A 144,179-nucleotide genomic window follows, 5' to 3' on the forward strand; every position below is an offset into this window, starting at 1 on the left:
TTGTCGCTTTTGTAAAAATATAAGTTAATAGCGAAGAGAGAAGTGATTTTGTTTGTCTATAATTTTAATAAATTCTCGGTTTGTTTAATTTTATACGGCATTCATTTCCTTTTTTAGTAAACCTATTTTACAACGCACGAGTCGGAAAGATCACGTCCTGCAGAAGTGGCAAAGAAGGTTTTTTTCTAAAAGTTGCCACTACACTAACCCCATACAGTAGTTTTAGACATTATATATATATACAGAAATTCTCAGTCTTTCCACTGATTGTCTCTTTGCTTATGCCGATCATAAAGAGCCATCAATATTCATTTCAGCCTGTTTCATCTCATCTACAAAACCCTCAGGGAAGGATCTGTGAGGATCTGATTAGTGTGTCCTTTAAACAAGTACAGCAAAGACAAGGTTACAGGCCCACAGCAATGTCTTAATTTTACAGGTATCATGCATTTATGTATTATAGTTTTTTTGATGGCTTAAACACGATTTTGAAAACAGGGCCCATTTTGTCAAAACACTACACACCGTTCCAGCAACCACACACACAAGTAGCAGAACACCTCAGATCCTTTGCAAAATGAAACACTCTTCAAACTACACAAGACCAACGCTGCAGACTGATGAAAATATCATTTATTTCTCTCTATATACTAAAAATCAGTCAACATGTCAACATGGAGAATTACAACAAAACATGTCCCAGTTTTCATGCTACTACAGTAATGTGCATAACACTGTAAGCTCAGCAAATATCAGACAAACATCAAATATAGTATCCAGCTGCAGGTGAACTCATCTGCTGCATTGTTATGGTGCTAAAACCTGATTGGTGTGTCTACACCTGCTGGCTGTGTTTAACCAGTTGGCTCATGGGTGTGGTCATGTGACAGTCAGTGCTTTGGAGTTGAAGAAGTGACATCATGATATACTTCTGTGTCTATTGTATACAAGTGTGTTTAGTGTTTTGTAAATCACTGTGTGTATTGTTTTGTAAAAAGTGTGAGGCTGACATTGTGCTTATAGTGGTGCAGATCTGGGCTGATGTTTTGCTCCCTGAGTGTAAGGTTTTGATAATTGTGTAATACTTTTGATTTTAGAGTTTATTCAGTCTTAAAAAACTCTAGGACAATGCCTCTTATTACTGAGTTCCACGGGAATTCATTCATATCCGTGATGACACCACCCATCTGTTCCTGAGAGCAGTTTTGAAGCCAATCGAGGGCGGCAGCCATGTTGGAAATGCAGAACTCAACCAGGCAGTGTGACGTAAAGGGGCGGAGTTTGAGCCTCCTTGCCAACAACAATGGGTGCATCTCAAAGCTCTAAACGTCCATCCTCGCGTCTCTTCCTCGCGTCTTAGTCCCGCCCACCAGAGATGCGAGGAAATGAAACCAGAGGAGAGAGGAAAGGGAGATTTGTATTTAGAGAAATGAGACGCCCTCTCCTCCGGAGCGTCACGTGAAGTGACGTCGGTTTGTGATGACGGCTTTAACAGCTGTTTGTGTCTGCACACATGTTCACTGTAATAACTCTGATCAATATAAACAGTAACAGAGCTCTGTCTCTGTGTTTACATGTTTAACACACACCTGTTTAACACACACCTGTTTAACACACATGTTCACTGTAATAACTCTGATCAATATAAACAGTAACAGAGCTCTGTCTCTGTGTTTACCTGTTTAACACACACCTGTTTAACACACATGTTCACTGTAATAACTCTGATCAATATAAACAGTAACAGAGCTCTGTCTCTGTGTTTACATGTTTAACACACACCTGCACATGAAGAGAATCAGCTCTCTGTTTATTCTGTCCTGAAGCATCACGGATCGATTCACCGGTAAAATGCCTCATTATTAAATGATTTATTACTTTAAGGGAAAATAGAAACCATGCAACTCTTTTCAAACCCTGTGCTCATTAATGATCAGCCTCGTATGAAACTGTATTAACCTGACAGGAAATATAACAAGTGTTTTTACTAACAGACAAACTTTACTGTCAGACTTCTCTTCATGAAGAAAACGAGAACAAACGGGGAAACTAACAGGAGGAATAACTGATCATTGATATATATTCTATCAATGATGTTAGACTCTATTACTCTATTTCATTAGACAGTGAATCTGACAAAAACAATCAGATATAACATAATCCATCCTCTGTTATATTGAATTTATGATTTTGCGATCAGTATTTTGTTTTTAAAATTCACATCAAACACTTTTCAATCTCATCTCATCACACTCAGACTGTTTAGAAACCGACGGATGTTTATGATCTGTTTCAGGGCACCCTTAGTGACTGTTTTAAGGTCCATCTTTTCTCTGTTATTAAACTCAGCTGATGTTAAGTTTCGGTTAAGTCCGAGCCGCTGCAGCGTCCAATCGGTGAGTGATATTCGATAAGGGGGCGTGTCTGTCAGAGAAAAGACTTCCACAAAGGCTGCTCTTGTGTTTCCTCGATTATCCCTCCTCGGATCAGTCTCCTCGCTCCTCGCTCCTCTCTCCTCCAGCAGCGTTTAGAGCTTTGGGACCAAGCGGCAAACTCCGGTCTCAAACGATGAAGCCAATGCGGAAGTGATATAAACTGCAATACATCGAAAATCTGCTTGAGGCTGACTGCAGAAACACCGGAAACCACATAGACATGAATGGGAAAAAGAGGATCTTTGCAGCATTAATAAACATGTTTACAGCCTGGTTCAAAAAACGGCTTGGCCCTACAACGCTAATCTCTCTAATGGCACACACTGTACGGGGGGTGAATTTTTTTCTAACGTGACGGTTAAGAAGATATTAAGATTATGAGTTTTGCCCAAATAAGGACATGACTGACGTGACTCCCGGTCGGGAACACACAGCCATTGGCTAAGAGACTCACACTACGTCACACTCTGCCTAGTTGAGTTCCGCATTACCAATATGGCTGCTGCCGTCGATTTGCTTCAAAACAGCTCTCAGGAACAGATGGGTGACGTCACGGATACTACGTCCATATTTTTTACAGTCTATGTTTGGGACGCAAGTTAAAATGGCGCGTCAGTAACTACTTCCGGTTCAACCGAGGAGCGAGGAGGGAGGAGACTGCAGTTTAGAGCTTTGAGATGCACCCTATGTGTTCCCTTTCGGGAGGTTTCCACTTGTTCCCGTTGTTCCAAATCACAACACAAGTACAGCGCGCCGCTAAGGTCAAAATGGCCTAACAGTCTGCAGAAATGGGCGATAGTATGAAAACAAAACCTCACATGCAATACAAGATTTTCCATCGGCCACTGGCAGGTGTTTGTTTTTGTTTTACATGCCAAACACATTTTTTACCCACCATCTGTTCCACTAACACTGCTGAAAATAACAACAAGACCAACTGTTTTCAAACAAGTGAGGCAGGTCTGACTTGGTACAGTCATCTTGGCAATTTTCCGATCTCCACTCATGTAGCCTATAAAAGCCTTGGTACTTGTCACACCATTGATAATGCATTTAAATGGAGAGACCTTCCTTTTTTCGGGTATACACTTGACCTGCACTTTATTGTTGGTAACCACCATTCAAATACACACTGCTTCTGCTTAGTGTTTATCTCCATTCATGAAAAATATTGAGCTGAATCATGACATTTTCAAAGGCACTGCACTCTAATTCAATGCTAAATCGCTTTGGCGGCATATTAAACATGTCCTCTCCAATCTGTTTTGCTAGATAACTGAGATAGTGTGAGAGCAGGTTGATTTCTGTAGCTGCATAGAGAGAGCAGGCAGCAGCATCACGGCTCATCAGTTCTGGTCATAAAGCAGTAGCGTTGGTATTTTTAGCCTGAGGATTCACTCAGAGATGGGAGCTGGGGTGGTGAATATTGACCCTGTCCTCCTGAGCCTCATTGCTGCTCAGATAAACGTCTCTAACTACCACTTGGCTGGCATTGCCTTTTTCCTCCCCAGGTTATCTCTTCCTTTTCTTCTATTAACATTTTTATCCAAACCGCATCTTTCTCACATTTTTGTTTTTGTTTTGTATGTCTGTCAAAAAAAAAAATGCAATGAAGGTGTATTTTTATAACATAGGTTGAGGCAATGGCATGCTGAACTTTCAAAACCTACAAACAGGCAATGGCAATGATGCATTATTTCCATGGGGAGACCAAATTTTTCTTTCAGATGAGTTTTAATTTCTCTGTGCTCTCTCACAAAATTAACCTTAATCCTTAATCATTACGGGTGTAGCGATTCCTTTTAACAATATTTCTATTCGTATCAAAGTTCAAAAGTTCAAGTCTTCTTTCTTGTCAAATAAACTGCAGTATGCACTAGACATACAGAGGATTTGATATTGCGTTTCTCTCTCAGACCGGGGGGGGGGGGGGGTCAGTGACTGGGTTAAGTCTGTGAAGGGGGCACTATGGGAAGAGGGGGCAAAACAGGAAGAGAGTGCAGCATCCTGACTGCCTGCTGGATAAAACTGCCCCTCAGTCTGCTGATTCTGGCCCAGAGACTGCATAGTCTCCTTCTTGATGGCAACAGGCTGAAGAGGCTGTGAGACGTGTGGGAGGGGTCACATGCTATGCGCAGGGCTTTTCGGGTGAGGCGGGAAGAGTAAATGTCATGGAGGGAGGGGAGAGAGGCACCAACAATCTTCTATCATGATTCGTGGTTGCCCATACGATTAAAGGACGATATTGGTTCATTTAGAACAGGGGTGTCAAACTCATTTCAGTTCAGGGGCCACATTCAGCCCAATTTGATCTCAAGAGGGCCGGACCTGTAAAATCACAACATAATAACCTATAAATAACAAAAACTCTAAATGTTTCCCTTTGTTTGCAAAAAAAAAGTACTAGTACATTCTGAAAATTTTTACATTTCATGAACTATCTTTTTACAAAAACAGTTGTTGTATTTCTCGTATAGTCTCATATAGGGCCATATATTATATTCTTTAAGCCCTGAAACCTGCTGTAAACACACCAAACACACAGGTTACCCATTCACCTGACACAGAGTGTAATGTTTACTGCAAAATAACAGATAGATTATACTAGACCTTTATGGACCCCCCAGCCGGTCCAAAAAGTCTATGATTTTCCACCTGATTATGCAAACTGCAAATATTCTTTTTCCTCACTTTGAGAAAAAAAAGTCCCGGAGTGCCATTCAGGTGCCCCCCCTGTAGGACAAATTTGAAATACAAGTTACATTTATTAAAAAATTGCAGTCAATGTCTTCTCTGTAATTTCAAAAGTCATTCTGTGGGCCGGATTGGAACCTCTGGCGGGCCGGTTTTGGCCCGCGGGCCGTATGTTTGACACCCCTGATTTAGAACGATACGATCTGAAACGATTCAGTGACTTGAAATCAATTCAGTAACTTTGTAGCCAAAACTTCAACCAGTGTGACTGTGAAATAAATACCTTGATACTGGACAGTCCTAGATCACCAGCTTCTTTAGCATGATCTTTTGTGGCTTACCCTCCTTGTGGAGAGTGTCAGTGACTGTCTTCTGCACATCTGTCAAGTCAGCAGTCTTCTCCATGATAGTGTCCCTACTGAACCAGACTGAGAGACCCTTTAGAGTCTCAGGAAACCTTTGCAGGTGTTTTGAGTTCATTAGCTGATTCAGGTGTGACACCATGAGTTTCCAATATTGAACTTTGTCACAATATTCAAATTTTCTGAGACACTGAATTTTGGGTTTTCATTATCTGTAAATCATAATCTTTAAAATTACAAGAATGAAGGCTTGAAATATGTCACTCTGTGTGTAATGAATCAATATAATATATGGGTTTCACTTTCTGACTTGAGTGACAAAAATTATTGAACTTTTTCACAATATTTTAATTTTTTGAGCTGCACCTGTATGCTTAATCGTGTGTGGTTAAATATCAGATGCTTCACTTTCTTTCTTTCTTTCTTTCGTTCTTTCTTTCTCTTTCTTTCTTTCTTTCTTTCTTTCTTTCTTTCTTTCTTTCTAACTTTCTTTCTTTCTTTCTTTCTTTCTTTCTTTCTTTCTTTCTTTCTTTCTTTCTAGATATTGAACTATAACTCTAAAGCTACTGGAGGGAATTTTGATTTGATGTTGATCTTGATAACTCCTTTGGTCAAGAGGTACATGTAAACTCTTTGCTGATCTTGTCATGAACTTGCATAAGTTGTGACATATAAAAAACCTTATCTCTCTCTATTTAGAATGTCTGTCGGTCAATGACAGCTTTAATCTTGTGTCTACTTGTTTTGTTTATTTTGAAGATCATTAAGAGGAATCCATGCTTACTGACTGATATGTATGTATGACTGTATAAAATATGGACGTAGTATCCGTGATGTCACCCATCTCTTTCTGAAGCGCTGTCTAGAGGCCAATCAGCGGTGGCAGCCATATTGCTGCTGTTGAGTGATTGTGAGGTAAAGAGGCGGGCTTTGAGCCTCCTAGCCAACAGCTACAGTGTTCCCGCCTATCAATCAAGTCAGCTGTGGCTCTAATTGGAAGGTTAAGAATCTAAATATCTTCCCCCCCCCCCCCCGTACAGTGTGTGCCAATCGAGAAATGATCTATCCAGACTACACTCGTCTTTTGAACCAGGCTGTAAACATGTTTATTTCTGCTGTAAAGATCAGCTTCTTTGAATTGGTGTGTATGTGGTTTGGGTTACTTCCGGAGCCAGCCTCAAGTGGATCCTCCATGAACTGCAGTTTTAGCACTTCTGCACTGGACCCATATTTTTAGACCAGAGATTGCCGCTTGATGGTAATATATTTCCTTGCATTTATTTGCATCCCTGTAGCCTGTCTGCAGTCACATGAATTCTGCTAAAGAAGTAACTTCCTGGAAAACACCTGCATGCCTTCATAACGTGTTTTTCATGTCTGACCATTTAATTCCCAGCATTGTAGAGCCAGATCAAGTTTAACTAGAAATCAGTCCTGACTTCTCAGATGGGGTGTGGGGCCTTGAGACTTTCACTTTCAGTTTAATTGTAGCCCAGTGTTTGATGAGTGTGAATGAATATTCAATATTAGAAATGAGGGACTTATTTAGAACATCTCAGTATTTGCAAAAGCCAAAGTGCTTCCACACGCTGGACCGCAATGGTGGCTTGATCATTTCTTGCTCGCCGACTTCTCCTCTGCCATCAGCCATGCTATGTTTTGTTGTCTGCTGGCGTGTGGCGATGACGTCACAGACAGGCAGCCTGAATTGGGTGACCTTTAATGACTTGTAGTCAGATCATAGGATCATAGGAATATAAATCAATACATGGATGTAGTAGATGAATCGTTACACCCCTATTGATGGTATAATTTCACAGTGCATTTTGGAGCACCTATTTCCTTCTTTCTTTTGTCGTATCTTAACAGCCTGTGATGTGTAGAGGCAGAATGAACCTGGTGACACTGGCCAGCTTGGATAGTAATTAGATGTATTACAATCAAACAGCACAAGTATCAAACAAGCATCGCGACTGCTAGGAGGACGACCGGGTCAGATGAAGTCGCCTCTCCTCTGTCTCCAAAGTCCGTCTTATAAAGGGTGTAGGTGTCGTCACAACACACACACATGTGGACATCTCAATACCAGTACAACATTAGCTGCTATTTGACACCATTTCTGAAAACCTTGTTTTGAACATGCTAGAGATGTCAACTGTCACTGTCAATCACATTTATGGCGTGATGCTCTTCTCTTAGAAATGTCTGAAGCCTCCTGGAGCCTTTCTACAGATTCTTAAAACCTGCTGAAGTTATTTCAAACAACACAGACTAACAACGTACAGGTGCAGCTCAAAAAAACTAGAATATCGTGGAAAAACTTCAATATTTTTTTACTTTCAAGTCAGAAAGTTAAACTCATATATTATATTGATTCATTACACATAGAGTGACATATTTCAAGCCTTTATTTCTTGTTATTTTGAAGATTAGAACTTACAGACAATGAAAACCAAAATTCAGTGTCTTAGAAAATTAGAATATTACATACGATCAATAAAAAAAAAGGGATTTTAAACAGAAACGTCAGCCTTCTGAAAAGTATTTTCATTTCAATGCACTCAATACTTGATTGGTCTTCCTTTTGCATGAATTACTGTATTAATGTGGCGTGGCATGGAGGCCTGGCCTTCTTCACCAGTTAGTTCAGTCTTGCTCTCCTGTATCCTGTCCGCCCACAGCAGGTGAAATCCTTCCAATGTGGCGTTCGTGTCCGGTGTTAGCTCTGTTAGCATGATGCTACTCTGCCAGTATTCCCCCTGGTGCTGGGTTAGCTCGTCCACCTTATCATAGATAGATCTTACATTCCCCATAACGGTGGGTGGAAGGACAGGTCCATGTCGTCTTTTCTTAGCTTGCACCTAAGTACCAGCACGTCATCCTCGCCTCCTTCTCCTCAGCTCGCAGGGACCATCGGGCCTAGTATCGTTTAGCATCGACATGCTACAGGCAGCTAACAGCTGATGTCATATGTAGAATGTAGAAGTAACTTCCTGGAAAACACCTGCATGCCTTCATAAGGTGTTTTTCATGTCTGACCAGTTAATTCCCAGCATTGTAGAGCCAGATCAAGTTTAACTAGAAATCAGTCCTGACTTCTCAGATGGGGTGCGTGGCCTTGAGACTTTCACTTTCAGTTTAATTGTAGCCCAGTGTTTGATGAGCTCAGTGAAGACAAAGATTAATGATGTGTTCTGCTCTCTTAGGATTATCTTGTTTTACAGTTTAAATCAATACAGGTTAATAACCAAGCCTTTTTGTGTGTACATTTATGAGCTCTATGCTTTTGGTTGTGTGTAGCCACATGCTTCAATAAGCTCGACCAGAATGGTTGACAGAGAGAGAGAGAGAGAGAGAGAGAGAGAGAGAGAGAGAGAGAGAGACCCAAAACAGTGATGGATAAAACTGACTGTTTTGTGTTCAAGTCCTCTTTTTCCTGAAAAGTTTCTTTTTCGTTAGTTATTAGAGTTTAAAAAACGGGGTTTTACTTCCCGTTTCCTTTGATTCACAGCCGCCGTAGAGAGAAACTTCAAAGGACACACAGCGTCTTGTGACGTTACGCTGTCGGGTGGAGCTTATTACAGTGGCTTCACAGGCTCTGGCTGCACAATGGCGGCGCCCAGGAGCGGGATTTTTTGGCTTCAGAACCGTACAACAGGAAGAGGCGGAGCAATGCTGTCCGTTTTTATTTACAGTCTATGGATAAAACAAAGACTAATAGACAGTGAGAGACAAAGGCAACATCAGATCAACAGCAGGTAGCTGAAATTGCAATGGTGATAACAACAAATGAAACAAGTATTTCTCTTGTGCACATGAAGTTGTGACGTGTGAATGCAGCAGTTAGCACTTTGAGATTTCCTGAAATGAAAAGTGCGTTACAAATAAAATGTGTTGTTATTATTATTAGTTCTAACAATCAACTTTCCATCTTTGGCCATCATTTATTAATAAATGCCATTTTAGTTGCTAACTTGCTATTTACATTGTGTGAATACTGTTCATAATGTACTGTTATTAGCTTTACACTAGGACCTGTACCTTGTGTGTGACATAAGTGGCCTTGGACGAACTTTGGGGTGCACCCCATATTGTGTTGATACGTAATAAGCTTTGCAAAAAACATGTTGAATTATTTTGTTTTGCTTGTAGAAAGAGCTATTTAACCATGAAGTATGTTTAAGAGATCCACCAAATACGTTTTCTTGTATGCACAAATCATTCAATTATTGCCATAAGTTATTTGTCTTGAGCCCACAAGGTAACAACTTATTTACTTGTTGACCTGAGATCTCCAAAAAATATTAGTTAATGGGAGGCAGGGCCTCCAGGAAGGAAATGTATAAGCCAGTGGATCTGGATGAGGAGAAATATTATCGATTGGTGCTGCTGCTTTGGACCAAAGGAGTTATCAAGATCAACATCAAATCAAAATTCCCTCCAGTAGCTTCAGAGTTATAGTTCAATATTTAGCACAACACTCGTTTAATTCCTTGCAATGGGTAAAGTATAAAGGTAAATATGACTCTTGTCGATCTATGAAGCTACAGCCAGGAATGCTTGTGATAGCAAATGAAGCCCTCGGATCAGTAACTTCTGCTCAGAAAATTAAATGTTGGGACTACGAAATGCTTCCCTGAAATATATTTCTTATTTTTTCTGTTTCTGTTTCTGCTTGTTGAAATGGAAGAACAAGAATACATATGCTTGCTTTTATATGTAGGTGTTAATTAGTGCTTTTAAAATGGTGCTTATATGAAAACTGCATTCGTGGGCTGTTATATCATCCACAAGCACTCATTACTTCTCATTGCCTCTGAGTCGCTGTCGTAGACGTCCTGCTGCTGTGGATGCACTGGACTCCAGCGGTAACAGCTTCTACTACTACTAACCGTCTCACCACTATCATCTCTCACTCTTTCCCTTAAGCTCTTCTATCCCTCTTTCCAACCCCAACTCGGTCAGGGCAGATGGCTCTATAATAAGAGTCTGGTGCTGCTTGAGGTTTCTGCCGGTTAAAGGAAGTTTTTCCTTGCAACGTTCCAGACTCCAGTGGCAACAGCTACTACTACTACTACTACTACTACTATAACTACTACTATTACTATCTGTTCCATCGCTTTCATCTCTCTCTCTCTTCTCTATCACTCTTTCCATCCAAGTTCAAAATAGCACACAGGGGGGAGCATGAGGCAGCTTACAGCACAAGTCAGTGCTCTGCTCCTGCAAAGCCAATTAACACTCTCCAGCCCTCAGTAGAGCTGAACATTAAATATTGATTATTTCATCAGTGTTCACATTAATTTGTGTCTTTAGGGGGAGTTTCTTACCCTTTTCCACCAGTCTGTCTCAGTCAGTACTACCCTGGAGTAAATCATGGGAAACAATATTACTGCCTAGTAATAATTAAAGGAATGAAGCAAGATGAATGCTGATCTAGTTAAAACAGAAAGGATTAAGGGATATTTGAATTTCTTGGAATATATTATATCATGTTTCATAATTAGGATGTTAAATTAGTTTCAAGGATTGAATCTTGAAGATTACCAGTGAGATCCAAACAAAAGATGAAAATAGAAAATGTGAAACCTGCATGTAGCAACTTTAAGAAACCTTCTCCTATACTGTGCCATTTGAATTATCGCAACAGTTATCAGGTTATCAACGCCAAGTGTATCATATTTGATCCATCAGTTTTTGAGACCACGACATCATCAGTGTGATATATTCTTTCAGTAAAAACCTGATGTATACAATCAGAGACATGCAGTGCACGGATAATCCACCAGGTGTGAGTAATTCATGCACCAGAAGGACGTCACTTGAGACATCCAAAATGTCAGCTGTGGATCAGAGACCCACTCCAGGTTTTTCAGGGATATTTTTACCAAGTTTGAAAAAGTTTGGAAGAAAAAAACTATCAAATTGTTCCTGAAAATTCAAGAGGAATATTTACTGTATTGATGCAATGTTAAACTAATTAATATTTCATTGCTTAATTTAAAGTCTAAACATGTTGAAAATGTGTCTATCAAAATTGTTACAGCAGGTGTATAAGTTGTTATTTACTGTCAATCATTATTTTATTAAATTTCATACATTATTCAATAAAGCAGGGGTGTCAAACATGCGGCCCGCGGGCCAAAACCGGCCCGCCAGAGGTTGCAATCCGGCCCACAGAACGACTTTGCAAAGTGAAAAAATTACAGATTAGACATTAACTGCAAATTTTCAATAAAGTAACTACTATTTTAAATTTGTCCTCTGAGGGTCGCATACAATCATAGTGCTGATGGAGCGCACCTGAACAGCACTTTTTCCCGGGACTTTTTTCTCAAAGTGAGAAAATAGATGACTTGCTGTTTGCATAATCCGGTTGAGATTCATTAAGTCTTTTTAGAGCACTATAAGATGATCCACTTACTACTAACACTAGCACAACACCCCTGCATACAACACTGTCCAGCAAGCAAACAGTTCCTTTCGGAGCTGAGGGGTCCAGGATAGCCAACTTTACCTTCTTCATTATTATAATCTCTCTGTTCTTTTGCAGTAAAAATGACACTCTGTGTCAGGTGAATTGATAACTTGTTTGGTGTGTTTGCAGCAGGTTTCAGTGCTTAAAAAGTAAAATGTTCTGCCTCACTATGAGACTCATCATGGAGAACTGTTTTTGTAGAAAGATAGTTGATTACATTTTCAGCACATACTTGTACTATTTTGCACTAAAACAAAGGGAAAAATGTAAAGTTGTCGTTATTTATAGGTTATTATGTTATGATTTTACTGGTCCGGCCCACTTCAGATCAACTTGGTCTGTGTGTGGCCCCTGAACTGAAATGAGCTTGACACCCCTGCCATAAAGCAACATACAGTCTTTTCATTATTTAACCCTCCTGTTATGTTCCGGGTCAGATTGACCCATTTAAAAGTTCAAAAAAAAAAAAAAAAGAAAATACTTATGAAACTTCTTCTGCTTGGCTTAATTAGCATAATCAACATATAAAAAACAAGGTTCATTTAACATATTTGAAACCCCCCTGCATTGTTATATTACATACATACTGTTTGTGGGTCAATTGGACCTGGCAGTCAAATATTGATTTAAATGCTTAGTAATGGAGTTAATAATGAAAAAAAAAATGTTAATTGGGATTTTTTGGGGTTCTGAAACTTTTAAATAATTAAATATGCCTTGGGTCAAGTTGACCCAGGACCATTAATGCTGTCCCTGAGAAACAAACATAGCAGGAGGGTTAAGAACACTAATTACATGACAGAATCAGATATATTTAGAGTAGAAATTGACATAAATAGCCTATAATTAAATTTCATATGCGCAACCTGCTGTATCATGATGATTGATGACTGGTTGAATGTTGCCATGGCTCTCTAGTAAGTAATTGTCTTTTGCTCATTGATTTCCACTAAAAACTGAACAATTCTGAGAAGAAATATACAATACATTCATTTTTTTGTTGTGTATTGTATTGATAACTTAATTGTAGCAGATACGGAATATGTATGACGTTGTCGTGCAATATGGATTTAAGATATTTTCTATCTTTGAAATTACTTTGAGCAATAATCTGCACCAAATTGCCTGATGTGTCAAATATGATACAAACTTAAATATGAAAATTGCTATTTAATTTTTTTTATTTTTTATTTGTCATAAGGTCAGATAAACAAAGAATAAGAATTTTCTGGCAACTGATGGTTCAGGCTAAGACTACATGTTATTTCACAGTACTACCCCCATGTGGCCGATGTTTATTAATGCATTTTTAAAAAAAGAAATCAAGATGCATTTTTCATTCTAAAATTTAATTTCACAGATATTTTAAATCACTTGAAATTCTGTACAAGATAACACAAAGAAAGAAAGGTTGTTTCACTAAAAGAGCAGATTTACAGTCAAATTTCAAAAAGGATATTTTTGTACCAAGGGTTTAATCAGACGCTTCCCATTCATGATAAATATGAATGATTGCAGCTTTGGGATTGTTTATATCACAAATCAAGTGCAAGTCAATAGTAGTTTTTTTTAACTACAAGTAATATTTGCCGTTCCTTTGTAATGTGTCGAGTGTGACAAGGGGAAAACACACATCTATAGTTTTTAATTATTACATTTTTGAGTGCAATCATTTTTGTCCCATTTTAGAACTACAGCAAAATCAATGATGTTCAAATACAAGACAGTTTTGTGATTCAAAAGCTTACGATAAACGAGTTACCTGACCTTTGAATTGAGGAATAGTCTATATTTATCACGTCCTGACTCTGCAGTCACAACCCACACTTAAAATGAATTACAGGCACTGGTTGTACACCTTTGATAACAGAGGAATCCATCAAATAATGTCTGTGCAGTTCATTGTCTGTGATGCTGATATTGTATTTTAGAGGCAATGAGAACAAAATCTCAGATAAGGAAGACACAAACAAGATCAAAAATGAAGGATAAAATAAATACATATTACCATTTATAACTCATTCAAAAGTTTGAATGATTTTTGATATGCTTGTAGTTTACGAACACAAAGACAGCAGAGGTAAGTTGTAATGTACATGGAGAACAAAATATGGGCGTCACAAAAACACCTATAAACACTCATCTATTGAGAACAGATGCCTTCTTAAAATAAGTTATAACAAGGTGCTTGATCCATGTCATGAATGACTCACATTCACATTTTCCAGATTAGGAACTGCCTCTCGTTATAAAGTGTCTTCTCGTTATGAACTGCTACCAGAGCCATACTTCATCTTTAGAAGTGGTGTGCAGATACTTACTGCAAGAAAGGAGAAGAGTGAGCGGATAACCTTTTAAGGTAAAGAAGCAATATCCTTGAAATGAGAAAAGCTTTGCTTGACATCTGGAATACAGGTCAGAGAAGTCACAGAGGAGTGTGTTGACAGTTCAGCAGAGAAAACTACAACACCAAATGAGGCTTCAAAGACTAAAGGACACAGTGTATCACCCAGTCAGCGCTTAAAACACACAGAAATGTTTGTGACTGCAGACTGAAATATGGAATGTGTTCTCATTCAAGGAAACGCCATGTCACCTGACCTCCATTGTATCAGTTTAAATCCAGATGTAATAGGTGTTTGAGTTCAGAGTTAACTGAAGGCCTGATCATTATGCTGTTATTGAAAGCAAGAAAACAAAGAAACTAGTCAAAGTTGAGAAAGCAACATGCCAGATTTTAAAAAAAAAGAACAACACAGGGATTATTTGCTAGCATGCTAGTTAAGGCTAGCAGGTGAATGCTAATTTGAGAGTTTTAGGTGGCGTGTCCACTGCTGCCGTTTTTTTTTGCACTAGGAGCGCCCATAACCTCAGTTTAAGAGCGCTTATCATCAGCGTTTACTGTTGCTAGGTAACGAAAGTCCAAAATAAGTCACTTCCACGTCCTGTCAGGTCTGTTTGAAAATGCTCTGTATGCTTCATACATGCTTTCATTCAATGACATTCTAACATGGAACTTTAAAACATATTGATAGAGATCATGTCAGAGCATCAGCAGCAGCTCTAAACCAGGAGGTCATATCTCCAAAAAACAAGTGTGATGACTTTTCTCCTCTGCACAGACCTCCGCCGTTGTGTTGACAAAGCTGATCGCAGAAGTCCCACTGAAGTATCTGATAGGGAATAAGCAACTGATGTAAAACAAGTCAAAGAGAAACCTGTGTTGCCCCAGACATTCAAGGAATTTGGTTGAGACCCCCTTCCAATTTAGTGACATGCATGGACAAGTTTTGTAACCATTAGGCTAGCAGAGCCCAGGAGGGTATAGTAGATAACTAGAGATCAAGATACACTATATTACCAAAAGTATTCGCTCACCCATCCAAATGATCAGAATCAGGTGTCCTAATCACTTGGCCTGGCCACAGGTGTATCAAATCAAGCACCTAGGCATGCAGACTGTTTTTACAAACATTTGTGAAAGAATGGGCCGCTCTCAGGAGCTCAGTGAATTCCAGCGTGGAACTGTCATAGGATGCCACCTGTGCAACAAATCCAGTCGTGAAATTTCCTCGCTCCTAAATATTCCACAGTCAACTGTCAGCTTTATTATAAGACAATGGAAGAGTTTGGGAACAACAGCAACTCAGCCACGAAGTGGTAGGCCATGTAAACTGACGGAGAGGGGTCAGCGGATGCTGAGGCGCATAGTGCAAAGAGGTCGCCGACTTTCTGCACAGTCAATTGCTACAGAGCTCCAAACTTCATGTGGCCTTCAGATTAGCCCAAGTACAGTACGCAGAGAGCTTCATGGAATGGGTTTCCATGGCCGAGCAGCTGCATCCAAGCCATACATCACCAAGTGCAATGCAAAGCATCGGATGCAGTGGTGTAAAGCACGCTGCCACTGGAACATAGAGCAGTGGAGACGCGTTCTCTGGAGTGATGAATCACGCTTTTCCATCTGGCAATCTGATGGACGAGTCTGGGTTTGGAGGTTGCCAGGAGAACGGTACATTTCGGACTGCATTGTGCCAAGTGTGAAATTTGGTGGAGGAGGAATTATGTGTGGGGTTGTTTTTCAGGAGCTGGGCTTGGCCCCTTAGTTCCAGTGAAAGGAACTTTGAATGCCTCAGGATACCAAACCATTTTGGACAATTCCATGCTCCCAACCTTGTGGGAACACTTTGGAGCGGGCCCCTTCCTCTTCCAACATGACTGTGCACCAGTGCACACAGCAAGGTCCATAAAGACATGGATGACAGAGTCTGGTGTGGATGAACTTGACTGGCCTGCACAGAGTCCTGACCTGAACCCGATAGAACACCTTTGGGATGAATTAGAGCGGAGACTGAGAGCCAGGCCTTCTCGACCAACATCAGTCTGTGACCTCACCAATGAGCTTTTGGAAGAATGGTCAAAAATTCCTATAAACACACTCCTCAACCTTGTGGACAGCCTTCCCAGAAGAGTTGAAGCTGTAGTAGCTGCAAAAGGTGGACCGACATCATATTGAACCCTATGGGTTAGGAATGGGATGGCACTTAAGTTCATATGTGAGTCAAGGCAGGTGAGCGAATACTTTTGGTAATATAGTGTAAGTTGGGAGTCAGCAGATTTGCAGAGCTGTTCTCCCAGGCATTCCGCGGTGCTTGTTCAACACTGGTATTGTTTTCTTGTAATAAACGTATTACTATGCAAGCAAGCCAGTGTCACAAAGATTCCTTCTGCATCTACAAATCACGGGTGGTCAAGATACAACTCCCTTCTTGATTCTGATTGGTCGGTCATCAAGAAGTTACACTGATGAGCGCGGCGGTGTTCCAAAAGTTGAACTGTTTTCAACTGAGAGCGCTCAGAGCGCTGCGACTTAGATCAGCTGATGCTGAGAGTGTTCTTGCGCTGACCTCTGAAAATCTTAAATCACATTGAGTTTGAATAGAAAACCGTCAGTGGACACGCCCCCTTACTTCATTACCTGCCTTAAAATTGGATTGTTTGTTCCTCCAACATCTTTGAATAGATTTTTTAGGAAGCATAAATAAGGCTTACCTTGGATCAGCCCCTGTTATTGTAAATCTATATCACGTATTTAAAGTAGGTTCAAATATAGTGCAGCAATCAGATCTGATTTCATTAGACTAGGTTATCAGAGTTAATAGACATTGAGAAACATTTATAGCCTATGTTAGCCTTCGTAAACTAGTGTCTGTAGCGTGAAGGAAATCAGCGAGTCATTCACATAGAAGGAAATATTGGTCAGTCGTTGATTCGAAGAATATTACCTTAAGAGGAATAAATGACACGAAAAATGTGTTAGAACCCTGTCAAAGGAGTGCAGTATGTTTTGTTTGGAGGCATGTTCCAGCAGAAGGATTTGGCAGTAGCAGCTGAGTAATAAGACCGTAATGCAGTTTCAGCAGTTATAAGGTCAAGGGTTACAGAGAACACATACACTCAATATGACCTGACAGGAAGAACAAACATATCATGTGGCAAAAAAACACAGAGAAGACTGTCAGTGATTGCTGGTGAGCAGGAGACCTCGAGGTCTTTCTTGGGACACAGAACCTTTAGCCAGTTTCGGTTTTGATGGACAGTAATTGGTGCAAGGACGCAAGACATGCCACCAAAGGCCTTTGTTTTTTTTGGTCTCAGCAGCTCAGCCCAGCAGCTCTGACAAAAGTCACTTTATGCATAGAAGGTATCCATGTTGTCTTGTACGGAACTGAGGAGGAATGTCAAAGCACAGCAGAGAATCCTGGATCAGCTCTTCAGAATTGTAATCTCATTTTGTTTCTATCGTATTTATGCAAAGCGCTATCCTTAGCAGCGGTCTTGTAATGCTTTGAGCTCCACCGGGTACCTCATATCAAAACACACAGGAAAAGTATCAGCTCACTCTCATCAGACATCCCTGAAACTAGTCCATGTGGAGCATTGATGAAGGATCAGTAAAGTCTCCAACACTTCATCAAGCTTTGAATGATGTAATTAGCTCATAATTGATTGATTCTGATTGGGTAAAGGCCAAGTAGACAACCCTTGATTCCAGGTGTTGTGGAAATGACAAGGAATGGGTTCAGTAGAGTCCTTCCTCCAGAGATCCTTTGGCTTCCCATATCTTCACCGTGCGGTCGCTGCCAAAATCACATAAGAAGAAAAACTTTTACCATTAAGTAAATAATAGAAACATGTTACTGATCTTTCTTGACTTCAATAATAAAAAACATGAAAACACAGAACATTTGATTTCTTCGTGACTCACTCTGAAGCAGTAAACAGTTGGCTGCCGTTGGTAGCCAGTCCGTTAATGGGACTGTCGTGTCCTCGAAGTTCGCCAAGGGGTGTAAGTGATTTGGTGTGCCAGAGGCGCAGCAGCCCGCCTCTGCAGCCGCTAAGCAGGACCGGATAGCCTGGCACCAAACCCAGAGCACTGACCCAGTCTGCCTCTGTGTTGACAGACTGCTAGAGGAAACAACAGCAAGTGAAAACAGTAATACAGTCGTTTTTTAATTCGTGTGATTTAAAAATAGTGATTCTTGCTCTTGATGATTTGCTGTTGTGGTACCTGTAGCAGTTGTTTGCCAGCCAAATCCCACTTCTTGATATGAAAGTCTCTGGAGCTGCTGTAGAAAACGTCTCCATGCAGAGTGAGAGACTCAACGCCGTCCTGATGAGCAGGATCAAACATGTGGCTAGAGGTGACGCTACCCTGAGCACCTTCTGCCACCTCAAACATCTGTGAAACAGACACAGAGCATGTTACATTTGATGCTGGGTATTTCATTGAATAATGCAGAAATTAGGATCTTTTTTGGTTCTGTATTTGAGTGTCCCTTACTTTGATATGATGGTCTTTTGAGCCCGTGAGGACCACATCTTGTCCGCTGCCTAACTTGTCAACAGTCAGACACATGACAGGTCCCAAATGACCAGTCAGCTTACCCGTTGACACAAACCTGAAAATAAGAACACACAGAAAGAAGATTATTTAATAGTCATTAGTGGCCCCTCTCCTTTGGAATCATCTTCCAGTCAGGGTCTGGGAGACACCCTCTCTACTTTTAAGAGTAGGCTTCAAACTTTCCTTTTTGATAAAGCTTATAGTTAGAGCTGGATCAGGCTTGGACCAGGTCTTAGTTATGCTGCTATAGGCTTACACGGGACATTCCCCAGATCCGTGTCCGGTCCGACTCTGTGCTTTCTCGTCCGTCTCCGTCAGCACGGAGCATGACCGCCAGACAGCTGGAGTCATGCGACCGAGGTTTTCCCGCAGTAATCACTAAATCAAGGATTCTCCTCCTCCTCTCATCATCCATGTTGTCTTTCTGGTCCTCTGAAAACCTCTGACCTGTTGACTCCAGGCCTGGCTCCGCTCATCATGACTTTGGTTTGTTGTTGTAGTTAAGTGAAATACGATCTGGTGATAACACAGAGTGTTTTATTCTGAAAATTAACCGGATGTTTACATTTTGTTTTGGTGAAACCTGACTTCCTGTCCCGCTCCATCTGCTCTGTTGAGATTGATGTGTCGTGCTCCGGCATCCGGCTAAAATATAAGTCTTGCGTCTCTGATCCGTTGTGTCCATGCGGATCCAGTGACAGATTGACTAGAGTAGAAAACTATCAGATCCAGTGCTGTGACGGATCGGAGACGGACCTGGTGGAATTCAACCTTTAAACTGTCAGGGAAACTGGCACACTGAGAGACTGGGATCCTAATTACCCCCTTCCTTACTTTAAAGGTGACATATCATGCAAAATCGACTTTTTAATGGTTCTCTACCTGAAATATGTTTCCCTGTCTACAAACCCCCTGAAAATGAAAAGAATCCACTCTGCCCCTGTTCTGATTTCTCCACCTTTCTGTAAATGTGTGTGAAACGAGCCGTTTCAGTTTTCAGTGTTTTTGTTACGTCACAACAATATCCGGTCTGTCACGGAGTCAGAGCTCGGAGCTTGTTCAGCCCATAGACTGTATAAAATACAACTCAACCCCTCCTCTGTTTTTCATTACCTGCACACATGTGTGCTAACAAGGAGCTTAGGAGGGAGGCATGCTAGTTGTAGGCTGTCTTAATAAACACAAAGGTCGGTTTTACTCCCCACGTCTGCAGATTTGAAGATCTAGTGGATGATTTTTATTTGTCATGGAAAAGTGCTAGCGCTAATTAGCATAGCCACATAGCTTCATGTTCGTAGCTGTGTACCAAGACACACGTCGACATACTGATAAATAAAACAACAAGAAACACTAAATCTGTGACCAATCCTTCAGAAAGGTCCTGCTGCAGGCGCCTCTCCGTCAGGATCAGATTCTGGATCAGATTCAGAGGGTTGAAGTAACGCGGGTCTGTGAGCAGCCGTGTATATTCAGCCAACATGTAAACGTTAGATCAACATGCTGAAGAGCCGAGGGCACATCCACTTCCTGAGGGGGCGTGGTCAGAGAGCTCATTCTCATTTAAAGGCACAGACACAGAAAACAGCCTGTTCTGAGCAGGGCTGAAAAAGAGGGGTTTACAGGCAGACCAAAATCTGATTTCAAAGTGTTTTTTTGAGCAATAAACTTTAAAGACATGTTTTGGGGACCAATATATTTTGATGAAAAAGAGCATAATATGTCACCGTTAACTCTTCTTGTCCCATTAAAATGACTAACCATAGACCTTTCTGGAGTCCCTGAGCTCCCTTGTCTCGTAGGTTCCTCTGGATCTCTGTGGACGTTCCAGACTCCAGCTGCTACAGACGTGCCTGGCTCCAGCAGCAACAGCTACTACTATCCGTCTCATCACTATCACCGCCCTCTCTCTCTCTTATTCTCCTCTATCCCTCTTTCCAGACCCAACTCGGTCAAGGCAGATGGCTGTCTAACATGAGTCTGGTCCTGCTGGAGGTTTCTGCCTGTTAAAGGAAGTTTTTCCTTGTCACTATAACTTGCTAAATACTGCAAGGTGCAATGCTCATGGTGGATTAAGGTGAGACAAGATCGAGTCCAGTTTGTACTCACTTGCGGAGATCCCACATTCGCACAGCATTGCCAGCAGCAGCGTAAAGGAAGGATCCATTAGGGTTGAGAGCAATCTGGTTGATCTGACTCTCTCCTGGTGGGATGGATAAACTCCTTGCAGACGAAGAGTCACCTGAACCCACCTGGCCTGATGACCTGACATTGAGAAAAAAATGCAAAATACACACTCATTTCAGGGCAGTCGTCTTGATATTTAAAAAATAAGTGGAAGTAGAACTGGGGTATTTACGTGAGTGTGTGGATGCACTTGGCGGAGTCTCGGATGTCCCACACTTTGATGTAAGCGGTGGAAACAGTGAAGACAAGACTGGAGGTGTACCTAAAATATAGACAGACAAACAAAAACAAAAAAATATTCAGCAAGACTGCCACATGTACAACTTCTAGATGATATTACTGTTATATAGCACGTACCTGACAGAGACCACACTGCTGGGATGATCTGTTAGGGACATGATCTCCTGACCAGTGACTAAGTTCCAGACTTTACATGTACGGTCTGAAAACACACACAGGATAGGGAGGTTGGTGCAGGACACTTAAGAACACATTCTTTTCCTTTTACCAATGAAAGTAGATCTTTTTCAAACTCAGTTAAGATTTGTTTTACCTTTGGAGCCTGTGAAGAGCAGATCATCTGTGGCATCAACACAGAGAACAGGTTTGGTATGCCCCTCTGCTACGTAGACACACTGAAGTTTGGCTGCTTTGCCGTTCTTAGGGGCTGTCACAGGGTTAATCACACCTCTGCAAAACATGTGGGCAAGTTAAAGCTACACTTATGGAGCGACACCTGCGAGCTAGTCCAGGCAGACAACTCGAGCTGCAATGCCATACACGTCACATGTCCCACTCTCATAACCATCATCCAATCCTGCCCTCTGCCTCTCAAATTGGCGGTCTATTTAAACTGGGGAAAATCTCCAAACTCTCCCTCTGCCTGTCAACGCCTCTGCTGCTGCATGCCTATTGCTGAAATGTTCTTCTTCCCCACCGCCTCCCCAGCTTCCACCTGCAGGCTCCGGGGGTGTTTAGTATGTTTTGCTCATCACTCCTCAATGTCTGCATGTAAACTTATCTGCAGGGAGTGATGAGGCCGGAGCCTAGGCGCCAAACATGAATATGTATTTGCTGCTACAATAAACAATTTAAACGTGAGTTGTCTGACTGAATTTAGTAAATGATAGGTTGCTCCCTTCAAATGGAATTGGTAAAGTCGTGTGGTGAAGTCTTGTGAATGAGTGGCTTGGCGTTCAACTGTTACTAGGTAGCGGCTACATGAAGGCCAAAAGTTTGATCCTTGTCCTCCTTGCTTTATGAGTGGAACTGCTAATATTACATTTTATATATGTGCTGAAATGCCATGCAGAGGAACAAGGAACTCCTCTTGGGCCCGTACATGGCTAGCATTAATCATATCACGTTGTACAAGCTTTGCTCTCACTAACGTTAGATCATTTCGCTCCTCGAACTACAGACCTGATCAGTTCCATAATAACAGAATGTATTTGAGTGAAACTGGAGTCTATGGGCTCCACCATTTCTGTGGACGTCATCAGACACGTCACAACTGGTGAACTTAATGCTTTAAGAACATTTCGACTGGGATGTGGTGAATACGATGAGAGGGGGGCGTTCATGTGGCCATTTCTCGTGTAAACGGTAAACACGACCCCATGTGAAGGCACCAGATGGACTGTGTATAAAGTACACTCAACATACTTTTACATTATGTCACATTCACACATTCACAGCACAACCACACACTGATGGCAGAGGCTGCTATATCAATGACCATTAGTATTAACTTATCCCACTCAAACACCTCTGGCACAGCCATCAGAGGTGGTATACACTGCAAATAATTCATCACCTGCCAAGATTTGAATTCTTAGATTGAGACATGTTAGATGAAGGACCTTGTTTTTAGAGTTCTTCACTTGTTTTTAATCTTTGTATGTATGGTTGAATCTTAAATTGATTATGAACATGTCTTTTTTGTCTCAGTTAGTCTGGGAATCTTAAATTGAGTGAATGACTGTTAAAATAAGCTACATTGGTTGTCTCACCTAAAGTCTCATCAAAATAAAACTTGTTTCAAGATTGAGTAACAACTTCAAGTTGATTTAAGAATAACACATGAGGCATCTCTTCAAGACACAGTTCAGCTTGTATCTTATTGATGCTCATAGTTCTGCTGTATGGTGATATATCTGTTTTAGTTTGGCTCTAAAGACTGTTGATTCAGTATCCATCAACCCTGAGCCACTATTAAAGTGTTCTTGATGTTATATGTTGTTAATCCTGACATGTATTAAATGTTGCCAGTAATCCAGTTTGCTGTTGTGGTTTCTGTAGAAACATTTCAGAGGTATATTCTAAGAATAAGACCTGGTTTAAAGATTTTAGTTTTAAGATGGGTTAGGGTTTATTTTAAGATGAGTCAGCTTATATCAAGAAACAGTGTAATCAGAGTTTTCTAATAGTGAGTCATTTTTTACTTAAATTGATGTTTTTCTTCCCCAGGCCTTAATTTGCTCAAATTAAGTATTTAAAATAAATACATGAGATTTTCTTTGCTTATATTCAGTATATTTCACTTCTAACTGTGCTGTAGGAAGTTTGTTTTCAAGTAGTTTGAGCTAAAAATCATCATATTCTACTTATTTCAACCCTTTTAATATGTTTCAGAGCCTGCTTATTTCTAGATTTAACAATCTCATTTTAAGATTTGTTATCAAGTAGAATTAACTCACTGCATGGACAGATCATTTCACTAGTTTTAAGAAATTTTCATCTTGAATTAAGTTTTTTTACCCTATATTTAAGCTACCCTTTTTTGCAGTGTAGGGTTAGACAGCTTGCCCATGGATACTTGACCTGGGATCAAACCCCTTACCTTTTGATTTAGAGATGATGAACTCTAACACTGAGCCACAGGTGTCCTTTATCTAGAACTACAGTCTATTCAATAATGCTGGCAAGCAGACACACCTTTCAATTTTGATTTAAAAAAAGTCAAACTAAGAAATGATCCCTACCTGTGGCCCTCAAATACAGGCGAATCATCCAACCTGCATAAGAGAAACAACATGAAATAAAGCCATTTGAATGTGAACATTGTTTTAGTCAGCTCATGCAAAACAAAGTCAAAGTCTCTATGTAAATGATTTTCATTTCTTACTCGTTGATTTTATAATTTTATATAAGGCAGGATTTTTCTGATCCATGACAGGTCTCGAGTCAGTTGCTAAACATATCTTTCAGAAGCAAACGAACACTGTTTCTCACTTACATTGATTTAAAGTCGCTGCCTTTGGTTTTAACCTCTGCTGTACTTGCTGTGAAGGTGGGTGCTGGAATATGGGTTGCCGTGGCTCCTCTCTCTTGCAACTTCCTCCTGGCTAGCGGGGAGCGTTCCAGTTGTCTCCGCTCAGTCCCTGTAGGTGATCTGGATCCAGAACTATGGATGTCAAAAATGACACGGGTCATTTTTTACCTTGGAACAGTAGTAAAGAACCTTTGTGCTGCAAAATGTGGACTAAATATTAATAACTTTAACATTTTTGAGCCATGACACTGAATGATGAGCTTTTGATTAATGATCCTCCACCAGAATTAATATTTAACATTTAAAAATGAGAAAAATATCTTGAGATAATTTTTCATCACAGAGGGATTTTGCCTTTAATACTTACAGGCCAACTGGCCTGGCAGACAGTGCAGATGGTGAAACAGCTCGCTCCAGGTCAGGGGTTTGACCAAGCATGTGACCCTGCATGTCCCCTGGCCCTTCCAGGCGCTCTGAGATGGCCAGCAGAGGGGCTGGGAAGTCTCCAGTTGGGGATTCACATGATACATCTCCACTGCTGGCATACAGAAGCTCCATCTGTGTGGTGGTCCGCCTGCGAGCCTAAGGGACCAGAAATGTTTGGCACAATATTGAGTTGACTCACGAATCAATGGAGCAGTTGTTAATCAGTTTAAGTCCTTTAAATTAAACATTGTGGAGTGGGAACTAAAGAAGGTAAAACAGGACACAAGGGTGTTCTAATGTAGATATGAAATACATTACTGTTACATCAGAATCTTGGACATACAGTATGTTGGTCTACTATGAGACCTCCAAACTAATCAGATTATGATGGACAGAACAATACCTTGCTTCTTGGTCTGGTTTCACCACATAACTTCATCAGATCTGATGCCAGTGAGCTGAAAGAAAGCCAGGATTTGTAATTAACAGTACCCTAAACATTCTAATAAGATCATGCCAATCAGTTATACAACATTTATAACTTGTAACATGAACAAAGAAGTACTAATTAATCAACAAGCAAAAGCTACTACTACCATCCGTCTCATTGCTATCATCTCTCTCTCTTATTCTCCTCTATCCTTCTTTCCAACCCCAACTCAGTCAAGGCAGATGGCTGTCTAACATGAGTCTGGTTCTGCTCGAGGTTTCTGCCTGTTGAAGGAAGTTTTTCCTCGCTGCTGTAACTAGCTAAATACTGCGAGGTGCTCATGCAGATGGAGGCAGATGGCGCACTCCAGATTCCAGCTGCTACAGACGTGCCAGACTCCAGCGGCAACAGCTACTACTACCACTACCATCCGTCTCATCGCTATCATCTCTCTCTCTTATTCTCCTCTATCCTTCTTTCCAACCCCAACTCAGTCAAGGCAGATGGCTATCTAACATGAGTCTGGTTCTGCTCGAGGTTTCTGCCTGTTAAAGGAAGTTTGTCCTCACCGCTGTAACTAGCTAATTACTGCGTGGTGCAATGCTCATGGTGGATTAAGATGAGATCAGATCAAGTCCATAAGATGGGACTGGATCTTATCCTGTCTTGATGTTGGGTCTTTGTTAATAATTCAACAATTGAGATTGATTGATTGGAGTGCTTTTTCCGATTTAACAGACTTTGTTAGTTTGCACATGGAACAACAGTTTCTTCATTTACCTGCCCTCTGCAGCAGGACTGGGAGTAGACTCATCACTACTGCTTTCATCTCCATTTTCTGTGGAGTGAAAGATTTCAAGTCAACAAGTGTAGAAAACAAAAGTTATCACTCCACTTTCAAAAAACTACCGAAGCGTATTGCATTCACATGAGATAAAAACGTTTGCCCTGTTTTTCTGAATTAACAAGATACAAGGAGCCTCAGTTGCACTCCGTGGGGATCCAGTATTTTCAGCTGTTGTCTGATTGTCTCTTGAGTCACCACGTAGCCAGCTTGAATGCATTTCAGATGCATCATCTTATACCCATATTGCATGCCATATTTGCTCAGCTGATCCTGGAGAAATACTGCAATATCCAGCAGATCAGAACAAGCCTTATGCCTAAACAACTGCATAGTCCTAAGGTGCCTGCGCAAGGTTGAAAAACTAATAACAAATCCATCTATGATCATTTCCCAACCCCAACTTGGTCGAGGCAGATGGCTGTCTAACATGAGTCTGGTCCTGCTGGAGGTTTCTGCCTGTTAAAGGAAGTTTGTCCTTGCCACTGTAACTAGCTAAATGCTGCAAAGTGCTCTGCTCATGGTGGATTAAGATGAGATCAGACTGTAAGAGGGAACTGGATCTTATCCTGTCTTGATGTTTGGTCTTTGTTAATAATTAACATAGAGTACAGTCTAGACCTGCTCTGTTTGTTAAAGCGTCTTGTGATAACGCTATACAAATAAAGTCTGATTGACTGATTGATACTTAAAGACACTCGTATGTCCCTATGTCTTAAACCAAAAGCAAAATAAAACTGGATTAAACTTAACAACTGGGGCATGTTTACTTCCTTGTGTGGCCTTCAGGTGCTGTTGGGATTTTATTGAGCTGTATCTGGTTAACAGAGCAGATTTTTTTTCTCATGTGAATGCAATGCATTTCTGTATAAAAACACTTCATTTTACTTGACTGTGCAGTGTTACTATTTAAAATATTTTTTGACACACTCAGAAGACAGAAAACAACATTTCACTGAATATTACTGCACAACAATTATTACAGCTTCAGCAGTTCATAATAACGCCAGAGTTTACCAGGTTAAGCTTCAAATACATGGGGGAATCGGGAGTCATTAGTGTAATGCAACTGGAAGCTACATTGAAAGAACATTTGTCCTTTTGCTGGTGAAAGCATAAGAGACAGTAACACAAACACATAGACTGCTGATGCACACAATGCTGAAGCTTTGACTGGGACTGCAGCTCAGATCATTTCTGCTGTTAAACACCTGGGTAAGTGGTACTGGCTTGCAGGTGGGGGTTACAGAGGAAACTGACATCATGCACCTCATGGCACAGTTACTCCAGCTGGATTAGTTTTCAAAAGAGGGACTAAAGTTGATGCATTCTAAAAGATTTAAGGATCTTTATTACACAACATGATCATTCCTAGGGCTGGGCGATAATTTGGTAACGATAATTATCATGATATATTTTTTCTCAATATAAATACAAGAAATGTGCGATAAAAATTCAATATATTTACATCTGTAATTACACCCCCAACCACTGGAAAGGGAGGGGGCGCTAATGAGCCTTAAACACTAGTTTCCATCCAGCTTAAAATAATAAGAAGAGGGCATTGAACAGCCAATCATTTCGCAGGGTAAGAGGTAGGCGGGGCTTAAAGACGTTTGGAGCGGAATGTAAATACAGCTGAAACCGGCGACACGGAAGAAAACTCCAAACCTAGCAGCTCAAAGCAGAGTGGTTAGTCTGACACTGAGTCGACTCTGAGTTAACTATTAACTTCATACACTTCATTAAATATACTTTCATGATGTGGGTATAGGAAGAGCACAGAGACAACTTCTGCTGTGCATTTCAAACACATTTAATGTGCCACCATGACCGTAGTACAACCGAACACTGAATAACCATGATGTATTCACTGCACTACAAAGTATAGTACAACAAACTAGTTTCTTCAACTTTTGCTCAGGACCAAAAATCTGCCTTTAAATTTAAATGAAATAATGATTTCATATTAAGCATGATAATTATCGACATTAACTGATATGAAAGAAGTTACCGTGATAACATCTTTTTCAGTATCGCCCAGCTCTAATTGTTCCCATATTTAATGCCTGAAGCATCAAAAATATTAGATCAACTTGGGTTTATCATGTACTTTGCAATTACCATCAACTACACTTTTCCCATTATAACAGAAAAAAATCTCTAAGATACAAGAAGACAAGATTTCCTGAATAAGTATGAGGTTTTGGCAAAGAAACTGTATCTTTTGAAATTTTAAAATTCTATTTTTTATTTTTTCATTTTATTGCAATTCTGTCTTTTTATTAGGATCAAAATCTTTTAGAGTGCATCTTCCATTGTCTCAAACACAGTCACATTGCTATGCATCCCATACTCACCTGGCGACAGGTAACCTAACTCTGAGATTACAACAACACAAACAAACGAAACAAATCAAAATCAGAATCAAACAAAGATGTGAAAAAAAGAGCAGCATTTTATTTTAAAGGCCCACTTCTTGTTTAACAGAAGATTCAAAAGAGGACTTAAGTGTTTTCTTGTAAAACAAATGACCATACAGACAAAACCCTAGACCTCTAAAATGAAATGCAGCCATACGGTGAAAAAAATGATGAGTAAAAACGGTGAATGTGCTCGACATGAACAGAGGGGCATTGATTTGTCTGCGTTTCCTACCTTGCAGGGCGCTGCCCAGCAGAGCATCCAGCTCAGGGTTGATCTCAGCTTTCTCCTTCAGCATGTGGAACAGCAGCTGGTTCTGGGTTGCACTGTTGATCTCTGTCTGCTTTAACCTGCCCTCCATCACCTTCAGCTGGGACTCCTTCTGAGATGCCTGTAGACCCTGTAAGTGATGTATTGGACATATTTTATTACGGACGCAGCATGAATCTGATTTTTGTCCCCTTCAGACACTTAAATGAACCTCAGAAACAACCTCTATAATCACCCTATTTCTCTCTTTGTTTTCTGCAGCTTAAAAGATAGGAGGAGGTTCTGGGACAACGAAGGTAACTGTTGAGCCCCCCGAGGTGTCATGGGCCTACTTCAACAAAACACAGGTGAAGGCAGGTGCCTACCTGATGACTGCCCATTTATCTTCATCTTTTGGTTGTGATGGGCATCGGGGGCTGTGAGCTAGGCTACATAGCTCAATAGTGGGACATAAATATGGGTTTGAGGGTGTAATGGAAGGGGATTCTTCACTGAGCGCTTCTTCTTTTCACTAGAGCTTTAGTACCTTGTAGATATTTCAAATTTACAGAGCAATGATTATGTTATAGTTGCCACAGCAACCATTAACAATTCAACAGTCTAAGCATTTTGAAAGATATGAATATGAAAGTTATAATAAAAATAATGGTTGTAATTTCAGCATACTATCTAGTAGTCATCACTATCACCGCTCCCTCTCTCTCTCATTCTCCTCTATCCCTCTTTCCAGACCCAACATAGTCGAGGCAGATGTGTGTCTAACATGAGTCTGGTCCTGCTCCAGGTTTCTGCCTGTTAAAGGAAGTTTGTTCTTGCCACTGTAACTAGCTATATTTAGAAGTAGTAACTGTTGCCAAGTGGTTTTTGACCAATCAGAATCAAGTATTCAACACAGCCAGATGATGAGTAAGAAAGCCGAGTACTACAATAGCGTTCAAAAGTTTGGGGTCACCCAGACAATTTTGTGTTTTCCATGAAAACTCACACTTTTATTTATCAAATGAGTTACAAAATGAATAGAAAATATAGTCAAGACATTGAGAATGTTAGAAATAATGATTTTTAGTTGAAATAATAATTTTGTCCTTCAAACTTTGCTTTCATCAAAGAATGCTCCCGTTGCAGCAACTACAGCATTGCAGACCTTTGGCATTCTAGCTGTTTATTTGTTGAGGGAATCTGAAGAAATTTCACCCCACGCTTTCTGAAGCACCTCCCACAAGTTGGATTGGCTTGATGGACACTTCTTGCGTACCATATACTGTCAAGCTGCTCCCACAACAGCTCAATGTGGTTGAGATCTGGTGACTACGCTGTCCACTCCATTACAGACAGAATACCAGCTGCCTGCTTCTTCCCTAAATAGTTCTTGCATAATCTGGAAGTGTGCTTTGGGTCATTGTCCTGTTGTAGGAGGAAATTGTCTCCGATCAAGTGCTGTCCACAGGGTATGGCATGGCGTCGCAAAATTGAGTGATAGCCTTCCTTATTCAAAATCCCTTTTATCTTGTACAAATCTCCCACTTTACCTGCACCAAAGCATCCCCAGACCATCACATTACCTCCACCATGCTTGACAGATAGCGTCAGGAACTCTTCCAGCATCTTTTCACTTGTTCTGCGTCTCACAAATCTTCTTCTGTGTGATCCAAACACCTGAAACTTTGATTCGTCTGTCCATAACACTTTTTTCCAATCTTCCTCTGTCCAATGTCTGTGTTCTTTTACCCATATTAATCTTTTCCTTTTATTGGCCAGTCTCAGATATGGCTTTTTCTTTGCCACTCTGCCTAGAAGGCCAGCATCCCGGAGTCTCCTCTTCACTGTAGACGTTGACACTGGCGTTTTGCGGGTACCATTTAATGAAGCTGCCAGTTCAGGACCTGTGAGGCGTCTATTTCTCCAACTAGAGACTCTACTGTACTTGTCTTCTTGTTCAGTTGTGCACCGGGGCCTCCCACTTCTCTTTCTACTCTGGTTAGAGCCTGTTTCTGCTGTTCTCTGAAGGGAGTAGTACACATCGTTGTAGGAAATGTTTCTTGGCAATTTCTTGCATGGAATATCCTTCATTTCTAAGAACAAGAATAGACTGTGGAGTTTCATATGAAAGTTCTCTTTTTCTGGCCATTCTGAGAGTATAATCGAACCCACAAATGTGATGCTCCAGATACTCAACTAGCTCAAAGAAAGGCCAGTTTTACAGCTTCTCTAACCAGCAAAACCGTTTTCAGCTGTGCTAACGTAACTGCACAAGGGTTTTCAAGGTGTTTCTAATCATCCATTAGCTTTCTAACGCAATTAGCAAACACAATGTACCATTAGAACACTGGAGACATGGTTGCTGGAAATGAGCCTCTATACACCTATATAGATATTCCATTAAAAACAGACGTTTGCAGCTAGAATAGTCATTTATCACATTAACAATGTATAGAGTGTATTTCTGATTAATTTAATGTTATCTTCATTGAAAAAAACAGTGCCGTTCTTTCAAAAATAAGGACATTTCTAAGTGACCCCAAACTTTTGAACGGTAGTGTACATTTTATTAAGACTCTCAGAGCTTCATGACACACAGTAAATCTTGTAAATGAGCCGCTTTCAAAATAATACTGAAACTTAATATGACTTGCTGTTCTCCCTTTATGCAAACAAAGACACGCTGATTACACTGAAGCTGTAATACCTTAAGCCAACATATGCATGGTAGTTACCTTATTAATGGCCATGGTCACAAAATGGTCCAGAAGGAAGCGGGACTCTGATAAATTGCAGGTGCTTATCACAGCAGTAACATCCACTGTGTCTCCCTCCTCCTGTGGAACAGCAAAAAACAGAGATGTTTACGTCTATAGTCCATGGACAAGAAAATGTTGTGAAAAAACATTTGCATGCTTTATTGCCAAGAGTTGGAAGGAACCTTTGTGATACTATTGATACTTATGTGTGCCATGCAAATATTTTGTCCAGACCCACAAACACAACCCAATGAAGCTGGCTCATATATGAGTTGGACTAGCGTGGCCTGATGTTTTCTATATTACACAACTGTATAATACAGATACTGACACGCATTTTGCTCCTCATAAGCAGAATTATACCTGGCTTTATTTAACACAAAATAAAAGATTGACAGTTATTTGATTGTGTTTTCTGAAAGCAATGAAAGAGTTAGGTTGCTTCATTAAAAGGATTCTCCAGCCACAAATGTATAATTTACAATGGTCTTGTGGATGCCAGCAAACCCAGAAGCATTTTAATGCTACAAATGAATTACTATAAAAGCTGCAAGTAGTTAGAAAGCTATTTATGTGTGTGTACCACCATAAAGCATCAGGCACAGATCGCACAGATACTCATCACATCCGGTGTTCCCCAGGGTTTTGTCCTGGGGCCTCTTCTATTCATCATCTATCTTCTTCCTCTTGGCAATATTTTCCGTAAATTTAATATCAGTTTTCATCGCTATGCAGATGACACCCAGCTCTACCTGTCAACCAAACCCACCTCCTCCCTTCCACCCACTTCCCTCTCGGACTGTCTAAATGAAATAAAATCCTGGTTCACCTTCAATTTCCTCAAATGAAACAGTGATCGAACCAAAGTTCTCCCCATTGGCTCCAAATCCAGCATTTCAAAGCTTGACAGTTTCTCAATTACCACTGACAACTCCTCAGTTTCTCCCTCCCCACAGGTTAAGAGTCTGGGTGTCATCCTTGACAGCACACTATCATCTTAATATCATATCAACAATGTCACATGGTCTGCATATTTCCATCTACGTAACATCAATCGCCTCCACCTGTCCCTTAATCCAACAGTACTGCCGTTCTCAATTCTCAAAGTGTAACCTACCCGCTGTGTAATCCCTCCTTTTACCAACATGACCCCACTCATTAGATTACCAGCTTACCTTGGCCTCCTCCATCTGCATGATGTTGGCTTGGCAGTCAGCAATGCTGTCATTGATGTAGTCGATGTTGGCGCTTAGAGACTCCAGCTCCTCATTCAGGGAGGCCAGGGAGCGGTCAGCATCTGCCCCCTCCACGGCCATCTTTTCCCTCTTTCTGGACACCCGCTCCCTTCGCCTGGTCAGCTCCTCCCGTTGCTATGAGAGAATGACAGAGATCGGGGAGAAGTGGTCAAGAGTAGAAAGGAAGGAGAACTATGTAAGATGGAAAATAAAAGGGTAATGGAGGAGTTTATAGAACACATTTTTCCAAAACCCACAACTGCAAGGATCTGCTGTTTAAACTTCACAATATATAATGCAATTCAAATCTTTGGACAGAGGTTTAAACTACAAAAGTTTACTAAAAAAAGATCATGTAGTTTCTTATAGCGCCAAATCACAACAAATGTTATCTCAAGACACTTTTACAAACAGAGCAGGTCTAGACCACTCTATGCTAAATTATTAACAAAGACCCAACACCAAGACAGGGCAAGATCCAGTCCCCTCTTACTGACAGGACTCGATCTTGAGGCAGAAACCTCGAGCAGAACCAGACTCAAGTTAGACAGCCGTCTGCCTGGACCAAGTTGGGGTTGGAGTCTATTTCTAGTTTTTTCTGTGGTTGCTTTATTTTTTTCTTAATAGAGACAGAATGTGTTACCTTTAGCAGTCTGTTCATATCCGTCTCCATGTTCAAGATGGTCATCCTCTGCATGATGATGTCACTGACACGTCTCTCCAGAGACTGCCACTTAGCCCTTGCTGTTCTGTTGTGGTAGATGCTTCCCATCCGCACAGGGGAGCTCCTGAAGAGAAAGCTCTTTTAGAATGATACAAATAATTCAATGTAAAATACACTCATAGACAGACTTGACCATGTTTGGAAGCAGCACCTGGCTCCATTGAAATGTGATGCTCCTGAGGTGTTCATCCTTCCTGGTGTGGCTCTTTGAGATGATTCATGATGAGGTTCAGGTATGCTAACCCTTCTGCTCACCTTCCCAGACACAGGCCTAACCTGCCGCCTCAGTGCTGTGACCTTTAACAGTTAAAAGGAGAAGCAGTTATTTTGTGCATCCACCACATCACACCCATCCTGCAACAGCTCCACTGGCTCCCCATCACACACCAGATCAACTACAAAATATTTCTCCTCACCTCCAAATCCATACACAACCTCGCCCCTCCATATCTCTCTGACCTCCTCCATACTGCCACACCCGTCCGCACCCTCAGATCCTCCTCCTCCATCCACCTCACTGTCCCCCCTGCTCGCCTTGTTACCATGGGGAGCAGAGCCTTCAGACGCTCTGCTCCCCAGCTCTGAAACTCTCTCCCACCTGACCTCCGTAACACTGACTCACTCCCACATTTTAAATCCAAACTCAAAACTCATCTGTTTAAACTGGCTTAATCCATCTGACCACAACTCCTCTGTCCATTCACTTCAAACTTTTTAAATTGTGTTTTATTTCCTGTTTGTTATTTAAACTCTGTTTATTTTTAATGTTGTAAGGTGACCTTGAGTGCTAAGAAAGGCGCCTATAAATAAAATGCATTATTATTATTATTATTATTATTTATTACAGTAAAAGACCGATCGATACCTGCCATACTGTTCCCCATTAGGGATAGACATTTCATGCCAAAAGACTATTCCATAATCACTGCAATTTTATCGGTTTCTGAATCTCACAGCACTACACACGTATTTCAATTGACTGTTTTCTTCTTTTTTTGCTATTTAATGCAGTTAGCATTCTTCTTCTCCTGTTATCTACTTAATGTGGTTAGCAAACAGCTTCAAGATGCTCTTCAGCATCTGAAGCTGGAAAAACTTACTCACAGAATACATAGCAATGGAAAAACTGACAGCCTCACTCAAAAACCAATACTCCGACTTTAACATTATCTGGGACCCAATCATTAACAACCCCATTTTTTAAAAAAGCTCATCCTGCCTGTGCATCAATCACACCACCCATACCATACACACAAAAACATCTCACACGTCAACCAGGACACCCATACCACAACAAGTCTTTTCCTTCTTTATTTTACTTTTTCAAATATATCAGTGGTAAAAACCCTAAATGGAAATAGCTATTCCAGCTTCTGTGTTTGATAGATTCGTCTATGTGCCATTTTGTCTCTGTTTGATTAACTTCTCTGTTCCAATTCCCTACTTCCCTTTATTTGTTTTGTTTCTTAATGTTTAATTTTTTATGATGATTATTGCAACTCTGGTTATTGTTATTATCATTATTATTATTATTATTATTATTATTATTATTATTATTATTATTATTATTTTTTTTTTTTTTTCTCGGAATCAGTTTAATTATCTTCTACATACATTTCTTATCACCAGTCATACAGTTTAACTGAATAAACCAATAAAGGAGGAAACAAAATAAAAAAATGTTTAACTTAGTAATCAATTTAATTATGAACCCTCATAATATATTACCATTATAATACAGTCTTAATATCATCAATTGTCTAATTGCTACTGCCTTCTTCTACCTCCTCTTACCATTATTTTTTTATTATTCTTTTTATTTTATTTTTAAGTAGGATTAAAATGATTAGTATTATAACTATTATTATCATTACTATTATGCTTTAATCTCCAACATCAATACACAATTTCCTTTATCTATATTATCATGAATTTTCTTAAAATTATTAAGTTGCTGTTTCTTGTTTGTTTGTTTGTTTGTCTGTTTGTTTTTCTTCTTGTTGTTTTTTTTATGGTGGTTATTATCATCATTATTATTACATAAATATATTTGCCTGTTTGCTTTTTTAGTTACCTTTATTTTTAATTGACTCTGTTTTATTTGTTATGGTTTGTCTCCTCTGAATTTGATTACCCACAACATCAACACTATATCTGTTCACACGTCCTTAATTATGTGGTTTCCAAAATGATCTAGTATATATGTTTTGTTTTGTTTTTATCATTTTCTTTTTCACTATTTTTATTTATTATTATTATTATTATTATTATTATTATTATTATTATTATTATTATTATTTCTCATTAGAATTAGTTGTTGTACTGATACTGGTTGTGATGATAATTATTATTGTTATTATTATTATTATTACTGTTATTATTATTATTTAAAAATGTATATTATTTGTTTATTTATTTCTAACTAAATACACAGTAACTTGAATTATCTAGCCTTCATTTTTCAATAGTTCAACCTAACATCTTTTACATTTTATTTTATTTATTTATTTTGTTGGTTTGATTGTATTTGTTTGTGTTCCGTTATCTATTACTTAATCACTTACATTAGTGACTCTTCAATACTTCTCCCTTTTTTTTTTTCTCTCTTTTTTACCAATAATGATACTTTTTTTTTTCTCTCTCCTTTGTTATTTTATTTTATCTGCTGGTCTGCATTATTAGTTTATCTGCCCTCATCAATAACTTAGTAACTTTAGTTATTTAATCTTCATTAAGTTTAACTCCTTCAACTACAACATTGTTTGTTTGTTTTTGTTGTTGTTGTTGTTGTTTTGTTTTGTTTTTGTTTTTGTTTTGTTTATACTATTACTTCTCTGATTTCGTCTTTCATGCTCTCCTATCTGCTTTCCATCCCCTCTCTTCATCTTTAGGACATAACCGCACCCCATCACCTCCATCATTAAAACAGAAATACACAAACGCACAGACACACAAACACACAAACACACATACATACACAAACATAAAAGGACTCGCTGATCACCGCATAAAACTGGGACCTCCTCTGCCACCCCTACCCGTCTTACATAACAGCTGTTACACTTTTGTGTCTTTGCACTGTTGCATATATATATAAAAAAAAAAAGATGCTCTTCAGCCACCGTCTGGCAGAAATACTGTATTATGACCAGACACCAATGAAACGAAGACAAATTGTACTTTTAAAATGAGATAACATTCACATTAAAGGTGCAGTGTGTAGAAGTTAGCAGCATTTAGCAGAACAGATTTGGTGGAAATGGGATGTAATATTTCTAAGCATGTTAAAATGAGTGTATAATCATCTCTATAAAACTATACTTTTATTTTTACTTAGAATAAGTATGTATGTTTACATAAGGAGCGGGTCTCCTCATGGAGGCTGCCATCTTGAACCTCCATCAAGTTTCTACAGCAGCTCAGAACGGACATATGTATTTGTTTGAAATTGTATTAGTATTGGAAATACATGTTGTTTCAGTTTGTTACACCAACGGCTTATAACATTTAATAACGTCTTTGAGTCTTTTGTCTGTCGGTAACACGTCACATTGTCAGATAACTAATTGCTACTTTCAGGAGAGCTTCTGGTCCTCCACGGCCACCGACGCTTTGATGATGTGAAGGGTTAGGACTGGAGGAATCTTAACGCTAGATGTCGCTAATATTCCCATTTCTACACACTGCACCTTTAACTCTTTAATTTTTGGTAAGTGCACAAATGATCAAGCATTCAAAAATCATGTTCCATCCCTATCTCTTATGTGACTCTCAATGTCTCACCTCTTCATTCTTTCTGCGGAGAATCAGCTCCTGTTGTCTCTTCTGGGCCTCCATTTGTTTCAGTTGGTGCTGTTAGTGGACATAAGTATTGGAAAGAAGCAAAGGGCAGATAAAGAGTTGGTAAACCAAGACTTAGTATGTAGTCATTAAAACTATCAAACAACGACATATACTATATATATATATATATATATATATATATATATATACAGTTGATGTCAAAATGATTAGCCCCCCTTGTGAAATCAGATAAAACCCTTGATTTCTCCATGAAAATGACCGTTAAACCGTTAAACAAGTGTTTATAGTTTATGTGTTTCCAAAAGAACAAAGTCAAAATGTTCACTATGTTTGATTTGGATATTTTATTGATGCAATAAATTGGAACGAGAAAAGGTAAAAATGGCACGTCCAAAATGATTAGCCCCCTGGCCCTAAGTAGTCAATAGTTCACCCGTTCTGAGCCACACCTGACAACAACCTCTTCAAGTAGTTCTTTACAAGGTTGGCACATGCCTCTGGAGGGATTTTGGCCCATTTTTCCAATGCAAATTGTTCCAGCTGGTCCAAAGTACATGGTTTCTGAGCATTGACAATCACTTTGAGCACCCGCCACAGATTCTCAACAGGATTGAGATCTGGGCTCTGTATGGGCCACTCCAGGACCTTGGTTTTGTTGTCCTTTAAGAACTGTTGGACCAATTTTGAAGTAAGCTTTGGGTCATTGTCTTGTTGGAAGACCCAGTGCTGACCAAAGCCTAGACTAAGAGCAGAGTTCTTCACATTATCCCTCAAAATGTCAACATAACTTTCTTTTTTCATGATGCCATGCACCCAAACAAGGCTCCCAGTGCCTGAGGCTGCAAAACAGCCCCACAGTAAGATGCTCCCCCCACCATGTTTAATTCTGAGGATTGTGTTCTAAGGGTTGAAGGACTCTCCCTTTCTTGGCCAAACATGAACAACATCCATATGCCCAAAAAGTTCCATCAGAACAAAAGATGGACTTCCAAAACTCATCTTTACCTTTCAAATGTTATCGGGCAAACCTCAGTCTGGCTCTGATGTGCTGCTCTTTGAGTAAAGGGGTTCTTCTGGGACGATGGTCCTGAAGCCCACTACGATGAAGATCCCTCACAACTGTGTTCCTTCAAACATCAACTCCAATGGAGGTCAGGTCAGCAACAATCATCTTGGAGGATGTCTGGGGCTTCTTGTTGACATCTTTGACTACTTTCCTCTCCAAAGTTCTTTAAATCTTGTGTTTTCTACCACTTCCAGGTTAGTTTCTAACAGAGATTGTCTCCTTGTACTTTGCAATGATGCAACATACAGCAATTCTAGACACTGTAAAACACCTGGACATGACAGTTTAGCCTTCTCCCTTATTATGAGCCTCAATTATCTTCTTTCTGTGCTCAAGACTGATTCTCTTTGTCTTTGGCATGGTGAGTAAGAGTAGTCTCTCTCAATAACGTGTTCAAGTGCCCTGATTGGAGTCCCTTAAGTAAATCTCAATGCTGCTTGAATGCTCAGGTGTTGTTAGGAAGCCAACAGACCTACAGGTGTTGTTATGAAACCAGCTGACTGCTCAGGTGTGTTTTAAAAGCAAAAATTCACATGGGGGCTAATATTTCTGACCATCTCATTTTTCACTATATCTAATGTAAAGTTATCCTAAAAATGTATTTTACATTCCAAAATGTACCAAATCTACTAAAGAACACTGGTGAATGTTTGCTTATATCAAGTTTTATCAATGATTCAAACATTGGGCAGAATTTAAGGACAATGTTCAAGAATTCTTGGGCGGCTAATCATTTTGACCTCAAGTGTATATACTGTATGTCAATTTTTTAGAAACCAAGAATTTATACAATATTTACTTTTATGTCTCTGCTAATCTGTAAGGTAAATAAACACAATGCCCATATTGATTACTAAGCAAACAAAGGAACTGTTAGTAATTCAGACTCTCTAACCTCTGCCCTGCGTTGGTCTTTCTTCAGAGAGGCGATCTCCCTGTTCCTCCTGCACTCTGAGGCTCTGTTTCTCTCCTGCTGCTCTTTCATTTGACGCATTAGCACCACCTGGTGGACAGAACCCCCCCCGACAAAACATGAGAAACAAATACTACAAAAAGAGGGAAAGAGACTGTTAAAATAATAACACAGCCAATTCCTTCACCTTGGTCTTCTTCATCTCGGTCACATCCAGCTGCAGTTTCTTGAGCTGTTTCTCGTATTGTGACTGATTCTTCAGGAGGCGGGCGTGCTCCTTCTGAGCTGACTGGAGCTTCTGAAGCTCTTTGTTCATAGAGCTCAGCTTCCTCTCATACTCAGCTCGGATCTTCTTGGCCTTCTCCTCGGTACCTGTCTCAACTGAACCTGAGAATAAACACGAGAAAGATAAATTAGCCTTTTGTTTTGGGACTTTTTTGGACTATTTTGAGCATTGTCTGCTTAAAATTGGTATTTAGGTACTGCTTACAGTAACTGCATTTTTAAGTTTTTCATTGCAAATATGTCTCACCCATGTTATGCAGCACCTTGTCCCTCTCCAGCTGTGTGTCTTTGATCTTGTTCTGCAGCATCATCAGCTTCTGTTCGTACTGCTGTTTCAGCGTGTGTAGACGCCGCTGGCTGTTCTCCAGCTCGTCTATCAGCTTCTGCTTGATTGCAATCTCACAAGTGATGTTCGCCAGGTCAGCTTGGACGTTTTCTGCACAAAGACACACCATGAAAACCTGATCCCTCTCTCATGTTAGCACTAACCATGCCGTTCTATGCAACTCTTACATTCAGCAAATTTAAAGGAAAGACTTTTTTTCACTTGCACAATATTTCAAAAGTTAGACACATCCTGTCTCAGAGCGATGCAGAAAAACTAGTCCATGCATTTGTTACCTCCAGGTTAGATTACTGTAATTCCCTTTTATCAGGCTGACCCAATAAGTCTCTAAAGACTCTTCAGCTAGTTCAAAACGCTGCAGCTCGATTACTGACTAGAACTAGTAAGAGAGAGCACATCTCTCCAGTGTTAGCTTCTCTTCATTGGCTCCCAATAAAATGTAGACTAGAATTTAAAATCCTTCTTCTGATCTACAAGCTCTTAATGATCAGACACCTTCATATCTTAAAGAGCTCATAGTGCCCTATTACCCCTCTAGAACACTACGCTCCCAACATGCAGGCCTGCTCATAGTACCTAAAGTCTCTAAAAGTAGTATGGGAGGTAGAACCTTCAGTTATCAGGCCCCTCTCCTTTGGAATCATCTACCAGTCAGGGACCGGGAGGCAGACACCCTCTCCACTTTTAAGAGTAGACTTCAAACTTTCCTTTTTGATAAAGCTTATAGTTAGAGCTGGATCAGGCTTGGACCAGCTCTTAGTTATGCTGCTATTGGCTTAGACTGCTGGCGTACTGGCACACTGACACGCTGGGATCCAATCTTGAGGTTTCTGCCTAACACTACCGTCTATGATCATTTTCCAACCAAAACTCGGTCAAAGAAGATGACTGTCTAACATGAGTCTGGTTCTGCTCGAGGTTTCTGCCTGTTAAAGGAAGTTTTTCCTTGCTGCTGTAACTAGCTGAATACTGGGAGGTGCAATGCTCATGTTGGATTAAGATGATATCAGATCGAGTCCTGTCAGTAAGAGGGGACTGGATCTTATCCTGTCTTGGTGTTGGGTCTCTGTTCATAATTGGACATAGAGTGGTCTAGACCTGCTCTGTTTGTAAAAGCGTCTTGAGATAACTTTTGTTGTGATTTGGTGCTATACAAATAAAGATTGATTGATTGATTGATTTATTGATTGACTGATTGATTGATTGATTGATTGATTGATTGATTGATTGATTGATTGATTGATTGATTGATGACTGACTGACTGACTGATTGATTGATTGAACTCCACCTTTCTCCTCCAGTTCCTCAGAGTCAGTTTCATCAGATGTTTCATCTGCTGCAATATCAGAGTCCTCCTCCTCTCCCTCTGCGGACTCGCCCTCTTCATGGTCGCTCCCCTCCTGGCAAGAAATGTGATGATGATAAAAATACACACTAATAAACATGTAATGACATCCTTGAATAGAAATCTCAAAGGCTGCTTACCACTTCTGCTTCATCGGTGCCTCGCTCCTGCTCGTTGTCTGGCACTCCGTCCTTAACAGCACTGGAAGAGGAAAGGACCGTTAGCAGCTAGGCTAACGACAAGGACACAGTGCTCACGCTGTTGGTCAGTTTGGGAGGAACTGCAATTTCAATTTTCAATGAAGTGTGCATGCAAATGACACGTGATCAGATCATGAGTGGATGTGGAATCAGTATTGATCAATGAATGATTTCAGTGTGATTGCATGGTGGTGGTGAGGAGCAGTGGTAAAGGGAATCACTGGGAAATACAATCTGATGTCATTCTAAGAAGAAGGGTTGCTACACACTGCAAAGATTGTTTGATCATATTCTACATACTTTTAAAACATTAAACATCAATGGATGTGTTTTCTCTGTTCCAGAATGTATTCATGTATTTATTGTCTGTTCAAAGACACTACATAGGATCTGATCAACATCTTGCAGTGTGCAGTTACGAGGGAAAAAGACAGAACAGAGGATAAAGAGGAGGAGTTAAGAGCCTGTCAAATGATCTGCTTACCACCTGTAGGTGCAGAAGAAGTTAGAGATTAGTTAATAAGCTTAGAAAGGGAGATGTGGGTTTGGAGCCAGGCCAACAATCAATTGAAATCCTTTCAATTACTGGGTGCATCTTGGGACAAGATTAGCACTGCTGGTAATTGAAACAGTTTCAGATTTGACCCAATCCTGGATAGGGTGCAAGCAAACCTTGTGTGTTCACCCTCCTGATGGTGACTTCCTTCACAACGCCTTAGTCTTCATAGAGAAATGTGGAAGGATGAGGGTGACAATGGTGGGGTGTAGAGGTGAGGAGCAGGTAGAGGGGGACAGGATAGGCCGAAGGTGGGAGAAGTAAGGGAAATATTACAAGATAGGGGAGAAACAGAGAGTGAGAGAGCAGAAATAGGTGAGTGTAGAGAACACACTAGGTTCAAATGATGATCCCGCTTATGGAGATGCAGATGAGGAAGATTTCACCTAAAAAGTCTTTCCATGAACACTCAGAAATTTATTTCCTCACTTCTACTGTGTAGATCAGGCATCTCCAAAGTATGGCCCGGGGGCCAATTGCGGCCCGAGGTCCATTTATTTATGGCCCCAAGCTTTCATCTTAAATTGTGTTATTTATAGTAAAGAAATGAATCACATTCTGAATCAACTGTACATTTGCAGTTTCTTTCAAGCTCACAAACAAAACTAAATTCAATCCAGAAACATCTCAAAAAGCTTCATATGGACTCCCTGTCTAAAGCCAAAGCTCTGGGAATCCTGCAAGGCGGCAATAAAGAAGAAACACAAGAACTCTTAAAGCTGACAGGTTTTCAAGTTAATGTTTTCATCCTGATGTGAAAATGTTCTTGATGAACACTAAAAGTTCAGAAGACACAAAAGAGGACACAAGACAAGATCAAAATTATGAAACATTACAGAAAAGGCTAAATTTGGTGCATAAAAATGTTCAGAATTCAAGAAAATAATTATTTTGTTCTTAATATGTTGCCTGCTGGTCAGAAAGGTCTTAAAAACAACATGAAAAAGAAGATTGATGAAATCCAGATCGTGATCCTGCCATAGGAAAATAATGATACAATATTTTTTCCCACATTGCCCGACCCTAATCAAAAACATTTTCCCCCAGAAGAAGATAACGTTTGCTAATCTTTACATGGTACTTCCTAGTTACTGTTTTATTGAGAAAACATTTTAAATAATTGATATTAAATAGAGATTTCATATATAACTTTTAGGATTCCAAAGTCTCAGTAGGAGCCACTGGCCCAGAGGTATTCTGACAACATCATATGTGGCCCTCTTTGAAAAAAGTTTGGACACCCCTGGTGTAGATAATCAAAAGTTGTGCGCACTGAAAATAACAGCAACAATTCTCCAAAATCCAGATCCAAAATCCCTTATAAAAACCTAGTGAGAATTTTTAAAAGTCACTTTTTTTTATCACATTCAGAGGAATATTTGCAATCTTTTTCACATTTAAACTTGTTTTGAAAAACATATTTAATTTAAAATCACTGTTAACTCCAAATGCTAAATATAAAGCTACATTTTAAAAGCTAAATCTAAATGTTAAATACAAATATTAAATTTTAAATATAAATGTTACATGTTGGTCTGCAATCCTAACTATTTAGCTAATATGCAAATTCACACAGCCGCCAAGCGGAAATACCAAAATAAAAGCTTCATAAAGCATTTCAGACTTAACAACAGCCACTTAGCTTGTCTGTACCAAAGACTAGCAGTACTGATTTGTCCTCAATTCAGTATGTAGTATGTAGTATGTGAACAAGAGCAAAATCTGCAGTATGCCAAAACTACCTGGATGTTGTACTGATCCTGGAAAATTTCTCAGTGTGCATCAGAGTCTCCCTTGCGTACTGTTTCCCACAATGCACCGTGATAACTTTTTTCCATGTATGACGGGGCACTCAGTTTTTTAGGTGCTGTGAAAATTATTAAATTCCATATAAACGACTTCTTAACTTTTTAAATCACAAGTGATGCTAAAGAAGCAGTTTATCTATCAGCTTGGCCGTTGTTTACTTTTGCTTTTCCAAAACCTGAAATCCAGAGACGCCTGACCCAGCATCCTGCAAACAGATCGAACAGGGCAGTCACACTACATACCTTCAAGTGCAGTATGTAGTATGCAGTATTTACATACAGTACTTACTGCATCCTACATTCTTAGGAAGTATGTAAAACAGCCATTCCTCTCCTCCTGTTAGCTACTTAATGCAGTTTGCCTCATTTGAATTGTATGCAGCTAGTTTAATGATTGACAGTCACTGTCTGATGCACATGTGTACAGCACTGTTAACTGTTGTCCTGTTGTGTCTGCTTGTGTCTTCATTAACATTCCCTTATTGGTTTTTTTTACGATGTTTTCCGTAGAACATGGGAACCCTTCCTGATATATATTGAGCTAAATGTTTCCACTATTCTTACAAGAGGCTTTGTGCTATAGACACAACTTTTTAATATCATCACTATTATTATTATTATTTTTTATTCTATTTATTCCCTTATTATTATTATATTTCTTTTTCCTCTATCTTTGCACTTCTGCAATGTACATTGTGAACCCTGTTTCTGACGCCTGTATTAACTTAACCTGAATGCTAACCATGATATATATATGTGAGCCAAATGTATATGTTTTGTTTGTTTAAAAAATCTAATAAATATATTTATAAAAAAAAAACAAAAAAACATTCCCTTATTGCTGCCTACTGATTTTATGTCCATGGACACTTTTTCAAAGACGGTCATATCATGTCCTTATGTTGCTTTCAGTCATTTTTAATCTTATGGTGCTATTTGTACTTTTCTTTTCTTTTTCTTCTTTTCATTTTGTTAGTGTTTAGGTTTCTCCTCTCCCTTCTTATTTTCATTTTTTTTTTTACTTTATTTTATTTGTTTTGTTTAATCTTGACCTTTTTAACATCTGGCACAGGACTATGGATGTAAACTAGCCTTTTGGCTATCTCTGGCACATTTACAGAAGTGTTTTTAATTAAAGGTGACATATACAAAATTGACTTTTTAATGGTTTTTCACCTGAAATATGTGTCCCTGGGATGTCTACAAACCCCCCGAGAATGAAAAAAATCCATTCTGCCCCTGTTTAGATTTCTCCACCTTTCTGTAAATGTGTGTGAAACGAGCCGTTTCAGACTTCCGTGTTTTTGTTACGTAACAACAATATCCGGTCTGTCACGGAGTCAGAGCTCGGAGCTTGTTCAGCCCATAGACTGTATAAAATACAACTCAACCCCTCCTCCGTTTTTCATTACCTGCACACATGTGTGCTAACAAGGAGCTTAGGAGGGAGGCATGCTAGTTGTAGGCTGTCTTAATAAACACAAAGGTCGGTTTTACTCCCCACGTCTGCAGATTTGAAGATCTAGTGGATGATTTTTACTTATCATGGATAAGTGCTAGCGCTAATTAGCATAGTCACATAGCTACATGTTCATAGCTGTACCTGTAGCTGTGTACCAAGACACACGTCGACATACTGACAAATAAAACAACAAGAAACACAGAATCTGTGACCAATCCTTCAGAAAGGTCCTGCTGCCTTTCTGGTAGAGGTCGGTTTTACTCCCCACGTCTGCAGATTTGAAGATCTAGTGGATGATTTTTATTTATCATGGATAAGTGCTAGCGCTAGTTAGCATAGCCACATAGCTACATGTTCGTAGCTGTGTACCAAGACACACGTCGACATACTGATAAATAAAACAACAAGAAACACTAAATCTGTGACCAATCCTTCAGAAAGGTCCTGCTACAGGCGCCTCTCCGTCAGGATCAGATTCTGGGTTGAAGTAACGTGATCTCTGAGCAGCCGTGTATATTCAGCCAACATGTAAACATTAGATCAACGTGCTGGACAGCCGAGGCACATCCACTTCCTGAGGGGGCGTGGTCAGAGGGAAAACAGACTGTTCTGAGGACTGCTGAAGAAAAGGACTTTTCAGGCAGACCAAAATCTGATTTCAAAGTGTTTTTTTAGCATAAACTTTAAAGACATGTTTTGGGGACCTCTTAGACCAATATATATTGATGAAAAAGCGTGATATGTCACCTTTAATATGCACGGTCCTTTGAAATAATAAAAAAAAAAAAAAAAAAAGCTTCAAGACGCTCTATAGCCACCTTCTGGCAGTAATACGGTCTTACAACCAGACACTGGCGAAATGATGAAAAATTGTGAGAAAACGAGATAATATTTGCATTAGCTCTTCGATTTTCAATAAGTGAACGAATAGTTTAGCCTTTAGAAATCATGGTCCATCCCTGTTATCTATATTTGATTAAAATTATGATCATACCAAGGTGTAAACTCCTGAGGTCATATTTACCCCTACCCTATGTCAACAAACATTAAGACTCGGCTATCCGTTTATTTATAGTCTTTCTTTTTCACCCCACTAGAGAGCGTGCAACAATACTTTTACCCTAATCAAAAAACAACAACAATGTGAGCAGGCAATTAAAAGGATTGAATTTGAGCAGCGTTATGCTCCACTTTACCTTTTCTTCTTCTTTTTCTCCTTCTTCTTGAGCTTCTCCAGGTCTTTCTTTGCCATCTCGATGACTTCATTGGCCTCCTTCTCCGGGGCGAGGAGGGCGGAGAGGGAGCCGGGGCCGCCGTACAATGTGGAACGAGTAGAGGCCCGGGACAGATTCTTCCTAAGATTCTCACTCACAGCCTCACTTTCAAGAAGTTTAGCTCTGAGAGAAGAAAAGTACTACTTCAGCACTGGTCAAAAGCTGTAGGATCTGTGACGTATTAAGAGTTTTAAAAGGTTTCAGATTGAATAATAACTTGATCGAAATAAATGAAGATTAACATCCAACATACCTTAACTCCTCAATTTCTTTGATGTAGTTTTGAATCATGTTTCCGATCTCTTCGGTGCCTTCCCCTAGAAGCAGAGGCATTACTATAGCTTCAGCATGAATTCACAGTGACTTATCAGAAGAAGACTTTTGGATTGGTTACACTTTTTTATAAATAATAATATGCCTCCAACTGATCAGAAAATATTCTAGACTCCAAGTGAGACCCTGTTTAAAAAATATATTTCTGGGGCACAGTCGGCCTGGCGGTTTAAACGCAATCCCCATGTACAGAAGCTAGAGTCCTCGTCGCAGCTGTCGCAGGTTTGATACCGGCCTCTACCATTTGCTGCATGTCTTCCCCAACTCTCTGCTGTCTCTCCCCTGCTTTCCTACCCATTAAAGGCAAACATGCTCAAGAGTATAACTTCACCTGTTTATCCGTTTATATTATGTGCATGGTTTAAATCCTGAAAAGTTAATCTTAGCCCTACTCTTGCCCTGTTTGGTATTGCTGGTGGAGATAACCCCCACCTCACTCCTACAGAACAGTGCATGGTTGCCTTTGCCTTGCTCTTTGCCAGACGTGCAATCCTGCTAAAATGGAAGGGTGCTGCCCTGCCCATGCTTGACCAGTGGCGTCAGGATGTAATGTCTTGTCTGAAACTCGAGATGCTACGTTTTTCTGTCAGTGGCTCAAAGAGGAAATTTTATGAGACAAGGGATCCTTTCTTAGCATACTTTCATGACACCCAAACTAAAACATCATGAGATGAGCTTCTTTTTTCTTTTTTTTAAGTTATATTTTTGGCCTTTTTTTGGGGGATTGGGGGAAGACATGCAGGAAATGGTCAACCGGCCAGGAATCGAACCGGCAACCCTTGCGACGAGGACTGTAGCCTCTGTACGTGGGGCGCTTAGACCGCTAGGCCACCAGCGCCCCATGAGATGTGCTTTTATCCGGCCCTTGGCATAAGAAGTAAGATCTGACTCTGTGTGGTGTGCTGCAAACTAACTCTTATATATTACGCCTTCATTTTTTCAGGACAGCTGGGGATGGGAGGGTGGGAAGGGCTCTTGCACTATATCAGGTATCACTGCAGAAGAGACCCGTTCATCTTCCTTGTTGTGCGCAATACTGTACCATCTGTGGCAATGTAGAACATTACTGCCCAACCCTGGTGTTTTCTATGTCTTATTATTTTTTTCATTTTTGTGTGTTGTGTTTTGTATTTTCATATGTGATGGAAACTAAATAAAGATATTTGAAATAAAAAAACAAAACACTGACATTCCAATCAAGCTTAGCGGTATTTTGCATTTGGTTCTAATAGGAAAACGTTATCATGGTTACATCTTTAAAACAACAAAGCAGAGTTAAAACCTGCTGAAAACCAGCATGTCTCTGTTAGCATGCTAGCATATTCACATTAATATGGCTTAATACTTTTATTCAAACATTAAGCTACAGAATATCTGATGTTTTGATTTCAACACAATGTTCAAGTGAAATGTAAAATATAATGTTACATTCTTCAAAAAATGTGTTATTAGCTTGTAAGAGCTAGCTGTAAGGTAGCTGCAGCAATATTAGTACCCATATTGTATTATCATATTGAATCTAAGTTGTAATATTGACAGATTTTTGATGTTAAAGGTGACATATCATGCAAAATTGACTTTTTAATGGTTCTCTACCTGAATTATGTTTCCCTGGCATGTCTACAAACCCCCAGAGAATGAAAAAAATCCATTCTGCCCCTGTTCTGATTTCTCCACCTTTCTGTAAATGTGTGTGAAACGAGCCGTTTCAGACTTCAGTGTTTTTGTTACGTAACAACAATATCCGGTCTGTCACGGAGTCAGAGCTCGGAGCTTGTTCAGCCCATAGACTGTATAAAATAATACTGAATCCCCCCTCCGTTTTTCATTACCTGCACAAATGTGTGCTAACAAGGAGCTTAGGAGGGAGGCATGCTAGTTGTAGGCTGTCTTAATAAACACAAAGGTCGGTTTTACTCCCCACGTCTGCAGATTTGAAGATCTAGTGGATGTTTTTTATTTGTCATGGATAAGTGCTAGCGCTAATTAGCATAGCCACATAGCTACATGTTCATAGCTGTAGCTGTAGCTGTAGCTGTGTACCAAGACACACGTCGACATACTGACAAATAAAACAACAAGAAACACAGAATCTGTGAACAATCCTTCATAAAAGGTCCCGCTCCCTTTCTGGTAGAGGTCGGTTTTACTCCCCACGTCTGCAGATTTGAAGATCTAGTGGATGATTTTTATTTATCATGGATAAGTGCTAGCGCTAGTTAGCATAGCCACATAGCTACATGTTCGTAGCTGTGTACCAAGACACACGTCTACATACTGATAAATAAAACAACATGAAACACTAAATCTGTGACCAATCCTTCAGAAAGGTCCTGCTGCAGGCGCCTCTCCGTCAGGATCAGATTCTGGATCAGATTCAGAGGGTTGAAGTAACGTGATCTCTGAGCAGCCGTGTATATTCAGCCAACATGTAAACATTAGATCAACGTGCTGGACAGCCGAGGCACATCCACTTCCTGAGGGGGCGTGGTCAGAGGGAAAACAGAGTGTTCTGAGGAGGACTGAAGAAGAGGGTTTTTCAGGCAGACCAAAATCTGATTTCAAAGTGTTTTTTTTGAGCATAAACTTTAAAGACATGTTTTGGGGACCTCTTAGACCAATATATTTTGAAAGCATGATATGTCACCTTTAAAGGTGATAATCCGGAATATGCAACAATTTTGTATTTCACAAAAAGTGTATTTAATGTCATTATGCTAACCAAGAAACTAGCTAAAAGGGCTAAAAACAAAGGACATTAGGTTCAAGGAAATGTCAGATATTGCCAAATCTAAAATAATTGAATACAAATACATACATGGTTTGTGTATATATGTTTTAATCTTATGTATATGGCTCCCAAATTTCTAATATAGATTATATGGATCCTAAATATTGCAGTAGAGATAGCATTTAGCCTTGAGTGTAACAGTCTTAGCCGGTGCCCACCTGTTTTAGCCAGAACCTGGTTAGCCTGGTCGCTGAGGATCTGTGTCAGTCTGGCTCTCTGGGCGTCGATGGTTTCCTGCATGGCCTTCACTCTCACCCTCAGGTTGTTGTTCTCTGTCTGCAGCATTGAGTTCTCATGGACCAGGTCATTGATGCCCTCCATGCCATCCTCACCCATGATACGCTTTCCCTAAACATCAGGCAGGGCAGTTAACATCAAGAATAAAATCATTGAGTCATATCTTCTATAGTTTTCTACACTTTGCTCCCACATACTTAATTTCCTTCCCTTCTTTCCATCTGCTTTCTTACCGTCTTGTATTCCATAAGCTCCATCTGCAGTCGTGCTATTTCCGTCCTTAGAGCACTGATCTGCTGACTGGCTCTATCTTGGTTCACCATCACCTTGTTCTTGATGTTTCGTGCTCTGTTTGCGTACTTCAGAGTGTTCAAGGTCTCCATGAAGTCCCGGTCTGATGGGCTGATACAGGCTATCATCATAGTTTGACTGGAAAACACAGAAAATGAAGAAAAGCATTGATTTTTAACAAGCTTCAGATTAAAGTTCATAATCATTCTTAATAACCTTTGTGCTTTAATTTTCGGTAAGTATATCATCAGTACAGAGGTGTCTTAGTTATGCTGCTGTAGGATTAGACTGCGGGGGGGGGGGGGGGGGGACTGACACACTGGGATCCTATCTCACCCCTCTCTCTGCCAATTAAAGTTACTAACCATAGACCTTTCTGGAGTCCCTGAGCTCCATTGTCTCTGAGTCACTGCCGTAGACGGCCTGCTGCTATGGATGTGCTGGAGTCCAGCGGCGACAACTACAACTGTTGGTCTTATCACTATCATCTCTCTCTTATTCTCCTCTATCCCTCTTTCTAACCCAAACTTGGTTGAGGCATATGGCTGTCTAACATGAGTCTGGTCCTGCTGTTGGTTTCTGCCTGTTAAAAGGAAGTTTGTCCTTGCCGTTGTAACTATCTAAATACTGAAAGTGCTCTACTCATAGTGGATTAAGATGATATAAGATTGAGTTTTATCCTGTCTTGATGTTGGGTCTTCGTTAGTTCAACATAGAGTACGGTCTCGACCTGCTGTGTTTGTAAAGGTGTCTTGAGATACGATTGTTGTCATCATACAAATAAAGAACTTTTGAAATATTGCGCAAGTGAAAAAAGGCTTTCCTTTAAATTTGCTGAATGTAGGAGTTGCATAGAACGGCACAGGATAAGATGCAGTCCCCTCTTACAGTCAGGACTCAGTCTAATCTCATCTTAATCCACCATGAGCATTGCACCTCACAATATTTAGCTAGTTACAGCGGCAAGGACAAACTTCCTTTAACAGGCAGAAACCTTGAGCAGAACCAGACTCATGTTAGACAGTCATCTGCTGAGACTGAAAGTTATATATATATATACAGTAAATCCATGCATAGGATGATTCAGCACCACAGACCTGTTGCCACCCAGCGAGTCCTGTAACAGCCGGGTCAGCTTGGAGTCTCTGTAAGGCACGTGGGTGGAGCGCTTGCTCCTGTCTCCAAGAGCACTGATGACATTCCCCAAAGCAAGCTGAGATCCAACAGGAGGGAAAGAAGAAGCACTTTGAGATTTGTACATTGACAAATGTAAAGTGGGTTATGGATAAAGAAATAAAAGTCTTTTTTCAGGGTTATGTAAGATTGATAGAAACAAGAAAACAGTACTTGTGTTTGTGTAAGAAACTAATGTTTGCAGTTCATGATCTGGCCACTTGAGGGCTCTGTTGCTCCACCAATATGATTGTCCATAATGTTTGTGGAAACAAGAAATTCAAGAATGACAGATGACTGTTGTGCACAAAGAACACTGACTGTACTAACACAACCCTTGTCATGACTGTGACCTTTGACTGAACGCCTTCTGTGTAATACGTAAGCTCTAATGCTGATTCTGTTGATCCCTTAGCTTTCTCACCAGCCCACAGTTAATGGAGATGCCCTCTTTCGCTCTGTCTCCTGTTGCTCCAGTCCTCTTCAGTCTTTCAGAACCAGCCAGGTCCACAAAGTGAAACTTAGCTGTCAGTGTCTCAAACTCGTTAATCTCTGAGTTGTTAGCTAGACGGTTGTCTGTCTCATTATCCTGGAAGAGAGAGTGGAGTGAAAATCAACACACAAGGATCTGCAAATATCAGGGAGAGAGAGTGGTGCTGTGTCAGAGCATTTACATCGTTATCAGCAGAGCACACTCGAACTTGGCAAAGGTGGATGGTGAAGATGGCGTGGGAGCGTGAACTTTGTACGTTCATCTGAGTGCTGGCTGTGGTGCGAGACAGAGCGCCCAGCTTCAGACACTGGATCATCTGTTAGAGAGGACGGCAAGAGAGAAGGACAAATAAAAAATCATCAACAAAAGTGTGCATCAAAACTTCCAATCAATCTTATGAGGGTTATACCCTCTCTCAAAAAAACAACAAAACATTGTTTTAAATTTTTTTTTTATATAAAGAGCCATTAAAACATATAATTAATAAATATATGAATGAAATTTGTTTTACTTTTTTAGGTATATTATTATTATTATTATTATTGTTGTTGTTGTTATTAACATAATAACTATAATAATAACTATAATTATAATTATATTATTATTACTATTATTAACAGGATAATAACAGTATTATTAACACAATAATAACATAGTTACAACAACAATAATAATAATAATAATAATAATATTTTATTTTATTTTAAATGATTTTTAATTGAATTAAACTGTATGAATTTATACTGAAAAAATTGTTGATTTCAAAATAAAATGCAGTACTTTTAATTTGAAAACAAGGGAACAAATTATGTTGTGGAGATTAGAAACACAAAAAGCTGTAATGAAATTAATAGAAACTTGACACTAGTATGATCACACTAATAAAGACAGTTATACAATCCTTAGATTTAACAGTGGTGATAATGTGACTGAAGAATATTTGGGGGCGATAAGCTGACCTCTGCCGCAGAGGTCACAGTGCGAGTAGTGACCCCAACAGTGTAGATGCCTCCATTTGCGTCCTCATGGATTTTGATGTTGGATCTCTGCTTCCTGGCTTCAATGTCTCGAGTTGAGTCGAATAAGTCAAGCACTTCCTCGTTGTACAACTGGGGATTCGGATAAATTAAAGGGAACAAGGGACAGAAAAAAGGTCTTACAAACTTACAGCATGAATAAACAATCTAATTATTTTTCCTAGCCTTGTACTTTCTTCTTAGAGGGGTGAGGCAGCTGCTTCCTCTCCAGCTGTTAGCAGACTCTTGATGGCTGTTAAGAATGCAGCCAGTAGCTGACCAAAGATACAGACTAATGACAGTTTAATGGCTGCAGGGTCATCTGGTTGCTTTAACAACTTAAAATCGCTACACCCCCTGCTGACCTCCGACCCCTTGCTGTCAGCAGGTTCTGCCTACATCTAACTAATGGACCTTAAGTGGACTGGATGTTTTGAGTTCTGAACCCATGCTGGTAAATGCACCATAATTGGGGCCAAAAACATAAACTTCTGTGTTCCCATCCTGCCATGTCAGCTTGTTCTGGTCTGCCTGTGGATGTTTTATGCACCTCCAGGAATTGCGCGTTGATCTTGAACTCAGGAACCGGCTTGCCCTGCTCAGTGGCAGCCTGTGTGCGCTCCTCGATTCCTCTGAACAGGTGGTAGACAGCCCGAGGAATGATACCAAGCTCATCTTCTCCAATGTTGACGTCGAAGCCGGTTCCCATGGTGTAGGTCTTCCCTGAGCCTGTCTGGATGAGGGAGATAAGATGCCATCAGTTACTTAACCTAATGAGAAAAAGTTCATTTCTCTCTTATCCAATGTCTTTTTAATGATTCTTTCCAGATATCCTCTACACCGGCTCCCCATTAAATCTAGTATGGAATTTAAAATCCTTCTTCTGATCTACAAAGCTCTTAATGATCAGACACCTTCTTATCCTAAAGAGCTCATAGTGCCTATTACCCCTCTAGAACACTACGCTCCCAACATGCAGGCCTGCTGGTCATACCTAAAGTCTCTAGAAGTAGTATGGGAGGTAGAACCTTCAGTTATCAGGCCCCTCACCTTTGGAATCATCTACCAGTCTCTACTTTTAAGAGTAGGCTTCAAACTTTCCTTTTTGATAAAGCTTATAGTTAGACCTGGATCAGGCTTGGACCAGCTCTTAGTTATGCTGCTATAGGCTTCGACTGCTGGGGGAACTGACACACTGACACGCTGGGATCCTATCTCGAGGTTTCTGACTAACAAAACCATCTATGAAAAATTTCAAACCCCAGCTTAGTCAATGGAGACAGTAGATGCCTGTCTAACATGAGTCTGGTCCTGCTGGAGGTTTCTGCCTGTTAAAGGAAGTTTGTCCTTGCTGCTGTAACTAGCTAAATACTGTGAGGTGCAATGCTCATGGTGGATTAAGATGAGATATGATGGAGTCCTGTCAGTAAGAGAGAACTGGATCTTACCCTGTCTTGGTGTTGGGACTTTGTTAATAATTTAACATAGAGTACGGGCTAGACCTGCTATGTTTGTAAAAGTGTCTTTGGCGCTATACAAATAAAGATTGATTGATTGATTGATTGATTGAAATGTCAAGTTATCACTCTAACGTTGGGCTAAGTCAGAGATTGGAGTGCAGCACTGAGAAGTTTCCCTAACATAGGGGGGTCATGGAGAAAAGGCTGGTCGCCATGGTGACAAAAAGAGGAATGCAACATTGAGCTCAAAATCACGCGTCACCCTTCTCCTCTGCTCTGAAACTCCCTGACGGGAGTGTGTATTTCTGTACAGCGATAGATCATGGAGGTTCAACTAGAAAAAATGTGTGTATGTGAAAGATACAATAGTGTGTTTATCAACTTTATTCTATGAGACTGCACCTGCCTGCTCACTTTGTGCACAGAAACACACACTGTGTTTTTTGTGCCCGTGGGAGCTTAGAGTAGGGTGTGTGTGTGTGTGGTGGTGGCCTCAACTGCACTCTGTGAAAGGCTCTTTGACAGGAACACAAGGGCTGCAGGAACAATGTGAGGGGAGAATAATGAACAGAGAGAGGAGTGAAGGGACAGAAGAAGAAGAGGGAAAGCTTTACTGCTGTAGAGTGTGGCTGCATCGGGAGACAGTGAAAAAACACTAGTGGGAAGTAGTATTGAGTGCTTTTGATGAAACATAAAACTACATTTAAAAGAGGGGGAACAGTTCCTGCAAACACCTAGGATGTAAAACAACATTGAGTATGCAGAATTATTTGAGGTATTGTCTCTTCAGTGGACTTTGTCTAAACCCTCCTGTTACCCTCAAATTTCCTAACATCTTTTATCCTTGGGGTCAATTTGACCCTAGCAATTTAAACCTCCAGAAACTGATTGTTACCCAGGTTTATGTGTCAGGTACTTTATGTTTCTTTGTTGACTAACTAAATAACCCTTTAAATAAAATATATTTGAAGCATAAACACAATTTAAAGCATTAGAAGGACTTTATTTGTAAAACAGAACATCAAACTGCTGTGAGTTTGTCACGCTCTCCTCGGCCCTGCCTTGTTTCTATGTTATAAAAACGTATGACACAGGACTCATCATTGAATGTCTTTAGAGACATGGTGACTGGAAATATTATATCTCAATATAAAGGTTGGCGATTCGATCCCAGCTCCTGCAGTCACATGTGGAAGTGTCCTTGGTTATAGTGACCTCAATATCATCCAAAACAACCAAAACAAATGTGTGTAAAATGTTGATATTACTTATGTCATATACTGCTACAACAGCCTGGGGTCAAATTGACCCCAAGGAACACTGATGCGTAATTATTTTTTACAGGAAATTGGGACATATCAATATTTTGATTTTATGTTTTCCCAGTTGTCCCCATTAAATTAGGAAAAGTCATGAAATATGAAGCCAAAAAAATCCTGTTAGTCATTAATTTAGAGACGCTAAAAACTGAATGAGGTCCAATTGATCCCAAGGATAATAGGAGGGTTAAGCAAAACTGGGAGTAAGGGGGTAACTGATACATTTCTTACATGCATGTGTAATAGAGTAACAAAAAACAAAGCAAGCACCTATGCAAGGCTAGAAATGGATATTGTCTCGTTTTACATTAACTGTTGAGGATATGGTTAAATCATTTTGAAATATACATATTTGCTGTCTTGCTTGGGAAGCTCATATCTGCTAACTGCCTCTCGGTCCAGGCAGATGGCTAACATGAGTCCAGTTCTACTTGAGGTTTCTGCCTGTTAAAAGAAACAAAGTTACTGTGAGCTCAGGGAGGTAATGTGGTAAAGTCCAAGTAGAAGCCAGGTGCTCTTGAAGAATGAATTGAAAAAACTTGGAGAAAAAAGGGGGGAAGCCACAGGGGCTGTCTTCAGGCAGATCAGCTCAACAAGGAATAGGTAAAAAGCCTTTAGTTATTTCAGAGCAGAACATATTAAAAGTGGTATTCAGAAGCCCAACTCAGTCGAGGCAGATGTGTGTCTAACATGAGTCTGGTTCTGCTCGAGGTTTCTGCCTGTTAAAGGAAGTTTGTCCTCACCGCTGTAACTAGCTAAATACTGTGAGGTGCAATGCTCATGGTGGATTAAGGTGGGGTCAGACTGAGTCTTATCCTGTCTTGGTGTTGGGTCTCTGTCCATAATTTGACATAGAGTGGTCTAGACTTGCTCTGTTTGTAAAGGCGTCTTAAGATAACGTTTGTTGTGATTTGGTGCTATACAAATAAAGATTGATTGATTGATTGATAAATGTCTGATCATCATGAAACTCTGAGTGTTAGTGTAGCCTAGCTTCTGCTGAAACAGGAGAAACAGGAAGTCAGACTCTGTCTTGAGGTAATAAATCTTTCTATCAGCAACTGCAAATGTCATGACTCAGCAAGTTTTATCCCTTTTCTCAAGCCTTACATTAAAAAAATGTTAAATTAGGTTTTTTAAAAGCTTGCAATGACCTCATGTTAACTGTAGAGATGTGAAAAAATATAGAAAGAATTTAAAGATAATGTTTTCAGCTGACAGGTTGATGTTAGATCTGCATAATGTTTTGACTTTGCAGTTTAGTGCCCTGCTGTGGTATGAGGTAAAGCAATGTGTTCACACTCTGTTCTGATTGAGTAATAAACTCCTTCTCCATCTATCTATCCATCCCTCCCGGGCTAATCTATCAGGGCTAATATGAAGCTTCATGATGACAGCAGGTTGGAACATGCCAGCTGATATTGTATTGACAGAGCCAGTGCAGCTGTAAGACAAGCTCACTCCCTTCTTGCTTGTCTGCTGATATGAAGTGAAATCGGCTCCATATGACGTGATGCCATAAATCTCTGGATGTTGGAACAGCTACATCCCCTCAAGCAACTTAATGTTAAAACAAAGTGTATGTATCATGCTACTGAGACAGTAAAATACAAGTCAAAAGAGTGTTAACCAACCTGTCCATAAGCAAAGATTGTGGCATTGTAGCCCTCCAAGCAGCCCTCGATAAGTTTCTCTGTGCAGTGGGTGTAGATATCCTCCTGCTGGCTGTCCATGTCAAAGACGTGGTCGTAGGTGAAGGCCTTGTCCTTACCCAGCACTACTTGTGGCTCCCCTGGCATCACATACGTGCAGATGTGACAGCCCTCGATCTTCTCTTTGGCCAGCTGAGGACGGATCCTGGTAGATAAAAAGACACAGTGATATTTTTGACTGTAATTCTCAAATCTTCATAGGGGGGAAAGAAATCTAACGCTGATATTTGTGAGACAGTATTTCTTAAGCAAGGATGATATCAGGGCTCTCAAGAGACACACGCATTTCAACCTGTTCACATGCTCACACGCCACGCTTTGTATTTCTCACGCAGAGTAATTACTAGGACAACGCCCACCAAGTTGTGCCGCTTTTCTTTAAACTGTGGAACAGGTAGGAATCCAGTGGGTTTCCTGTAGAGTTCAGAATGAGTTTGCCACGCACCAGCTAATCAAGAAGAAATAAATATAGCTACCCAACAGCCAATCAAAAAATAGCATCACTGTATCAGGGTAAAACAACGCAACAACGTTACGTTCCAAAGAAAAGGATGCACATGTGCAATGCAGACTGACCGCAGATTAGAAGACTTGGTCTGTCTGAAGGGAGTTCAAAACTTGGGAGCCCTGTGATATACTTTATTTTGGGACTACGAAGAACTCAGTTTATTTTATTTTTTATTTTTTATTTGATTTATTTGTAAAGGGACCATGTACAATATTTAACATAAATGTCACCATTTGATGCATTGTACCAGAGTTAGCTTAAAGCTAATTTACATCTGCAGTCCCTTGGCAGGTCACAATTAAAACATCACATTGTTAAAACGCTTGCACGCACACACACACGCGCGCGCGCACACACACACACACACACACACACACACACACACACACACAAACAATACTGTATTTCAAGTTAAAAGTATTAAAACTGTGGTTGCAGTGTTGAGTGTCCTTAAGCAGACTTTTCAGTTTGATTTTGAAGCTGCTGAGAGAATCACAGTTCTTAATATCCTCTGGTAAGGTGTTCCACTGAGTTGTGGCTTTCACAGAAAAAGCTGACTGCCCAAAGGCAGTATGGTGAAAGGGTACATTGCAATTTCTAAACAAAGATATTCTTGTGGATTTAATGGAGTCCACTGAGCGGAAGTTTATAAACTGACATATGGGAAAGGATCATAGCATGCATAAAAATGTATCTAATTAGCTCAAACAGTGTGTAGCTATGCTAGTAGCACCATGAAGCTGGAATTAGCAAAATGCCAACCTTAATTCAGTGGTATGGTTAGCATGCTAGCATTTAGCAAGTTCAAAATTTTAGCATCTACCTTTAGTTTAGCATGTTAGCATGCTGTTATTTTCTAAGATTTACTCACAGAAATGAAAACACAGTTTACGCCTCAAACACTGTCGAGTATAAACTTTGAATGTCTATCAGTGAATAATTCTTAGTATTGTGTTAGCATGCTGGTATATTCAAGCTAGCATGAAACAAATACAACCAAGAGGAGTTTTTCAACTGGAGGAACTATACCCTGGAACTAGGGACTTTACCCCTGAACTACGTGCGTTTCGACCAGTGGAACCAGGGTCTAAATTTAGTTCAGGGGTAGATAATCTCCCCCCTAAAAAGCCCCTGCTAAGGGGATAGTACTTTTCAAAAAGCCCCGGGGCTTTCGGGGGGCAGGGCCTGCAATGCTGAACGTGTCTGATTGGTAGATTAACTGCAGTGTTTTTATTCTGTCCGCCGTCCACAATAACATCACACACATCTGTGATTCACTTGATTTCTCTTTCTTTCATTAGTTTTGATTTGTTCTATCTTTTTTGTATGTGTGTGTACTTTTCAAAAGAAGAAGCTGTGATTCTCCTGATTTAGCAGCTTGTAACAGTAGTCTTCTCTCAGCCCACCGTGAATGCATCTCTCCCGGTGTTACAGTTTTAAAAGTGACCCTGTAAACTGGAGACCTTCAGCTGAACGTGTCAGTGTTTGTGGAGTTTACACAGCTGTTGAAACACAGAGGGAGTTTTAAGATTCAGTATCCTCATCAGATATTTAATAATGGTCTAAAGACGTTTATGAGTGATGCATCCGGCTGAGAGTCTCCAGTTAACAGGGTCGCTGTTTAAACCAAAACACCGGCCGATCTCTGCCACGGCTTTTTGAGTTCAAAAGGATTTTAAAGCCGTGTTGAAACGTCTTTGCTACTCGCGCTTATCTCCTCTCACGTGTTGATTCAGTGAATCCATCTGTGATGAAATATAGCACCATCTAAAACAGACCAGCTGAGTCTCTTCATGCTAACAGGCTAACTGTTGTGTTGCTCATAATGATACCTGCCTGTCCGTCTGCTTCTATGGTGTCATCTGTGATGAATGGCATTCGTCTTTGTTTTACTGCCCTCTACTGGTCTGGTGGTGTAGTGCATTTACTTTTATTTCCTCCATACGTCACTGGCCTGATTTACAATCTACCCGGAACTTCAGCTCGCGGTCGAAACACAGAACAATGGGGGCACAGGAACCTTTTAGTTCAGGGGAAAATAGTTCTGTGGGCTAAAAGACCCTGGAACTCTTGGTCGAAATGCACCTAAGGTTCATAGAAATGAAATATTTGCAGCTGTTTGTTTACAAAAATGCTAATGCTAAAGAAACCTAAGAGAACAATATAGAGTTCAAACAGTTTGCCAATAGGGAATGTGATACTGACACTGCAAGCTACCTTTAGCTGCACAGTTAGAACGGCTTAAAACCTGAACCTTCAAATAACAATTTAAAAAGAGGAAAATAATGAAAAATCCAGATCAAGAAATTTCCTTTTATTTGGTCGTTATACAACTAAGTTTGTGGCAAAAATGTAGCTACTGTTGAGACATTTCCACTGAGCCACAGGCAGCTATGTGCTACTTCTGTTTAGCTCTGTGTATGAAAGACTGTGCAGTACCAGCACACTCTCCAGCAAGCACCATACATAGTACAGAGCTCTCACTGTTCAGGACAGGGCCAGAGCCAGAGCTAGAGCCAGAGTGAAGGAGAGAGCTCCGGGTAAACATTCCCACCCTGGATTTCATTAAGGAATCACTCTGTTTGCTTTCCTGCAAATAAACACACTGTTGTTACGTCATTTCCTCCCATGATGCACCCCTGCCTGTCATCACTGAACTCACTGTCCACCTGAAAAGTGGAAATAATGGAGACAGATGAAGGGAATGTTTGGCCATATTGGAAGCATTGAAATATTAGAAATCTCTGCAGTTTCAAGAAGAAGGAGAAAAAGAAAGATACAATAAAGGTCAATACTGAAGTACTCTGTGTTAATGAGGAGAATAGATGTAAAAATTAAAGGTAAATTCCTGCTGAGATATCATTCATATTTACATAACATTCTATTAACATTTCTCCAAGGCTAATAAAAAAGAAAACCATATTTAAAGCACTCTGGGATTTAAAGCTCCTGTGAGAAACTCCCTGTATGTGTCCATGTTGGCGCCCCCCCGTGGACAAAGTGAGACATGTATCTTGCTGATTTTGTCCTGTATGTAAATTAGATTTTCTGACAAAAATCTCCCCCTGCTTTCAACTAATAGTAAAATATTATATAAATATTTACTGAAGAAAAAGCATAAAAAGAGTTTTTCTTTGACATGCTGTCAATCACCTCGTCTGACACCAACCACCTCAGGTGATTTCAGGCTTAAAAATAACAAAACAGAAGTTATCAATACCTTTTCTAACACTCCCACATTTGCTTTTGTGGGTCATAAAGAGGCATCACTGTTCATTTCAATCCATTTCATGACCGCTGAAAAACTTCTCACAGGAGCTTTAATTCCCCAAACACCTGAGAAGTGTTGTTTTGAAAGGCTGCTTTGTCGCCGTCTGCTCGCAGCAAGAACTCTAGTGAATGTCTGACATGTCTGGTGATGTGGTGCTTTGCATACACTTTGCATTCAGTGTGTAACCCTTTCATATTTTGTGGGCTTACAAAAAACGAACACAATGAAAGTGGTTAGATCATGAGTCAGTAGCATTTCTCAATGGCCTGAAAATGTAGTCAGAGTGTGAGCGTGCATGCCTCTGTGTATATGTGTGACATCAGATTCCAGCTATTTGGCAGACTATCTGGGATTACAGGCCTGATGAGAAAAGAGGACAGAGACAGGAAGGCATGGATCTAGACTTGAGGAGTCACGCCTGTGTAACTTTACACCTGAATAGCATTGTACTGTCAGATTTGTGCTTTTGACAGATGAATGATTAATGCATAGACGTTTCTCACATTAGCTATGTCTTTCAGAGGGATAATTCTGCTTTACATTACTAATTGTTTTAGGTGGCTGTGACTCAGTACACAGATCAGGTTACAGACTAATCGGAAGTGGGGTGTTGTTCAATCCCTGGCTTCTACAGCCTGAATTTATAAGGGCATGTCACTGACAATTGCTTCCTAATGCAAAGTCGGAGTTGTGTGATTGACCGTTCTTAATCAATCTATCAATCAACCAATCTTTATTTGTACAGCGCCAAATCACAACAAACCTTACCCCAAGACACTTTTACAAACAGAGCAGGTCTAGACCACAGTCTATGTTAAATTATGAACAAAGACCCAACACCAAGACAGGATACGATCCAGTTCTCTCTTATTGACAGGACTCAGTCTGATCTCATCATAATCCACCATGAGCATTGCCCTACGCAGTATTAAGCTAAATAAAGGGAAATGTAAAAACGTCCTTTTAACAGGCAGAAACCTTGAGGCAGGATCCCAGTGTGTCAGTGCACCAGTTCCCCCGGCAGTCTAAGCCTATAGCAGCATAACTAAGAGCTGGTCCAAGCCTGATCCAGGTCTAACTATAAGCTTTATCAAAAAGGAAAGTTTGAAGCCTACTCTTAAAAGTAGAGAGGGTGTCTGCCTCCCGGACCCTGACTGGTAGATGAGTCCAAAGGAGAGGGGCCTGATAACTGAAGGTTCTACCTCCCATACTACTTTTAGAGACTTTAGGTACGATGAGCAGGCCTGCATGCTGGGAGCGTAGTGTTCTAGAGGGGTAATAGGGCACTATGAGCTCTTTAAGATATAAAGGTGTCTGATCATTAAGAGCTTTGTAGGTCAGAAGAAGAATTTTAAATTCAGGGTAAGATCCAGTCCCCTCTTACTGACAGGACTTGATCTTATCTCATCTTAATCCACCATGAGCATTGCACCTTGTAGTATTTAGCTAGTTACAGCGTCAAAGGAAAACTTCCTTTTAACAGGCAGAAACCTCGAGCAGAACCAGACTCATGTTAGACAGCCATCTGCCTTGACCTTCTTAAGGCATAGGCACCTGTGTGTGATTAATGCACATATTTAATTCTGTATCATTCTATGAATATTATCTAGTGCAACTCTGTGTTTCATAACAGGACTCTAAACCACACATAAAAGACGATGTTCTTGGTGAAGATGATGTAACATCGTGGTGTCAAAGGGTTTAGGCCATGTGAGAGGAGACTGTCATTTAATGGCAGGATGGTTTAAGGCATTGCTGTTGTGAATCTGCAGTAATCTCTTTGGCCACCATCCCAATACTTGACAGAGTCATTACTGTAATCCAGTGTAACAATGGAGGCACTCACTGCAGCTTAGAGCAAAGCCATGAAGTCATTGGGGTATTGGTCACTTCAGGAACTTACAAAGATGGTAAAAACATATGGACTTACAGATAACATTAGGGTTACATATGATGAAATAAGTCAATGCTTGCTCATACTATAGAAGAACTTAAGGAACAAGACGGTATTGCTGCAGCCATATTTGGTATATGCGAAACAAACAGTTTGATTGTGCTCATGCAATGCTTCTGTTGTGCTCTTCTATGATATCCCCAACATCCTCCATAAGAAACTCAACCAAAGGAGGGAGGGGTGATAAAGAGGAATAAATACTCTGAGACAGACATGACACAATGGTTACACCTCAGGCAAAAAACTGATGACAAAAGTGAATAAGAGGCTATCACAGTCCATCCAAACAGACTTTACTTTTCTGTATAGTTACTGTCTTTCATGTAACAAGATCACTGGACCGAACCGATTAAGCATTAAGATAGGGCTGGGCGATAATTTGATAGCGATAGTTATTGTGATATAATTTTTCTCAATATATATATATAAAAAATGTTCAATAAAGATGTGATATATTTAAACCTGTAATTACACCCCCCTACCACTGGAAAGCATTTAGGCACTAATGTGCCTTAAAGCTGGGGTTGGTAGTCAGATTTAGATCCACTTTTTGTTATACTGGTTAAAATGATCTTTATGTCCTGATGGCAATCAATACATAATGTGTTCTTAAAAAAGAGTGAAAAAAAACTGCTATCTACAGCCGGAGTAAACCTGGGAAAACACCAACCAATCACCGTTTTTTGGCTCCTCAAATTTTTAACCAATCAAATCCCGTCCAGCCATTCTGCCCGCCTCCTGCGCGTACATTTCCCCGGCGTGCACTCCTCCGAGTCCCCGTCTCCTACCTCTACTTCCCCTGACTCTATTTACTGCCCCTCTCGCTCGTCCTCGGGCCTGTCCCCTCTGACCTGATGAGGTGCTTTGCTCAGGACTGTAGTCCGGATCAGAGTCTAAAAAGCTCTCACCAACAAGCAGAATAATTAATGACGTTCAGTAAGTCCTACAGAAAATATATATTTATTGTAGCGTCCGTCCGGACGCTGTAGTGATGACGAGCCGATTCGTGAACACGTTGATCTTTAATAGCCGGTCACTGTCGGCCGTGATCACGCCAACCAACAAAACAACAATCAATGTTTGAATGAATGAAGAACTTCTCCTCTTGTCTCTCCTCTCTCCCACTCGCACACTCTACACCTCTCCTGATGCCTTCACTGACCGTCAACACTGTAGGAATTAAGAACCTCTACACTGAACACGTTTAACAAACAGTAGAGCTGTTACAGTATTATATATGTGTTATAACTTTTCTCCTGATATCGTGTCACCAGTACAACTGGATAATGCTAGCATGATAGTTGTGAGTACTAACAGCAGCCATGTTTGTTTGTGTTTTTAACTTTCACTATGAGAATGTTTTGGTGAGGACCGGTTTTGAGTCAGTCACGATCATATGGTCGAGAATCAGCGGCGCTCGTGCATGTGAGCGGGGCGGCGTCGTTTTGGAGGAGCTCTGAAGGAGGAGGGGAGGGGTTAGACGGAGTCATGGGGAAAAGCTACATTCAAATTCATGCTGGTTTTCCGAGACTACCAACCCTAGCTTTAAATGCTAGTTGACACCCAACATTAGACAGAAGAAGAAGACGGCATTGAACAGCCAATCATGTCGCAGGGTGAGAAGTAGTTGGGCTTAGAGATGTTATGGAGCAGAATGTAAACACAGCTGAAACAGGCGACAGCAACACTGAAGAAAACTCAAAACCTAGCAGCTCAAAGCAGAGTCGTTAGTCTGACACTGAGTCGACTCTGAGTTAACTATTAACTTAATACACTTCATTAAATATACTTTCAGGATGAGGGGAAAGTAAACCTGAGAAAAATAAGAGTCTACAAACTAAAACTTGACAAAAATCTCATCTTACATTAAAGACCTGCTCCCTGTTAGCACCGTCAGAAATGATGGATTCAAAAGTTTATCAGAAAACTCAATTCCAGATACAAACTGACAAACCGTCTTCAACTTCACTGAGGAGCAAGAATCTGACTTTAAATTTAAATGAAATAATGATTTTATATTTATCGTGATATTTAACGATATCATCTGATATGAAAAATGTAATCATGATAATTTCTTTTTCAATATCACCCAGCTCTACATCAAGACATTCTGCTATTTTCTTATTTCTATGCTCTTCCAGGTTTTTATTGGCACACATTTTAAGCTTCCGTTTTAGTTTTTGTCTTTCGGTCTTCGTCATGCATCATAGGATTTCTACTATTGTTCTCCAGATTTCACCTATTTACAAATCAAGTCTGCTATACCCTTAGGCATATTGTTTTCATCTCTGGGCATATTGGACACTTTATTTTGAATAGTGATTTGGATGTATTCACAACTAACATAAGGTCTGGCATCACACGTGTCAGCTAACTGTAAACAGGCGAGGGATAAGCTAGGTGTGAAGCATGTCCTGCTGCTGTATTATTAGTGTGACTGACTTGTGATTAAGATCTGGCAGGCTTCAACCCAAAACACTCTTTTCTCCTGGTTGAGTTAAGTCTGCCCTTCAGCACTGTGGAGACTTACAGTTAATCTACCTTACAGAGTGACACACACACTGGCTCCACTTAGGCTCTTTCTCTAGGAAATTTGACTCAACCACTTCCTGAATGTGCAGTCTTTAACACGCATAGAGAAGCGTGCCTCAACACTTTCACACTGTTGTGCATAAACTTTTATGGAGTTTACTAAACATGACTACGGTAATAGTTATCAAAATACAGTATATAATGCAGCAGCTTAAAGATCCTTTAGAAAATAAAGAAACGGTTTGAACATCAATCACTTGTAGTATTTTGTATAACCATAGTGGTCTCAAGTAAAGTTTTACAGCAACCGATACATTTACTGTGACTGACTTTCAAAAAATGGAAATCCCCATTCTCAGGTAAACACACACACACAAACATGCATCCACACACTAAACACACTAAACCAAAACAGAGATCAGGAGCTCCTGAAGTATAGAGACCTTTGTGAAACAACTGCTCGCCACATTAAAATGCTTTGGCAGTTTGTAGCCTGGCAAAGGCAAAACTAGGGCGAAAATATGAAGAAGTTACGGCATTCAGAAGATTTTTATTTACATGGTTCAGTTTTTGGACAACCAAGTACTTTGCATGCAGTTGGAGTCAGTAGCTGGTTTGTTTGGTGGAAAAGCAGGGGGCCCAAATGTGCCTTTAACACTAGTTTCCACTAGAGATGGGCATTTTAACGATTATTGTAATAATCAGGACCCCCCCCCCCCAAACACACACACACACACACACACACAGACACACACACCTGTCCCATTAACAGCCCGTTTGTGTGTCAGTCGTGTTAACCAGCAGCAGGACGAGGTGCTGTTAGTAGCGGGCACTAACAGCGTCTGTCTCGATCTTTATGTCGGTGTTTCTGTGACGCGGCGTGGCGTGTGTGTTTACATGTTACAGTCATGCCGCGTCACAGGAAATACGTGTGTAGTGGTGTGAGATTCAGAAACGTAGAAACTGGCCAAGACTGTCACAAATGTTTTCTTCTTCTTTTGCTATTTATTGCATTCAGCATTCTTCTTCTTCTGTTTTTTAATACGGTTAGCAAACAGCTTTAAGACGCTCTATAGCCACCGTCTGGCGGGTATACTGTATTACAACCAGGCACTGGTAAAAATGACGAAAAAAATTTACTTTTAAATTGAAATAAATACTGAAAGTAATTCTTCAACTTTTACGCAGTGAACGAATAGTCAAATATTCGAAAATCATTGCCCATCCCTAGTTTCCACTCAACCTTAACAGAGAAGACAGCATTTAGCAGCAGGGTTAGAGGTGGGCGGGGCTTAAAGACATTTGGAGCGGAATGTAAACAGAGCTGAAACGAGCGACAGTGACACTGAAGAAAACTCAAAACCTAGCAGCTCAAAGTAGAGTCGTTAGTCTGACACTGTGCTGACTCTGCTTTAACTATTAACTTAATACACTTCATTAGGGGTGACCCCAAATAGTGGAATATTCGACGATTCGTTCTAACGAGCCTTAGTCGACTGCCAATCTCATAGTGGAATATTTGCATATGAAACGTGGATCATTCCATTCAAACCATGGGGGTGCTCAATTTCTAATTTTACATTATTTTCCTGTTTCCCATAAAAATAGAGTCTCATATATCCTATATTGATATAAATATAGACTTATTTAATGTAATTCTGAGAACAGCTCTTGAAGTGTTAAATCTCCTTAAAGTGGTAATTAAATCTCCCCTGGTAATTAAAGGTGGACCATTTAGCGGGGACCTGTGGAGCAGACGTACCTCAGCTGGTCTTTAAATCTTTCTACGTTCATGGCAGCTCAAAATGTCAGGAAATAAAACTTCAGTTGATTCTAAAAACTAGTGATGAAGATGAGGAGCAGCTTCATGAAGAGGGCTGTGAGATCAAGGATTACCGGACCACACAAAAACTGTACAGGGCCAAAAGAACGAGGAGGGATACCCAAAGCTGTCTGAAGCCTCAAAAACAATCCACAGCATCCCATCCACCTCCACACCATCAGAGAGGATATTCTCAAAGACAGGATTTACAGTCAACATAGCAAGGAGCGCACTTCTGCCCATACACACGATGGTTTTCCTCACGTACAGTTTGAAAAGACTCAAGAGGACAAAGACGCGATGAAAGACTGTTTTAAAAGGTTCTGTTAAGAGATTTAAAAACCCTTTAGCTGGTTCAGGTTTGATTTTGAACATTATACAAATGTTTAGTCTTAAGTTGGACAAACTACCCTCTGCAGTGCTGCTCTCCTCTGTGTGAACACTGTTTAAATATCTCCTGATTCCTTATTCTATAGTGGAGCGTTGTTCCATGTTTAACTGATGGTGGCCTTCTTTGAGTTTTCTCTCCTTCATCACCTCGTTGTTTTTGCAATATAGATTTAAAAAATCTAAGTTTATACTTATAATATTCTGTTGTCCCTTTTACTTTAAGCTATGAGTCTCTTAATTGTAAATGGTTATGTGTAATATTGTCATGTGGTCACCATCATGCAGACTTTGGGTCAAAAAGGAAAAACAACAAACATTCCACTATTCGTCGACTATGGGCAAAATCTGATGAATCAGATTCCACTAAGCAAATCCTTAGTCGGGCTCACCCCTACACTTCATTAAATATACTGTCAGGATGTGGGTAAAGAAAAAAAATCTGCTTTTAAATTTGAATGAAATGATGATTTCATATTTGTCATGATAATTATCGATATGAACTGATATGAAAATTTGTATCGTGGTAACATTATTGACAATATCGCCCAGCTCTACTGTAGGAAACTACTTTCTGCCAACACAACCACTTTAAAGCAGCCACTTGTCTTTGAAGTATTTTTTCAGAGAGTCTTAGAGGAGCTAATGAATAGATATAGTTAAGCTTGACTAGAAGTTTCAGTTTTCTGTTCAAACATTAAGCTAGCTAACCTAGCTGCCTCCTGTAATATTGAACTAATATCTTTGTATTTCTCTCCTCATGGGAGCAAGTAAACAGAATAACTGAAAATGTTGAATGTTGATGATTAAGAATAGTCACATTAATAATTTGGGAAAGGGCAGCTTTGTGTCTGAAAACTATCATGATGATATCTAGGCAAACACCAAACTACTCCACCAGTTTCCCAGGCAGTTTAATAACCTTGAACTCAAAGCTGTCCGCAAAACTTGAACACTTTGGGCCTTTTTTACATTAGAGTGTCCTGTATTGATATTCTTGAATCAATTCCTGTTGGTTAGAAGCAGGTAGAACAAGAGAGGTAACAGCAATTTCCTCAAAACTTGACAATAGTTTACGAGTTGCTTGCTTAAGTTGCCAGCACTTTCATTCAAATATGACCCATAGTTTAAGAACTGTACTCAAAACTATTGATTACTAAGAATGTTGTTTCCTAACATTTAACAAAAGCATTGCTGGATGCAAACTTAGCCTAATGGTTAAGTTGCGCGCCCAAATAACGAGCACTGCATTGCGTGTGCAAACAAAACAATTGCAGGGGCTATTTCTGGGCGTGTTGCGGGTGATCTACTATGACTGCATGCACAATTGATAACAGGTGCAAAAGTGGTGTGAACCGCCCTATTTTAATGAGGATTCTGCATGTGCTACCGGCTGTCACCATGGAGAGTTTGAGAGAACAGAGTGGCCATAAACGAAAAATTAATTAGGTCATCCAGCAGCTCAAAAATGGCATTGCTGGATAGACGATATGTCTCTAGTATTTTTATTTCTGACAGTCCAAATATGTTGACACGTGCATGGAGGATTCTCTCTCTCCTTCGTCTGTTGCCTGTGCTAAATGATTATATTTGCATCTCCTCCTCCCAGTATTTTGCACGTTCTGATGATCTACATGTATTCTGCATATTCATGAAGGCAAACATACTTAATGGATAGCGGGTGCTATTTAGCTCATTTGACAGACGTAATCCTTGGTGCTCCCGGTTAGTACGTCAGCTTTGAGCGCGCTATCAAGTTTGCACGTGTTTTTATTAGTGGTGCAACGGATCATCGTTGATCCGTGATCCGTACGGATGCCTCTCCACGGTTCTGCACGGACGTGGGTTGATGAAAAAAGTTGCGCGTATTCAGGAAATGACTGCATGTTCAATCCACACTCACTCGTCAAGCGCAGCGGTAGTCATGGTAAGTGAAGGAGCAGATGAACTTGAAAAAACCTCCTGCATCTCTTAAGTCACATGTATGGGAGCATTTTGGGTTTCCCTGTGAAATACAGTGAAGGCTGAATGTGCTTGAGCCACGTTATGAAATTTCGTTGCGCACCCACTAGACCAGAGGCCGTCAATACGCTGCCCACGGGCCGCACCCGGCCGCCTATTTGTGGCCCCCGAACTGTTATTCCTTCACTCTGTGTTTTGGTCGGGTCACCCCGTGTTTACCGGGACTTGTCTCCATGCCAACGATACACAGACAGGCTGTTACTGGGTCACTTAGAGTCCATTGCTGCGAGTGCAATTTTTAACTTTCACTTTCGTTTTTGGAGCAGTTCGCATGTTGGCACTTTGCCAGCTGTAGGACCCTAGAATAAAACAGTGTGTTCACAGTTTGCAGCTTAAAGAAAAGTGGATGGGGAAAATCAGCGATTGAAAGAAGAATGGAGTGAAACTTTTGAATTCCTCTGCTCCTTCACTTGCCATGCCATGAAATGCAGTGAATGAGGCAGGACTGGGCCCACAGATAGGGTGCTTTGCACATGCAGTACATTTTGAGTTGAATCTTGTTTTTATTTAATGGGCAAAGTGTTTTACAAAATAAATAGAGGGACAAAGTTATATTTGTCTTGTCTTCTTTTTTTGCTGATCCGAAAAATGATCCGATCCGTGACTCAAAACCGTGATCCGATCCGAACCGTGAGTTTTTTGATCCGTTGCACCCCTAGTTTTTATACACACAAACCTTTAGTAGATCGGGCCCTAAGTAGCTAACAGGAGAAGAATAATGCTAACTGCACTGAATAATCGCAGATTTAATGCCAATGTTTTTTTAATAGAATTTTGGCTTGAAATGCCCATCCCCAGTTAGCATTCTTCTTCTCCTGTTAGCTACTTAATGCAGTTCGCAAACAGCTTAAAGACGCTCTTTAGCCACCACAAGAACTGTACTCAAAACTATTGATTACTAAGAATGTTTTTTCCTGACCTTTAAAAAGCATTGGTCAAAGCTGCCTTCAAATCTATTCAATGTCAAAAACTTAAATTACATTTTAGCTTAGCACTAGTGTCCAGATAGCTTGTTAGCTTTTGGCCAAAGGTGCAAACTAGGTTCTAACACATCATTTTAACTCTGCTAGCTTGCTCCTATTACAAAAGGGTTTTAAAGTGTCCATTATTTCAGTATTTTATCCTATGATAAAACGTAAACTGGTAAAGTGGTATTTAAATTTATGTAAAAGTGTAGCTTTAAGATTTATCCTATGTAAGGATAGTTAGTTCTAGGGTGTTCTGGTTGCTTTTGCTGCCTTTTGAAAGTCCAGTTTGATTCAAAATGAGTATGACTGAGCTAACAGGGGCTCAGAGTTAGACACTGCAAGAGCACAGGCGCATGACACACATGACCATTTAGAAAACCAGTGTTGATACAATATGGCTGCTTTCAAACAGCAGAATTTAACTAAGCACAGCTGCATAATAGAAGACCAAGATGAATGGTGTATGGATGGGATACAATTCATTAAAGTCTTTCAATACATGAAAGAGAAGCATACACAAAGGACAGTGAGTACTGATATACCTATTTCTCCACACACACACACACACACACACACACACACACACACACACACAAACACACACACACCCTCACACACCCATACATCACATCCCAGACAGGGAACCACGCAGAGGGGCTTTGTCAGTCTCTCCCCCACGTGACAAGTCCTTTAAAGCTCCTGCACTCAGACTCATTACAGCGATTACTGTGACAACCTGAGACACAGTGGGGTCCTCATGCACACAGACTCTGACACACACAACACAGAGACATGTTTATCTAGAGAACAGATACTAAAACACACAACCAGGAACACAACTTCTATGTGATACAAACAGTTTAAAGGAGACAAAAGATGAAATCAGACACATCCTTTATTAAATCATTATCACCAATAATATCTCTCTTTATGAACAACACAAAAGGATGAGGGGAAAGAAGTGATGCCATGCTGGGAAAATAAGATGACTCAGTCCCTTAACACCATTCCTCTTACATAGCCAATCGAAACACATGCTGACATCACCCCTGATTGCAAGCAGCCTATCAAATCTCTCCTTTGAGATGCGAATGATCATTCTGCATCATTACTGACAATGAGATTAAAGTCATATGCTTTGTTCCTTCCTATCTAATCCAATCCTTTGTAATCTCATTTTTGGTTTAGAGTTCAGGTCAAACATGTACAGCTGGCACAGACGGGACTGAGTGATTCAGCAGAAAGAGGACACATCTCACACTGCTCCTAGCACACTGACTCATCAGCTGACTTCACCCTGACTGGTCACATATATTTTTGGATCTTACAGCACTAATTCTGTTCATACTCTTAGGAAGTTGGCTTGATGGATTGCAATATATGACCCAAGCCTAATGTTAGTGTGACTCTGTCTGGCTGACATTAGGGATGCACAATATTATCGGCACATTATCGGTATTGGATGATATTGGCTTTAAAATTAACTATCGGATATTGGCCAACACGTCGATATCCGCTGATATGATTAACTGATAAAATAATGGGATGTTGCACACTTTTGGGGCTCATGTTTTAGGTGACATATCATGCAAAATGGACTTTTTAATGGTTCTCTACCTGAAATATGTTTCCCTGGCATGTCTACAAACCCCCCGAGAATGAAAAAACTCCATTCTGCCCCTGTTCTGATTTCTCCACCTTTCTGTAAATGTGTGTGAAACCAGCCGTTTCAGACTTCAGTGTTTTTGTTACGTAACAACAATATCCGGTCTGTAACGGAGTCAGAGCTCGGAGCTTGTTCAGCCCATAGACTGTATAAAATAATACTGAATCCCCCCTCCGTTTTTCATTACCTGCACAAATGTGTGCTAACAATGAGCTTAGGAGGGAGGCATGCTAGTTGTAGGCTGTCTTAATAAACACAAAGGTCGGTTTTACTCCCCACGTCTGCAGATTTGAAGATCTAGTGGATGATTTTTATTTGTCATGGGAAAGTGCTAGCGCTAATTAGCATAGCCACATAGCTACATGTTCATAGCTGTGTACCAAGACACACGTCGACATACTGACAAATAAAACAACAAGAAACACAGAATCTGTGACCAATCCTTCAGAAAGGTCCTGCTGCCTTTCTGGCAGAGGTCGGTTTTACTCCCCACGTCTGCAGATTTGAAGATCCAGTGGATGATTTTTATTTATCATGGATAAGTGCTAGCGCTAGTTAGCATAGCCACATAGCTACATGTTCATAGCTGTAGCTGTAGCTGTGTACCAAGACACACGTCGACATACTGACAAATAAAACAACAAGAAACACTAAATCTGTGACCAATCCTTCAGAAAGGTCCTGCTGCAGGCGCCTCTCCGTCAGGATCAGATTCTGGATCAGATTCAGAGGGTTGAAGTAACGTGATCTCTGAGCAGCCGTGTATATTCAGCCAACATGTAAACATTAGATCAACGTGCTGGACAGCCGAGGCACATCCACTTCCTGAGGGGGCGTGGTCAGAGAGAAAACAGACTGTTCTGAGGAGGACTGAAGAAGAGGGTTTTCCAGGCATGCCAAAATCTGATTTCAAAGTGTTTTTTTGAGCATAAACTTTAAAGACATGTTTTGGGGACCTCTTAGACCAATATATATTGATGAAAAAAGCGTGATATGTCACCTGTAAGTTAAATTTGAATCTAAGCAGCAGTCTGTAAGGGACATGTAGCTGACTCATTTAGGCACACTTACTGTCAAAGAGTTAACCATTTTATTTAATTTGGGTTTAATTGCTGTACAGTTGCACTTTTCACATGTTCCCTGTGAACACAGGTTAGGTTTACTTACTATGTCAAATGTGAAATTGGCCACATTTGCCCTGGTTGTGGGTATTGTTATGATTGTATCAGGGAGAGCATCATCAAAGTTTTAAGTAGTATGTATCTTTTTGAATGAATTTGTCTTAAATAAATATGCAGTTTTAAGGATTAAGTATTTTTCTTATTTTGCACAAGAAATGAATATTACATAACAAATGTGATAAGAGTATCACCATAACACTGTATGCTAATTCCAATACAGAAGAGAGTTGATGATCTCTGCAATTAGGTGTGCGAAAAAAATATCGGTAATAGGCTAAATGAGTTGTAAAATATTGGCATATCGAATATTGGCAAAAAATCCAATATCGTGCATCCCTAACTGACATGTGCTTAGTTAAAAAAACTCTAATCCAGGTTCTTTGTTTCAAAATTTACAGAGAGTTTTTGTCAATACAGATAGAAAAGATCTACAAAACTTCAACTAGGCATGGGCATTTCAAGCTAAAAACACTTTTTGATAATCACTAGCATTTATTGTACTTTTAAAATGAGATAATATCCACATTAACTCTTCGATTTTAAATACGTGAACAAATATTCGAGCATTGGAAAATCATGTTCCATCCCTAACTTCAACATAAACCTATAAAGCACGTCGAAACAGAAAGCCCGGTCAAAGACTAATGTGCTGCAATAGCTCCGCAGCTTCCATTCAAACACTTACGCCATCACTTGCTGCCTGCTATTCCGTTCGACCAATCAGAGGCCAGGGTTGACTACAATCTTAATTGCCTTCAATTAAGCATGCTGGCATGATCACATCAGACACAGAAAAACACATAATTAACCAATACTATCGTACAAAAAAATGACTCTAACGCCTCGTAATATAGGAGGGATGTACATTTCGATCTTTGGAAATGTTAACAATCAATTATCGATTAATCATTTAAAATGTTAAAAACAATGCCAAATGTGTTTTTTCCCCTGAATCAAATTTTCCTTCGCGACACAATGTATATAACTGACAGTATTGAATATCTACGGATCATATTGAGGTGTTCAAAATGTAAAACACACTTCATGTTCCATACTTACATTTTGTTTTCCATCTTTCACAGTTTCAATTATTTTATACTGTAATCAAACTACTGGATGTCGCACCAGAACGATATATTTTTTGTTTTAAATAGTAACACGAACGTTAGCCTTAGCTGTGCTACATGAACGTTAGCGTTCACTACGCTACATGAACGATAGAGTTAGCTACACCAATTCAAAAAAGCATTAGCTATGTATGGTTCGTAGAGTAGAGTTCATGTCTCATTCTTACTTTATAAATCAGTAGCAAGTGTAAATGAGAAATTATGTTGAGCTTTCAAAATAAATGACTAAAACATTGAACAGGAAGTGAACACATGTTTTTTAGTTTTAAATATCTTGCATACTTTTTACGGGATTAGAGTAAAAAAATCGACTGAAATGTTGAACTGGCATTTCAACGTGGTTTTATTTTGAAACTGTTTGCGTGTTTCCAGCCTTGACTGTGGAGGGGCTTCACTGGGGAGGTCTGCAGAGGTAGGGACCCTCTGCAGGGAAATGAGAGGCACAGTGCAGAGGAGGAAACTGAAAACCCTTTTACATTTGTACATCACACCATTATTTTCTTTTCAAATTAAGATGAAAGGGATATTGACTCTTGTTAAAGAAAAAACGTAATTTCAAAAGTGACAATAATTTGAGTGAAACAAGCAAAGTTCTCTTGGAGTCACGAGGTCCAGTTTCAATAACAACTGAGGCTAAGCAGCAGAAGAATGTCCATCTGACTGTTTTGATGGGGATATGAGTTGACTGTAGTCCTCTGAGAGCCTTAAATGTGGACTGATGACAGTGATGCTCTCCAACAGAGGTTAACAGGGGTCCACAGAGCACCATTAACACTCCCATGCATACACACACACACAAATGCAGGTGCCAGCAAACACAGGCACTACCCAGGCAGTATTGCTCATGTTACCCATGGAAGAAAAGACTCCACAAACAGCCACTATGTCTCTTTTCCTTCCACTAGTCAAAGGCCTCTGTTGAAGTGTAATTACTGAAGGTTTTCTCTCTTTCTGTCACAGTTCTATAACCGTAGGAAACACAATCGTCCCCACTCTTTCACTTATGTCTGTTTTATTGTGTGTGTGATTTAAGAATGCCTCTAGGTACAATTACCAGCACTTGTTATGTAACTATATGCACAAACACACACACAAAAACATTTCTTCTATATAGCTTCAGCCAGTACAACTTATGCAACAGTTTTTTGTGTGGTCACCGGACTAAGTAACATATGAGTGTGGTGTAATGGGCGCCAGGGGCAAGATGATGAATTGAGAGAACAGAAGTAATGGATGAGTGCATTCAAATAATAGAGAAAGTAGTTTGTAGCCAAGCAGCAACCTCTGGTGTTGAGGTATGAAGCCAATGTAGGAGTGCAAAAAACTGCAATTCCTCAAGTGTCAACTTAAGGCTGGCTCAAAGGCCTGGCAAGACCATAGACTGTATATGAAAAGGACGTCACCCATATGTTCCTGAGAGCTGTTTTGAAGCCAATCATTGGCAGGTGCCATATTGAAAATGCTGAACACAACCAAACTTCATCCAAGCTAGTGTGAGGTAAAGAGGTGGGCCTTAAGCCTTTTCGCTAACAGCTACAGGGTACCCACCTGTCAATCATCAGTCAGCCATGTCCTTATTTGGGCAGAACTGATAAGTTTAATATCTTTGGATAATACAGAGTTCTTATATAATGTTCTCACCTCGTACAGTGTGTGCCGTTAGAGAAATGATTTACTCAGACCAAAACTATTTTTTGAACCAGGCTGTGAACATGTTTATTTCTGCTGTAAAGATAGTCTTCTTTGAATGGGTGTGTATGTGGTTTCTGTTGTTTCTGCAGCCAGCCTCAAGTGGACGCTCGATGAACTGCAGTTTTTAGGACTTCCACATGGGCTTCATATTTTAAGACCGATGTTCCCACTTGGGTAAAACCCATTAACATGCATGACCAAAATGCCAATTTTTTAAGCAAAATTAAAGAAGTGTACAGGCTGATGTAAAAAGTGGTTTTGGTCTGAACAGCTCATTTCTGTCTACATATTTACAGTAGGGGGGTATGTACAGATTTGTAATATTAGGGATGTGGCTTTTTTGACGGGCTGGGTTTCTGTACGCCAGAAGGCCAAAGGCCTGACTTTCTCCACCTCTTTGCCTGGTGCTGGGCTGACTGAAAGTTAGTTTGATGCTGAAAATACAGAGACCACCTTTGTTTGGCTTTATATAGCCTCTTCAGAAACCCAAGGGTGATGTCACCATTCTTTTTACAGTCTATGCCTACAGCTTACAGACAGTGGAAAACAATAATCCAACAAGAGGACTCTCCATTGTCCAGCAGCTGCTCTTGACCTTAAGAGTCAATTCATTGTGTTACGGCCGTTGTGTACTAATTTAAGCTGCAAGCTTCAACAGGCTGTTCACAGAAATACTGATCTGTTTTAGGGCACAAAATCGAAAATGCAGACTACAGAATAATAATAGAGCATGTATCATCTCTCCAGCTTTAGCTTCTCTACACTGGCTCCCCATAAAATCTAGACTAGAATTTAAAATCCTTCTTCTGACCTACAAAGCTCTTAATGGTCAGACACCTTCATATCTTAAAGAGCTCATAGTGCCCTATTACCCCTCTAGAACACAACGTTCCCAACATGCAGACCTGCTGGGCGTACCTAAAGTATCTGAAAGTAGTATGGGAGGTTGAACCTTCAGTTATCAGGCCCCTCTCCTTTGGAATCATCTACCAGTCAGGGTCCAGGAGGCAGACCCCCTCTCTACTTATAAGAGTAGGCTTCAAACTTTCCTTTTTGATAAAGCTTATAGTTAGAGCTGGATCAGGCTTGGACCAGCTCTTAGTTATGCTGCTATAGGCTTAGACTACTGGGGGAACTGGCACACTATCACACTAAGATCCTATCTCCCCCCTTGCTGCTGTAACTAGCTAAATACTACAAGGTGCAATGTTCATGATGGATTAAGATGAGATCAGTCTGAGTCCTGTCAGTAAGAGGGGACTGGATCTTATCCTGTCTTGATGTTGGGTCTCTGTTCATAATTTAACATAGAGTGGTCTAGACCTGCTCTGTTTGTAAAAGTGTCTTGAGGTAACGTTAGTTGTGATTTGGTGCTATACAAATAAAGATTGATTGATTGATTGATTGATTGATTGATTGGTAATGTCTGCAGGGCTGAGACATGGCAATCCTGCTAAAGATTATACATCAATACTCAACATTATCCTCTGCAGGAGTTTGCCGAATGATAGTACTCTGACCAGTTAATCAGTTTTGTACAAGTTTTGTATCATCTGCATATGTGTTTTTTTGCTGTTAAAAACTCTGGAGAAAAAGTTATTCAATCATATTCTGGTGAATTTGTCTGAACACTCTTTATCTCAAGACGCTTTTACAAACAGAGCAGGTCTAGACCACCCTATGTTAAATTATGAACAGAGACCCAGGATAAGATCCAGTCTTACCCCGCCTTAATACCTGGCTTTCTTACTAATCTTCCGGTTGTGTAAGAAGCTTGATTCTGATTGGTCAAAACCCCTTGACAGCGGTTATTAACATTCACTAACATGAGTGTCAATGTTTTTGACAACATGTTTGTATTTTAAGTTAGTGGCCTGGTGATAAGCGGGATAATGTATGGTTAGAAGGTTGTTCGCTTCGCATCGGGGTCTTGTCTCACCCTGTCAGGATTCTTTAACTAACCATACTTTATCCCTTACTTAATCCACCATGAGCATTACACCTCCAGTATTTAGCTAGTTACAGTGGCAAGGAAAAACTTCCTTTAACAGGCAGAAACCTCGAGCAGAACCAGACTCATGTTAGACACACATCTGCTGAGACCGAGTTGGGTATGAAAAGAGGGATGGAGGAGAATAAGAGAGAGAGGGAGCGGTGATAGTGACGAATGCATAATTGCTTCTGATATAGATGCTTGACAATACTTGCAAAGCAAGAACTGAGTATTTGTCATGAGACGTGAATTATTGCTCCAACAGGTTACCATAATTTCCATAAATCTTAAACAAGATTCCATCCTAGATATTCTCCTACAAGTTGAGTGACACAGACCTTAAAATTTGTGTTTTCTATTAGAGTCCAATCTGAAAACAGGCAGCAGTGTTAAAGATGGTGTTTGGGAATGAAAACTAAGAAGGGTCAAGTGAGAGGAAGGCAGTGAAAGAGGGAGAGAAAGGAGGGTCTGAGTTGCTGAGTCAGTATTTCAGTTTACCCCTTTATTTCCCTGACTTTTTGTTCAGATCTCAGACTGACCCATATCCATTTACAGAGCTGACACCGCACACCCCCGAACCCTGAAAAGGAACCCATTGTAACCATGGGGACCAGGCAAACTAAAAGCTGCAGAGTAGAAACTCTGACTGGGTCACTGATCACAGCTCCGACTGCTCTCTGGGTCAAAGGTGTCTGAGCAGTGGGCAGAAAGGAGAGAGGTGGATGGTGGCAGATGATGCTCACTATCACCCAGAGAGAGCCTATGAGGACAACACACATACCCATACACACTCATACCTCACTGCCCTCCAGCAAGGGGGGTTGATTCAAAGACCAGGAGAGGTAAACTAAAGCAGGTCATTCTTTTTTCTTGTATGGAAAATAAATGAATACAATTCTTTTTATATATAAACAAAATGCATAATGAATTATCCACTCTCTGTGCAACTCAGACAGAAGTTATTGAATATCTCAATAAGAGCAATATCACATGGCAGCAGCTGGCAGATGGCTTGCAGTTGTAGCATGCTTTGCTTTGTGTCTCAGTTCACATGAATTGGTTCATGAATATTTATCATGAATATGCATGGATGGACACAGGATCATAGATGCATGCACACACACACATGAAAACCCACAAGGCTTTTGTATCACGGCAGCATGTGCACAGTCTTTTCCCTCAAACATAATCTACAAAGGTCAAAAGGGAAGAACTGGTGTCTGACAGACACCTGAAAGTAGCCAATAAGAGTCAGGTCATTTGGAGATTCATTTAAAGGGTGAAGTTTTTGGGGTTTGGTCTTACTCAAGTATTTCTAAATATGATCAGCAATATACAGAATGCTGTTTTTAAGGCATTTACTTTTTTCATAGTTAAAACATGAAGCTAATATCATGTTCTGTAAAAGAGGGCGTGCACACCTCGGTGGACCAAAAAAAAAAACAAAAGAAAGTAACAGAAAGATTACACAAAGATATACAAAGGGACAGGGAAAGAGAAGGAGAGAGAGACCTAACACACTTAGATGGAGAGGGACCATCTCACCATGACGCCAAAAAAACTCCGTGCAGTGATACTAATGATTAAGCAACCCTTAGTGTCCACAATCATTACTGAAGCTTGGGTCGCAGAGGGTTGCCGCCGTGCTGTGTTCTATTTGTGTAACAAGACCACCACTGGTGCAGATGAAACCACCTGGGTCAGATCAGCCGAGCGGTTCAGCCCAGCACCCGGGCCGCGATAGCAGTCAGGCCGAAGGACCCAACGCGCTGCGGGAGACCCAGGCCAGGGGACAAGCCAAGGACCTAGACCGGAAGCAAACAGGTACCGCCGGGGCACCCAGGGCGACCCCCAGGTCACCCAGCAGGAGGAAAGAGGGGCGAGGGGGGAGAGGCCCCGCAGCCCCTCCAAGGAACACCTCCACAACACCGCCCCCACAGCCCCCCAAGACAGAGCCAAAGGCGCCACCAGGGCCGAAGGGGCCCAGCACCAGGAGCAGACAGCCAGGCAGCCGGGCAGGACCCGGACCAGGGCCCGCCAACCGGCGCACCGGAGTGGGGGAAGGACGGAGGGGGAAGGACCAATCCCCCCTGCCCCCCCCAGCCTGCCCGACCACTCCCCCAGCCACGCCCCCCACCCGCGCCAGCGACTGATGGACCAGGCCGCGGGGGCATGGAGGGACACCCCAATGGCTGCCGTAGTAACACCCCCCAGCTGCGCGCCACCCTAATTTGGATATTAATTTAAAGGGTAAAGTTTTTTGGGATTGGTCTTACTCGAGCATTTCTAAATGTGATCTGCAAAATATACAATGCCATTATTTAAGGATTTACTTCTTTCATGGTTAAATGATAAAGCTTGTGTGGTCAAAGCTAGCTTTACTTGTAAACTTAGGCCAATAAATACGCCTGATATGAGAATCTTGAATAATTTGGAGATGTAGAGTATACCATATTATAAAAGTGGTGATTTTTCAGGCACTTTTCCATCTGTTTAACCTTAACTAACTAAGCATACTGATACAAAGAAGGTTGTCTTGGTGAAATGTTTCAAATGCATCATTAATTAAACAGGAAAAGCTATCTGTTCTAAATTCATGAGTTTGAAACCCGAGTCCTCACCCAAGGCTCATTGTGCTGTACTTACTGAATTTTAAAATGGTACTTCAAGGATATTGACACACTGATAAGTCACTTGACCGGCCTTTAGTGGTTGATTTTCCTTAAGGCTAAGACTCATACTTGCTGGATAACTAGCTAACTGCTCATGATGTTTTTTTCATGGAATATGGGACAAACTAGGCATATGGTGAATGTACTCAAACAGAAGGGGTTGTTACACAAGAGTACAGATCTGGACCACATGCACGGGCATACAGGGGATAACCCAGTTAACACTAAATGTGTTTGTTTGTGTTTTTGCATAACAAGCCCAACAGTGTGTCTTTGAAGTGGCACATCTGTATGCTGTCAGGAGTGAAAAATAGCCTCAAAGCCAGAAATAGTAGCATGGCACACACATGTAATCTGCATACTCTCACAGGAGATCCATCATGAGGATAGTACATCTCTACAGAGCAAAGTGAAATCACTTTTCCATTCATATATCAAAATGACAGAATAGCTCAGGCTGGTCTAAATTGTTTTGGCTACGTCGAGAAAAAAAAAAAACAGAGAGAAAGAAGTTCAGTGATAAAGAAGCATCTCATCACTTTGTTGGGATAGAGGATTAGGAGCGTGCTAACAGACAGCATTAGCCTGACAGGCTGAGGCAGGTACTGGTTGGAAACCTGGTAGCAGATTTCTGCAAACACAAGCACACCGCTAACTAAACTATTACAGAGAGGGGAGAGGCTGACAGGCAGAGCCACGAGGAGACAATTTCAGGTTTACCGCAATTTGAGAACTCTGAAAGAGTTTCCATGGTGATTAATCACGCTAAAAACACCAACACTAAGCTGTGGTTAATGTTCAAAGAAATGAAGTCAGTGACTTGATAGCAGATGAGCTTTCCAGTATTTGCTCAGTGAAAGTTAAGCTTTTAGTGTGAGATGTTCCATTTTTGTAATGACCTGTTTTATTGTCTTGACATGATTGTGTATTTAGAAACTTAAAGAAACAAAGTCACGTTAGCTAGTTTTGGAGGGTGTGGTTGTTTAGAAGGTGCTCACTGTAATGGTTTAAAAAAAACATTGTTGATTTTTCTTGTGGAAGTTTAAGTTTCTATACCATGATATTAGGTTGTGAACATATAGAGCCTATGGGTGTGAATGATCTATATGCTGGAATTCCCCATGGGTTTACTGTGCTGTTTTACTGTGTATGCAAGACACTGGATTCCTTGACAGACAAATGGGGTGACATAAAGATGGGAGGCTTAAGAATAGCATTAGACAGAGGGATCTGTAACTAATGCAGATCAAGCCCAACTCTTTATTTGCTCTTCAGGATACAGTAGAATAACCTGGCATTACTTTGCATGACAGTCTTCCTTTCCCCTGATAAATGTAAGGTCAATATGAACTCACATTTTACATCTGTATTTGTTGACATTAAGTCCAAAGTCCATTGCTTCATTAATTAAACAAAATGGGAGAACTCGTGTCTGACAGACACCTGAGAGTAGCCAGTAAGTGTCAGGCAATTTGAAGATTCATTTACCCCTCCTGTTATGTTCGTTTCTCTGGATCAGCAATAATGTTCCTGGGTCAAAATTGTCAGAACCTCAAAAAATCCCAATACACGTTTTTTTTTATCTAATTTTCAATTCCATTCCTAATGGTGCAATGGTGTTCTTTCATTCTTAGGTCATGGTTCAATAAGGGTAACTCGTTTTTCATTAAAAATGTTAAAACTTTTTTTTAATGTACATTGGAAAGCCCTAAATATAAATACAATTGTTTTACATGACATAGATTTTATTTTATTTTATTTTAATTTTTTTTTTTAATTAAGTGATGTTGATAAATCAACACAAGACACCTCTTCTGTCACATGCTGCCCAGATTTTTATGCTGCATTTAGCTGGTTTGGAAGGCATATATTGCCTTAAATGAGAGGAGCTGATGGAGATATTGAGACTTTTAAACGTAAACTAAAAACGTATTTATTCAGTCTGGCTTTTATGTAGGGTTTAACAATTTTATTACCTACCTTTTACTATAATATTGATTTAAATGTTGCTTTATTATTTTAGTAATTTTAACTGTTATCTTATTCTATTTTTATGTATTTATTCATTCATTTATTTAATTTTATTTATCTACACAGTTTTATTGATATTTTTCAGCCTTAGTTTTATTTTTCAACTCTTATCCTTACCTTTTAAATCTATTTATTTTAACTATTTTTATTTCTTAATTTTGATGCTTTAACTTATTTTAATTACACATATTTTATTTTGGTGTGCATTGGTCTCTATTTTATTTTATTTTTATGTTGTTCTTATTTTTAATTTGTATTTTTATTAGTTTTATTATTATCATTATTATTATCTTCCACTAAAATGTCTTAGCATTGTTTCATTTCTGCTTCTTTCTTGTTTTCAATCGCTGTAAAGCACTTTGGGTTGCATTTTATTTGTATGAAAGGTGCTATATAAATAAAGCTTGATTGATTGATTGATTAAATAGACTTTACAAAGGGTCAGTTTGACCCGCAACATAACAGGAGGGTTAAAGGGTTATGTGTTTGAGGCTTGGTCTTACTTAAGATTTTCTAAATATCAGGGTGCTGGTGGCCTAGCAGTCTGAGCGCCCCACATACAGAGGCCACAGTCCTCGTTGTAAGGGTCCCCAGTTTGATTCCCGGCCGGTCAACCATTTTCCTGCATGTCTTCCCCCTCTCTCTGCTCCCCACATTTCCTGTCTCTCTTCAGCTGGCCTATAAAATAAAAGGTAAAAAGCCAAAAAAATGTAATTAAATCATTTCTAAATATGATCTGCATTATATAGAATGCCGTTTTTAGGGCATTTACTTTTTTCATAGATAAAACAAAGCTTCTGTGGTCAAAGCTCACACTAACTTGGGCCAACAAAGACGCCTAATTTGACAATCTTGAATTATTTGAAGATGCAGAGTATTCCATATTATAAAAGTAGTGATTTTTTGGGGGTTGGGCTTCCTCAAGCATTTCTAAATATGATCTGCCTGTCTGCTGTTTGGTGCTAGACAGGCACACAGTGTGTTGATTAGAGCTTTCTCCTTGTGATCAACACAAACAAGGTTGATGCAGGCGATGAGGGTGAACCAGAACACTTAACCTGCAAGGCATAAAACCAACACAATGAGTTGAGAGACACAAAAAAAAGCCTCAGTTATGGCCTTGTTTGTGTGCAATGACTCACTGGTATTTTTGTGGTATTTCTTAAATAGATATGGGAAGACTAAGGCGCTCTGGGAGCTTGCAGGCGAGGCCATGATCATTGTAAGTGGATCTGCTAACGTTGCGCATGAGTGTACAAAAAAAGGAAAATGAGGTAAGCGAAACTGCTTACCTCAGAAGAGCCTCTGAACTGCTGACTCCTTAACAATCAGACAGAGGGGTAACATTAGACCCCTTTTTCTTTAGGATTCAGCTCTGCTATCAAATTGAACTTATCCTCTAAATATTTGATGAACTCATTTGAACAGTTAGCTGTAGAGAAAACTTTCCTCTTAACATACATTCTGCACACAATGGGTTCATGATTGAGGGACATAAATCTTACATATTTAGTGCAAATCTGATGACTTGAGTATGTTGGTTCATAACTTACTGTTGAAAAGTTTAAAAGCCAACACATGAAAGGAATGCTAGATGAGAATTGCATTAAAGGTGACATATCACGCTTTTTTCATCAATATATATTGGTCTAAGAGGTCCCCAAAACATGTCTTTAAAGTTTATGCTCAAAAAAAACACTTTGAAATCAGATTTTGGTCTGCCTGAAAAACCCTCTTCTTCAGTCCTCCTCAGAACACTCTGTTTTCTCTCTGACCACGCCCCCTCAGGAAGTGGATGTGCCCTCGGCTGTCCAGCACGTTGATCTAATGTTTACATGTTGGCTGAATATACACGGCTGCTCAGAGATCACGTTACTTCAACCCTCTGAATCTGATCCAGAATCTGATCCTGACGGAGAGGCGCCTGTAGCAGGACCTTTCTGAAGGATTGGTCACAGATTTAGTGTTTCTTGTTGTTTTATTTATCAGTATGTCGACGTGTGTCTTGGTACACAGCTACGAACATGTAGCTATGTGGCTATGCTAACTAGCGCTAGCACTTATCCATGATAAATAAAAATCATCCACTAGATCTTCAAATCTGCAGACGTGGGGAGTAAAACCGACCTCTACCAGAAAGGCAGCAGGACCTTTCTGAAGGATTGGTCACAGATTTAGTGTTTCTTGTTGTTTCATTTGTCAGTATGTCGACGTGTGTCTTGGTACACAGCTACAGCTATGAACATGTAGCTATGTGGCTATGCTAATTAGCGCTAGCACTTATCCATGACAAATAAAAAACATCCACTAGATCTTCAAATCTGCAGACGTGGGGAGTAAAACCGACCTTTGTGTTTATTAAGACAGCCTACAACTAGCATGCCTCCCTCCTAAGCTCCTTGTTAGCACACATTTGTGCAGGTAATGAAAAACAGAGGAGGGATTCAGTATTATTTTATACAGTCTATGGGCTGAACAAGCTCCGAGCTCTGACTCCGTGACAGACCGGATATTGTTGTTACGTAACAAAAACACTGAAGTCTGAAACGTCTCGTTTCACACACATTTACAGAAAGGTGTAGAAATCAGAACAGAGGCAGAATGGATTTTTTTCATTCTCGGGGGGTTTGTAGACATGCCAGGGAAACATATTTCAGGTAGAGAACCATTCAAAAGTCCATTTTGCATGATATGTCACCTTTAAAGCATAGACTGTCTAAAATATGGACATAGTATCCTTGACATCACCCATCTGTTCCTGAGAGCTGTTTTGAAGCCGATCATCAGGAGGTGCCATATTGGAAATGCTGAACATGACCAAACTTCATCCGAGCTAGTGTGAGGTAAAGAGGCGGGGCTTTAGCCTTTTCGCTAACAGCTAAACCTACCTGCCCACCTGTCAATAATCAGTCAGCCATGCCCATATTTGGGCAAAACTCGTAAGTTTAATATCTTTAAAAATTCAGAGTTATAAAAAATGCCAACCCTCGTACAGTGTGTGCAGATAGAGAAATGAGCTATTCAGACTTAAACTGTTTTCTGAACCAGGATGTAAAAGATGTTTATTTCTGCTGTAAAGATCGTCTTTTTTGAATTGGTGTGTATGTGGTTTCTGGTGTTTCTGAAGCCAGCCTCAAGTGGACGCTCGATGAACTGCAGTTTCTTTTTTTTTTTATATTCTATTTTGCTTTTCAAATTTAAACATGTATAAAGGAAGAGTAGGTAGCCTACTGTATGAGGAGTTAATATTCCAGACAGAATACAGACAATAGGTGATTCCAAAATAACGATTGAAATCAATAGAAAAAAAGGGTAATGATAAAATTGATAAAAAATTAAAAAAAAATAAAAATAAAATAAAAAATTACAAAAACTGACGAGAGACAGAAATGAATCTTCAAGACATTCTCAATACATTATTGTTATACAGTGGCACAGTCAATAATGTGAGATGGCAGGTTTTCCATGTAGTCCAGATAGGGTTGCCATATCTTAGAAAATATTTTACTCCTATTTCTCAGACTGTAAGTTATCTTCTCTAGCGGAACACGTTTATTGATTTCAGAGAGCCAGAGTCCGACAGGAATGTCCACATTTGATTTCCATTTTAAGGCAATGCATTTTTTGGCAATGATCAGCAAGATTTGTATGAGCTTGATAGCATAGCTATCTTTGAAATTAAAATTAGCAAGATTGCCCAGCAAACAAATCTCTGGATCCAATGGAAGAATCTCATCATAAATACTAGAGATAGTATCACATACTCCCTTCCAAAACCGCTGAAGTTTAGAGCACTGCCAGGTAGAGTGCAGGAATGTCCCTTCCTCAAAGCCACATCTAAAACAAAGGGACGATATGTTGGAGTTGTATTTGTGTAGTTTCTGTGGGGTCATGTAGAGCTGATGAAGATAGTTAAACTGTGTCAATCTATATCTAGAGTTGATCATAGATTTTAAACTATCTCTACAAAGACTGCCCCACAGATCTAGATCCAGATTAACCCCCAGGGTTTTCTCCCATCTCAGTCTAGATTTGTCCCAGTCAGGTAAAATTAGATGTGACATGAGAGCTTCATAAATCCTAGAAATGCTTTTCAAGGTTGGTCGGTCACTGTTAAATAACTGCTCTACAGCTGAACTGCAGTTCTTAGCACTTCCACATGGGCTTCATATTTTAAGACTCAAGGTTGCAGCTTGGGTAAGACCCATTAACATGCACGATCAAAATTGCCATTCTTAAAGCAAAATTAAAGAAGTGAACAGGCTGGTACAAAAAATGGTTTTGGTCTGATCAGCTCATTTCTGTATACATATGTACAGTAGGTAGTAGTAATACTAGGGATGTGGCTATTTGACTGACGGCCTTAGTAGCTGTTTGCCTGGATGCAGAAGACCTGACTTTCTCCATCTCTTTGCATATTGCTGGGCTGACTGAAAGTTAGGTTGATTCTTCGTTTGAAATACATGCATCATAGCGCTTCTTCACATTTTAAGACCGAAGGTTGCCGCTCGAATTAAATGTGGAAACTCATCTAGCAAAAAAGAAAACTGGGATCTCCAAATTATTAATGAAGCCGGAGCTTTCTAAGAAGATAAAGTAGCAGAAAGTTTCCACTCAAACACACGGCTCTCTGCAGCCTGGTTTGCATTACTATCAACAGACTGTGCATATGTCTGATAATGCATTGGAATGTCATAGCTAATAATGTAGACTGCAACGACAGCAACTACTCAATCCACTGCGCAACAGATGAAATGAAAATCTTATAACATGAGTCAAATCTAGTTTATGAGACTGTCCAGAGCTGAGGAACAAAAGTGCGTGATGGGATACACAGACAGATTATGTATTATCTGAAACAGGATAGTAAACTGAGTTGGCTCAGTAAACACAGTTCTGGGTCAAAGTCTGAATGCATAATGACAAGCCAAGAAGAAAGAGATGCAGGGAGAAAGAGGAACCTGAGACCAACAAGCTTTTGTCTTCAGTCACCCGCTGATCCAGTTCATATGACATGTCAGATTTTCCCTTCTTAGCTGCTGCCCTTGCTATCGCTGAATTAATATTGATTTGCTTAATATTTTATTGTTTGAGCTGCCTTTTTCAGTCCTACCACACACATGAACACACTGAAAGACTGATATAACTCTTGACCAGACAGAGGCTATCTCAGTTTGTCTGCCAGCTAGGTGACAGCATGGCTCAGCTAAAGGACAAGGGTCAGATCGGCAAGATAGAGCAAATGCAAAAAAGACCCAAACTCAGGATACAACATGCTATAAAGCCTGAAAACAAATGAATCAAATGCAGAGATCCACAAGACTAACTTCCTTGTAAAAGCCTGCCGACGTAAAAGCATGGCATCCCAAATATAGCAATGTCAGTATTGTTCCCTGCGAGGGAAGAGTTAACAGGCTTTTCCTTGGCCTAATCCCTCCAAGCTAAGATCCTCATTCATAAATACACTTCCAAGTATTACATGCAGCACATGTACTTTGAAAAAGACACTCATGTAAAATGAGCTGGGCGATATAGAAAAAGATGTCATCACAATAACATTTTTCATATCAGTCGATATCGATAATTTAAAGGCAGATTTTTGGTCTTGAGTAAAAAATAAAGACAGCAGATGGTTTCTTAGCTTGTATCTGGATTTAGATCTCCTATAAGCTTCTTGAATCTATCATTTTTGAGAGTGCTAACAGGAAGCAGGTCTTTAATGTAACATGAGATTTTTGTGAAGTTTTGTAGTGCAGTGAATGCATCACGGTTATTCAGGGTTCAGTTGTATTACAGTCATGCTGGACATTACATGTGTTAAAAAATGTATATAGTTAATAGTAAACTCAGAGTCAGCACAGTAACTGACCAATGACTGCTTTGAGCTGATAGGTTAAGGCATATTAGTGGCCCCTCCCTTTCCAGTGGTTGGGGTGTACTTACAGGCGTAAATAGATCAAATGTTTATCACACATTTGCTATATATATATATATATATATATATATATATATATAGAGAGAGAGAGAGAGAGAGAGAGAGAGAGAGAGAGAGAGAGAGAGAAATTATATCACGATAATTATCATTATGGAATTATTGCCCAGCCCTATATTTTGCAGCTCCTGGCATTAAGAGCAGGGGTTCCCAAACTTTTTAGTCCTGCCCCCCCCATAATTTCCTCAGGGGTCAAGTGGCACATTTGTTATTTACATGGTTTAATTTGAAAACTACCTACAACTGTTACATATATTTTTACAACAATGGATAAAATATGCAATTTGAAATCATTCTAAATTTTATATTGTTTTTGGGAAGGCATCTCTCACACATCAGCATCTAGCGACCCCCCAGGGGGTCCCGACCCACACTTTGGGAACCACTGATTTAGAGCATGGAGGTTAGTTTCAAAATAAAAGCCCATTGGAGGAGGCGGGGTATTGTTCTGGAGGGCTTAGTGGATGACACAGAATGGTATGAAAGAATGGATGTACTACATTGGTAGACTCCTGGTGGATTTGAGTTTATGTGTCCATGTAGCTATGATTAATGTAGGCTTCATGTTGGATGGAATGGAACGGTGTAAAAGCATGAAGACATAACATGTGAATAGTCCACGCAGGTGTGACACTGGAGCATCTCTGGAGAGGAGGGTCTCCCGGTGCATCCTTACCTCAGGGCGACCCGCACCGAGCTCTCATCCGGTCCGCTGGTCATGGTGTCACTGGAGGTTAGTCCAAACGGCCGGGTTAAAAATAGCTCGTTTTCCCTTTTTCTTGATCCTCTTAGACAACAAGGGAGCGGGCCCCCTCCCTCCCTGCGCCTTCCAGAGAAGCGCTTCTAGACTGAGCTTCCACCGCCGCCGCTCTCACCTCCTCTTCCTCGCTCGCTTGGAGATAACAGCCATGGTTTCTGGCACGGGGCAGATACGTGGACTATCATTCATTGGTATTATATTGTCAGCCTAAATGTTGTCTGTGGTTCGGGCGTTGGTGCAGCTCCTTAGACATTGTCCGGGTAGAGCGCGGTGCATGTGTGTGTGTATGGGATCCACCACTCTGCGTGTGCTGTAACCAAACTCCGCCCACTGGGCTGGACCAATCAAGACAGGGAACAACTAGGGCCATCATTTAAGAAAAGGGCTTACAGAGACATGATTCATAAATTGATCATCAGTTTAATAAAAATAAAAAATAAACTCATTATGTCTTGCACAGTTTATAAAAAATAAATGTTTTTCTTTTTGAAACAGCCAATAGAGTCAAGGCAATTTTCTTTTTTCTTTTTTTTTAAATTGTGAAAGAAATGTGCTTTACAAGAAGGGGTGACCTAATGATATGTAGATAGAATAACAAAGAAACAAGGCACAAATAGGAAAAACATAAAGAACGCAAAGACCACCAAGTAATAAAAAAGATAAGAATAACAATATTAATAATACGAGAAAAAAATAGAGCAGGAATAACCTGTTAACAATATGCAATGAAAGAGGAAAATAACACCTAAATACATATATTATTATAATATTGATAATGCAAAAGATAAGGCTATAATTCACTATAAATTGATAAGGCCTAATGACAGTACATAACCATTCATTTCCAGGGGTTAATAATAAAAAGAAAGTATATATCACTTTTTTTTTAATGTGTGTCTTGTGAAGGTAAATGTGTGTTGGGGGAATGAATGTTAGTGCATATCTTGTGATGGATTCCCAAAATAAGAAATATAAAGTAAAAAGATGTATACGATTATAAGGAATTAATAAATATGTATTGTCTGGTTGTTATTGGTTTAAAATGTGAGCTTTGAAGAGAGAGGGAGAAGGGGATAAAAGTAGATTGAGAAAGTACGACAGGAAACAAACAAACAAAAAAATCAATTAGTTAATTAATTAAAAAACAAAAAACTGTATACACATACATCTTTACATCTGTACATCTATACATTTGATCTGTGTTGGAGTAATTCATATAGCCTATAATTTCGCCTACTTCTATTTATTTTTTAAATATATATTTATAGCCACCTTCTTGTTATGGCTTTTGTATTGTTGTTGTTGTTGGTGTTGCTTCTCTGATATTTTGTCTCCATCTTCTCTCTTTCTTCAGTCTCTCTGTAAATAGTATAACTAATAGACCTTTGTATAACATGTTTTGAAATGGTGTTTGTAATGAACTGGTGGTAGCCTATATTTTAAAAGAGTGATTGATGGATGTATTACTACATTTCACCAAGTATTAAAGAGTATCTCATGTATGAAACTGTATTGAATAAATGTCATACTGATTTAATGCATTAGACATACAACCACATTACAATTTTATTTCAATATCACTATAAAAAAATATGTATAAGTACGTCATGACATACATTATTCTGCTGTTTAGTTATACAAGACTAGGCAAGGACAGACAGACGGACAGGCAGATTAATGCGCATGCATGCACACACACATACACACACACACACACACACACACACACACACACACACACACACACATCACAAACCCCCGCAGCTTATTTTTTTCCCTTTCTTTTTATCTAACATTAAGTAAAAATGTTTCCCTACCTTATATGATTATATTGTACCCTGAATAAAATACCTCTGAATTGTGTCAGTGTGCTGTCTTGTTATTTCATTTTTTTATCAGCATTATTTCTGTTTTTTTGTTTTATGTGTCTGTGTGTGTGTATTGTGTGTTATATTTTACTTTGTGTCATTTGTTGCTCTCTTTCCACATCAAACCCAATGTAGTGTATTTATTTTGTTGTTTTTTCTTTGTATGTTCCCTGTTTGTTCCCAGGTCAGATCAAGTCACAAATAACATCCTCAAGTTAAAGAGACATCAGCATGGCCTTCATAACATTTTAAAAACACAACCCTGCTTTCACACAAACAGCACACACTACAAGAGATGCTTTCTGTGTTTAGTCTTAACGTGTCTCTCATTCAGAAAATGGTTGGGTTCAAGGGAGTATAGTTGTCCAGGGATATGGATTATTGTTACCTGTTAAAGCCACTGTAAGGAGTTTTTGACTGGTTATGAAATGATCAGTGAATCCTCTCTATGACCTTTAAAAGTAAACAAGACCGTAAACGAAAAAAAATCTATATTGTAAATCTTACTGGGGATAGGTGTCAGAGAGATGATTGACGGCCATCTGAAGGAAAAGCCTTTGTTTACTTTTTCCATATCAAAGGTCCACAGTGAGTGATACATATGTACAGAGCAAATCCTGCAAAGAAGTAAGAGGTGCCTCATTTTGACGAAGGGGGATGTCAAAATTGACACAAACATAGAATATAGTCTAGACTCATTCTTTCCAACCCCTACTCGGTCGAGGCAGATGATTGTCTCACATGAGTCTGGTCCTGCTGGAGGTTTCTGCCTGTTAAAGGAAGTTTTTCCTTGCCGCTGTAGCGAGCTAAATACTGCAAGGTACAATGCTCATAGTGGACTGGATCTTACCCTGTCTTGGTGTTGGGTCTTTGTTAATAATTTGACATAGAGTGGTCTAGACCTGCTCTGTTTGTAAAAGCGTCCTGAGATAACGTTTGTTGTGAATTTGCGCTATACAAATAAAGATTGATTGATTGATTGATTGATTGATTGATTGATTGATTGATTGATTGATTGATTTGATTGATTGGTTGATTGATTGATTGATTGATTGATTGATTGATTGATTGATTGATTGATTGATTGATTGATTGATTGATTGATTGATTGATTGATTGGTATACTGAAGGCTTACTATATAAATCACATTTGACATTCAGACTGAGCTCAGACTGAGTCCTGTCTGTAAGAGGGGACTGGATCTTACCCTGTCTTGGTGAGTGGTCTCAACCTGCTCTGAGATAACATTTGTAATGAATAGGTGTTTTATAAATACAGATTGATTGGAGGGGTCAATGAATTATGCCATGTAATTTATGGAGGGAAAATTCTTATGGTAGATGCTTCAGTGCTGGTGATGTGCAATAGAGACATATTCAGAGAAGAACCTTGACAACATCATCCTAATCCACATAGATGAAAAATGTTGGAACTGGACAAAGATAATTGATGGTAAATTAGTATTATTGAGCTATACTGTATACATGGGTACTCGAAGCAGCTGTGGTTCCAGCACTTTTGAAGGACTTGGCTCTTGGACATGCTGCCACTTTGTGGTTACTTCTAGCATTGCACTCTTAAAGTCAGTAGGAAGGGTTCCCGCTCAGCAAATGTCTTTAAACTACTGATATTAATGCACATAGTTCTGCTTTCAATAATTAACCATTTTTCCCAGTTGGCTTAGAAAATATAAATACTTTCCTGGATCTGTCTCACCTTCACTCAGTGTTTTAATGGTCCAGCTATGAACAGCCTCCTACTGCATGTTCTGCTAACTGTGGATGAACACTCTTCACACTCTTTAAACTGACTTAAAGTTGGTGTATAGTGGTGAATTGTAACAGTAACCGCTCTGACTTGTAAAATATGAACAGTAGACTGAACTGCAGACCAAAGTTTAGACTCTTATAGGGGTATGTCATTAAAACTTTCATTTCAGTTTGCAGTCTGACATTATAGGCCTAGATTTCCCACAGAGTGAGTGGTGTGACTTTAAACTTGCTGAGCTTTATCATGACTGTTACATGTATATATATATATATTTTTAACTTTGTGTATTGATTTTCACATAGAAAAAAATCACATCCAAAATTAGAGGTTGGTACATTTTCCCTTTTTTTTGGAACAAAGAAACACACACGACATACGAAATACAATACAACAAATAACCCCCCACCCTGACACACACTCACTCCAGATTTTCTATATAGAATTCCAAAAATGGAGAACGTAGGACAAAAAGTATACATAAAGTATAATAAAAAATAAACACATGAAAGCAATAATCTAAATATAGTAAGACACACCATGGTGATGCTCAATCTAAAGACACACAGCAAGCTGAGCTATCGACATAAAATAAAAAAGGGTCCCAGATTTTTTTTTAAAGATATGAACTTTACCACTCTTTTCAAGCTTGAGAAAATAAAGTACACTCTTAATCCAGCTGGAATGGGTAGATGGGGCAGAGGACTTCCAATTCAACAATACCAACCTTCTGGCCAACAAAGTCGTAAAGGCCAACATGTCCTTTTTGGCTGAAGAAAGATTAGATAGAGGAGAATACACACTGACTCCTACAAGTATAAAGTAATTCCCTTTTATCAGGCTGCCCTAATAAGTCTCTAAAGACTCTTCAGCTAAATGCTGCAGCTCGAGTACTGACTAGCACCAGGAAGAGAGAGCACATCTCTCCAGTGTTAGCTTCTCTACACTGACTCCCCATAAAATCTAGACTAGAATTTAAAATCCTTCTTCTGACCTACAAAGCTCTTAATGATCAGACACCTTCATATCTTAAAGAGCTCATAGTGCCCTATTACCCCTCCAGAACACTACGCTCCCAACATGCAGACCTGCCTGTTGTACCTAAAGTCTCTAAGTGGTGACAATAGCAACATTTCAGGAGCAGGGCCACACCTCAACCGTGCCTCTTCCGTTTTTCCATAAATTCAAACCTGACCATTTCCTCCTTTCTCGCTCTCGTTTCCGCATCCCTCCCTCCCTTCCCTTTCTTCTTTCTGCTCTTCTCCTCCTTTCTCCTTATCCATAGGGCCCTGAGGGGGCTCGTCGTGCCTGGGTGCTACGGCGGATCCCCTGCGAAGCTTCCCCATGCGACTACGTGTTCAAATCGATTAATATGACAATCCGTAATCAATAAACTATCTAATCTCATTCTGTTGCTGGTGTGGTCCTTGCTAGTGAAAATTAATATGGGAGGTAAGGCCTTTAGTTATCAGGCCCCTCTACTGTGGAATCATCTACCAGTCAGGGTCCGGGAGGCAGACCCCCTCTCTACTTTTAAGAGTAGGCTTCAAACTTTCCTTTTTGATCAAGCTTCTAGTTAGAGCTGGATCAGGCTTGGACCAGCTCTTAGTTATGCTGCTATAGGCTCAGACTGCTGGGGGACCTGGCACACTTGGATTCACATTCACTTTTTCTAAAGGATAAAACTTTCCTAGAAGGAGGTGGGACAGAGAATCAAACAATTCTTGAGGTTGCACTGTATTTTTTTTTTATTTACAAGAAAATACATCTTCATCTTCCAGCACAAAGTGACCATAGAACATGATTTTTGAACAGTCGACCTTTAATCCGATGTACTTCTCTTCATTCTAAAGTTAAAGTATATTCCTACACATGCACAATGAGATCCCAAAAAATAGTAAGTCTGGACTACCGCTCAAGGAATTCAAAATATAAAACAGTAACATGTGGAGGAGATTTGATTGGTAAAAGAGCTCTCTTTAAAGAAGTTATGCAACAGGTACAAAGTATAGTTATCCCCAGCTTTGAGGGAGGTTAACAGCATTAAGTATCAGAGGTCCAGGACAGTCTACTTAATACCTCAAAACTCAACTCTCTTTCTTGATAGGTTAAAACCACCCATCTCTCCAATTATGGCTGTCTTTAACAATGATTTGACTGTCATAAACCTCTTGAATAACACGTAAAATCAAGCTGAGAATGTCAAACATCACCATTTCCCATTATCCCAGTTCACAACCCACGTGTACAGCAAATCCCAGTTCAAACACCAACATGTGGCTCTAATAAATTAATGATACATGCACTATCAACACAATAATAAAATGATCAGATATCAAACAATAGGAACCTTTATGACCTGACTATACATTGTCCTTGACACCTTAAGAGATGCTTTATCGTACATAATGGATACATTCAATCTCTTACAAACAAAGGAAGATAGAATGCAAAGATTTCCTTTCAAAAGTGTTGTTAGTAAGGATGTCATTACAGTATTAAATAGTCATTCAGCCTAGCAGATGGAGAAAGGCCTGATTTTATGAATAAGAAGTACCTCAAATGGTTTCCTAAAGGGATAAGAAATGATGAGATGCCTTTTTCACACATCGACTGAAGAGATTAGAGATTATTTCCCCCCTGGTATAGGTATAATTTCAGTCCTGAAAGACAATTTGCATTTGCACAAAGGGACAGCATAGCAGTGTATTTGAAAGTCATGCTAAAGTTTAGGGATATTAAAGCTGCAATAGCTGTTTTCAGCCACTTGATGGCAGTGGAAACAAATTAACACCAACATACTAAAAGCAATACTGTTGACTGCATTGGGGCCATTGTGGGTCTAACAGAAAGCTGGGGGAGGTCGTATTCAGAAAAAAACCAACTTGGATATAATCTTGGATAAACAAAAAAATGGTGGTATTCTTTAAAAATCCTTCAAAGCTCTTAACTGAGCTCATATTACCCCTCTAGAACACTATGCTCCCAACATGCAGGCCTGCTCCTCGTACCAAAAGTCTCTAAAAGTAGTATGGGAGGTAGAGCCTTTAGTTATCAGGCCCCTCTCCTTTGGAATCATCTACCAGTCAGACACCCTCTCTACTTTTAAGAGTAGGCTTCAAACTTCCCTTTTTGATAAAGCTTATAGTTAGAGCTGGATCAGGCTTGGACTAGCTCTTGGTTATGCTGCTATAGGCTTAGACTGACACACAGGGATCCTATCTTGAGGTTTCTGCCTAACAATACCATTAATGATCATTTTCCAACCCCAACTCGGTCAAAGCAGATGTGTGTCTAACATGAGTCTGGTCCTGCTGGAGGTTTCTGCCTGTTAAAGGAAGTTTGTCCTTGCCACTGTAACTTGCTAAATGCTACAAGGTGCAATGCTCATGGTGGATTAAGATGAGATCAGACTGAGTCCTGTCAGCAAGAGGGGACTGGATCTTATCCTGTCTTGATGTTGGGTCTTTGTTAATAATTTAACACAGAGTACGGCCTAAAAGAAAGTTTGAGGAGGTTGTATTAAAAAACAAAATCACTTGGATATAATCTTGGATTAAAAAAACATTGGTGGTATTTTTTTTTAGATGACTGAGAAATCTAAAGGATAAAAACTAACCAATTAACTCAAAGAATAACTCATTTTTTGTGAGTCAATAGAGTGTAAAATGTTCAAGAGGAGCCATACAGCAGAGTGGAACTACTGGTTTGAATAGTTACTGAAGGGGTAAAAAGATCGTTATCAAAGAAGGTAGCATTCTACAAAGACACATCATCATTTATCATCCCATCTTTTTAAATGAAGTTAAAGCTTTTCCTTATTTTCTATGATGCTATGGTCATGCTAATGGCTTTCAGGCACAGTCTGCACTCAAGCTAACCTCATGTTCCAGTGTCTTGGCAAGCTCTGTGTCATTCAGCAGCTTGTCTGGCTTCCTGTCAACAGAGTCTGACTGACAGCAGAGAGACACCAGCACAGAATACCATTAAAAAGGCTTGCTGTGCCTTCTCCAGCCCTGCAGTAATGCCTACCCAAACTAAACATTATTTCATTTCTGCACCAGCATTGACAATTATTTACTTTTGTTCTCCTTTCTTGCTTTTGTTCACATTTTCAAGAGACAAAGAAACCGAAGCTTGACCCTTTGTAACCCAACAGCCATCGACCTGAGCCAAGCAGAGCTGCTTACAAATGGTCTAAAAGCCTTCTCTTAAATTGTGCACTTGGAGCCAAAGGGGGAGGTGACAAATGTTCAGAGTATCAATGGAGGAAGGATGTTGCAAGAAGACTTGTCAGTTGTATAAAACAAATCAGAGCATGCAGGCATATTAATAATAAAATCGGTACTCATTTACTTGTTTTGCAGACGACAAAGCGATATTTTGGTCCAATACAAAGTGATGTGTTTGCGTTTTGCTGACTGATTGTCCTGTCTTTGCAACAAATGTGGTGATGTGTTATGCAAAGAGATGCATAACAACAAAATATCAGCATTCTATCAGTGGGATGACTTGACATTACACTTCACCAGTCAATCAGAGAGACCATTCCACAGGACCCGAGATCGTGGATCCTTGGAGACTTTAAGTCACTAAAGTTGACAAACCATGTTGTCTGGTTTCTGCTCAAGGTTTCTGCATTGTTGTTAATTTTTGAATGGGTTGGGTCGAGGGGATGAGTAATATTTAACTCAACATTCATGTTTTTGTTCTTCAATGAAAGAAGTGATTCTTCAATAAAATATTTAACACTTGATAAAGTTCTACTTACAAATAAATCTGTTTTAATTGTATTATTATAGATGGATGTCTGCTTATAACAAAACAAATATTGATGCTTGGATATGATACATTTCCATAAAATTATCCTCAATTCACAGTTCATTCCCATAAATTCCCATATTTCCCATGGAAAGTTTCCAATTTGGAACATTTCCAAAATCCCCCATCTTAACTTCCCATGGAAATTTACCGGAAATTTTCCACCCCTTTGCAACCCTAGGTACAATCAACAGCTTGGCCCAAACTGTGGGCATACATTTATATCTTTAAGCACGTAGAACATTTCAGTACTGCCTTTCAGCAGTAGGTAGGGCTGTGACTTTAATGAAGTTATCTATCCATGATGAAAATGTGCAAAATTTGGAACAGATTGGAGATTGTATGCTAAGGTCAGTACCATGTATTGCCTGTTGTTGGCGCTATGACTGTAGTAGAGAAGTGGTCCATAGGTGTGTTGAGGGGTGGATCTTGATCATGTATAATGAAACTTCAAACAGATCGAATACTTTATATAAAAAAGTCACATTTTTGGCCAGGCCTGATGACTATGTTTGGTGAGTTCTGGGTTGTTAAGGCTCCAAATATGCGATTCATTGCAGACTAGAAGAAAAAAAGAATACAAATCTGTAGGGTTCCAATAGGACCTTGCCGCCACTGCTTTTCGGTGCTTGGGCCCTAATTTTTAAAAAAAATCAGAGGTACATACTGTAGATGGAGTCCTGATTGGCTGGTGAAGTGTTAGGATAACAAAGACAAGTCCAGTGTTTCCTGTTTTTTGGAGCCTTTGCCACCTTTGGATTGCATTATTATTAGATTTGACCGTATTCATTGATTCAAAACTTTTTTTGTAATAGCAGAAAAAATACAATTCTGTTTTTTTTCTTTTCAAACATAGTGATAGAATAGATTGATTGTATTGCTTGGTAGGCTTGAGGCCTAGTTGAAAGTATGAATTGAATATATAGCTCCCCCGGCATTCGTAATATGATAGGCAAAATTAAAAAATGACATCCATAACTCCAACGATACTCCCCTGATAAGTTAACAAATGCTTAATATACCTTTGCCTCTGTCTCTGCATTCACACAGGTCTAAAGCCAGAAATGAAAACACAGCTAGAAGCAAAGCCTCCAACCACCACATGAGAACACAGCATTTGTGACCATTTCATGAGAACAAACTAATATCAATTGAACAAATCTAATTTCACAGTATCATAACTTTAGATAAGAGAAGAGAAAAATCTGACGTTATTTTATATAGATAGTAAAATTTATGCAAGATAAATAAACACGCAAAAATAACAAGTTGAAGTGATCTTGAGTTAAAAATGAGTCTTATTATGTAAATAAAAATGATGTTATCCACAATCAGGCCTGATTTACAATAACTTAACACGATGGGGAGCATTATTAGGAATAGCTTAGTGCATGTAAAAAATAAGCTTCAACAATATGAGGTCTTAAGCAAAGTGTATCTTATGTCCAATAAGTTTAGAATCAGACGTATTATCAGTGAAAATTCAGTCAAAGGGTAATTTGAAGGTGATGAAGTAAGAGCTTAAGAAGATTAGGTTGGAGGTGATGAGGAGGAGGAGGATGAAGCACTTTGACATTGGTAATCATGCCTTGAAAATGCTAAAAAATAAAAAGAGAAAACGTTGCTGTTGCTGTGGGATGGGCCTTTCAAGCCAAAATACAATTCAATAATCACTGGTATTTATTCAGTGATTATTTGTTACCGAGCTCTCTGAGGGCAGGTTTGAAATGTCAAGTTCAGACAACAGTGACTGACACAACACTTGTTGTGCTGCAGGTGTAGACAGTAATGGTAAACACTCCACGACACACCTGTCCCGTTAACGGTCCGTTTGGGTGTCAGTCTCGTTAACCAGCACCGGGACGAGGTGCTGCTAGTAGCGAGCACTGACTGCGTCTGTCTCGACCTTCATGTCGGTGTTTCTGTGACGCAGCAGAGTGGTGTGTGTGTTTACATTTTACGGCCATGCTCAGTCTCAGCAATATTATCTGTTTCTGAATCTCACAGCACTACACACGTATTTCCAGAGACTCTTGCAAATGTTTTTCTTCTTCTTGTGATATTTAGTAAAGTTAGCATTCTTCTTCTCCTGTTAGTTACTTAATGTGGTTAGCGAACAGCTTCAAGATGCTCTTCAGCCACTGTCTGGCGGGAATACTGTATTATGACCAGACACCAATGAAAACGAAGACAAACTGTACTTTTAAAATGAGATAACATTCGCATTAAAGGTGCAGTGTGTAGAAGTTGGCAGCATTTAGCAGAACAGATTTGGTGGAAATGGGATGTAATATTTCTAAGCATGTTAAAATGAGTGTATAATCATCTCTATAAAACTATTCTTTTATTTTTACTTAGAATAAGTATGTATGTTTACATAAGGAGCAGGTCTCCTTATGGAGGCTGCCATCTTGAACCTCCAAGTTTCTACAGCAGCTCAGAAAGGACATATGTATTTGTTTGAAAATGTATTAGTATTGGAAATTAATGTTGTTTCAGTTTGTTTAATAACGTCTTTGAGTCTTTTGTCTGACGGTAACACGTCACATTGTCAGACAACTAATCGCTACTTTCAGGAGAGCTTCTGGTCCTCCACGGTCACCGACGCTTTGATGACGTGAAGGGTTAGGACCGGAGGAATCTTACCGCTAGATGTCGCTACTATTCCCATTTCTACGCACTGCACCTTTAACTCTTTAATTTTGGAAAAGTGAACGAGTATTCGTGCATTCGAAAATCCTGTCCCATCCTAACTTAACTGTTGTTGGAATCCTGTTTTGGACGGTAGATTTCTTTACAATGCTAGCGAAAGCACTGTCTCAATCGTCTGTCAGTGTGCTTAACCTGTGACTGCTATCAGTCAACAGATCACATCAAAAGTAGCCTAAGACTTTGATACAGCATTCATGTACATTTCATGACTTTAAGGCCAGAAATGTGGGCAGGGCAGCAGTCTAAGTTAGCATATGTCACAAGGTTTGTCCAGTACAATCATTGAATGTGCTAATATGTATCTCAATGGGCTCTGAAGACAAAGGAGAGCCCACACACACATATACCAGTGTATTTGGCGTCAATACAGGGGACAGCTCCCTCAGGTGTGTGAGTCGATGGATACCTATAGTATATGAGCATGTGGTCACAGACAGAGCAGAGGAGGAGTGGGGGCTCTACAGCTCATTGTATTTGCCCAACAAACCCGAAACCAATAGTATTGGAGTCAGATCCGCGTCACTAATTGTTTCAATGTTCCAGATTTGCTCTTTTTCTTTGCTAGCCATGTGTGAAGCTGCAACTGAGTCTTAGTGGTTCAAATGTGAGCACAAACTCAACAGGGGCTGAGATGAGGTATAAGATAGAAGGATTGTACTGTGGCTAGATACACAAATCAATCAAAGGCATATTGTGACATTTGGAAAAACTAGTCTCTTGAAGGTAAAAAGTTCAGGGATGATTGAAATCAAGAGGTTAATTATGAGAAAAAAAGGTTCATCCTGCAAATTTCTACTTTACCGGGCTCAAAAATACTGCTTTGGATATTATTTAGTGGTTTTATACATCAAGTCTTCCAGCCAGAATGCAGTCATTCCTCTGTGAGCTACCACAATAAACAGAACCAGCCCTCTAAAAAAAAAGGAAAAGTAAAGTGCTACAAAACAAATCCACTTCCTGTTTAATTTGCAACTTGTGCAAATTTATGTTAAAACTGAAGTATGCTAAACCGAACTACAGCCGAGTGAGCACTCGATGAGAATAACAAGAAGGGAATAATACTTAACTCTTTTTTGCTACACCCCCCGACTTCACAAGTTTGAGTAGTGCAAAGAAGAGATTCAAAGAAGAGAGGAAGAAGGAGAGCTGGCACTGAGAGCTCTGCTGGTTTGATGGAAGAGGCTCGGAGCAAAAGAAAAACATCTAAACAAGCAGGAGAAAATCTAAGCCTGAAAAAAAAAACATGAACTAAATCCCCCTAGAGATTTCCTTTTTTTCTTTCATTGCCTCTTCATCTCCTTCCTGTGCTTCTCCTCTTTTCTTCCCTGGGCCTCACACACAAAAACACACACACACACACACACACACACACACACACACACACACACACACTCCACTACTCGGCTGTTTTGAGAACAGAGTCGTCTCCCAGGATTTTGCAGAGCTCATTGAGGCGATGCTGCATCTCTGGAATGCCGGCCAGCTGAGCCTCCAGCCGTTGTTTCTCCTCAGTGAGGGAGAGACGTGTCGCTGTGTCCAGCTGCTCGAAGCGCCAGCCTCCCTCTCCGTCGAACTGCAGCAGGTGGGTGTGGTACTTCCTGGAGGCAAAGAGGAAAGTGTAAAGTTGCTGCGTGCCATCACGTCAGGACTTTGTGAGGGGTTGGAGGGGTTGTTTTCTTACCACAGTGAGGGTCTGTGTGTGATGGAGAGCAGAGAGATGCCGGCATCCTTAGCAGCCTGGAAAATCTTTCCCTCCACGTCAATGCTCACAGCGCTCGTGCATTCATCCAGCAGCGCATATTTAGGCCTAATACACAGAAAGAAAGTATGTAACAATAATGCTTTATATGTTATATATTCAGTCCAGACTAGTCAGCCCAAATTTACATAACATATTCTACAAGAACCTTGCATTGGTAGGTCCTACTGACTCAGTGTAGAAATGTTCCATGCCTTGCAACTTAGTGGAGGCAGATGGACGTCTAACAAGAGTCTGGTTCTGCTCAAAAAAACATCCTTTATGATAAAGCTTATAGTCAGGGCTGGTTCTGGTTTGGACCAGCTCTTTGTAATGCTGCTATAGGCTTGACTGCTGGGAGAACTGACACACTGCAATCCTATCTCTCCCCTCCCTTTTGCCTGTCTCTTACTTTAACTCCCTGTCCCATTAAAGTTACTAACCATAGACCCTGAGCTCCCTTGTCTCGTAGGTTCCTCTGAGTCGCTGCTATAGGTGGCCTGCTGCTACGGACGTGCCATTGGCTGCAACTGATACTATCTGTCTCACCACTATCATCTCTCTGTTTCTCTTCACCTTCTAACAGGCAAACCTTGAGCAGAAGCAGACTCATTGATGGACAGCCATCTGTCCTGACAAGTGAATTAGACGTTTTTTTTGCTATGCAAACAAATCTTTGCTATTTTTCTTTTTAGAATGCTTTCTAAATAAGAAAAGAGCAACGTAGAAAGCATTTTAGTGAAGGCCAAAAAAAAGCTCTGTCCTTCTTTGCAGACCAAACTCTGTCGAGGCAGATGGCTGTATAACATGAGTCTGGTCCTGCTCGAGGTTTCTGCCTGTTAAAGGAAGTTTGTCCTCTCTGCTGTAACTAGCTAAATACTGCCAGGTGCAATGCTCATGATGGATTAAGGTGGGGTCAGACTGAGTCTTATCCTGTCTTGGTGTTGGGTCTCTGTTCATAATTTGACATAGAGTGGTCTAGACCTGCTCTGTTTGTAAAAGCGTGTTGAGATAACATTTGTTGTGATTTGGTGCTATACAAATAAAGATTGATTGATTGATTGCAACAGTGACACAGCAAAAAGAACTACCAGTAATTCCAGACTCTGATTCCAATTTTGCAACAAGTTTAAAATCTTCATCATATAATTTTTTTATTTTGTATGCTCAAGCACTTACAATTGAAAAACTGACACAAAACATTAAGTACAGCTAAGGCTAGTAGCTTGGTTTTTACCTGTGGTAGAACATACGGGCCATGCCCATCCTTTGTTTCTCGCCTCCTGACAACACGTCCTTCCAGTCCAGCTCAGCATCCCAGCCTGAATGCAAAATAAGACATCACAAAAGCTTGAAAACATTTGCTACTTCGGTATTATTTATAGATAGTGATATTTTTAGATAACAAATGCTTAGAGCAAACATTCTCTCATTCATTCATGTCTGCACAGAGATTTTTTTGGCCAGCATTTGGACCATTTCAGGTCCATTTCATTATGGACACAACATCACCTACGTACAGCATTGGACACTCAACCTGGGACAATTATTGGCCTGAAGCCACATGACCACATGTAAAATCCACCTTTATAGTAGCCCTATTGGCTGACATGTATGTGGATGGATATGATTGGATATTTCTAAAGTTTCTGTCCTAAACCTATCCTATTGATATTCTGTCTGTTGCATGTTTTCCTATGACCCTGATAAAGGCTACAAGCCAAATGCGTTGGTCTAAGAATGAAGTTGTTCTACATACAACAAGTGTCAATAGAGTTCAGAGAACTTCAGACCTTTTTAGACTTCTTTTCCCTCTCCATGCACTTTTTCAGTAGGTGAAGTTGTGCCAGAATCCTCTACTCTGCTTCTAAAGTAGTGGAAGCTGACATTTTTATAGTATTTTGAAAAATGCAAAGAAACCACAGACTGTATAAATAATGGACGTAGTATCCGTGACATCACCTATCTGTTCCTGAGCGCTGTTTTGAAGCAAATCGACATGGGCAGCCATATTGGTAATGCAGAACTCGACCTAACTTAGTGTGACGTAAAGAGGCGGAGTATGAGCCTCTTAACCAACAGCTGTGTGTTCCTGACCGGGAGTCAAGTGGGTCATGTCCATATTTGGGCAAAAACTCGTAATCTTAATATCTTTTTTAACCAGGCTGTAAACATGTTTAATAATGCTGCAAAGATCGTCTTTTTTGAATTAGTGTGTATGTGGTTTCCTGTGTTTCTGCAGTCAGCCTCAAGTGGATTCTCGATGAATTGCAGTTTAGAACACTTCCGCATGGGCTTCATATTTTGAGACCGGAGGTTGCCCCTTGGTCCCGACCATAGACTGTATAAAATATGGACGTAATATCCGTGATGTCACCCATCTGTTCCTGAGAGCTGTTTTGAAGCAAATCGACGGCAGCAGCCATATTGGAAATGGGGAACTCAACCAGGCAGAGTGTGACGTAGTGTGAGCCCCTTAGCCAATGGCTGTGTGTTCCCGACCGGGAGTCACGTCAGTCATGTCCTTATTTGGGCAAAACTCGTAATCTTAATATCTTCTGAACCGTCACGTTAGAAAAAAATTCACTCCCCGTACAGTGTGTGCCATTAGAGAAATTAGCTTCATAGGGCCAAGCCGTTTTTTGAACCAGGCTGTAAACATGTTTATTAATGCTGCAAAGATCGTCTTTTCCCATTCATGTCTATGTGGTTTCCGGTGTTTCTGCAGCCAGCCTCAAGCGGATTCTCGATGTATTGCAGTTTATAGCACTTCCGCATTGGCTTCATCGTTTGAGACCGGAGTTTGCCGCTTGGTCCCGACCAGCGAATCAGAATTTTTTCTTGCTACCCTTACAAAATGTTGCTATCTTGTCTTGCTATCCTGCGCGTTCACGTGACGTCTGCCAGGATTAAAAGACGCTACCAGCCGTGCATTTTTCTTTCAAAGATTTCACAGTAAATGCAGCGAGAGCAGAGCAACATGTTGGAGATTTAAGAGACCCATCAAGGAAAGAGACCAGCTCAAACTTTAACAGACATCTGTACAGGATGAACTCAGAGAAGTGAGAGAGATGCTAAAGTTATTGAGACCGTTCATCACTTTACTGTGTTAGTGTAACGGTAATATTAGCGACTAAAACAACTAAACCAAAGTTATTCAGTTGTTTGATTTATTGTTAGTTTATTGGACACCGGCAGTGATCCCAGTGCAGCAGAATCTCTGAGCGCGTCCTCTCATCAACTGAAGTACGGCTCGCATTTACACACGTCACACAGTACTTTGACTTCATTCATAAATTAATCTCCGGACACAGCGGCTGGATTTCATTAGAATCTCACTGCAGTGGCAGTCAGACCTCGTCAATTTACTAAAATCAAAACTGAAAATCAAACCGGCCACAGCGCTGGGGGAGAGCGGATCGTACAGGATCAGACACATTTTAAATGTCCAGGAAAAACTTCAGATTCTCTGATGTCATATTAAACAAGATAGTCTCTCACCAAACAGTCTGTAGCGTCCTCGTGCTCTAACGTCTTCTGGTAAAAAAAAACAACAACATTCACCTCTCCCTGTGTCCGCCCCTCCTATCTTACCTGCCCATCCAGGTGAAAACAATCAAACTATCAAAATGCTTACTAAAATAAAATAATGATAATGCACATGACATTGTCCTTAACACAAACAACAACATATAAATGACATCAAGTAAAATGATTATATTAGAATAATTCATATTTTGACATTAAATGATGGAAATAGCTCCAACACTAATGTTAATGAAAGAAATGTGTTTCCTACACATCCAAGAGGTCCCACACAGCCAGTCTAACAGTCAATGGTTTGGATTCAAACGGCTGCCCTCCTTGTAATATATAATATTATCGGTGAGGACTCGACTTGGACTCGGACTCGACTTGGACTCGGACTCAAGTCATGAGGACTCGACTCGGACTTGGATTCGGATTTTTCTCTGGTGACTTGGACTCTGACTCGGACTCGAACACAGAGGACTGAGGACTCGACTCGAACTCGGATTTGGGGACTCGACTACAACACTGACCCTAAGTTGGTCGAGGTAGATGTCTGTCTAACACCAGTCTGGTTCTGCTCAAGGTTTCTGCCTCGGTTTCTTCTGATTTGGAGCTATTGAAAAAAAGGTTGATTGATTTGTTGATTGATTAATTGAACTGGCTTGGCTTATACCAAACGTATGATGCTTCCCAATAGATTATCCAGTGTAAGCGCACTGCCTTAAAGTAAAACTGATTCTTTGTGATATTCTAAAGTCTTTACAGAACGTTCTGTTCAAATCGATTCCACATGTTCCCACATCTATGACGGATGATCCCTGACAGTATATGCGTGAGATCGTTGCATGTGCAATCAAGACCGTTCTCAGCTTTTTTTCACAGTGAGGCCATTCATGAATTAAACCCTCTTGCAGCTCTAAGCCTTCTACAGAAATGAGTTCACAACAATGAGCCTGTTTACTTGGCACTGAGACTAGAGCTGCTGCCAATTAGCCCCAGGCTCAAGTTTAGTTAACACATGTTATAACCCCATGCATAAGACAGAGCCTTGGAGACTTTTACACTTTGATACCAACTCTGATGCTAGTTGCACTTTTAAAATTAAACCTTTCAAGTCCATAATGTGTTGTCTTGTGTTAATTAAGGATACTTTGGCAGAGGACCTGGGTGCTGAGATCATTGACTGAATTGCAGACCCACATTCCACCAATGTCAAATGTGATTCATATAGTAAGCCTTCAGTATACCAATCAATCAATCAATCAACCAACCAACCAACCAACCAACCAACCAACCAATCAATCAATCAATCAATCAATCAATCAATCAATCAATCAATCAATCAATCAATCAATCAATCAATCAATCAATCAATCAACCAACCAATCAATCAATCATTTTACTGACAGGACTCAGGCTAATCTCATCTTAATCCAACATGAGCATTACACCTCTCTATATTTAGCTAGTTACAGCGGCGAGGAAAAACCTCCTTTAACAGGCAGAAACCTCGAGCAGAACCAGACTCATGTTAGACAGACATCTGCTGAGACTGTGTTGGGGTTGGAAAGAGGGATAGAGGAGAATGAGAGAGAGAGAGAGAGAGAGAGAGAGAGAGAGAGAGAGAGAGAGAGAGAGAGAGAGAGAGAGCGACAGAGAGAGCGAGCGAGCGAGCGAGCGAGCGCGTTGCTAGTTGTTACCAGGCAGGAGTGACTGCCCTTAAAGCTGGGGTTGGTAGTCTGGGGAAACTAGCATGAATTTGAATGTAGCATGTCCTCATGACTCCGTCTAACCCCTCCCCTCCTCCCTCAGAGCTCCTCCAAAACGACGCCCCCGCTCACATGTACGAGTGCTGCTGATTCACGACCATATGATGGTGACTGATTCAAAACCGGTCCTCACCAAAACATTCTCATAGTGAAAGTTAAAAACACAAACAAAAATGGCTGCTGTTAGTACTCACAACTATCATGCTAGCATTATCCAGTTGTACTGGTGACACGATATCAGGAGAAAAGTTGTAACACATATATAATACTGTAACAACTCTACTGTTTGTTAAACGTGTTCAGTGTAGATGTTCTTAATTCCTACAGTGTTGACGGTCAGTGAAGGCATCAGGAGAGGTGTAGAATGTGTGAGCGGGAGAGAGGAGAGACAAGAGGAGAAGTTCTTCATTCATTCAAACATTGATTGTTGCTTATTTGGTTGGCGTGGTCACGGCCGACAGTGACCGGTTATTAAAGATCAACGTATTTGAGAATCGGCTCGTCATCCCTACAGCGTCCGGACGGACGCTACAATACATATTAATTAGGACTTACTAAATGTCATTAATTCTTTTGCTTGTCAGAGCCCCCGTGGTGAGAGCTTTTTAGACTCTGATCCGGACTACAGTCCTGAGCAAAGCACCTCATCGGGTCAGAGGGGACAGGCCCGAGGTCAAGCGAGAGGGGCAGTCAGTAGAGTCAGGGGAAGTAGAGGCTGGGGACGCGCCAGTGAAATGTACACGCAGGAGGAGGGCAGAACGGCAGAACAGGATTTGAATGGTTTAAAATTTTGGCACCCAAAAAACAGTGATTGGTTGGTGTTTTCCCAGGTTTACTCCGGCTGTAGATAGCAGCTTTTCTTCACTCTTTTTTAAGAACACATTATGTATTGATTACCATCAGGACATAAAGATCATTTTAACCAGTATAACAAAAAGTGGATCTAAATCTGATTACCAACCCCAGCTTTAAATTCTTACGCACTCTCTACAAATAAAGTGAGATCATTTTTGATAAAAAAGCAAGACGCTACCACCATTAACCTAACAACATAGACTTTATAAATAATGGACAAAGTCTCCATGACGTCACTCATCTGTTCCTGAGCGCCGTTTTGAAGCCAATCGGTGGCGGCAGCCATATTGAAAAACTCAACCTGACTTAAGGCTTATTTATACTTCTGCGTCAAATCGACAGCTGGCCTATGCCGGGGTCCGCCCAGCTCCCGTACCTACGCAGAGGCCTACACACGCCTAGCTGACGTGCACCTCCTCCAAAATGTAACTACGTGTAGAATCGACGCGGACCGCGAGCCCCCCCCTGTACAGTGTGTGCCGATAGAGAAATTAGCTACGTAGAGCCAAGCCATTTTTTGTACCAGGCTGTAAACATGTTTATTTCAGCTGTAAAGATCGTCTTCTTTGAATGGGTGTGTATATAGTGTTTGGTGTTTCTGCAGCCAGCCTCAAGGGGTTTCTCGATGAATTGCAGTTTATAACACTTCGGCAAGGGCTTCATATTTTGAGACCGGAGGTTGCTGCTTGCCTAACATCATTCAAAGGGTTCATTTGTTAACATCTGACAGTTTTCTTTCTTTTCTTAAACAATGTGTGAAGCAATACAATGCAGACCAGGACATCCGCAGTGAGTTACTTCTGCTTTTGGAAGATCAGCATTTTGAGTAAGAGCACCAGAAATGTTGAACTCAATTTCCACCCACATCAGAGACACAAGCTTCAGTATTTTTGAAACAAAATTTGGCTCAAAGCAAACCAGTCATGTGATCAATGATTTAGACCTTTCTATGGAAATATAGATTTGTCATGTATGTTACTTTTGTGATTTACTGTTTGTGAAGTTTGCTAATTTGTATTATTACCCGGCTTTGCTGATTGGTCCAAACCCCTTGACAATGGTTATTAACTTTGAATTGCAAAAGCAACACCAATGACAATCAGATCACACACGTCTTATGAAATCAGTCCATGGAAAGGAGTCTGGCATATATATTAGGTTAATGATTTCCACTCTTCCTGATTACAGGGTGGCAAAGCACAAATGGAGGACATCATTTTTATAACTAAATATATTTTATTTTATAAAATAATATGTTATATTTTTGTGAAAGAATATTTTACATTTGTGGAATAATAATATTTCTAAATTAATTTTGGGGAGAGCAGGGAACTTAAGATTCATGGTTAATGGCTGATCAGTCAACAGCAGGGTAAAGAAGACGAGAGATTGTGAGGAACAGCCAGGGATGGTTAAACGCACAAGGAGCTGAGTGAATAAGACATCAATCAAATTGAAGAAAGCGCACATGAAGCAACCACAAACTGCAACACAATATGGGCTTTGGAAGTGTTAAGGTGCTGTTATTTATTACATCTATTAAGAATGCTAAAGGAAGAACATTTATGTTTTGACTTTGCCATAAAATATTGTTAAGCTCCATGTGAGTTATTACAGTAAAGCAAAATAATATCAAGACTTTATCTACTTTATCGTAAATGAAAATGTTAAAGGTGACATATAACGCTCTTTTTCATCAATATATATTGGTCTAAGAGGTCCCCAAAACATGTCTTTAAAGTTTATGCTCAAAAAAACGCTTTGAAATCAGATTTTGGTCTGCCTGAAAAACCCTCTTTTTCAGCCCTGCTCAGAACAGGCTGTTTTCTGTGTCTGTGCCTTTAAATGAGAATGAACTCCCTGACCATGGCCCCTCAGGAAGTGGATTTGGCCTCGGCTCTCCAGCACGTTGATCTAATGTTTACATGTTGGCTGAATAGACAGACTCGCGTTACTTCAACCCTCTGAATCTGATCCAGAATGTGATTCTGACGGAGAGGCGCCTGCAGCAGGACCTTTCTGAACCATTGGTCACAGATTTAGTGTTTCTTGTTGTTTTATTAGTCAGTACGTCGACGTGTGTCTTGGTACACAGCTACGAACATGTAGCTATGTGGCTATGCTAACTAGCGCTAGCACTTTTCCATGAAAAATAAAAATCATCCACTAGATCTTCAAATCTGCAGACGTGGGGAGTAAAACCGACCTTTGTGTTTATTAAGACAGCCTGCAACTAGCATGCCTCCCTCCTAAGCTCCTTGTTAGCACACATGTGTGCAGGTAATGAAAAACAGAGGAGGGGTTGAGTTGTATTTTATACAGTCTATGGGCTGAACAAGCTCCGAGCTCTGACTCCGTTACAGACCGGATATTGTTGTGACGTAACAAAAACACTGAAAACTGAAACGGCTGGTTTCACACACATTTACAGAAAGGTGGAGAAATCAGAACAGGAGCAGAATGGATTCTTTTTTCATTTTCGGGGGGTTTGTAGACATGCCAGGGAAACATATTTCAGGTAGAGAACCATTAAAAAGTTGATTTTGCATGATATGTCACCTTTAAATTTAACATTAATTTGTTCCACACGTTGCCTGACAAGAACTCCATTGCTATGGCGGCACCACCAACCACTGAATCTGAGGGACTATTTTTCTTAGCTGCATAGACAAATCATTTTTAAGTCAGTGACATCATCTTTAAATTAATACTTATTTGTATTTTTAGTTGGTAGGCAGGTAAAAAGTGGGATAATGTATAGTGAGTGGGTCATTGTGTGAAACCGAATTCCTTCAGGGTGGACAATACTCCTCTACTCTGCATTGGGGTCTTGTCTCCTGTGGCAGATGGCTGTCTGACATGATTTTGGCTCTGCTCAAGGTAAGAAGGAAGTTTTTCCTTGCAGCTGTAACTTGCTTTAAAGTGTCTTGGGATAACATTTGTTGTGATTTTGCGCCATATAATAAAGATTGATTCATTGCTGCCTTACCTCCTTCTCTGGTGACAATGTGTTTGAGGTTCACGATGTCCAAAATGGCATCAAGGTCCTTGTCACTGAGGTTTCTCGAGGACATGTCCTCCACTGAGTCGGGGTAAATCACCTGGTCCCGAAGTGAACCTATCGACATGTACGGCCTGGAGGGGGGCACACACACACACACACACACACACACACACACACACACACACACACACACACACACACACACACACACACACACACACACACACACACGATTTAGATCACAACTCATAGTGTTCCTTTGTTAACCCACATTTCATTGGGTGCTTTGAATGTCCAAGAAATGAAAGAGTGCACTAAGAAGGTGTGTGTGCACAAAAGGGGAACATCCTTTACACACTTGAAGAACAAATACTTTAAGAGTAGGAAATCCATTAAGCCTCTAATGTTGCTGATGAACACATGTATGGATTTTGTTACACTGGACAGGTGGATGTATCATCTTGGGTATAAAATATTCACCACTCTGTAGGAGGGAGTCAGCTGAGTCTGCACCTCTAGGCAGGCCTGGGTAAAGTTACATTAGATTGTGTGATACCCATTCTGTGTGGTTCTGCTCATTTAAGGGCTCAAGTCCTGCAATTACTTTGTTTCAGATCAAGGTCAAAAAAATGTCAGGATACTGAAAAATGATCCTGATTTGTCAAGGACATACTGTATTGCATCAAAATAACTTTTGTTATCCTACCCTATAAAGGAAGTTTGAAAAGTGGAAAGGAGCAAATATTTTAGATTTTTTTTCTCAAGAAGGGACTCAAAATGTATCTTAACATTTGTTAAAATTTAACCAAAACATTTTTTTTGTGCTGCTTTGCATGCCTTATTAATCATGACCTAACCCGCGCCACCCTTTACCAGAAAGTTAAAAAAAAGATTAAAAATGTCATTTTTGAGCAGATATCTTCTTTTCTGGTTTCCAGGTTAGGGGTGGGCGATATTTCCAAATTGACTGGATTTAAATATAGTTTAAGCCTTAATGGCGCTTTTTCTCAGAACAAAAGGTCAGTCTTTTTGACAGTGGAAGATACATGGATGTTGTTTCAACTCATAAAAGGTCAAAAGTGGCAGCTTGGATCATTCTCTTTACTGTGTTTGCACAGTGTGGAGGTAAAATAGTTTGTATGACACATGGCTGAATTTGAATCCATGATCCTTAATTGAATAATATAAAATGAGGCAATACCATAAAGATTTTCAAGTTGCCACAAAAATCACAGACATCTCTGAAATTGTTGCCTCATTAAAAAAAACAAAAAATTTAAGAATGTATTATAAATTTTGCAAAACAAATTCTTTAATTTTTAGAAAAATTCTAAGAAAAAAAAGTGCTATATTTAAGAGATTTTACAGAAAAAAAATTTTAATTGTGGAAATTTTGAGAAACTTTGCAGGTTTTTTTTTCTTTTGAATTTTTTAGGATATGTATAATATTTTAGAATTTTCAAAAAATTTCTAACTTTTCTAAAATGTTTAGAGATTTTGCAGAAACAAATTAAAAAATCCACTTCATTTTTGAATTTGCAGAAACGTTTCTAAAATGTGTAGGTATTTGTAGAAACATTGTAGACAATTTCTAAAATTGTCAAAAAATAACTGAAAAAAAAAATTCAAATTTAGTTGAAAAAATTATAGAACTCTTTAGAAATTTTGCAGAAGAATTTCTAAAATTGTTAGAAATGTTCAGATGTTTTGCAGAAAAAAATCCAAATTTGACTGCAATTTTATAAATCTTCAATCAAAACACTGAAGAAATGACTGTAATTGAAAGTATTTCAAGCCCTGTCAGTGTGGTAAATATTTCACTGTGGCCAGAGCTCTGGTTTCACTTTGTCAGTCCCACACACACACTCAGGTCCTATTTCAATGGATTACATTACGGTAGGGCTCACCATTACGATGATCAACCCTTCCAGTTGGTTCAGTACAACTCACAGCAGTGCGACACTGCACTAGTTAACGTGTGGGTGTGTTTCCTGGTATACCTCTGAGGGATGTAGAACATGTGTTGGGGTGAGGGTTTGTGTAGCCTTCCGCCATAGACGGGCCACAAGCCGCTGAGGATCCGGAACAGAGAGCTTTTTCCACAGCCATTAGGCCCCGTGATCAATAGATGCATGCTCTCTTCAACCTGAAATGGAGAGAGAATGTCTTAATCTGCCTTAATCTGAGTGGTCCCTCGCTATAATCACACACTGCGCTTAAGATTTAAATCCCTGGAGAGATAGAAATCATCAGTGGGCGTGTGCATAATAACAGTAGTAGACTTGTAACATTACATATATCATATATAACATCTGTAACGTCAACACAGATATTCTCAGAAAAGATCCTTGCTTTTTAACAGAAAATGTATTACTAGAGATGTCTGTTCTCAGTTGATGAGTTACATCTTAAAGCCACTATATGCTTTTTCAGTTTCTAGCAGATTAGGAGCTTTTAAGACAAAGAAACAAATGCAGGGAAAGAAAGAAACAAATAACTGCTATGATTTGAATGAATCTTAAAAACCTGGACCAACATCTGTCATGAAATCTGGAAATTTGTGTCACATATTATTTTTCCAGTAACATATCTTTAATTCAAATCAGTGTTAGAACAAGTCACGTGCCACTCACTGGACCAAGAGAGCCTGATGTATATGTAGTTTCTATACTTATCTGAATGAAAGTAGGTGATGAGAATGTTAAATAAAACTGATTAAAGGGTGAAATATTTGAAACAACCCTACTGCGACAGTACTTGGCTACGAAAAAGGAAATAAATGGCTGATCACTTGGTGTATGATTATTTTGTGTACGTAGTATCAAACCTGTGGGTTAAAGGGATACACCAGTTTTTTTGAAGTGGGGTTGTATGAGTTTTATGTCACTAGTTATTGTATGAGCCACAACGGATGCCGCTCAGCTCGGCCCCTTTAATGAGAAACTGCAGAGAGAAACTGCACGCAAGCTAGGCTACAGTTTTCAGCAGATGGGGCCGGTTCTGACGAGTTATTTTGCTCATTTTGAAAGACTTAAACCCGAGCATTCATATCGGTTTAGGTGTACGCTCTACCTGGGATTTTTTCAGCACTATTTGTGGATGCAACACAGACTTGCTCTTCCGCCTGTAGCTAACCCAATCTATAATATACATCACTTATATACAGTCAATTTGTGACATTTTTAAATCACAGTTTTGCTTTATGTGATAAATGACGTGGCAGAGCCGGCCCCAACAGCAGATATCTGTAGCCTAGCTTGTGTGCTGTTTCTCCCTGGAATTCCTCATGACAGGGGCCGAGCTGAGTGGCATCCGTTGTGGCTCCTACAATTACTATTGACATAAAACTCACACAACCCCACTTCAAAAAACCCTGAACTATCTCTGAACAGAGTGTCAACATAATCTCTGCTATCTACTGACATACTGGCAGCAAGTGCATTGACCTTGAATCAGTGTTTACGACCAGAGCTTGGTGCAGACTTGACTGAGGTCTATTAGCATGAGCTGCTAACATTGCAAGAACATTAAAGTAATACAACTATTATATTAATACTATTCTATTGGTGTGTCTTAGCAACAGCGGAATGGCAGGTTGAAGCTCAAAGACAGAGACAATAGTTTTAGATCTACTTTAAGCCAGCTTTAGGAGCTGAAAAATCATAGTGTTTGTCAATCGATCAACATCAAGACAACTCAATAGCTCAAATATTAAAGATCAGGGATGTGTGATCAAGCTGTCTGAATTTCAGAGGGAAATAAACAGAGCATTCATTGAATGCAACACGACGAAACCTTAAAAAAATGTAGCCTATTCATTTCTTCCAAAGGGTCAGCCTCTTAAAAGGAATGGGAAAACAACATAAACAGAAAAATTAACCACAGCTGATCTAATAACTTCTGAAATGTTGGAAACGTGACACTCCGATGTGACATTATAGAGGCACTAGACGGCCGAAAATATTGTGCAGCTCTCTTTATAGACTTGTCAAAAGCCTTTGACACAGTCGATCATGGCGTCCTGGCAGACAGACTCCACAAGATAGGATTATCCAACCAGGCTGTTAATTGGTTCTCCAATTATTTATCAGGTAGAACGCAGTGTGTCCAAGCTGCCGGGTTTTCTTCCTCTTTCCTCCCTGTTGTAAAGGGCGTGCCTCAAGGTTCTATATTAGGGCCACTGTTGTTCACAATTTATGTGAATAATCTATGTGATAGTTTGTCTAATGCTGTGTCCCATTTATATGCTGATGACAGTAATTTATTGTTCATCTTCTTCAGTTTTAAAATCCCTTGAGTTCTTGCAATCAGCCTTTGATACTGTTCAGTCCCGCTTGACTCAGCTCAAGTTAGTGCTGAATGCGGACAAATCAAAGACCATGGTATTTTCAAATGGCAAACAGCTTCCGTCTCACCTTCCCAGGCTATCTACGGCTCATGGTATTGAAATTGAAATGGTCACATCTTATAAATACTTAGGAATTCTTCTTGATGAGAATCTGTCTTTTAAACTACACATTGATAAACTTGTTACAAAGCTGAAGCTGAAATTGGGCTTCTTCTTTTTTAGAAATAAATCATGTTTTTCATTGAAAGTCAGAAAACATCTAATCACCACAACTTCTTTACCCTTGTTGGATTATGGAGACCTGCTTTTTATGAATGCTCCTGCTCAGTTTTTAAAGAAATTAGATCCTGTGTATCACTGTGCTTTGTGTTTTATTACTGGTTGCAGCGATCATGTGCATCACTGTTCCTTATACGCTGTCGCACACTGTCCGTCTTTGTCCGGTCGTAGACTCTCTCACTGGCTGATCTTTTTTTATAAATGCATTCTCGGACTTCTCCCTACCTATTTGTGTGTACACATGTGTAGAAACTAGGGATGTACATTTTAAGTATTTTCCATCATCGGTTTTTGGAAATGTTAACGATCAATTATCGATTAATTGATAAGAAAAAACATTATTATTCTTACGTCAAAAACAATGCCAAATAGGTTGTTTTCCCCCTAAATTGTATTTTCTACAGCAACAAAATGCAAATAACTGACAGGATTGAATACGGTCACACGTTTGACACGCAGAATATCAACGATCAGGCTCATTAAAATATTCTCCGCGGACATAATCTTATAAAGTGAAGGCTCATAATACTAACAGAAAAGTACTTCAGACTCACAGTGTCCAGTTTTCTGTTTACTCGTTCTTATTGAGAAAAATCAACATGTGTATTCGATCAGGTGTCAGCCAGGAGCACAACCGGGTCAGAATCAGTCCCGCTGGAGAAAAGCCCAGACGGCTCTGATGTTGCTGATCTGTAAACGTAGCGTTCCAGAATTTCCTGTTGCCTTCGTATCCAAAGGTGGGAAATATCCTGTTTAAAGCTGTCACTCTTCGTGTCCGTGTCGTTGTTGGCAGCAGTTTTGTATTGATCCTCTTTTAAAAAGCGCACGTGGAGACCTGACGCACAGCCGCAGCCGCCAGGTGAGCGTCTCCGCTGTGCGCAACACCTTTACCAGCTGATTCACATCAAAACATGCTTTAAACTTAAAACACCTCCATGATAGATGAGTGTAATATGAGACCACATGATGTTTGTTCCACGTGACGGAAAATTGATAACAAAAATGTGTGTTTCGAGTAATTTCTTAACAATCAATTAATCGATAATCGATTAATTGTGGTCATCCCTAGTAGAAACCTCAGCCAATATGGCCTGCGTTCTCAGGACATCATACAGTTGCAGGTCCTGAGAGTCAGAACTGAACTGGCCAAAAAGGCTTTTAAATTTTCAGCCCCGTTTACCTGGAATGATGTGCAGAAGGACTTGAAACTGACACATCTTGTAACTCTGGGGGAATTCAAGTCACTCATAAAAGACAGAGAAACAAGCTCCATTGGATCCTCTGATTGCACTGTGTAATCATGTAACCATGTGAAACTGTGACCGTATTCTATTTGTGTTGTTTTGTGTGCTTGTGTGTTGTAACCTATTTTGTGCTGCTGTCTTGGCCAGGTCACTCTTGAAAAAGAGGTTTTAAATCTCAATGAGTCTCTTATCTGGTTAAAGAAAGAAAGAAAGATTCAACTCTTTAGGCAGCATTAAGCAATTCCCCAACTCATTACAGTAGACAACAGCCTGGAGGGAGCAACACCTTGACATTCAGGGGATATAGCTGTTTCATAATTAGACCACAGAGGATTTTTCATGAATGCTAATTAACACCATATAGACCAAAGGACAGCCCAGGGGGGATTGATGGTGGAGAAGGGCTTGGAGAATATCTGACATTGGATGCCAGAAAATATCTAAGTAAGCATCAATGGGTGGTATTGAGCGGAGTTTGATGATAGGATAGAGACTAGGGATGTCCCGTTCAGCTTTTTTGGCCCCCGATCTGATTTTTTTATATTGAATATTTGCCGATACCGAGTCCCGATCCGATACTCGTGTTTGTCTAGATCAGGCATGTCCAAAGTACGGCCCAGGGGCCAATTGCGGCCCAAGGTCAATTTATTTACGGCCCTAAGCTTCCATCTTAAAACGTGTTATTTATAGCAAAGAAATTAATCACATTCTGAATCATCAGCACTGGGAATTCTGCAAGACGGCAATAAAGAAGAAACTCTCTCACTCTTAAAGCTGACAGGTTTTCAAATTAATGTTTTCATCATGATGTGAAAATGTTCTTGATGAACACTAAAAGTTCAGAAGACACAAAAGAGGACACAAGACAAGATCAAAATTTTGCAGAAAGGCCAAATTTGGTGCATAAAATTCTTCAAAATAATGATTTTGTTCTAAAAATGTTGTCTGCTGGTCAGAAAATTCTTAAAAGCAACATGAAAAAGAAGTGTGATGAAATCCAGCCATAGAAAAGTCATGAGAATATTTTTCCCACATTGCCCGACCCTAATGAAAAACATTTCCCTCCAGAAGAAGATAAAGTTTGCTAATGTATAAGTGGCTTGTGGAGAACCGAGGACTACCTAGTTACTGTTTTATTGAGGGAAAAAAATGTTATGAAATAGAGTTCATATCTTTTATGATTCCTAAGTCTCAGTGGGAGCCACTGGCCCTTAGGTACTCTGACAGCATCAAATGTGGCCCTCTTTGAAAAAGGTTTGGACACCCCTGGTCTAGATAATAGTTGTACAAGAGATAAGAGAGTTGAGCTGCACACTGATGTTCTTTCCTTTAACAAAAATAAGCAATTACAAAAGTAACTAAAATATGTCTTCTGTTTATTCCATCTAACTTAATCCAGCTAACATTGATGTAAAACTCCTAATCTGTTTTACAAGCTCTGCTGTATGAGACCCACCAAACTAGTGTGCTTCATTACAGAACACTTAAATCTGAGGCTGCTCTGAACGCAACTCTCACCAGACAGTGCGTGATTCACAATGTTAGCATCCTGCTGCGTGACAGAGAATGTTAATATTGGGAGTGACAGTGAGATGGAAACACGCCTGGTTACATGCCACTAGCTACAGAGCAACATGCCGGTATAGAGAACAGCAGCTGCCGCTAGTTTAGGAGCAGCATGCCTCTGTAATGTGTCTGGTGGTGCACATGTGAGTTCTCCATTAATGTACCATTTATAATTTTACTCATTATGTATCAATGGTCAATGGACTTGTACTTGTATAGCGCTTTTCTAGTCTGTCTGATCATTCAAAGCGCTACACACTACTCGTCACATTCACCCATTCATACCCATGGTGTGAGGCTGCTATATAGTAGGGACCATCAGTATTAGCTAATCTTGTTTGTACACATTCACATACCGCTGAACAACAGCAGGAGCAATATGGGGTTCAGTGTCTTGTTCAAGGGCACTTCGGCATGTGATCGCAGGAGCTGGGATCGAATCGCCAACCCTCTGATTGATAGACGACCAACTCTACCCACTGAGCCACAGCCGCCCCTACAAGGTCAAGTGGACTCAGAACGCTCAATTTCACTTGAAATTGGGAGTGACAGTGGCAGTGGCTGCAAATTGTTTTTAATGACAGTGGACGTAAAAAATCGGATGATCAATTAAAAAACATCCAGACCCAATAGTTGAGATCGGGATCAGGACATCCCATTGGGGATCCTATCTCACCCCCTTCCCCCCAACCCCCCATCAGTTACTTTAACTCTCCCTGTCCAATTAAAGTTACAAACAATAGACCTTTCTGGAGTCCCTGAGCTCCCTTGCCTCGTAGGTTCCTCTGAGCTGCCATAGACGTCCTCCTGCTGTGGACATTCCAGACTCCAGCTGATACAGACGTGCTGGACTCCAGCGGCAACAGCTACTACTACTCGTCTCATCACTATCACCTCTCTCTCTTACTCTCCTCTATCCCTCTTTCAAGACCCAAGTTGGTCGAGGCAGATGTCTGTCTAAAATGAGTCTGTTTCTGCCTGAGATTTCTGCCTGTTAAAGGAAGTTTTTCCTCTCCGCTGTAACTAGCTAAATACTGTGAGGTGCAATGCTCATGGTGGATTAAGGTGGGGTCAGACTGAGTCTTATACTGTCTTGGTGTTGGGTCTCTGTTCATAATTTAACATAGAGTGGTCTAGACCTGCTCTGTTTGTAAAAGCATCTTGAGATAACGTTTGTTGGGATTTGGCGCTATACAAATAAAGATTGATTGATTGATTGATTGATTGATTGATTGATTGATTGATTGATTGATTGATTGATTGATTGATTGATTGATCCCTAATAGAGACTGACTGGGTAGTAATGCGTCTTCCTATAATTGTCGATTACATTACAATGTGTTTATTGCAGTAGAGTTTGTCTCTCTCACCTTAAAATTCAAGCAAGATACAACGACGTCCCCATTTGGTGTGATAATGGGAACATTCTCACACACGATGCCATTGTCCACATCTATCACATCACCTGAAGAGAGAAGAAAAGAATGATAGAATATGACATTTGATACTGAGGATTAAGCAAAAGGCAAATGCAAGGACAGTAATGAGACAAAACTAACAGAGCAGGAGTTATGGTATTAAATACAAACAGCTTAGAGAGGCTATCGAGCAGGAGGTTCAAATGAATGTGTACACTATGCTTTTAATGCAAAGAGTCCCATCTCTGACACTGGTTATTACCTTTTTTTTTTCACATCAAATGTGAAAAAAATGCAATAAAAAGGCAAACTTTGAGAAGTGTAAACACAGAAGACATTATTGTGTTATACTTGGACTTCAACTTATTAATTTGAGCATACAAGGCATTATAAGGCCTACCCTTTATCTCCAGTGGTCCATCTATGTGCATCTCAGGCTTGCTCTTCTTTTCTGCTCCTGTCGTGGCTGACAGAGAGGATCGCTTGTAAACGCCCCTCTGGACGTCCTCGAAAACCACAAACATGTTGTGGACCCGTGCGGTGTAGCCTGCCAGCTCTGTGACCTGTCAGGGCAAACACACAGGGGTCAAAGGTCAACGCTGGGTAAGGTCAGAGGGACATTGTCAGACTCTAAATGGGGTGATTCTTGATCAGAGCTAGTAACGGTGGTTGGTGGTTGATAAAGCTGGAATGAAACAGCTATTGGTCTCTGTAAATAATCCCATGAAGAGCACAGTTTGTTGACCTGCTCTATAGGGGATGTGTCCCAAGATAACTTCAGTTGTGATTGTGGTGCTGTGTAAACAATGGCTCAGCTGGACTCACACACAGATCTGAAATGCTGTTGTGCAATGCGTGAGGGCCTCGGGTCAATCAAGAAGTCTTTTAAAAGCATGGACAAAGAAAATACGCTAAAATAAAAGGAGTGTTATTTTTATAAATCCAGATACACAATAACTAATATGATCATTTTGAAAGTACAGAATATTGTAAGCATGAGAGTGGGGCGAAGTGAAATAAATGAGAATCCTAATACAAAGAAAACGTATGCGTTCTCTGTCATAATAATGAAACCCATGAGGACCAATGCTGATCAACCCCAGGGTATGTCCCTCTCTTGCCTTGGCTCTGGAGCTGCACCCTGCAGTGACACAATGCAGGCTGCTGACACAGCTTGACGATATGACACAACAAAAGCTTCTTCTGGGAATTCACGGACAACATGTGGGGCTTCAAAAAACACGACAGGCTTGAAGAAGAAAGAGCTAAGAACTTGAATGAAATGAAGAGTTGAAAGAAGTAGAGATCAAACGAGTAGGAGACTGACAGTGGGATTCTAACGTAATGTGATGAAGAAAATAGTCAAACTTTTAGTGCATTGCTGATATTTTAAAGTATTATAGAAGGAGCAATCATTTTAAAACATGTTTGATAATCAAAGGCCTCTATTTCCACTTCAAACATGCACTGAATCAGTGACTGGGAGAGGGCATGTACCAAAGCACAATCACAGACAATCAACACACGTCTCAAATTACTGCAGTATAACTGGTTGATGAGAACATACATTACTCCAGAAAAACTCAATAAATACAACAGTGTTGTCCCTGACACCTGTATCAAATGTGGGAAGGAAAGGGGGACACTTTTTCACTGCCTTTGGCAATGTGATCCAATACAAAGGTTTTGGGATGCTGTGAGGAGATGTATCCAAGACATACTGAAGATACAAATCCCTCTGGATGCTTAACTTTTTTTACTCTCCTTATAACCAGTAAATTATAACATTGGAAAAGAGACAACAGATCTTTCTGGAACTGGCTATCGTATCAGCCAAAAGAATAATTGCTCTATCGTGGAAAAAAGTTGGTACACCAAGTTTAAGTAAATGGCTTTCTGAATTGTCAACAACACTGCCTTTAGAACAGATTACATACACTCTGAGGGGCAAGGTGTCACTCTTTAATAACCTCTGGGGTCCCTTTGTGAACTATCTAGAGACAGACATCGCACACCTGATGGAGGAACCTGGGGATGAATGGATGGCCCTCTGAGATACCCACTTTAATGTTAGATGCTCAATACTAGACTGAGATACATCACTTTCAATACTCCCCAACTCTAACTACTGACATAATACAAGAACTGTTTTCCTTCTTCTTATTCATTTATTCTATTTTCTTTCAATTTTATACATTATTATTTATATGATGTACTTTTATTTATTGATGTACTTTTATTTTATTTATTTGTTTATGTATGTATATAATGTGTGTGTGTGTGTGTGTGTGTGTGTGCGTATATATAATATATAATATATATATCTGTATCTATGTATATATTTTATTATTATTATTATTATTATTATTACTTTTTTAATCTGTGTGGATGTAAGATGTGCTTAGTCCTCTATGTCCTTTCTTAATGCACCTGGGATTTGTGTGTGTGTGTGTTCTGTATTGTATTTATGCACATATATGTGAGGATATGTGTATGAATGTTTATAAATGTATGTCTAAAGTTGTTGAAAATCAATAAAAACAATGCTAGGAAAATAACATGAACTGAATGCCTTAGTAGTAACCATAGACTGTATAATTAATTAATGTACAGTCATGGCCAAAAGTTTTTAGAATGACACAACTATTAATTTTCACAAAGTCTGCTGCTTCAGTTTTTATAATGGTAATTTGCATATACTCCAGAATGTTATGAGGAGTGATCAGCTCAACTGCAATTAATTGCAAAGTCCCTCTTTGCCTGGAAATGAACTTTATCACCCAAAACACATTTCCACTGCATTTCAGCCCTGCCACAAAAGGACCAGCTAACATAATTTCAATGACACACAGGTGTCACACACATTAACACAGGTGTGGGTGTTGATGAGGACAAGGCTGGCGATCAATCTGTCATGATTGAGTGACTGGACACTTTAAAAGGAAGATGGTGCATGACACCATTGTTCCTCATCTGTTAGCCATGGTTACCTGCAAGGAAACACGTGCAGCCATCATTGCATTGCACAAAAAGGGCCTAACAGGGAAGTTTATAGCAGCGAGTAAGATTGCACCTCAGTCAACCGTCTATCCAATTATCAAGAACTTCAAGGAGAGAGGTTCAATTGTTGCCAAACAGACTCCAGGGCGCCCAAGAAAGTCCAGCAAGCGCCAGGACCGTCTCCTGAAGGTGTTACAGCTGCGGGATCGGGCCACCACCAGTGCAGAGCTTGCTCAGGAATGGCAGCAGGCAGGTGTGAGTGCATCTGCACGCACAGTGAGGCGAAGACTTTTGGAGGAAGGCCTGGTGTCAAGGAGGGCAGCAAAGAAGCCACTTCTCTCCAGTAAAAACATCAGGGACAGACTGATATTCTGCAGAAGGTACAGGGACTGGACTGCTGAGGACTGGGGTAAAGTCATTTTCTCTGATGAATCCCCTTTCCCATTGTTTGGGGCATCTGGAGGAAGGCTTGTTCGGAGAAGACGAGGTGAGCGCTACCATCAGTCCTGTCTCTTGCCAACAGTGAAGCATCCTGAGACCATTCATGTGTGGGGTTGCTTTTCGGTCAAGGGAGTGGGCTCTCTCACAATCTTGCCTAAAAACACAGCAATGAATAAAGAATGGTACCAGAACGTCCTCCCAGAGCAACTTCTCCCAACCATCCAAGGGCAGTTTGGTGATGAAGAATGCCTTTTCCAGCATGATGGAGCACCTTGCCATAAAGCAAAAGTCATAACAAAATGGCTCGGGGAACAAAACATTAAGATTTTGGGCCCTTGGCCAGGAAACTCCCCAGATCTTAATCCCATTGAGAACTTGTGGTCAATCCTCAAGAGGCGGGTGGACAATCAAAAACCCACAAATTCTGACAAACTCCAAGCATTGATTATGCAAGAATGGACTGCCATCAGTCAGGATTTGGTCCAGAAGTGGATTGACAGCATGCCAGGGAGAATTGCAGAGGTCTTGAAAAAGAAGGGTCAACACTGCAAATATTGACTTATTGCATAAATTCTGTGTAATTCTCAATAAAAGCTTTTGATACTTATGAAATGCTTCTAATTGTATTTCATTATACCATAGAAACATCTGACAAAAACACCTAAAAACCCTGAAGCAGCAGACTTTGTGAAAATGTAATATTTGTGTCATTCTCAAAACTTTTGGCCATGACTGTAGTATCTGTGACATCACCCATCTGTTTCTGAAGCGAACCCACCTGCAACATACTACCTACAAATGTAGTATGCAGTGTGTACTGAATACTATATACTGTGTTTGTAGGTAGTCTGCTGCTAGTCTGCTGGGAAAATTATTTAATTCCATATAAACCACGTCTTAACTTCTTAAATTATAAGTGATGCTAAAGAAGCAGTTTCACTATCAGGTTGGTCGTTATTTACTTCCCCTTTCCAAAAAAACAGAAATCCAGCGACGCCTCACCCAGTATACAATAAAACAGATTGAACAGAGCAGTCATACTACAGACTACCTTCAAACGCAGTATGCAGTATGCAGTATGCAGCATGTACTGCATACTATATTCGTAGTTAGTATGGAGCAGGTGGTTTGTTTTGAATTGTCAACGGGAACCATATTGGAAATGCTGAGCTCAATCTAACTTCTGTTCAGCTAGTGTGAGGTGAGGAGGCGGGCTTTGAGCCTCCTTGGTAACAGCTACAGTGTTCCCACCTGTCAATCAAGTCAGCTGTGCCTCTCATAATAGAAAACTCCTAATCTTCATTTCTTTGTCACTGACGTGTTATGAAAAAATTGAACTACCGTACAGTGTGTGCTGATAAAGAAATGAGCTATCCAGACTACACACGTTTTTTGAACCAGGCTGTAAACATGTTTATTTCTGCTGTAAAGATCGGCTTTTTTGAATTTGTGCATATGTGGTTTCCGATACTACCAGAGCCAGCCTCAATGGGCACTCAAGAAATTGCAGTTTTTAACACTTCCACATTGGCTTCAATTCTCGTGGCCGGAGGTTGCCGCTTGGTAGTGACCAAAAAGTGGTACAAGATATTAAGATTACTAGTTTTCTATTATTAGAGAAACAGCTGTCTTGATTGACAGGCCCGCCTCTTTACCTCACATTAGCTTGACAGAAGTTAGGTTGAGTTCAGCATTTCCAATATGGCTGCCGCCGCCGACTGGCTTCAAGACAGCGCTCCAGAAACAGATTAGTGACGTCACAGATAGGTCCATTATTTATAAAGTCTATGGTAGTGACACAGCATCTTATGTGTGGTGCATTTGGAACCAGTGTACTCAATGAGAATATGATGCTATATTTAAATACTACACACGTTTAGAAACATCTGATAAAATGTCCATCCATATTTGTCTATAAAGTATTAGAGCACATGTTGTGAGAGAAAGAGAGAGAGAGAGAGAGAGAAAGAGAGAGAGAGAGAGAGAGAGAGGGAAAGTGAGGAAGAGATGCAGAAGTGCGGCCTGTAAGATCAACAGATGGAGGATTATTCACAGCCAGGATAAGCCCTGAGGGAAGGAGCTCTAGCATACACACACACACACACACACACGCCCATAAAAACCCACGCACAAACACACAACAACAACCCAACACAAGGATTCACTGCTGGCTAACTTACAGTGAAACAAAGGTGGTAGTAGATTCAATCTTCAGGACTTGATGCTTATAAAAAGGTGTCTGTGTTCAATCCCCCTCCCTGTGATCACATCTCGTTAGGCCTGCAAATATCAGATAACCAAATCTACCAAGTAGTGTTGTCACGTCATAGAAATAACTCTCCAAAACAAATTATTTGGAAACATTTATATATATAAAAAAAAGCTCTAATATAACCGCTACACATCTTACAGTTTTAAAAAAAATCCTTTTGATCTCTTCTTGTGTGTGGACATTTTAGACAAAAGTGATCTCCTGCCAGCTTTCAAAATTTGCCTACACTTTGAATTCCCTGCTGTTGGGGAATAGGAGTTTATTTAAATCCTAACGAATGTCGTTCTTTAGACTCACAATCATTGAGAACAAAGCCCTCATTTATAATGATGTTGGGCATAGGGCTGGGCGATAATTTGATTACAATAATTATCATGATATAATCTTTTCTCAATCTAAATATTACAAATGGGCCAAAAAAAAATGTATCTATTTATGCCTGTCATTACACCCCCCAACCACTGGACTGGAAGAAGACGGCATTTAACAGCCAATCATGTCGCAGGGTGAGAGGTAGGCGGGCTTAAAGACATTTGGAGCTGATTGTAAACACAGCTGAGACGAGTCACAGCCACACTGAAGAAAACTCAAAACCTAGCAGCTTAAAGCAGAGTTGTTAGTCTGACACTGAGTCAACTCTGTGTTAACTATTAACTTAATACACTTCATTAAATCTACTTTCAGGATGTGGGTAAAGGAAGAGCACAGAGATAACTTCTGCTGTGCATTTCTAACACGTTTAAAGGTGACATATCATCAAAATGGACTTTTTAATGGTTCTCTACCTGAAATATGTTTCCCTGGCATGTCTACAAACCCCCCGAAAATGAAAAGAATCCATTCTGCCCCTGTTCTGTTTTCTCCACCTTTCTGTAAATGTGTGTGAAACCAGCCGTTTCAGACTTCAGTGTTTTTCATACGTCACAACAATATCTGGTCTGTAACGGAGTCAGAGCTCGGAGCTTGTTCAGCCCATAGACTGCATAAAATACAACTCAACCCCTCCTCTGTTTTTCATTACCTGCACAAATGTGTGCTAACAAGGAGCTTAGGAGGGAGGCATGCTAGTTGTAGGCTGTCTTAATAAACACAGAGGTCGGTTTTACTCCCCACATCTGCAGATTTGAAGATCTAGTGGATGATTTTATTTATCATGGATAAGTGCTAGCGCTAGTTAGCATAGCCACATAGCTACCTTGTGTACCAAGACACACGTCGACATACTGATAAATAAAACAACAAGAAACACAAGAAACACTAAATCTGTGACCAATCCTTCAGAAAGGTCCTGCTGCAGGCGCCTCTCCGTCAGGATCAGATCCTGGATCAGATTCAGAGGGTTGAAGTAACGTGATCTCTGAGCAGCCGTGTATATTCAGCCAACATGTAAACATTAGATCAACGTGCTGGAGAGCCGAGGCCACATCCACTTCCTGAGGGGGCGTGGTCAGAGAGAAAACAGACCGTTCTGAGCAGGGCTGAAGAAGAGGGTTTTTCAGGCAGACCAAAATCTGACTTCAAAGTGTTTTTTTGAGCATAAACTGTAAAGACATGTTTTGGGGACCTCTTAGACCAATATATATTGATGAAAAAAGCGTGATATGTCACCTTTAATGTCCACCGCGACCGTAGGACAACTGAATAACGGGGTTGCAGTCACTTCACTACAAATAAAAACTTCACAAAGACTAAAAGTATATGTAATCCGAAAACCCGGAAATGGCGTGCGGCAAAAATAGTTCTGATTTATAAAACCGTTCACACGCAAACTTCACGCAATGTTCTGTTTATAAATCACAAACCACCTGGAGATATGCGCACGTAGTTCAGCCTCTTATTCCGCTCTCTTCACGCCCACATTCAACTATATACGTTCAATGCAAAGAGCTTTATGAATGAACATGCAGACAAATGAGCCGGAAGATCAAAGGTTCTCACGGTGAATCACGAGAACAACAGAGAGGGAGACGGAGAGAATAAAGTTCCTGACACACAAACCGTGGTCCTCATGAATGAAGTGGAGCTCAGAGAGCACGCATTGTTTGTTTCTCACAGCAGGAGGGACACAATAAAGATGAAAATAAAAATATGAAGTGACTGCACGTCGCTGCAGCATTCATGTATCCGTCAGCAGTGCCAGAGCATCCATCATTCATCATCATGCACAGGTCTCACTGCAGTGTTTCATGTTTACAGGACACACTCTTATTTCACATTACAGAGAGCTCACGTCCTTCAGAGATCTCCTCTCTGATATTATCTGACAGAAGTTTGATCCATGAATATAAGTTTTAATGTGCTGGTTTCATCCCCTGCAGCTTGGCCTGCGCTTTGACTGATTCTGATGATATGTAAGATAATAACTCTGAGTACTGGTCATGGCTTTACTCTACACTGTTCTCATTAACACAGTAAACACATGCAGGTGAGGAAGATGTGACGAGTGTGAGGCAGCCAGTGTCTCTGCGCTCCGTGTGCGTCGTACAGCAGTCTTTATTAAAAGTATAACTACACTCAGTGACTCTGTACAGCAGTCTTTATTAAAGTATAACTACACTCAGTGACTCTGTACAGCAGTCTTTATTAAAAGTATAACTACACTCAGTGACTCTGTACAGCAGTCTTTATTAAAGTATAACTACACTCAGTGACTCTGTACAGCAGTCTTTATTAAAAGTATAACTACACTCAGTGACTCTGTACAGCAGTCTTTATTAAAGTATAACTACACTCAGTGACTCTGTACAGCAGTCTTTATTAAAGTATAACTACACTCAGTGACTCTGCACAGCAGTCTTTATTAAAGTATAACTACACTCAGTGACTCTGTACAGCAGTCTTTATTAAAGTATAACTACACTCAGTGACTCTGTACAGCAGTCTTTATTAAAGTATAACTACACTCAGTGACTCTGTACAGCAGTCTTTATTAAAAGTATAACTACACTCAGTGACTCTGTACAGCAGTATTTATCAAAGTATAACTACACTCAGTGACTCTGTACAGCAGTCTTTATTAAAAGTATAACTACACTCAGTGACTCAGTACAGCAGTCTTTATTAAAGTATAACTACACTCAGTGACTCTGTACAGCAGTCTTTATTAAAGTATAACTACACTCAGTGACTCTGCACAGCAGTCTTTATTAAAGTATAACTACACTCAGTGACTCTGCACAGCAGTCTTTATTAAAGTATAACTACACTCAGTGACTCTGCACAGCAGTCTTTATTAAAGTATAACTACACTCAGTGACTCTGTACAGCAGTATTTATTAAAGTATAACTACACTCAGTGACTCTGTACAGCAGTCTTTATTAAAAGTATAACTACACTCAGTGACTCTGTACAGCAGTCTTTATTAAAGTATAACTACACTCAGTGACTCTGCACAGCAGTCTTTATTAAAAGTATAACTACACTCAGTGACTCTGTACAGCAGTCTTTATTAAAGTATAACTACACTCAGTGACTCTGCACAGCAGTCTTTATTAAAAGTATAACTACACTCAGTGACTCTGTACAGCGTTAGAAACATTAAAACATGACTGTCACTTTGCTCTGCGGCTGATTTACGACTTCTGGTGTTACTTTGGTTTTTACCTCCAGACCAACGCGTTAGGATACGGCCCATGTGTTTCCTCTACACTTTGGAGAAATGTGACGGTGAGACAAAGCTGATGAAATATTTGATGAACTTTAAGACAAGCTTTTATCTTTTAATGACAGCTTATTGGAAACGACTCACCACAGACACACATTCAAATAGAATATGTAGATTTTAGTGATGATGGTGACGTGGATCTGTTAATGTTGTTATTCAATGAATGAAATGTGTAAAAGGCATTAAAATATAATCTGACTTCAGTTCTCTCTCTCACCAACTGTGTCGCCAATTTCCCCCTGCCTCTAAAATGTACGTACGCCTGGGTCAGAGTTTGTTTACCGGTCGTCACATTTTCACGTCAAGTTTGTTTTTATAAATCACAAACTTGGCGTGAAAACTTGCATACGTCAATTTCAGGCCCCGTTTTGTGCGTAAGCAACGTTTATAAATGAGACCCCTGCTTCCTATTCACACTGTGAAAATGATGGATTCAAGAAGCTGATCAGAAAACTAAATCCAGATGCAAGCTAACAAACCATCTGGTTTCTTCAACTTTTACTCTGCCTTTAAATTTAAATGAAGTAATAATTTGATATATCGACTGATATGAAAATGTTATGGTGATAACATCTTTTACAATATCGCCCAGCTCTAGGTGAGCATATAAAAGAAACATTAAAATACAAGGTATCACCTGAAAGGAAAGACGATCAATTAAAAACAGACAACAATTACGAATGAACGTTTAAACTAAGTCAGCTCAAACTGGTGTAATCATGTTAAAACATTTACAACTAAGGATCTAAAGGGACTAAAAGAAACCAGTGCATTCATTTTTAAAGTGTGTTGTAATAAGTTCCAAGGAGATGGTGCAAAAAAACCCAAAAGCAGATCTTCCAAGCTCAGAAAGAACGCTAGGAACCTGGAGCGTTAGTCAATCATTAGACCTTGTGTGATGTGTTCCACAGAACCAGACTAGCTTGGAGGATGTATTGGAGGGTAGCATCCCAATAAGTGCTTTATAAATGTGTGCAAATAAAATCTCGCCTTTCAGATAGAAAGGATTATCCGACCTTATGGGACAGATGCAGAGGCAGACACCCTCTCTACTTTTAAGAGTAGGCTTCAAACTTTCCTTTTTGATAAAGCTTATAGTTAGAGCTGGATCAGGCTTGGACCAGCTCTTAGTTATGCTGCTATAGGCTTAGACTGCCGGGGGAACTGACCCACTGACACCCCATCTAACCCCCTCCCCACCATCACCTACTTTAACTCTCCCTGTCCCATTAAAGTTACTAACCATAGACCTTTCTGGAGTCCCTGAGCTCCCTTGTCTTGTAGGTTTGTCTGAGTCGCTGCTGTAGACGGCCTCCTGCTGTGGACGTTACGTACTCCAGCGGCAACAGCTACTACTACCACTACTATCTGTCTCATCACTTTCATCTCTCAGATCTTTGTATGGCCAGTGCAATTTCTAATTCAGAGAAGTAGCATTGGACATAATGCACAGCAGTCAATACAAAACCGTGTCATCAGCATAACGATGAATTTTACAACCTGGAACTACAACAATGATGAGGTAATAGTGCAATTTGAGAAGAAATAAAACTTTATAAGGACCTCTGTGCAAGTATAGAACACTATCATCTCTCTTTCTTATACTCCTCTATCCCTCTTTCCAACACCAATTTAGTCGAGGCAGATGGCTGTCTAACATGAGTCTGGTTCTGCTTGAGGTTTCTGCCTGTTAAAGGAAGTTTGTCCTTGCTGCTGTAACTAGCTAAATACTGCGAGGTGTAATGCTCATGATGGATTGAGATCAGATCAGATTGAGTCCTGTCAGTAAGAGGGGACTGGATCTTATCCTGTCTTGGTGTTGGGTCTCTGTTCATAATTTGACATAGAGTGGTCTAGACCTGCTCTGTTTGTAAAAGCGTCTTGAGATAACATACGCTGTGATTTGGCGCTATACAAATAAAGATGGATTGATTGATAAGTCTTGTGAAACTTGACCACAAAAATTCCCCTAAAGCTTTGAAAGAAGAAAAGAAAGTGATGATAAAAACAGAGAGATGTTGTAAAAGGGAGGGCACAATTTCTGATGGGGATCAAAACAACATGTACACACTGCCCACTGTTATATTAAATAAGCTGAGCTTCTGGAGGCTTGAGCAGTGCCTGAGGAATGTCCCTATTATATTGCATGCACACTCACACACCTCTGCGTTGCATGTAAGGGCTTGCTGCTGCACATCTAACAACACTGTACTTTAGATGGACTGAAATACATATCCTGGAGGGAAGGTTTTGGAGAGTGCCAAAGAAATCCTCACAATCCTCACATTTCTGAGTGCTCTGAGACGTTTGAGCTATCTATGTCTTTGTAACATCAGACTTGTGTGTTTGGTTTTGGAATTTCTCAAGTTGTACAAAGGGAACTTTTCAAGGAGAGGTGACTCACACTCAAAGAAGCTGAAAACAACTTGCACTTGCACACAGAGGAGATATTTGTACTCAGCACAAGCGAAGGCCGCAAAAATCTTCTTTATGTAAAAGTTGCACACAGACATAACATGCCGCGCAAGCTCACCTTGCCTTGTTCCAAACACATGTGTGGATACCTTATCAAAAATAGACTGCAATACTGCTTCACCACAACCACGCAGCAGCCAAATCCTCTTACAGGCCTCAAAACGAAGCGAGAGAGAGGGAATGCATGAATGGGTCCTGCGATTTTTTTTCCCTTTTTGGATTAAAATGCAACAAGAGATCAGGGATTTGGCCCTCAATGAACAAGGCCTTTCATTCAGTGATTTTTTCTTCTTTGCTTTTTCAGTCAGGACTTAAAAAAGCTACTGTGCATGCGTGTTGAGCTTATCATGATGAAGTAGAGGGGTATGAATGCACTGTACTGTCTGCATCTGTCAGTCATTGAGCCAATATGTGCAGTCATTCACCCACCCATCTGTCAGAGCACTTCAACGCTCAAATCCAGCCAATGAAATCACCCAGTCGCACACGCTAATACATCTGTCCATCACGTGAGTCCCTTTAAGTTCAGCCTTACTAATCTCATGCTTTAGATTATGTAAAAAGCATGCTTTGATTTACAACTAATGTTGTGATTTACAAATAGCTAAAAGAGGCTACAAGTAGTGCAGCAAAGAGAGAAGTGATAAGGAAATATGTGGCAAAATATTCCCCTAACAAAATCTGATTCATTTAGATTGATTTGGAAAAATTTAGAAAAATTTAATGGAAGTCATCCGCTGTAATTGTTTGTGTTTTTCAAAGGGTTTAACCTGAGTCAGGCAATATAAAGGTGCAATCTCACACTGCATCCATACAGGGTTATGAGCATTAAAGATATATTGTATTTTTTATTATAACTTCTTTTAATTTATCATTTTATATTTATTCTAATATTCTATTGTTTTATTTATTTTAACTCTTCAATCTGTATTATTATAACCATTTTTATTGCTATTTTAGCGCTTTTAGTAATCTTAGACTTTTATTTTCATTATCTTAACTCGTCATGTTTTATCTCTTATTTACTTATTTCTTAACTATTTCCCTTTGTTGTTTATTTGTATACTTTTTAATGCAATTGGTGTGCATTAGACTCTACTTATACATCAATGTCTGCTTTGTTAAGTCATGATATTAGATTTTTATATTGATTATTATCATTAAATCTATTGCTGTGAAGCACTTTGAATTCCATTTGACTTGTATGAAAGGTGCCCTATAAAAAAAGCTTGATTGATTGATTGATTCAGTGGAGAAATGGTGATACTAGTGGTTACCCCTGCTGTTGGGAAGTTCTCATAGCAATGGTGGCCTTAAAGGACAAGTCCTGTAGTGCATGGTAAATATGACCCTCCATTTGTTTTTTTGGGGTTTTTTACCATCAAAAATTTTCATCAATACAAATGACTTTTTTACCACAACTACAACCACTCTCTACATCTTCTTTCACCAATTGGCGGCCAACCACTGAATACAAAAACGTGAATGGGACCTACTAGTTTGTCCATTCTGTGCTACTGTAGAAACATGGTGGTGCAAGATGGCGGCTTGCTCCCTATGCATAGTTATATTCATGTGATTATACACTGTTTTAATAATGATGAGAAACACGGTTAAAGCCACCATTGATGAAGAGGCACACCACCGTCTTAGCCATGCCAGAAGGGCATACTCAAGACTGAAAAAAAGGGTTTTTGAGGACCGCAACCTCCAGCCAAAGACCAAAATCCTGATCTTCAAAGCGGTACTGCTCCCCACTCTCCTGTATGGCTCAGAAGCCTGGACCACATACAGCAGGCACTTAAGAGCACTTGAGGCTTGATACCTGGCCTTTGGTATCTGCCGATACCGATACTAGCCGATCGGATCCCTGTATTGATTTAACAATTTCCATTCCTTAATGTGGGGATAGAATCATGTTTTGGCAACTTCAGGCTTTTTCTGATTTTGTAAACCAAAACAAAGTAAACATTTTTAAACTGACAGTATCATTATTCAAGAGATTATAAATGTGTACCAGCAGTCTGGTGAGTTAATCTTCACAACCAATAGATATTGTAAACACAGAAAAGCATAGAACTGAGATGAATAGATCTGCCATATGGATCGGCACTATATATCGGTCCCTTGTCACCGATATCCGATCAAGCTTCTTGAGTCCAATCTAGCAGATATCCGATCCCAGGATCGGATCGGTGCATCCCTAGGCCCTACATGTTATGAAAAAATTCACCCCCCGTACAGTGTGTGCCGATCGAGATATGAGCTATCCAGACTAAACCCTTTTTTTTGTACCAGGCTGTAAACATGTTTATTTCTGCTGTGAATATCGTCTTTTTTGAATGGGTGTGTATGTGGTTTCCAGTACTTCTGGAGCCAGCCTCAAGTGGACGCCGGAGAAACTGCAGTTTTCAACACTTGTGCATTGGCTTCAATTCTCTACTGCTAATACCGCTAATGTTTTTCTTCTTCTTTTGCTATTTAATGTAGTTAACATTCTTCTCCTCTTGTTACTTCATGCAGTTAGCAAACAGCTTTAAGACGCTGTACAGCCACCGTCTGACTGGAGTACCGTGTTACAACAGCCGCTGGTGAAAACTATGAAAAAATGAGAAAAGATTTGCAATAACTCTTTGATTTTTAATAAGTGAACGAAAATCTGAGCATTCGAAAATCATGTCCCATCCCTACTATACAGGTTATTAATATGAGGCTGTAAAAAGGAGTCATTTCTATGGAGAACAGGTATCAGATTGCAAATTTGCAAGTGCAGGAATCAGGTAGGAAAAACTTGCATCTTAAAACTCCACTGCCATCAGATTAGGTAGATTAGATAAGTAAAATATTATATATTTCTAATTTAAGAAAAAGGAACCAGTTGATGCAATGCAGATAGTTGGGCAACTAGAAAAGCCAGGTCTTTCATGTTTTTTCTGGAGGTTCATTCAAAGGTCGGCTGAGAAGCTGACTGTCCAAAATAGGCTTCATTAATCTGAATGAAATCAGGCAGAGGGTGGAAGTGACATCATGTAAAGGTGTTTTGATTCTTGACTGTGAAAGGCATGATCAGAAGCACACTATATGACCGCCAAAAGTCAATTACCACCTGACCATCACACCTCTATCCAAATCCAAAGCAATAGACATTAATACTGAGATGGACCACTCTTTGCTACTATAACAGCTGGTACTCTACTGGAAGGGCTTTCCAAACACATTTTGGAGTGTGTCTGTGGGAATTTGTGCTCATTCAGCCAAAGGCACATTTGTGAGGTCATGCAATGCTATTGAAACAGAGGGCCTGGCACGCAATACACGTTCTAACTCCTCCCCGAGGTGTTCAATGGGGTTGAGGTCAGGGCTCTGTGCAGGCCAGTTGTGTTTCTATATCAAACTCCTCTATCTTTATGGACCTCGTTATTTGCATAGGTGTCCAATTACGTAATACAGTATTGGGCCTTCCCTGCAGGGTTGCCTCAAATTTGGGAAGTCAACGAAGCTCATATTTCTTTCTATCTTGTTGTGGATAGAAGGGGCCAAAACCCCAAAATACAACCTCAAAGCATAGACTGCATGAAAAATGGACGTAGTATCTGTGACGTCACCCAGCGCTGTTTTGAGGCCAATCGTCAGCGGGGGCTGTATTGGAAATGCTGAACACAACCAAACTTCCTCCGAAATAGTGTGAGGTAAGGAGGCGGGCCTTTAGCCTTTTCGCTAACAGCTACAGGATGCCCGCCTGTCAATCAAGTCAGCCATGTCCTTATTTGGGCAAAACATGTGAGTTTAATATCTCAGGAAATACCAAGTTATAAAAAAATTCACCTCCTGTACAGTGTGTGCCGATAGAGAAATGAGTTACTCAGACCTAAACCTTCTTTAGAACCAGGCTGTATACGTGTTTATCATTGCTGCAAAGATCGTCTTTTTTGAATCTGCAGAAGTGGACGCTCAATAAACTGCAGTTTTTAGCATTTCCGCATGAGCTTCATATTTAAAGACTGGAGGTTGCTGCTTGCCTCAAACACTCATGTCCTGTCAGCTCCGCTACTGAAACAGACACTAACTCTGTTCTGTTTCCTTTCACAATATCAGCCCAGCGGTGGAACAGCATTGTCCCCATTTCTGTCTTTGTCTTTTTTCCCCCTGCAAGGCAGGGTTACAGTGCAAAAGGCTTAGGCTGAGGCAGAGGTGGTCCTGATTCTTTTAGACAAACAGCTCTGTAAGTTCACCATTCCCTCACCTCTTTGTAGGATGACATGATTCTCTCGATGGCATCAGCTCCAGAGGCCAACAGGTTCCGGGCTGTGGTGAAAGCCTCCGTCCTCTCGCTCACCATCACCTGTGTGTGCCCGTCTGCTGTTTCTAGAGGGCAGATAGAGAGACACAGGACAGAGACAGCTGATTAAAGGTGACATATCATGCAAAATGGACTTTTTAATGGTTCTCTACCTGAAATATGTGTCCCTGTTCCGTGTTTTTGTTACGTAACAACAATATCCGGTCTGTCACGGAGTCAGAGCTCGGAGCTTGTTCAGCCCATAGACTGTATAAAATAATACTGAATCCCTCCTCTGTTTTTCATTACCTGCACACATGTGTGCTAACAAGGAGCTTAGGAGGGAGGCATGCTAGTTGTAGGCTGTCTTAATAAACACAAAGGTCGGTTTTACTCCCCACGTCTGCAGATTTGAAGATCTAGTGGATGATTTCTATTTATCATGGATAAGTGCTAGCGCTAGTTAGCATAGCTACATATCGTAGCTGTGTACCAAGACACACGTCGACATACTGACAAATAAAACAACAAGAAACACTAAATCTGTGACCAATCCTTCAGAAAAGGTCCCGCTGCCTTTCTGGTAGAGGTCGGTTTTACTCCCCACGTCTGCAGATTTGAAGATCTAGTGGATGATTTTTATTTATCATGGATAAGTGCTAGCGCTAGTTAGCATAGCCACATAGCTACATGTTCATAGCTGTGTACCAAGACACACGTCTACATACTGATAAATAAAACAACAAGAAACACTAAATCTGTGACCAATCCTTCAGAAAGGTCCTGCTACAGGCGCCTCTCCGTCAGGATCAGATTCTGGATCAGATTCAGAGGGTTGAAGTAACGTGATCTCTGAGCAGCCGTGTATATTCAGCCAACATGTAAACATTAGATCAACGTGCTGGACAGCCGAGGCACATCCACTTCCTGAGGGGGCGTGGTCAGAGGGAAAACAGAGTGTTCTGAGGAGGACTGAAGAAGAGGGTTTTTCAGGCAGACCAAAATCTGATTTCAAAGTATTTTTTTGAGCATAAACTTTAAAGACATGTTTTGGGGACCTCTTAGACCAATATATATTGATGAAAAAAGCGTGATATGTCACCTTTAAATCAAAAATGTGCTTGGTAGACATGTTTGTTTGAGCAACAGAACTGCTGATTCCTTGCAGTGACTTTATCTACTACTACTACTATCCATCTCATCACTATCACCGCTCTCCCTCTCTCTCTTATTCTCCTCTATCCATCTTTCCAACCCCAACTCGGTCTCAGCAGATGGCTGTCTAACATGAGTCTGGTCCTGCTGGAGGTTTCTGCCTGTTAAAGGAAGTTTTTCCTTGCTGCTGTAACTAGCTAAATACTGCGAGGTGCAATGCTCATGGTGGGTTAAGGTGAGATCAGACTGAGTCCTGTCAGTAAGAGGGGACTGGATCGTATCCTGTATTGATGTTGGGTCTGTGTAATTTAACATAGAAAAAAAAAAAAAAAATGAAAAAAAAAAAAAAGAAGAAGAAATTTACATAAGAGTACGGTCTAAATATAGATAAAAATATAGATAAAAGCATCTTGAGATAGCGTTTGTTGTGATTTGGTGCTATACAAATAAAGATTGAGTTATTTATTTATGTGTCCAATGAACTTACACGCTCACAAACTTTTACCTGTGGGCATTAGAATACCATGGGAATAAGTGATTCAAGTATCAGGAGTGACAGTGTAACATAAACACACGATTCATGCTCAACAGCAAACAAAGGATTCAGTTTTTGCTTCTTTTTTTTTGATGCAACAGAAATGTCATCAGAAAGATGTGGGTGGCAGCCGCTGTTTTTGTCACAGATGTTAATCTGCCGCCGTTTGAGGAGGAAGTGGAAGCTGTTGGTTTTGGAAATGTTCACAAGTCTCATGTGCAGTTTGAAATGTGCTGACACGTCAGAATCAAACTATTACAGGCAACTACAAAAGGTTTACTACAAACCAGATACCATCAGATACAGCCAAGTCAAAACATCCTTCTTACCATTGTCAGCAAAGCCTGTGGCTGTAATGATCGGCACTGCAACCATGACAAGCCCACTACCGCTCCACACGTACTTCATGAGGAACTGCTCAATCATGATGTACCAGAGACGCTTGGACAGGATCAGGTTCATCTGGTCTGCAAGAGCCCGGTAACATTTCTGCAGTTGACGCATCTCAACCTGCCAAGGACATTATGTCAGAACATAAAGGCTGTACCCACTTACTGCAGGTTTTTATTTTTGATGATTGATTCAGTTCAGCCACGCTTGAATCTGTATTAACCAAATGAAATATCATCACCAACTGGCCTGTAAATATGTATTTACTAATCTGATATATGACTGTACACATTTTATAACATGTGATTAAATAGGATTGGACAGATATGAAATATTTTAGGCCAGTATTCATTCAGATTGCAGAGGGAAACTGTTCATAATAAAAATCACATATAACATTAATATTTCACAGATTTGACTATGCACGTGGAATTAAAAGGCTGATATCCAAACTTCAACTATCACTGATAAAGAATAACACCAATAATTATGAATATATGTATAATATTTGAATTTGTAAATGTTTTAATGCTTTTTTAAATGAATTAACTTTTGGATTTTAGGTCATGTCTTTATGTATATTATTTATTTATAGTGTCTCTTTTTTTCATTTGACTATCCAACACCACTGTACTCCAAGCTGTAATATAATAAATATATATATAAAAATAAATCTAATATAACTTATATTAAATTACTATAACTGTGTTATGATTATTTATATAATTAATAATTAATATATACATGTTTTTAATGAATTTACTAGAAGTTTTTAGGTTATGTATTTATGTATTTATTTTAATTTATAGGTTTTTTTTTTATTTTTTATAAAGCCTATCAAACACCACTGTCCTCTCAGCTGAAAAATATATTAGTAATAATTAATATAATATAATAAATATTAGAATTGTATTCATATAATAAGTTACAATCAATTGATATATTTATATTAATAAAATTATGTTACAATTATTTATAAAATACATAATTAATATAATATATATATTTTATTAATTTACTATAGGCTTTTAGATTATATTAAAATGTATATGTTCTATTTATTTATATGTTCTATTTTTTTCTTTTATAAAGACCATCTAACACCACTGTACTCTCAGCTGAAATATAATAAATATATAAATAATAAGTAAAATAATCATATTGATATTATATTTTTTATTTATTAATGAATATAATTATATTTATATAATTGATTAATTGATGAGGCTTTTGGGTTATGTATTTATGTATTCTATTTATTTATAGGGTCTATTTTTTTTTAGCTTGTTATTTATCTTGTATACTGCTGGACCTGAGTAACGTTTGAATAAATGATTGAATGACAATAAAGTAAACTTTGCACCTTGAATATTGTACCATAGAAAGTTGTAAACAGCTCTTGATTGCAAGCTCAAGCATTTCTTCTGTTTATTTATACTCTGCTGAAAATGTGTCATGTTGGCACATTTGAGAAGTAATGTAATCTTAAACAATCAAACTTGATTTTAAGTATGTCATAGCTTGTAATCAGTTGGAATAAAGTGTGTAGCTTTATATATAACTTGATTTTATCTGTGCAATGGAGGGAAAGAATACTAAATGATGTGTTAAATATGTTTTTTTTTTTTATGAGAGTTTAACTCCAGGTATACTGACACAGTTGTGTCTATAGTTAGAGGAAAATAAAAGTACAATCCCATAGTCTACAAAGCCTGTACTGATGCAGACTAGGAGTTATTTATGTTTTGTTATTTCCTGTATTCTGACACATGGTCCTCCAGCCCTGCATACCTTGTGTCCCCTGTAGAAAGCTATTTCCTCAGCATTAGCAATGATCCTGGAGTGCACATAGCGCAGGTACCCCTTCCTGTGCGCCTCCTCGGCCACCAGCTTGCCAAATTTAGGCGAGCAGGCGCGCAGGACCTTCGCTGTGGCGAACACCACAAGCCCGGCCAGCAGGGTCGGCCCGCTGGCGTTGGCCCCCCTGGACCTGGCGGTCTGTATCAACGTGTAGGAGGTCAGCACCACGTCCAGGATCGGCTTGGTGAGGTTAGAATAGAGGTGGGCCACCGACTGAGAGAACATCATGACATCCTCAGTGAGAGACTGGTCCGGGTTGGCCAGCCTCCCGTCCATGTTGCTGACTTTGTAGTAGGTCTGGTCGGTGAAGTAGGTCCGGTACGCATGGTTCACCAGCCGGGTGCGGAAGGCCAGAGCCAGTTTGCACTCCAGGTACCGGATGGCGCTGTTGACAAAGGTGGCCGGGATGGCGATGAGGAGCCATTTGATGAGCTGGAGGATGAAACGCTTTGGTTCCTTCTCCACGATGGTTTTCACAATCTTACCGTCGAGGCTGGCCACATAGATAGACAGAAACGTCCGAGATATCAGAGCCACCGAGTGCAGGGAGAGCAACCCGAGCTCTCTGGAGAGCAGCTGGGGGAACAGGATTTTAACAAGTTCTAGGATCTGCTTGAAGAATTCCGCATTTACTCCTGGGGATGCCTTCTTGTGATTCCTAACATCATTCTGTGATATCAAACAACCATTCTCCTCCTTGGAGACCCGACCATTGTTCCTGGGCGCTGTGTTCCTGCTCAGCTGGTTACAGATGATGGGGAACAGGGTTTTCACTCCGTAAGCAGCAGCAGCAACAAACACAGCTCGCTTGGCCGTGCGGTCCCATCTCACTTTGGACGCCGCATCGAGGATGGTGGACATGTTTTAAGCGTTAGAAGTCTCCGTTCACGATCCTTACAACAGCCATCCCTCACAGCAGACTGCTACCCACTCTCATCGACATTAGAGCAACAATTCAGAGGGTTAGATTGATGTAAAGCGAGCCTGATACATGTACCGCTACATCCTGCTCTTCTCTGTAGCACAGTCTGTGAAGACACACAACATACGCGCTATTTCCGGTTGTGGCTTTCAAAATAAAACAGCCATTGCCATGCAACTTCCCCTGCACGACGCAGCGCACCACAAATATTGAGAGGCACCCTACTGCAGGCAAGATGGCGCCGCCACAACATCCACACCGGAAGTCCATACCGGAAGTCCATACCGGAAGTGATTCTTTAACCCCCTCTCTACCCAATGCCGGATGCTTCGAACTGGAAGTTTCTTCTTCGTGTAGCGTATTGATTGCATTAGTCTGTCGCTGCTAAATCAATTAGCAGAAAGCTAATTGTGATAGAGAGAGTGAGTGAGAGAGATCCCGCTGTGTATGAAGAACAGAATAATGTAGAGTGTTAGTGTGTGTGGGGGGAGGGGATGAGAAGGAAAAGACTGTAAGTAAGAGGGAAAATACACTCAAGCTGTACACAGAGATCTATATTCACCACAAAAACAACAGAGGCTCCCCAGGATTGTGTACTGTACATCTATCATCAGTGGCTGACAGTGGTGCCTCAAGTTGAAATATTTTAGTCCTAATATTTTATGTTGATTTGGAGTTTGTAATAGCAAAAGTGCATTGTTCTTTTTCAAGTACAACATTATCAATACAAAAGGGTTAAGACATCATACATATAACATTAAAAGAACATAAAATAAAGTATAATTCTACATTTCAAGTAGGGGTTGGATGGAAAGAAACAGTAGCTATGTATACATTTGCAGTTTTTCTAGTCATTCTAATTGAAGGTTCCAACTTCAATGTTTTCATGGACGCCAAATAAAGTGATCTTGTTAAGACATTGGTGTACATGCATCAAGCATTCAATCTGAATAAAACTGTTTGACAAGCTCAGAGTGTTTACGCCCATCTAATGTCTCAAAATAGAAGGAGAAACCATTCCCTCCGTTTGTTCTTGTGGTTAATGAACACCCCTGTCACTGTGTCATTGTAACGTGTTACAAATTATGTTAAAAAAGAAACAGTCACCACACACCCCTACATTTTCCTCCTCCACTCGCCCCTGCACCATAGATAACATTCTGCTCTTCTCTCGTGACTGTGGATCTACTCTGGATCTGTATTTAATTCATTCATTAATCTATACATGTGATCACATAGGCAGACAGCATGCAAGGTAATTTGGAACAAACACTACAGCAAACTGTACTGAGGTACAGTCAGGCTAACACAACATAAAATAACATATGACCCAGACAAAACAAGAGAGGCATATGCAGATGTCATCACGGCAGCATCATAATCAGCTTTAAGTATTTCAACACACACTCGGAACAAAAGGCTGTGCATGGCTGAGACGTTAACACTATAACTTAGTGATTCGTGCAGGCTTCTAAGTAACTTGAATTCTCAACAGCCTATACACTTTTGGAGTCAATCAACAAATCAATAATACTGATACGATGAAAATGTAAGTGCAAAAAAGTTCATAGAATTACGCGTAAACCTACGTGTTTTTGAAGGCTTTTATTTTGCGTTCACGTTCCTGTTTTTCAAGGCTTTTATTTTTGTAACTTCCGGTTTGGACTTCCGGTGTGGGTGTTATTGCAACGTTTTTAGCTTTGTAACTTCCGGTATGGACATCCGGTATGGACTTCCGGTGTGGATGTTGTGGCGGCGCCATCATGCCTGCAGTAGGGTACTCTTGCAAATATTCAAGACAGTCCAGCTGCAGACCTCCACTCTCAGCCGGCTCTCTTGCAGGCTCCATGCTGAGATCCCCTCCACCGTCAGAAGGAAGTTTTTAAATTAGATTAGAAAACTTTAATGTCCTCCAAGAGGCAATTTGTGGTACAGCACAGCTTAAAAAACACAACAACATGACAGGTACATCAGACACACACAACAAAATGATCCAAACAAACCATAGTAGCTGTTTCTCATGACTACAATAAAAAAAACCCTCCACAGACATGACATCATATTCACAGTAGTAATCAGTGCTAGCCCAATGTGAACAACAATCACAGTTTAAATACAAAGAAATAAAATAACATGGGTGCACTTGTAGACAACCTTAATTAGATCACTGGTGCATCTTATTTAATTGACTTATTGCCATGGTAATAAATTAGTTTTTGGCATGATTTGTTCTTATCTTTGGGTATCTATACCTCCGGCCAGAAGGGAGTAGCTGAAACTCCACTGAGAGTGGGTGTAATGAGTCCATGCAGACTTTGTCTGCCTTCACAGCCAGCCTGCTAAGGCACAGCTGCTGCAGGACAGCTTGCTGCTCCC

General features: G+C 40.0%; 2 protein-coding genes across 4 annotated transcripts in view; both read right to left on the reverse strand.

Annotated features, from left to right (window-relative positions):
• Positions 1-17,212: 17,212 nt before the first annotated feature.
• On the reverse strand, positions 17,213-90,200 carry LOC117805363 (kinesin-like protein KIF21A). Of its 2 annotated transcripts, XM_034674056.1 has the most exons (36): positions 89,805-90,200; positions 57,233-57,455; positions 53,370-53,552; positions 52,763-52,912; positions 51,985-52,119; positions 51,735-51,899; positions 51,235-51,350; positions 50,080-50,275; positions 49,768-49,957; positions 46,739-46,802; positions 46,408-46,608; positions 41,326-41,386; positions 41,129-41,240; positions 39,741-39,929; positions 39,396-39,595; positions 39,191-39,298; positions 37,209-37,277; positions 33,577-33,722; positions 33,345-33,489; positions 32,642-32,836; positions 31,443-31,544; positions 28,693-28,858; positions 28,395-28,415; positions 25,971-26,028; positions 25,164-25,218; positions 24,702-24,916; positions 24,299-24,466; positions 24,045-24,077; positions 21,614-21,750; positions 21,418-21,502; positions 21,233-21,322; positions 20,983-21,138; positions 18,814-18,931; positions 18,541-18,711; positions 18,238-18,437; positions 17,213-18,109 (listed from the first exon to the last, which is right to left on the reverse strand). In XM_034674056.1, exons 1-36 carry the CDS (start codon positions 89,846-89,848, stop codon positions 18,052-18,054), a joined length of 4,725 nt encoding a protein of 1,574 aa, XP_034529947.1. In that variant the 5' UTR covers positions 89,849-90,200; the 3' UTR covers positions 17,213-18,051. The 2 variants fall into 2 exon arrangements, with proteins under 2 accessions (XP_034529947.1, XP_034529948.1); XM_034674057.1 differs by lacking the exon at positions 28,395-28,415 and having other exon boundaries at positions 18,238-18,434.
• A 5,048-nt stretch (positions 90,201-95,248) lies between these two features.
• The window catches only part of LOC117805364 (ATP-binding cassette sub-family D member 2-like), a 51,542-nt gene continuing 2,611 nt past the window's right edge, over positions 95,249-144,179 (reverse strand). For both annotated transcript variants that reach the window (XM_034674060.1, XM_034674059.1), the window contains 10 exons: positions 140,813-141,909; positions 138,961-139,141; positions 136,906-137,027; positions 121,210-121,372; positions 120,762-120,856; positions 113,955-114,100; positions 111,940-112,085; positions 104,033-104,117; positions 102,739-102,864; positions 95,249-102,655 (listed from right to left, as the gene is read on the reverse strand). In XM_034674060.1, coding sequence (XP_034529951.1) covers positions 102,454-102,655; positions 102,739-102,864; positions 104,033-104,117; positions 111,940-112,085; positions 113,955-114,100; positions 120,762-120,856; positions 121,210-121,372; positions 136,906-137,027; positions 138,961-139,141; positions 140,813-141,742 — 2,196 coding nt within the window. In that variant the 5' untranslated portion in view covers positions 141,743-141,909 and the 3' untranslated portion in view covers positions 95,249-102,453. The remainder of the gene's footprint in view (positions 102,656-102,738; positions 102,865-104,032; positions 104,118-111,939; positions 112,086-113,954; positions 114,101-120,761; positions 120,857-121,209; positions 121,373-136,905; positions 137,028-138,960; positions 139,142-140,812; positions 141,910-144,179) is intronic.

The sequence above is a fragment of the Notolabrus celidotus genome, chromosome 21 (genome assembly GCF_009762535.1).
Source record: "Notolabrus celidotus isolate fNotCel1 chromosome 21, fNotCel1.pri, whole genome shotgun sequence".
Taxonomy (NCBI): Eukaryota; Metazoa; Chordata; class Actinopteri; order Labriformes; family Labridae; genus Notolabrus; species Notolabrus celidotus.

Excerpts from the sequence above, each read along its gene's own strand:
- LOC117805363 (XM_034674056.1), bottom strand. The coding sequence starts at position 89,848 with ATGACCAGCGGACCGGATGAGAGCTCGGTGCGGGTCGCCCTGAG. Across the intron at positions 21,503-21,613 it reads GCTCTTCACAGGCTCCAAAG|ACCGTACATGTAAAGTCTGG; the intron begins GTAAAACAAATC and ends GTGTGTTTTCAG. Across the intron at positions 18,932-20,982 it reads CGAATGTGGGATCTCCGCAA|GTTTGTGTCAACGGGTAAGC; the intron begins GTGAGTACAAAC and ends TCTTATTTTCAG.